The sequence below is a fragment of the Saccopteryx bilineata genome, chromosome 4 (genome assembly GCF_036850765.1).
Source record: "Saccopteryx bilineata isolate mSacBil1 chromosome 4, mSacBil1_pri_phased_curated, whole genome shotgun sequence".
NCBI classification, from domain to species: Eukaryota; Metazoa; Chordata; class Mammalia; order Chiroptera; family Emballonuridae; genus Saccopteryx; species Saccopteryx bilineata.
In genome coordinates, this window is record NC_089493.1 from 263,909,457 (window position 1) to 264,047,930 (window position 138,474).

The following is a 138,474-nucleotide window of genomic DNA, read 5'->3' on the forward strand; positions in this document are numbered from 1 at the left end:
ACCAGATATACAATTATATTTGAAGCTAATTAACAAGCATGGTGTAGGGTGCTGTAAAGAAATAAAAGATGAGTAAGACACCACCCAACGAGGAGCTTATGATCCAGTTGGAGAGATGAGGCCAGCTCACACATGCAACTACTTTGATTCTTTTTTCTTGTTCTCTACTTAGATGAGTATCAACTTCAGTTGGTTGGTCTGTTACAGGAATCTCTCCAATTTACCCCTCTGCATTTCATCCTTGCGCCTAGATTCCCAAAACTGCTTCCTAGATGACCTTCCAGCCTTCCATTTTTCCTTTCAAATTGTCTCCCACATTTAAGATTAATTTTTTTGCCTGACCAGGTGGTGGCGCAGTGGATAAGAGCATTGGCCTGGGAAGCTAAGGACCCAAGTTCAAAATCCTGAGGTTGCCAGCTTGAGTGCTGGCTCACCAGCTTGAGTGCAGAGTGCTAATTTGAGCGTGGGATCATAGACATGACCCCATGGTAGCTGGCTTGAGCCCAAAGTTCACTGGCTTGAGCAAGGGGTGACTGGCTTGGCTGCAGTCCCCCAGTTGAGACACATATGAAAAAGCAATCAATGAACAACTAAGGTGCCACAACTATGAACTGATGCTTCTCATCTCTCTCCCTTCCTGTCTGTCTATCCCTGTCTGTCTATCCATCTCTCTTTAAAAAATAAAAATAAATTTTAAAAAAATATTAATTTTCTTAAAACTGTGTTCACTGCCTGACCTGTGGTGGCGCAGTGGATAAAGCATCAACCTGGAAAGCTGAAGTTGTCAGTTCAAAACCGCGGGCTTGCCCGGTAAGGCACATATGGGAGTAGATGCTCCTCCCCCTGTCCCTTCTCTCTCTCTCTCTCTCTCTCTCTCTCTCTCTCTCTCTCTCTCTCTCTCTCTCTCTCAGATGAATAAAAAAACCCAAAACTATTTTCACTAAGCTATTCACTTGATCTGACAATCGTAACAACTCCCAACTACTCACTGCATCAAATCTGAACTCACCTGCGAACACAAGCCATACCGGACTCACTAAGTCATAGCCTCTCTACATTCATTCATCATTCACCAGCAATGAAGAATCTCAAGCACAATGTTTCCTAACTAGTTTAAACCACTTGAACTCTGTGATACTATACGAGCAAAATCCATATTTCTTTTTTTTTTTAATTCATTTTTAGAGAGGAGAGAGAGAGGGAGAGAGAGAGAGAAGAGAGAAAGACAGAGAGAGAGAAGGGGGAAGGAACTGGAAGCATCAACTCCCATATGTGCCTTGACCAGGCAAGCCCAGGGTTTCAAACCGGCAACCTCAGCATTTCCAGGTCGACGCTTTATCCACTGCGCCACCACAGGTCAGGCTAAATCCATATTTCTAACAATTCTCTCATGAATGTTATTGTTCTGCAGGTAGGAATACCACTTTGAGACAAAGAATTCTAGAAAGTGCCAGTTTTCCAAGAAGTGCAGGAGTTGACATCACTAGAACTTCCAAACTTCTGTGGGCTGTTGCCTCGTTGTCTGCTTTACATCCTTACTTGTCTTCTTATTATTCCCTTATATATAACATTCTCCTCTTCCCCATGAGAGAGGACACATCTCTTTTTTTTGCCTTCTGCCCCTCTTACACACTCTGATTCCTTCTTTTCATTCCATAATGATTTACTTTCTAAATCTAACAACTTGCTTTATTGATATTATTCTTGACCTCAAAAACAACACCAAGATAGTTCAACCAATGTGTATGTCATTGGCAAGCCTAAGGTATAGGCAGAGGAGAAAGGGAAATGAAAATGAAAAGTAGAAAAAAAAAGTAGAAGACAGAATCTGGGAAAGGGAAATAATGATGAATGATTGCAGCCATTATCAAGTATTTATAGTGTGTCAGATTCTTTTCATACATCCTCAGAACAATCTTGCAATCTCTTATCCTCATGTTTAAAATGAGAAAATGGAGAGTTAAATGACTCATCTAAGGCTAATAAGGGTCAGAGACCAGATTGCATCCCAGAGGAATTAAGCCCATTCTCCTGCAACTAGAGAACATTATCTCCATAACAAAGAGTAAAAAAGAACACAAAGTCAGACAGGTAAGACTTGACCAACAATTGCTTCAAGTGCTACTAAAAAATAATAGCACCATTAGTTACCAACAATTATCTAGAGATAGCCATTAAGTTTTCAACATGACAAAATTTAAGGTTTTTCTCTTATATGCAAACCACTTTACTTTACTCACGGACATACACATCCTCAGCTAAAAAGCTTGTATATGTATTTCAACTTACATCCTCCTGATCTTTACACTTGTGTCTGGGATATATCTGTTCCTTTTTAGTTTTGACCCATTCTAACCTTTCAAGATTCTTTTTATTTCTCCCCTTTTGCCTATTTCATGTTTCTCTACCTTTTCCTTACGTCATTTTTATATCAGTACCCCCTTTTCTCTTTTATTCTCATCTCCCTCATTACCTACACATTTGTTACTTTAAGAGGGTGTTGCTAGCACTGGAAGTCCTAACCACGGCAATCAGACAGGAAAAAGAAATAAAAGGCATCCAAATTGGAAAGGAAGAGGTAAAACTGTCATTATTTGCAGATGGCATAATACTATATATAGAGAACCCTAAAGATTCCACCAAGAAACTACTAGAACTGATAAATGAAGTAGCAGAATACAAAATAAATATCCAGAAATCAGTTGCGTCTTTTTGTTTTTTAGTGAGAGGAGGGGAGGCAGAGAGACAGACTCCTGCATGCACCCTGACTGGGATCCACTCGGCCAGCCCACTAGGGGGTGATGCTCTACCCATCTGGGGCAGTTGCTCCAATGGAGTTATTTTTTTTTAGCTACTGAGGTAAAGGCCATGGGATCCATCCTCAGCACCCCAGGCCAACTCACTCAAACAAATCAAGTCATAGCTGTAGGAGGGGAAGAGAGAGAGAGAGAGAGAGTGAGAGAGAGGAAGAAGAAGAAAAGAAGAAGAAGAAGGAAGAAGAAGAAGGAAGAAGAAGAAGGAAGAAGGAAGCAAATGGTCACTTCTCTTGTGTGCCCTGACCAGGGATTGAACCTGGGACATCAACATGCTGAGCTGATGCTCTACCACTAAGCCAACTGGCCAGGGCATCAGTTGCATTTTTATACATCAATAATGAACTATCAGAAAGGGAAACTTAAGAAAATCCCATTTACAACTGCATCCAAAAACAGAAACAAAAACAATTTAGGAATAAATTTAACCAAAGATGTAAAAGACCTGTACTCAGAAATTACACACTGAAGAAAGAAACTGAAGGAGATACAAATAAGTAGAAGCATATACCATGTTCATGGATAAGAATAATTAACATAATTAAAATCTTCACACTACCCAAAGTGATTCTTTCAAGATATCAATGTGTATTTCACAGAACTAGAAATATTATTCCAAAAATGTATATGGAGCCGCAAAAGACACTAAATACCACAACAATCTTAAGGAAGAAGAACAAAGTTGGAGGAATTACGTTACCTGATATCAAACTATACTACAGGGCCATAGAAATCAAAACAGCATGGTACTGGTATAAAAACAGACATCTAGATCAATGGAACAAATTAGAGAGCTCAAAAATAAACCCAGCCTTTATGATCAATATTTGACAAAGGAGCCTAACTGGTGGTGGCACAGTGAATAATACAGCATTGACCTGGGACACTGGGGTCCCAGGTTTAAAATCTTAAATGTAGACTTAAAACCATAAAAATAATAAAAAAAAACATAGGCAGTAAAATCTCAAACATTTCTCGTAGCAATATTTTTTCTGATATACCATATTTCCTCATGTATAAGATGCACCTTTTTGAAAACGTGGGGTCTAAATACTGGGTGTGTCTTATACAGTAGTTGTTAAGTCATTTAAGAAGTGTAGCATTTCAAATGCCATAGATGAAACTGAGGATGAGGCAATATATGACAACAGTGATTCATCATCAGACACATATGAGGATAAGCTAATGGACTGGAGTTTTGACAGAGATGAGGGGTTGTATGAATTTTATGATGAATAAAACTTGAGTTCAATAACTTTATGTAATACATTGTTTTTTCAAATTTTGGGCACCAAACCTAAGATGCGTCTTATAAATGGGAGGATTCTATACATGGGGAAATACAGTATTGCCTAGGGCAAGGGAGACAAAAGAAAAAATAAACAAATGGGACTACATCAAACTACAAAGGTTTTGCACAGCAATGGAAACCATCAACAAAATGAAAAGGTAACCCAATGAATGGGAGAACATATTCACCAATAATATATCTGATAAGGGATTAATATCCAACATTTATAAAGAACTTATAACTCAACACCAAAAAAAAAAATCCAATTTTAAAATTGGGTAAGGACCTGAATAGACACATCTCCAAAGAGTTCAAACAGACATATGAAAAGGTGCTCATCACTATTCACTAGAGAAATGTAAATTAAAACCACAATGACATATTACCTCATACTTATAAAAATATCTATCATCAATATATCAACAAACAAGTGATGGCGAGAATGTGAGAAAAGGGAACCCTCATGCACTGTTGGTGGAAATGCAGATTGGTGCAGCCAATGTGGAAAGCAGTATAAAGTTACAGTAGTTGTCAAAAAATTAAAAATTTAACTGCTTGCCCTGGCCAGTTGGCTCAGCGGTAGAGCATCGGCCCGGTGTGTGGAAGTTCCAGGTTCGATTCCCAGCCAGGGCACACAGGAGAAGCGCCCATCTGCTTCTCCACCCTTCCCCCTCTCCTTTCTCTTTGTCTCTCTCTTCCTCTCCTGCAGCCAAAGGCTCCATGGGAGCAAAGTTGGCTCAGGAGCTGAGGATGGCTCCATGGCCTCTGCCTCAGGCGCTAGAATGGCTCCCATGGCAAAGGAGCAACGCCCCAGATGGGCAGAGCATCGCCCCCTGGTGGTCATGCCAGGTGGATCCTGGTTGGTCGCATTTGGGACTCTGACTGCCTCCTCGCTTCTAACTTTGGAAAAATACAAAAAAAAAAAGTAACTGCTTTATGATCTAGCAATTCCAATTCTGGGGATATATCTGAAGAAATCCTAAATACTAATTCAAAAGAATATATGCACCCCTATGTTCACTGCAGTGTTATTTACAATAGCTAAGATCTGGAAGCAGCCCAAGTAGATGAGTAGATGAAAAAGCTGTGGTATATTTACACAATGGAAACTATTCAACCATAAAAAAAAAGAAGGAAATCTTACCCTCTGCAACATGGGTAGACCTGGAGAGTATTATGGTAAGTTAAATAAGCCAGTCAGAAAAATTCAAGTTTCATACAATTTCATTCATGAACAAAATAAATTAACAAATAAAATAGAAACATACTCACAAATACAAAGAACAGGCTGACAGCTGTCAGAGGGGAGGGGAATTTGGGGGCTGAGTTAAAAAGGTGAAGAAATTAAACAAAACAAAAACTCAGAGACAACAATATGGTTAATTACCAGAGGGAAAGGAGGGTGTGGGGAGGTGAAGGAGGATATGGGGGGGATAAATGGTGATGGACGGGAACTGGACTTGGAGTGGTTAACACAATACAATATACAGATGATGTATTATAAAACTGCACACCTGAAACCTAAATAACTTTATTAACCACCTCAATATATTCAATAAAAATGTTTAAAAAAAAAAAAGAGGGTGCTGTGTCTAAATGGGTTTTGGTAGATAGCTATTTTGAGCTCTACACTTTTCTCATTTCTGCCCCACTACCCTTTGTCTTACAGCCTTCCTCATCATTCCTCCTTCCCTACATCCAATTCCTACCCTGCTCCATCTCAATTGTCCACACCTCTCCATTATTAGTTCCTCCTACTTCTTCACAAACTCCAATGATCCTCCCACCCCTTTTCCCGCCTTTCCCCCTCCCCCAAGGTTCCAAAACGCGAGGATCTCATTGTCTTTCTCCCCCATCCTTCAACCAGCCCACCGGACAACCTTGTTACCATGACGACAGAGCTGCTCAGAGCTGAAGTCAAAGACCTGGTTGCCATGGCTTCCGCTTTTCCGCTTCCATCCCCGCCCGCGCCACCCGCAGCGTTGGCGCCTGCGCAAGTACTCAACGTAAAGGGGCCGGACAGGGCGGGGCCTCAAGCCGGAGGGGGCGGGGGAGGAAAAAGGATAAGAAAAGGAGTGGAGCTGGCACCTACGGTGGCCTGAAAGGGACGCGCCAAGACGGAGGCTGCAGGATGGTAGGCTGAATGAAGAGGGAGGGGAGGGGGAACCGAGGGACGTGGGCTGTACCTGCGGGGGTCCTTGGGGGCCGCCCTCTGCGGGAGCAGCTCTTTCTTCCTCCGGTCCTCGGAGGACCTCACTTTCCTTGGTGGGTGGGCGAATCGGCTTCGGGAGGAAGAGCAGCTGGAAATGGCTTTAGGGAGAAGGGGCGGGGAGACGGCGCGTTAGTGGGGTGAAAGAGGGCTGATTTAGGAGGCGGCGGGACCGTCCCGAGCCAGGGGGAGCGCGCGGGTCGCGATCCACGGAGTTCCGACCACCACCTCGGGGAAGTCGCCGGAAGAATAGGGGCATGAGGGCCTGTGGGCGGAGGGAGGCAGCGGGGGTCGCGGATCATACTCGGTCTCCGTACAACCCGGAGAGGATCGGCGGCCCGCGGGGTTAGGGCAGTGTGGGAGGAGACAGTTTCCGGGTCCGAGGAGTAGACGTCCGGCCTGGGTTTATGGCCCGGCTCTTCTAGAGGTTGGGTGAGGTGGGGAAGGCAAACGGGCCCGAAGTTCTGCTCTTGGAGACCCAGGCTTTAGAACCCCGGCTCCGGTGCTCTTCGCTCTCCGTCCCCCACCCCATTCTCTTTCCGGAACCCAGGCCTTCCGTCTTCCTGCTCACCCCTTCACCCCCACCTTAGACGTTCACCGCTTCCTTGCTCCCCTCTGTTGCCTTCCCACCACGCTAACAGCGTTTCCCGTTCTTCACCACCCGAAAAAATACCCTTTAATTGTTATCTTTAGCCTGCTAAACAGTATTAAGCTAGTACTGTTCCACACACCCAGGGATTCCAGTCCTGGTAATGCCCGTGAAGTGGAGAGCTGCAGGGAGAAGGCGATAGCTCTAGGATGTGGCCTAGATCCCCTGGAACTGAGAGCTGGAAGCGCACCTGGTAGGGAGGGCTCTGCACTACTACCCACTCGACCCAGCTTGAGCCTTGTTCCACAGACATTCCCTAGGAGAGCCACCCTCAATCGCTGTGTCCTATCTGAAGAACTGAAAGGGAAATTGGTCACCTGGTATCTGGGAAGGAGTGGGCGTGTAGAAGGAGGCACCATGAAAGAAAGAAGAGAAGAATATCAATGGCGAAATGCCTAAATGGCTGAGGAGAGAGGAGAGTGGACTTGTGGAGGGGTCCCAATACCATGTGCTAACATGAAGGATACTGGACATAGGACTGCCATGGGGAGGGGGGCAGTGTGTCAGGGACATCTTCAAAGGTGAACGGCTAGAATGGGGTGGAGAATTGAGGTAGCTTCTCCAGGGACATAATTACTAATTTCAGTGTGGTAGTAGATAGAAGGAACATGGGAGAAAGCAGACATCTCCGACATCAGCCTTTAGCAAACAGGAAACAGGAGGTCAGGGGAAAATAATAGTTATACCTAATGTGTTAGATAGATATATGCTAGGTAGGCACTGTTGCATATATCAATTCATTTGATCCCTCCTAATAACTCTGTAAAGTAGGTACTTTTAATATCTCTGTTTTACACACCAGGAAACTGAGACCCAGAGACATAAAGTATAGTAATTGTCCAAAGCAAATTACTTAACTACTAAAGCCAGGGTTTGAACCCAAATGACAGACTCAGAAGCTCAGACACCCCCCGGAAGGAAAGGCACCAGCTGGTGGGAGTTCTCAAAGTTGAGAGCAAGGGCTGACTACTTGAAGGTAGAAGCTGTGAGTGGAGAAGAGTTAGATGTGATGAGTTTGGGGCTATGTGTGTATGGAGGAAAGAAACTCAGAGAACCAAATCTCTGACCCTCAGCTCTGCTTCTCCCCCCCCCCCCCATTTCCTACCCCCAGATGCGATTCATGCTGCTGTTCAGCCGGCAGGGAAAGCTGAGACTGCAAAAATGGTACCTGGCCACGTCAGACAAGGAGAGAAAGAAGATGGTTCGAGAGCTTATGCAGGTTGTTCTGGCACGCAAGCCCAAGATGTGCAGCTTCCTGGAGTGGAGGGACCTCAAAGTTGTCTATAAGAGGTGACTCCCCACCTGCTTTCAGACCTGTCTGGATCCTGCTTTGTTGAAGCCTGGCAATGGGTTTAAATGGCTGGCTAAGAAGCAGTCCTTAGGTCAGGGAGAACTGGGAGCTAAGGACATCTGAAGGGTGGCGATGAACTCTAGCTTTCTTTCCTTTCCAAACTTACCTTGAATAAATTTTTTTTAAATTTATTTAATGATTTTTAGAGAGAAACATCAATTTGTTGCTCCACTCATTCATGTTGTCATTGGTTGACTCTTGTATATGTGCCCTGACCCAGGATCAAACCTGCAACCTTGGTGTGTCTGGATGACACTCCAACCAACTGAGCTACCTGGCCAGGACCTAAGAAATTCTTGTTCCCTACTTAATTTTGCTCTAGTCTCACCTCTACTTCATGCACATACCTCTGTCCCAAAGGCTCTGTCTTGTTCATTTTACGTGTCCCTTGCTGTCTCATTCAATAGTCATAACTCCTGTGTCACTTTTCCCAATACACACACACACACACACACACACACACACACAAATACCCATATATCCTTTCCAGTTCCTTCTCTGAGCAGATGAATTAGTTGGCTCAGTTTTTTGCTGAGTTAAACTGAGCAGGTCAGAGAGCAAGAGGAAAGAGTTTGGTTTTTGCCTGTTTGTGAGAGGCAGTAAGAGGCTGAGCAAGTTAATATTTGTATATCCTGGGGCTACCACCCCCCTCCTTTGTCTCATAGCCACACAGACCCTTATTTGGGAATGAGGAGAAATGAGAGGTTTGGGCCAGCATGCCTGGGTCTTGAAGCAGGCCTAGTAGTCCTCCCAGCTATCTCTCATTTCTCCCTGTCCTCAGATATGCCAGCCTCTACTTCTGCTGCGCTATTGAGGGCCAAGACAATGAGCTCATCACACTGGAACTGATCCACCGATATGTGGAGCTTCTGGACAAATACTTCGGCAGTGTAAGCCTCCCCACCCTTCCCTGTTTCCATACTCAGCAATCCCTTCTTTCCTCCAAACTCTGGGGCTTTTCTGTTCTCTGCCTGGGGGTACTTGGGAGAGGTGAAGTTGGAGCAGTGAGAATGGTAATTAATCTCCCTCTTTAAGCTTTAAGCCTATTAGCCATGTCCCTTAATCAGTCTAGGGGAGGTGGGTGGGGACCAGAATCTGCTACTTAATCAATCTGTCTAGAGCTCACCTCATACTTCTCACAAAAGGACTGAGGCCTTACTCAGATTTTATCAGTAGTTCCTGATCTTGACCCCTCCTTCCCTGCCCCACAATATCTAGGGAAGGAAGCTAGCCCAACTGCTGGTAGGAACAATGTCACAGATTTTAAAGGGGAAGGCAGCAAGAGCCACACTATGGGGCAACTAATATTTTATGATCACAAAGAAGGTAGAAAGAAAACCTGTACCAAGTACTAAGGCCTAGGGGTTGGAAGGACATAGACCTGGGCAAGAACTCAGAATGGGAAGAGTAGTCATGAAGGAGACAGGGAGCCATCTTGAGAAAAGTAGTGGAGCAGGTGGGGTAGGAATGCACTTCATTACTCAGTGTGGCCTTTCCCCCCCTCCTCTTAGGTATGCGAGCTGGACATCATCTTTAATTTTGAGAAGGCCTACTTCATCTTGGATGAGTTTTTGATGGGAGGTGATGTCCAAGACACCTCCAAGAAGAGTGTGCTAAAGGCTATTGAGCAGGCTGACCTGCTGCAGGAGGTATGGGCCGGGGACAGTGAGAAGGTGGAAGAGTATTGTGGTAGAGGGTGCCACCCTTCCCTGGGCACCCTGCCTGCCTGCCACAGCTGCCACCTTCCTGCCGTGGCCACCAAGGGCTCCCACCCTGTGGGGTCTGGCCCCCATACCCAGTTGGCCAGCTTGCCCTCCAGTCTTGATTACTTGGGGTGGAGGTGGGGGTGGCAGACAGCCCACCTGTGCCATTTCACCCCTACTTCTTACAAGACCCAAGGTTTCTTGCCAGCCAAACATCCTTTGTCCCATGCTTCTCTTGGCGTTTGAGGGTTGCTCAGTGAATTAGAGAAGGAGCACATGGTAGATAATTCTTTTCTTCCCTGGTGTCATCTGCCCTTCCCGTTTTTTATACACACATACTCAAAATGAGCCTCTACTTCTCAGAAGCAAAAATCTGTACAGATTTGGGGGTTGGGGTAGAGGGCACCTAGCTGTTGGTCACCCTGCTATCTGGCGCCCCTGCTCTTACCCCATTACTGCTTGCCCCCTCTCTGCTGTGCCACTGCTAAGATTTGCTGCAGGAAGATGAGTCACCGGAATCTGCAGTGACAAGCAAGCTGGACTGAGCTGGCTCTGAGGAGGGGGTGAGATAGGGGGCTCATCTCTGCAGTAGGAGAAAGAGTAAAATTGAACTTGCCACCTCATTGGTACAGGTTCCCTTTCACATGCACACATGCACACACACATGGACACATGCATGCAAGCACACGTGCCCTGGTGCACACACACGCAAACATATACACACATCTATTTCTCGTGCTTTGCTTAGGCCCTAGTGACTCCTCTCTGTAGTCCGATTCACCTTACCTCAGGAACCTGATGCCAACCCCTAAAAAATAGGACCCAATTATCTGCCACCCCCAACCCTCAGCATTTCCCATCCCCAAGTTCCAGCTTCACATCCTTTCCCCTCAGATATTAAGGCTGAGCCCCCTGCTCACCAGCCTGGCTTTTGGTTTTCTGGGTGGTAATGGACTCAACGTGGGCCCCCCCTCCCCCGCTGCCTCTGTTGACTCTGGGAAGTAGTCCTAGAGGCTGAGGAACCCCTCTGAAGGGTCCCCAGCTGTTCTACCTTGGGCTCACACTGACTTCTCTCTCCCACCCCCACCCCTGTCTCTCTGTGTGCTTCCCCCACTCTGCCTTTATCCTGTGATGCTGTTGTCTTGTCCACCCACCTCCCTTGTTCCCCATCTGCCTCTCCTGGTGTCTCTGTGTCACCCTCTGTTTGTCTCTGCCATAGGAGGATGAGTCGCCACGCAGTGTGTTGGAGGAGATGGGTCTGGCATAGCCCCCGCCCTGGCTGCATGGAGATTCGGGAGCTGGTGGAGAGGCAGGGCACAAGTGGCCCTTTTCTGGGTGGAACTCAACTGCCCCTCCTCTGCTGCTTCACCTTCTTTTGGAGTGAGCTGTAGGCTCGGGACCCTCAAACAGTTCCTCCTTCCACCCCCTACCTCCTGTTTCCCCATTTCCTACTGAAGGTCTTTGGAGCTAGGAGGCAGGAAAATATGACCAAGACCTAAGATGGGGGTGCTATTTGGCTTTCATTCCCTGCCATTGAAGAACTATTACTCCAAACTTCCTTCCCTCCCTTATAACTGTAAATATATAAATATGTCAGGTTAAAGGGAAAAGGTTTTCAGGGCTCTTCTCTTCTCCCTGCCCCATAACCTACCTCCACCCCCGCACCTTGGCCCCTGCAGCCAGCCAGGGCAGCCTCTGCCTGGGAAGGGGGCATCTTTGTAGTGATAGGGTCATCCTTTCCCCTCATCTGCCCCCTCTCCTTCCTCCTTGGCTGCAGTAGGGCCTCTGTCCAGTGCTGGAGGAGGAACAACGTAGTTAATTTTTTTCTAACCTTGTCACGTTGAAGAGGGAGGGTTGGGGGAAGGGCAGACTTCATGGGAGACTGGGCCCTCTGCCCCTCCTTCACTCCATGTTCTGGGTGAGGCAGGAGCTAAAGGGGTGAGGTGGGGAAGTGTCTGACTCTTATTTCATTTCCTCTGAAATAAAAGGAAAACATTTCTGGACTTTGCCTGCCTGAGGCTCTGTGAAGGAAGGCAGGGCTGCTGGAATCAGTCAGGAGGGGAAGGGAATACTGCATATTTTACTCTTTCCCAGAACTGGGGTTGCCAGATTTAGGGGGGAAAAAAGATACCCAGTTCAATTTGTATGATAATAAATAATTTTTAAGGTCAAGTGTATGCTATACAAACATATTCATTGTTCATCTGAAATGCAAATTTAACCGAATATCCTGTAGTTTTTGTGACTCCCCCCTATCCCAAACAGATGTCTCGCCAGCCAGCCACCTGAGCTGTCTTCAGCCAGAAAGGAAAAACTGAGGACCTGATTTAATCCTCTAATGTTTCTTTGTGGAAGATATCATTTGCCTGGTTTGGTTTTATTTGGGAAGGAGACTCAGGAATATATCCCACTCACTATGCTTGGAAAAGAATTCAGAAGTGGCTAAAACCAGGATGTTTCTATTGCTGCCAACTGTCCCCCTTCCCCATATTTCTTGTGAAGTATTTAGGACCAGGGAATTTAGGGAGCAGTTTAGGGAGGCAGGTCGGTGAGTTGGAACAGGGGCTGTTTGGAGCCATCAGCACTGTCTATGTCAGGGGTCCCCAAACTATGGCTGGCCCGCAGGCCACATGCGGCCCCCTGAGGCCATATATCCGGCCCCTGCTGCACTTCCGGAAGGGGCACCTTTTCCATTGGTGGTCAGTGAGAGGAGCATAGTTCCCATTGAAATACTGGTCAGTTTGTTGATTTAAATTTACTTGTTCTCTATTTTAAATATTGTATTTGTCCCCGTTTTGTTTTTTTACTTTAAAATAAGATATGTGCAGTGTGTATAGGGATTTGTTCATAGTTGTTTTTTTATATTCCAGCCCTCCAACCATCTGAGGGACAGTGAACTGGCCCCCTGTGTAAAAAGTTTGGGGACCCCTGGCCTATGTGGTCTCAGGGTCACAAAATAAGAACCTCCTATGTAGCCCAGTGCTGTGTGGCTCCTTATCTATGCATTTCTCTGCCAGGCCCTGGGAACCCTTGACTTAAACCACCACCACCACCACAAACTGAAAGGGGAATTTAGGGTTTCCAAATGAGTATGAGCCTACTCTACCCCAAATATGGTGTAAAGTGGTTGCCACCACTCAACCCTTGCCTTGATTAGGAGATGGGTGTTGTGGCTGACGTTTCCCTCACCGCCCCTTGGGAAGGACCGCACTAGCCCAAGGGGACGGGTGAATAACCGAGAACAAAGTCCTAATAAAATAGTCACTTTTATTTCTTAGCAAAACTATTTCCTCCGTGAGGGGTATTTACAAGAGAGAAAGGAAAGAAGGGGTAAATTCACAGCGATCTGGAGAGGGTGGAAAGGCTTGTGGGAGGCCCAAAGGGCGGGAGACAGACACAACTGGAACTGGGAGACTAGGTGGCAACAACGCACAAACCACTCGCCTGGTTGGGCTGGTCAAGGGACACCCATTAATGAGTTTGGGGAGTTCGGGCTTTGGACCCAGGAAGAGGTCTGACAGGTCCCACCGTACAGCCTCGGGGCGGGACAGCCCGCGGACGCAAAGGGGCGGGGGCAGAGGGCGGGGCCGGAATGCATGCAAACACCCAGAAGGGACAAGAGCGACACGGAGGGGGGTGACAGGGCGCCCTGCGGTGGCGCTCGGGGGCGGAGCCGGTCACGGGCGTCGGAGCAGCACGTGCTCGATGTAATTCTCCAGCTCCTCCTGCTCCTGCAGCCGGCGCTCCTCAGCCTCCGCCGCCTCCTGTGCGCGCCGTGCCTGGGCCTCTCCACTAGGATAGTGGCGAGAAGGCGGCAGGGCGTGGTGGTAGTGGCGGCGGCGCGAGGCAGCCGGAGGCTGCAGCGTTCGCGGCCGGATGTAGTTGGGAAAAGGGTGGTAGGGCCCCGGGGGAAATACCTCGTCCTCCTCCCGATCCCAGGGCGGGAGCACCTCGTTCCAATCGGGTAGCTCGTTTCGAGCTGGGGCAGGGGGCGGGGGCTGCGGGGAGCGGACGTGGGTAGGGGCGGGGGCAACCCGTGGGGGCGGCACAGGCTCGGGAGGGGCGTTCTTCTTCCGCTTCCGCTTCTCCTCCACCTCTTCGATGATGCTGACCACGTCGTCCGCTGGCAGGTGGAGTTTGGTAGACAGCTCAATGAGGCTATCGATCGTTTGAGGGTCCATCTCTTCGTCGTCGTCCTCCTCTTCCTCCCCGCCCTCCTCTGCCCCCTCAGCGTCTTTTCGATGATGGCCAGGCGTCTCCTCCTGGGAGCGCTTGTCCTCGGCTCCGGCTTCCCCGTCCTCCTCCTCAGCGAACAGTAACGCGTTCTGCCGAGCCCTCTCCGCCTCCTCCGCCTCCGCCTCCGCCTCCGCAGCTTCCTCGTCCTCTTCCCCCACCCTCTCCTCACCGCCTCGTCTCTCCTGCTCCGCCTCCTCCTCCTCCCTCTCGCTCTCTCGCTCCTTCAACTCCTGCTGCAGCCCCCGACCCCCCGGGCTGCGCTGCCGGGCCCCTCCCTGCAGCAAATACTGGAGCAGCAGGTCCGAGGCCAGGTCCGCCAGCCGCTCTTCCTGCGCCGCGGCCTGCCGGGTGGCCTCCGCTTGTCTCCGCCCCGCCTCTACCTGAGCCAGCCCTTGCTGTAGAAGGCGCTCCCCAGCCTCGGAGCCGCTCAGGAGTGAGCTCTCCGGTCGGCGCGCCTTGGAGAAGGGGGCGCCCAGGCTTTGGTACGCCTTGGACAGGGGTGCCAGGGCCTCGCCTAGGTGTGTTTTGGGGGAGGGCACTTTTTCCCCGAACTGGTGGGCTTCGGGAAGGGGACGGCCTTCGGGCATGTGAGCCTGGAATTGCTGGGGAGCCGGGGGTGGCAAAGGCGCGCGCTCCGGGACACGCGCCTGGAACTCTCCCCAGGAAGCGCGCCACACGCGCTCTGGCCCGGGGCTCTCCAGGTTGACTCGGGTCAGCGTGTGCGTACGAGTTTCCGTCTCTGCTGCCGCGGTCTCCTGCTGGCGCTTGGCGCTGCTCGGACTGAAATCTCTCAGTTCCTGGAGCAGGGAAGCTAGTGCCTCGAGCTCCTCGGAGGGGTCGCCCGTCTCGGGACCACTCTCCTGAGTCTGAGGGAGAGGTGGGGCCGCCGGCGCTTGGGTCTGTGGCGCAGGGAGGCTGTGGGTCTGGCTTCGCACGGTCTCGGTTAACAGAGCTTCTGCCGCTTCTTCCGCTGCCCCCCTCTGGGAGCCGCCTGGCGCCGGGGGCGAGGCCGGACGGTCGAGTGCCTGCAGCAGCACCGCGGCCAGCGCCCGGGGATCCACACCCTGGAAGAGCTCTCCCTCGTCCTGCGGCTCTGAATTTCGAGCGGCTCGGACCTCTGGGACGCGACCATCCTTCAGTCCGGGCACTGTGTCCCCAGCTACCGGCTCTGTATGCTCAGAGCTGAAGGAAGGTGACTGCGCCTCAGGGCGCCCTGGGGGTGCTCCTCCCAGCCCCTTAATCAGTAGAAAGAAGCAGAAGAGGGCGGAAGCCGGCAACCTGAGCGATTTCATGACCAAGGGACTATCGGAGACTGAAAAATAGAAGGAGTCAAAGAAAAAAAGAATTTCTGTAAAAATTTTCGCTTTCTGATTTTATATTCCCTCCGCCCACCTTTAATCAGGAAATCAGGGCTTCCCTGGTCCCCCTAACCTTACCCAGAAGGGGGACGCTTAGGCGCAAAAGAGGAAGATGTGCCGATCTCTGAAGTCGTGTAAATGGGAAAATGCCCACAACCCTCACCCCCAAGGTGCTTCCTCGCCCCCTTCTCTGAGCCATCTCATTGCCAGCGCCCACGTACTAACCAGCGAGGATAAGGGGGAAATCTCTGCTCCCTCCCCATAGGACTCTCTGGATGGTGCGTGGGCGACTTAAGCAGCAAGAGAAAAGCGGTGACTTTCCCATTTACCAAAGACCCTTACGGGGGGCTTCCCGATGTGTTTTCAACACCCGCAGCCTGGAGGAGAGAGAACCCTCCCTCATGCCCACTGCTGCCAGGGTTTGAGGGACAGACAGCAGAGTATTTACCAGCTGGTGTCATGACGCGGGAGGTCGAGGCGAGGTGGGGACAGGAAGATCGGGACGCGTCCGCCTCGGCTCCGAGAAGTGGCTGGGATACGAGCGACGGTCGAGTTCTGGCGTCTAGGCTGAGCTCTCAGCTGGGTCCGCGCGGCTCCGGGCGTCTCGCTCGCTCCGGCTTCAGCACGCTGGACAGCGCCCGCGCCGTTGCCGCCTTATAAAGGGGAGCGCGCAGTGTCACGTGGGATCGTCCCGCCCCATTGACGTCAATTTTCATTCATGGGGAAGCGGGCGGGCGCCTAGAGGCGGGAGGATACCCAGCGATTGGAAGATGCGGTGCTCTCCCGGCCTGCGCCTGCGCGCTGGGACCTTCGGCTGGAGGGGCGTGCGCTAGTGGAGCATAGAGGGAATGAATGAATGAATGAATGAAATGCAGAGGCGGGCGGGGTTGGGGGCTATGAATGAATGAAGGAAAGGCGAGGAGAAAAGGATGAATGACTGAATGGAAAGGTGGATGCAGAGGCTCTAGAAGGAAGGAGGGTGGGTTAACCAGCAACTTGCAACGGCAGGAGCCCGCGTCGCGAAACGGAATAAAATGGGGGCACTCCCAGGTCTGACTGGGCAACAGTAGGCAATCCATATTGGGGAGGAGGAGGAGGATAAGAAATCCAAAGCCGGGAGTGGGGACAGGTTCCTCATCCCCCGACCTCACGGTCCATGGGGAGCACACCCAAGGACGGCGTGAACCTGGGAAAGGAGGGACGGATCTGTGCGCCTGCAAGGCGCTGTCCACGGATCCGCGGTGCGGGGTGCCAGCCCTAGGCCCGGGCAGATGGAAGGATCTTGCGGTTTTGCTAATCCCAACTGAAAAGGGTCCAAGTTGGAAGAGAATGGGGAATGATTGAGAATATGTGTGCCTCTGTGTCATGTCTGTACACGGTCTGTGTGTGTCTGAAGAAAAAGGTGTGTCTGTCCTTCTGTCCAGCTGACTTTGAAGCGTGTGTTGGCGCCTCCGCTGTGCCCCTTTCCAGCCCACCACTCCCTACCATCGTCCAGCTGCTCTTCCTCCTGCTGCTTTCCCCCAACCCAAAGGACTTTTGGAGGGCAAGAACAGACCAGGTGGGGAGGGGGTTGTGCAGGTAGGGGGGTGACTCAACTCCAGTTCTCTCCACTGCTTAAAGGGAAGGTTTGAACGCGATACGTGGGGGGGGGGGGCCCTGAGGGGTAGGCGTGCAATGTAAGAGATCGCCCCTTACACCAATATCCCTCATCTGTATCTCCGGCCTGAGGGGTTGGGGCTGGGGGCTTGGACAGCTAGAGGTTCCGGAGGGTGGGGGGCGATGACGCACAGATTGCGCAAAGAGAATCCATCAGCGAGCCGGGTCCAGTGAAGGGAGACCAGCCGTGGGCGGGGTTGGAGGGGGACGGAAATGGGGAGGGGGCAGGGAAGAGGGGAGGAATCCGAGGGGAGCAGCTACTGCAGGAATGAAGGGGGGCTGCGGTGCAGGCGAAGCTGTGCGGGGGCGGGGGTAGGGAAAGGGGGGAGTTAAAATGACACACCAAACACACAAGAACTGCGGACAGAGGTGCCCATGGGCACACGCAGGGCTCAGATTGTCAGAGCCAATCCTCAACCCCCTCCTCATCTCTTCCTAGCACTAATCCTTATTTCTCTCTCTCTCTCTCTCTCTCTCTCTCTCTCTCACACACACACACACACACACACACACACACACAAACACTCACGTGTTTTCCTTCTATAGCCAACAGTAGCTTCTCGGTTTCATCAGTGGCCCGATTTTCCCAGAAGAAAGCCCATCAGCTCTGCGAGGAAAGAGGTGGGGAGGAGTAGAGAGAGAGGAAAGAAGAGAAGGCGGCAGGAGAGGGAGGAAGGAAGGAGGGAATGTGGAATAGGTAGAAGGAACAAGCTAAAGGAGGAAGAAAACTGAAAGCCAAGGTGACTGCGGAGATGCCAAGGAAAGGGGGAAGAGGGAAGAGGAGGAGGCAGCAGACCACAGGGCAGTACCTCACCCCCACCCACACACAACAGTCTAGGACCTGCCCCTTCCCCTGTGGGCTCCCTTTATTCTTTCTTGTTCTCCCCATCTCCCCCCATTTATTTCCCAACCTGGTTACAGAGAGTATTGGAATGAGGAGGGGGTCATGTTACCTTTCTGAGGAGGATGAATCAGAGAGATGGTTCAGACATCTGTAGAGGGGGAGGGGAAGCCATTCAAGAGTGAAGAAAAAGGCAGGGAGCCAGAAGGGAGACTGAGAGGCTGTTGGGGCTAAGAGATCAAGTGTGATATGATGGGAGACAGGCACCTACAGAAACTGTTACTGTAGGCTCATGTATGTGAGCATGCACCTATATGTGCATGTGTGTGTATATGTGTACAGAGATTAGTGAAACATGGGAGGGAAGAAAAAGAAAAGGAATTGTGGGGACTAAATGGATGGGTGGTATGGTAGTGTTCCAATTTAAATATGTAGCCTTTTCCAATCTGTGTGGGTGTGTTTTTCTGTTTCCAAGTGTCTGTCTGTGAAAGTGTGTATGGATTCTGATCTCTTCTGAGTGCCAGTATACCTGTATAGTTAGGAGTCTTTGAGTGCATCCTGTCTGGGCATCTGCTGATGTCTGAAAACTGTTCCTGGGTTGGTGTTTCATTAATATGTGTGTTTGTGTACACATGTGTGTCTTTGTGTGTGCATTTTCTGGGTCCTTTCATGCCTGTTTGTATATGTTAAAGGTTATGTGGACTTCTATATGACTTTGCCCTTTCCTGCCTCTCCCCCATATTTACCTTTTTCTCAGATTTCTATGCCATAAAGCCTCAGTATCCAAGCCATTTATCTGCAGACCTCAAGTTTGAGCCCTTGACCCTTGCTTTCAGAGTGTTCCCTCATTTCTCCATTCTTCCCCAATTCCCCACTCTAACCCAGAAGCCCAGAGGAATGTTACAGAGAGTATTGGAATGAGGAGGGGGTCATGTTACCTTTCTGAGGAGGATGAATCAGAGAGAGATGAATCGCCTCTCTTAGCGATTAACATCCCAAGAGTCTCAGTTATCATGGGGTGGGGGGCCAGCAAGATGGAAGCCCCAGGCACCAATGGCAATAGGCTTGGTGATTCCACAATCTGGATCTTGATCCCTCTTATCTGCATGGTCTCTGAATCTCTGGGTCTGTTTCTGTCTCTCTCCTTTCCAGTTCTCTACCTGGGTCAGTTTATTAACACACATTCTACCTCTAGAAGATGTACTGTGTGCTTCACACCCTACTATCTCTAGGGTCTCGGGGGGGGGGGAGCTGAATTAGGGAGAGGTTCCTGGGATCAGGGAGAGAGGGAGATGGCAGGAAGAAAAAAAATGGAAAGAGCTGGAAAAGGCAAAGCTGAGATGAGGATCTGGAGAGGATGCCTGGTGTTTGTTCTGAGTTGTTTGTATAAATCCATCTCTCTTTGTCTTTGTTTCTGGATCTCCCACTCTCCAGTAGGGTGGGAGATGACAGGGTCCAGCAGAGTAGTAATCCAGGCTAAAGATTTGGAAAAACAGGGGAAGAGGTAGAGCACTGGGTCTTTTCACTAAGAAAGTTTGGAGAGAAAGAGAGCAGGGGCTTGTCCCCTCCCTCCCATCCTCCCACCCCCGCGCAGCTCACGGTCTCCCCTTCCTTCCCTTCCCCCCTAACCGGTGACTCACCTCTGCAGCCTTTCATTGCGTCAGCGATGGGGGGTGAGGGACAGGAAGGGCGGGGGCACTTTATAAGGGCAGGGGTCTCCACTTCGAACAGAAAGAAGGTGCTGAGGTACCCTCCCCTGAAAATGGCCCCGTTAGGATGCATTAATGCCCTATCTTCTAACAGCCCAGTTCAGTATAGTGAGGGGGCCTGGGAAGGGGACTGGGAGAGGGCTGGGGACCACTGACATGTCTAGGAACTATAAATAATAAGAAGGGGTGCTCACCCTAATTTTCAATCACCGGGTACCCTTCCTCATACTCCCACCCACTCCTGAGTGGGGGAGGGGAGACCCAGGAAGCCGGGGGAGGGCAAAGCCGCAGAGATGAGTCACCAAGAAAGGGAGAGAGAGAAAGAGACAGAGATGAAGAGAGACACAAAGAGAGACAACTACTGGAGAGACCTAGAAAGGAAAACACACACGCCATAAAGGTGATATACACAAACTAACAAGAAAAAGAAAAATGTTTACTTCCATAATCCTGAATCAGCCTCCTCCAACACCCACCTGTCACACACACACACACACACACACACACACACACACCACTATCACTCAAAGTTACACTGATATTCTAGGACACACCCAGTTACACAAACACAATGTCACATCTAGCCTAGCAGGGTCACGTAGATCCATGCGGAAGGTGTGACCAGGAGAATGCAGATTTGCAGTGAGAGCCTTCATTCTTCTTACACGGGAGGGTATAAAGGAGCCTTCGTTCTTCTTACACGGGAGGATAAGGGGATAAAGACCCTGAATATATGTGACTTCAAAAATTCAAGACGCGGATCAGGGACTCAGGCTGCGCCTTGCACACACGACGACACACACAGTTCCCTGCCTCCCCATCCACACAAAACATATCAAGCCTCGTCCTCATCAAAAAGACACTTTGAGTACCTGATTCTCGGGTACACCAGCCACGTTGTCCCGAACCCATTTCACATAGACACCCCCTTACTCGTACACACATGTACAGAAATGCAGACACACAAAGACGCCCGTGGACACACTCACACGGACGGAAACCACCTTGCGCTGCCTCGCCCGCGTCCACACACGTCCTGGCGCCCCCGCGTGTTACTTTTCGGGATCGCAGTCTTCACCACTTGAGCTTGACTCTGGGGGAAAGCGGCGCTCAGGCTACCTTCACATCCTCCCGCTTCTGATCCGTGCCTACCCAAGAATAATGAAGGCGAGGGCACCCGCCACGAGTGAGTCCAGAGCTGGGAGTTAGACGCCTGGATCGCAGGGCTGAGGGCGGCTGGTCCTGGATGCCACGGGAAACTTGAAGGAAGAGCCCACAGAATCTGGACAGCAGCTTACTCCCAGGGAAAAGCGAGGCCGGGGTCTAGTTAGGGCGCCGCGCTGTTGTCCGCCTAGGTTCCGAGCAATCGCTTCTTTCTGCCCCTTGGCTGGCGTAGGGGAGGGGGCGCGCAAGGGCAAGCAGCCTTTCCAAGCTCCCCTCCAGGAAGTCATTAGCCCCATTGCCACAGGGCTTAGAGATCCTCTCGAATACAGGCTACTAGGAAGGGGGAGGGTAAACTGTCTCATGCCTCCCCACTGAGAAGTAAAACAAACACAGAGGGTGGGCTAAGAGTTCGTTTTATTGCAACACAGTCTTGGCTGAAGTGACAGGGAGGCTAGCAGCAGGGTCAGGCACAGTAGGCAGAGGAGCACAGCAGCAAAGCCAGGCTGGGAAAGTGGTGAAGCAGCAGCAGCCCTGTTTGGTCACGTTTCACTTCCGGGCACCCTCTTCTGCCCACATCTTGGATTCCATCCCAGCCAATACTGTGCTCTCTGTGAACATATCCTTACCAGCCGTCTATTGTCCAACAAGAAGTTCAGGCTAACAGTCAAAGAGTGAGGTTCTGAGATATGCTTTGGGCTTGGGACACCTTGGTTCTGGTCCCTGCAAAGCTCTCAGTTACTGCGAGAGATAGGGAAGTCCTTTGATCTTTCTGGGCCTCTATTTCCTCCCTCTGCAGTAGATGTGAGTATCCAGTGTAGAAGACAGCGCTGTGCAAATACAGCTGTTACTACTTGCATTTAAATAGAAGACCATCAAAGTCTAAAAAGCACAGAGGAACTAGAGGAAGGTAAGAGTACCCAGAGATACCTGAAGTGGGGGTTCCAGTCTCACCAGATGGCAGCCCGGTAAGAATCAGGAGATAGCCCTACACTGGCTGAGGGACCTGCGGTCCACTACACCAAACTCTCCAGCCTCAACCTCTGGTTCTGCCACTAGTTGGGGGCATCTGGGGAGGGCCTGTGAAGTAGCAACATTGTGCAAAATTAGAGGAAATCCCAGCCAGAGGGGGCAGGTTCAGAAAGGTGCATAACCAGAGCATAAACAGAGGGCCAAAGTAGGGGAGCATTATAAATCTACTTCATTTACATGGTCTCTTTCCGTATTGTATTCAGGGTGGGTGATGAAGAGGCCATAGGGAAAGGGAGCAAAGAGGCAATGAGGAGCTAAGTGTCTGGGAGGTCCAGGGAGGAGGAAGATAGGGATACAGAGAGAAGGAGGGTGAGGACACTAATCTACAGATGCAGGAGGCTAATAGGGCGATGAGGGGAGCATGGGGCAACCTCCAAGGGCTTGAGAAAGAGCAGGAGGAAGAAACTACATATTGGGCAGCTGTGCTCCGGAGGGGTGATGAGCGTTGCACATACTTCTGCCCATTCCCACATGGGAGGCAGAGGAAGAAGCCAGGAGGGACAGGGTTCACTCCCAGGCTAGGGTGTTGGAAAGGGAAAAATTCTGAAGCCTGTGAAAGAACCGGTTCTTTGGCCAGGAAGGGGAAGGGGTGGACAATAGTAGCACAAGGGGTTCCCCCAAGCCGGGCAATTCGGGTCAAGTCATGAGCAACGGCATTTGGGGGTGTTAAAGGCATGATGGCAGACAGAAGTAAGGGGGAAAGGAAGAGGAACTGGCCGCGGGAAAGGCAGAAAGGTTGGAGCTAGCAAATGAGGGTGAGGCTTCTAGGGAAGGAGGTGTGTCTAAGTGCTTCTTAGTAGAGGCCTCAGATATCTGCCTCTAGCATGTACTGCTCAGTGTAACCCTTGACCAGCTCGAGCCCAGTCCTGCCTGGCAGAAATAAGCCAGCTGTGACCACAGCTGGGGCGCCAGGAAGAGTTGGCCCATGGTGTTGAGGCCGGCGAGGCGCTGGGCCTGGCGCTGTATGGGCGCAGAAGCTGGCTCTGCACCTGAGCACAGCCGCAGCCGAAAGCATCGATATTGAGGTAGCACCACGTGCTGTCGCCGCCGTGTGAGAAGGGGAAGAGGCGTGGACAGCCGCACGCGCCCCTCCAGGCCTGTGGCCGCCAGCAGGCAGGTTGCTCTCACTGGGCTGGTAGAGCTGCCGGTCCTGGATGATGATCTCGCCCGGAAGCACGTCGCGATGCACGGAGGACGACAGTAGGCTTGCCACATCGCCGCCAGTTTCTGACAGGACCTCGGTGGGCAACGGCGAGGTGCCAAGAGGCCCGCAGCACCGCCAGCCGTGTGCCCAGCCCTGCCAGCAGCGCCTACGCGTTGAATTGGATCAAAAGGATGCCATGCGGGGGGCACAAGTGAGCAAGGGGCAGGCAGCGGGAGGGCTGGCGAGCGCGGAGACTCTCGGCATCTTCACGCCCACGGACTCCCACTTGGGCCCCACAGGGGCATAGATCGTGTGGTGCGGGATGAAGCGGGATATGTGAAAACCTGGGCTCCCGACAGCAGCATGGACGAACCAGCGGAAACGCCTCGGAATAGGAGAGGCGGGGTCAGTGTGCAGTATGCAGGGAACTGGGGGTGTGGGACCCCGAGTCTCCTAGAGAAGTGGAAGTGAGACAGCAGATAAGTTGGTAGGATGAGGGATATAGAGAGAAGGATAAAGGCTCAGATGTTTGGGTCCCTGAAGGGAGAAAGGGTCGATATAAGGGAGGCAGGGTCACGGAAGTCTAGACTCCTGGGCTCTTCAGCCTTCTGAAGTAAGGACTGAGGGTTTGACTGCTGGGAATTGGGAGCTACTTGACTTCCCCTTGGCAAAGGCCCTGGGTAACGACTGGGAATCCCAGGACAAGGCTCGTGGGCGCTCCCACTCGGCAGGGCCGACAGAGAAAGAAAGCTGGTGACTGGCTGGGTCTGGGGGAGGTTGCGGAGCCCTCTTGTCTTTCTCACCTGCTTGGTGATTAGGCGGTATTTCTTCAACTCCCCGGGACCCAGCTGGTAGTCCCGGGTAAACTGTACCACCTTGCCCCCCAGGTGCTGAGGCGCTGCAGCAGCCCGGCCACGCCCTGGCCGCACTCCCAAGGCGCCACCAGCTGCCCCTCCACCAGCACAGTCTTCCCGACTTCGGTCACGTGCCCCGACTCCAGCGCGATCTGTGGACCCAAGCAGTTAAGAGTTCCCTTCCCCGCCTCCGCCCCTTTCAGTTCACAGGGCTTGCCTCTTCCCGCACGCTGAGCTCGTCTTCGTCACCACCCTGGGAACCAGGCCAGATCTGGGGCCAGTCCAGGGAGCTCTCCTCAGCACTTGGATCTCAGATTCCAGCGCTGGCAGAACGGTCGTTAGCCGGTGTCCCTTGCACCTCTTGAGGAGATGCTGTAGTTCCCAGGGCAACAGGTTCCTGACCTCTCGCCCCCTTTTCCTTGGCTGCACCCCAGGAGCTTGCCACATCCCCAGTTACCTACCACGTGGTCCCTCCCTCTTGGTTCTGCCAAGGAGCTCATCTCTGAACTGGTCCTGAAACTAAGCCTTCTTTGTACAAGAGATCAGTTTACTCAGAGATCCTGGCTTCACCCTACCTGCTCCCTCTTTGTGTACTCCTTCCTCCAGAAAATCCTCAAACAAATCCTCAAATCCTGAAGCTTTCACCAGTCTGTCCAGTTCCTCTATTCTGAGTCCTACACATGCCCCACCCTGAACCCCTCTGGCTGGGCCCCTGGATCTGAACGCCCTACTCAACATCCTCTGCAATCTGACAAGGGCAGAGGGAGAGGCTCACTTTCTCTCTTTCCTAAGTCCCAGGTCCCAAATGTGGCTTCACCCCTTCGCACCTGGGCCCTGCCCCGATTCTCACCATTCCTCCCTTGTGCTTGGCCAGTGACACAGTGTGGTTGGGATCCCAGAGCCAGCTGTGGTAGCAGCTGGGAAAATAGTCGAGGCCACCGTTGATGCCCCTGAGATGGCCAGCACCTCCTCAAACCCCAGTTCTGTCATTCTGTAGCCACCACAAAGTCCAACTCCTCAGCCTTGGTCTCAGACCCAGATCTAGACCTGGGCTTGGCCCCCAAGAACTTGTCCTTGGCCTCAGTCCCTGATTCAGCCCCCAGAGGCTCAGCGTCAGCCTCAAGCCCTGATCCAGACTTGGACTTGGCCCTAATCTCCTGGGGTGGACTTTCTGAGCATTGCTCCACATCTGGCTCAGCCTCTTTTTCCAGCTTAGGGACCTCTGAGGTGGCTATGCCACAGCCAGCTTCCAGCTTTGTTACCCTGCAGGAAAAAGAGAACCCAGCATCAGGATCAGAGCCTGCTGTTCCTACATCTGGCCCTCTACACTCAAACAGTCCACACAACACCTTCCTACACAAACACTAATTCTCTTCCCTCCACACAGACACTGGGAATAAAGGGCCTCTGGCTCTCCTCTCACACCAGCTCCAAGAAATCCTAATCCCACTCTGCTCCTCAATACTCACAAACTCAGGACCCTGTGAGTTCCTCAGAGCCCCTGACCCCCTTTATCCCCAGTCAGCCCAAAAACTCAAAGGGAGGAAGGCAGAGGAGGTGTAATAATGGAGGGACACCCCCTCACGGACCTTACCATCTCTCTGTGAGAGCAACAGGAAATAAATTCCCATTATCTCTACTCTCCTTCCAGGAGGATTTGTGGAGAGAGTGAAGGATTCAACTCCCACCTCCCTTTGCTGCCATTGTCACTCATCATTCCTGGGCAAAGGAAGGGGACTGTAGACCCAAGATTTCCTTCATATTGTTGCCCCAGTGCCCTCCACCCCTGACACATATATTCAAACATAAACCAAAGGAGTTGACAGATGAACAACTCCATTAGAAAATTTCAAGCCATTCCTCCCAAGCTAATCAAAACCACCCTTTCATTCCTTTTTGAGTCTGTTCCTTCCTTAGGGAGACCTGGCTCCGCTCCAGGGCAAGGTGGTCATTTTGAAAAGCGCTCTGTTGGAGCTTCAGCAAACACAATGTCCACCAAGATCACCTATGTACCCGCCTCATTTTTCTTCCCTCCAAAAATGGAGTCTCTCTTCTCTCTCCATTCCTCCTTTTTCCTTTTAAAATTTGCTCCTTTAATCTCTGTCCCCCATTTCCCACATGGGACTTTACCTGCCCTTCCCATTCCTCAAAGTCTCCTTATTTTGGTCAACTGATTGTGGATCTGTCTGTCATCCATTTGGCCTCCTCCCTGCCCAGAGACAGGGTCAAAGAAAAAGCCTCCTCCCCAAGTCCTGATGACTCTTTATTTCCAGAACTCCTGCCTCCAGACCAACCAAATCAACCAATCAAATCCCCCTCCTCTCTCTTTCAGCCAATTATTATTCTCCCCACCACACACAACCTGCTTTAAGCCTCATTAACCAACATCTCAGAAGACATACATACCAGCTACTTTGTGGAAGGTGATACTGGCTCAGTTGGGTTTTTTTTTTTAACAAGAACTTGACTTAGGCTTGGGAGTGGAACCAAGGAGTGGTTTAGGAATGATTTTAGCTTCCATATCATAAACAGAGCTGATATAAACACAGAGTGCTTGCTACACAAACAAGCTTAAAAACATGAGCATTATCTCCCTCTCTTTTTAAATCTGATGGCAATGCCTAAGGTTGTTTCAGGTAAGACAGCTCAGGCCAGTATCATCAGAGGCACAGGCTCAGAGGATCTTAGAGCCCTTGCTAAGGCCATTAGAGACAACCAAGTTCAACTCATACCTTTCACCATGAGGAAATCAAGGCCCAAGACCATAAGTTTTCCTGGCTTTCAGGACAGTAGGTGAGACAGGAAAACATAACTTTTTGTGTACCTCCAAACCCATCCTGAAGAGAAAAGACAGAAATTACTGGGTCCTTGGCAAGAGTCGGGGAATAAGTGCTAAGGGCTGAGCTGACTCCACCACCAAAGATGGGATTGTGGGAGGAACACCCACTGCTTTCCCCCTACCGTCAGTCATTTCTAGGCCAACAACAAGCTCAAGAATCAGACTCCTTGCACCAGGCTCTGGTGATGATAGGTCCTAGAGATGAGCAAATTAACTTGTGGCTCCCATTTGCATCTCCAGACAACCTCAATAGCTGTTCATGGTCCCTGGAAAATACAAACTGACAGCTCGGGGGTAACTTCATCAATTCCCCACTGCTCCCAAAGGGGGAAGAATGTGAGTACCTTGTAAGCTGGAACACATTCAACAGATCTAAGACATTAGGCTTTTGTTTCCCTCCCTTGCTTTCAAGATAGGGAGACTATTTTCAACATTGTCAGATAAAGTTGTTTGTAAGGGGAGGGAGAAATCCCCAGGGTCACAGGAAAAAAGGAAAGGCTTGCCAATCCTTCACTCATCCTCTCTTACAAGACATTTCTTTACTCTTATTCCCTTTTGGGGGGACACAAAGGTTGTAAGATCCCTAAACTCTGGGGGAGGGGAGTGCCAAGGAAAAAACAGGTCAGGTGTTCTAGGCCAAGCCAAAGCTACCAGGCAGCTCCACAACCCTTGCTCCACACCCTGATCACTTCCCACCTTCCATTATGATATCTTCCAACCTGGCTTCCAGAACTATATCTCCCATAAAAGTGTGTAGGCAGAGACAGCCCTGTGCCCCCAGAGCACTGTGGGAAATGTAGTTTAGTCATCTCCTGGACCAAGCTCCAGGAAGAGGGGCAGAATTTCCTTTGCCATCCATATCCCCAAACCCTTGTATCTGTTCTTTCCACTTTATAAATATGAATGATCACTCTGCAGAGAGGGGCATGATGAAAATCATCCCTGGGTATGTTGGGGGCCCATCCCCCCCCACCTTGCCTCCACTGCACCCCACACACCTGAAATACTGATGCTCTTGAAGTCTCAGCTTTTGGGAACTGGAAAACGGAGCAAAGAGCAGAAAGGCGGAGACAAAGAGATGGCAGCTACACAAAGATCAAAAAGAACAAGAACGGAGGCAGAAAGGAGACAAAGGCAGACAGGGAGATGGGATGGGAGAGAGGATGGGAGAGGGGAGTGGGAAGAGGCATGTACTGTATACCTAATCACAGTCATGACACCTCGTGACTCAGGGCTCAGCTGATGCCAAAAAAGTCCTTGTACTGCACCTCCTCCCCAGGGAGGCCATAAATAGAAAGCTGCGTTGACACACCCCCTTCTCCTGAGTGTGTGGTGGGAGAAGGGGTCAAGGAAAGGAGAAAGCCAGAAAAGAAGCTGGAAGAGAGCAGAAACCTGGAGAGAAGAGGCAGGGGAGACAAGATGAAGTGGGGCAGAGGCACGGGATGAGGAGGACGGACCAATGAAGGAGGGAAGGGGACCTCACGGGGCCGCAGCCAAGGAAGACAGGGGCTGTACTGGAGGCGACACTGTACTCTCTTCCCCTCGACCCTCAGCGGAAGAGGTATTACAAGGAGGCTAACTTAGCAGGGGCCCCCCTAGGCACCAGATCCTGGGGACAGGTGGGAGCGAAATGGCGACGGGGTGGAGGAGGGATGACGAGGGAGTGATTCTGAGCACCTGGGGTGAAGTCGCGGTCTCAGTTATCTAGGTCATGGGGCTGAGAGGGTTTTGGCCGAGTGGGGCGCAGCGGCTTTCTTCCTCCGGGGAACGGTGGCCTCTGTTGTTCCCATTCCGAGGCGGAGGAGCAAGCCAGCTCCATCAAGTACCGCGGCCCCCTACCTCGCCGGAGTCGGAGCCCGGGCCGGGATGCTGAGAAGCCGAGCCGGGCGGCCGCTCAGACAGCGAACGGTGCCGAGAAGGGATCACTTCGAAGCCCCAAGGGTCAAATTCCGGTGACGCGAGGGGACCGCACTGGTCCAGACTCGGAGTCCGAATACGGTGGTGGGGTCTGCGCGCAGCTCCGTGCAGCCCGCGGGCTCCGGCACCTGGCGATTTGGGGTTCGCTGGGCTCGGTCCGAGTGTGAGACTCGTAGGGGCGGAGACCCCAGAGACAAGGAGGAAACCCGGCACGGATCCGGAGCGGACTCCGGTCGGCTGGGGGCTGGCAGGAGCCGGGCGGGCTAGGGTGGGGAGGAGCTACCTCCGGCGGTGCGGTGCAGGAGCCGGGAGGGCTAGGGTGGGGAGGAGCTGCCTCCGGCGGTGCGGTCCAGGAGCCGGGCGGGCTAGGGTGGGGAGGAGCTGCCTCCGGCGGTGCGGTGCAGGAGCCGGGCGGGCTAGGGTGGGGAGGAGCTGCCTCCGGCGGTGCGGTGCAGGAGCCGGGAGGGCTAGGGTGGGGAGGAGCTGCCTCCGGCGGTGCGGTCCAGGAGCCGGGCGGGCTAGGGTGGGGAGGAGCTGCCTCCGGCGGTGCGGTCCAGGAGGCGGGCGTAGTGTGGTGGCCTAGTCCCGCTGGCGAGACTCCGCCCCTTGTCCCGGCGGGGGAGCAGCCCTGAGGATGGGGGGTGGTGTCTTGGGCTTTGGTGGAGCGGGTAATGCTGGCTTAGTTATCGCTCCCTGCCCACAGCACCTGTTTGCTCGGTGCAGGAGTCCCTACTGCCTCGCAGGCCCCTCCTTCAGGGCACCCCCCTGAACTTCATCCCCTTTCTCCCACTTCTGGCGACAGGTAAGAGAAGCTGGGAAAGGACGCGGAGTTGACAGTCCTAGGGACCAGGCCAGGAAAACCGGTCATTGGAAACCCGTGAAGATCTGGAAGCGAAGAGTCACTAAGAGACGGAAAAAGCAGAGATGCTAAAAGGGAAGGAGCGAGGCCGAGAGGGGTCAAATGAGCCTCCATTCCCTGGGGTCGCAGATCAGCCTCATTCCGCAGGTGCCCAATGTTGGTTTAGCTCACACTCACCCGCGGGCCAGCACGCAGAAGGAGGCACTTCCAGGTACATCTGTGTTCCCCAAGCACATACACACAAACCTCTGCGTACATGCACACGCTGGGGATCTGAATAGACCGAGCTCGGCACCCGGTGCGAACCCGGATAGGTAGAGGAAGGATGGGAGGAATAGCAACGTGTGGACCTAGAATCCGAAAGGGTACATCACTATCCTTGACTCTAATAAGCTGATGGCCCAGCCTCTTAACTCCTGAAGGCCCCCCCCCAATTCCTATAAAGTATGATAAATACACTTCCAGTTCTATCCTGTAAAGAGCCAGGAAAGTGATGGATGTGAAAGCCCTTTAGTAACCCAAAAGCGCTGCAAGGAGTATTAAGGTCTATTGAGGATGGGACCCCCTCCCTTGACCTCCTTCCAGGGCCTACCCAGCTCCCACACTCCTGCTTCCACACAAGTTGATCCCTTACCTATCTCATTTCATTTTTAAACTTTCCAAGGTGATGACTCCATAACCTAGTGAACTGATCTCATTGGTTGAATGTGATAAGATGGAAGGTCATGTTCCTTGACTCCCACCCACCAAGTGGGTAAAGGGGTGAGTGTCATCTCTTGAATTCTAGCTCCAGGTCAGTCAATAAAGTAACTGGCAAATCACTCAACATTTTTTTTTTAAATAGAACACTGCTCCCCAACCCATTTCAATTTTTGCAGTTGTTAACACGGTACACATCTCACAAAGCTGCACTTAAGGTGGAATATGCTCAATTGTGGGAAAGCACCTCAAAAACTTAAAGCTATTGAAAGAAGTAGTCACCAGTAGCAGAAGGGATAGGCAATCACATTCTAATCCCTTCCCTTTCATCAGAAGCTTTACCTCTGCCATCAGAAACTCTTGGATTGGCCCAACATTCATTTACTTCCAGTTCCCTCAGACTTAAAAGTTCCCAGTGGCCTCTTATCCGGGTTATTCAGAGCAAGATGTCATGCTTACTGGGTCAGACAAAAGCCATTTGGTTCTAAACTCACTGTGTTCAGACTTCTCCCTCCTGACTGACCTGGAGGAAAGGGAGCAGTGGTGGTAAGAAGTTGAAAAATGACTAATGCCCAAAATGACTAATGCCCTGGCTGCCCCTCTCAGCAAGAGGGAACCAGAAGCACTCAGCATCCTTAAGTGCTCTGAGGATACAGGGAGGAGGGCCACCACCCTGTGCTACATGTTTTGTAATCAGCCAAGATCAAGGCCAGTGGGGGATAGAAGAGTGTTCTGCTAGATGAAAGGCTTCTCAGGCCCAAGTTCAGGGCTGCCCTGTACCCACCACTGGTGGTGATATATGTGAGCCACAGAAACCACTGAGCACATCTGCAAAGCATTGTGGCTTCATCCTCACAACAGTGTGAAATGGTTGGGATTGTTTACTCACTTTACAAATGAAGAAAGTGGGTCATGAGGAGTTCCATGACTTGGCCTAGGTTTCATAGCTGGCAAGGGACACACTCACCCGGTCCTCTGACTGCAAACTCAGACCCTATTGACCACTCATCCCTCAGAAGTCAAATGTACCTTTGTGAAAGCATGAAAGCACTTTGCAAACTATAAAGCACAAAACAAATGTCAGTACCATTAATGCTGGGGATTTCCATTAGTCACTCTGAATTTTGTAAACAGTGTATTGTACCTTGGGGTCCTGAGTATTGGCTTTGACACTCATGCTGTGCTTGTTTATTTGGGCCTTTTATTTGGGAGAGCTTATTATTTGTCTTCCTTCTGGCCCAGGTGTGTCATACTGTCAATGAAGTGCTACCTTACTCTGTGTCATTTCAGTTGGGCTTATTCTCTATGGTGGGCCCTCCCCACCCTCCTCTTTTTTCTGCCACCTATTCCCACACAACAGACTTTGGTTCTTCTTCCCAGGTCTTCTGGACACTGCTGCCTCACAGGATTCTGGAGACTAGGGCTTACTCCTCCAGATCTGTGAGGTTTGAGTGTTCTCTCTGACCCCTTTCCTTCCGAGGCTGAGTCCCTTGCCTTCCCCCTCATACAGTGACCCCTCCTCAGTGTGAGCAATTCCCCAACCTCCAAGTCAAGGCTTAACTTTCGAGGGTGTCTCCAGCTATCTATGGAACATCTGCACTTGTATGGGAGCCGTGTAATAAAAGACACGAAAGTGCTTTACAGCAGTGGTCCCCAATCCCGGGGCCGCGAACCAATACCGGTCCATGGGCCATTTGGTACCGGTCCTCAGAGAAAGAATAAATAACTTACATTATTTTCATTTTATTTATATTTAAGTCTGAACAATGTTTTATTTATTTATTTTTATTTTATTTTATTTTATTTTTTATTTATTTATTTTAGAGGGGTAGAGAGAGAGAGAAGGTGGGGAAGAGCAGAAAGCATCAACTCCCATATGTGCCTTGACCAGGCAAGCCCAGGGTTTCAAACTGGCAACCTCAGCATTCCAGGTCAAGGCTTTATCCACTGCACCACTGCAGGTCAGGCAATGTTTTATTTTTTTAAAATGACCAGATTCTCTCTGTTATATTCGTCAAAGACTCACTCTTGACGCTTGTCTTGGTCACGTGATACATTTATCAGTCCCACCCTAAAGGCCGGTCCATGAAAATATGTTCTGACATTAAACCGGTCCGTGCCTCAAAAAAGGTTGGGGACCACTGCTTTACAGGAACTGAGCTGGATACCTCAGATACTTTATGTCATACAACCTCCATGACAAACTCATTTTGCAGATAGGAAGGAGAGCAAAGATTAAAGGGTTAAGTAATTGGTCCACAGTTACAGAGCCAATGAATGCCTGAAAGTTTTACTCAGAATCATAGCACTGAAAAATCGTCTGGTATCACAGATCTCACACGATCACTGGTGACTCAGGGTTTCCTCATCTGTAAAGAGAGCATAGTACCTAACTTCCAGGAAAGACTGAATTAGATAATGTTTGTAAAATGACTGGCATAACATAGAAATTCAATTAATGGTAGGTATTACGACCTAGTCAACTGGAGAAGCAATTCTCAAATGAGGCATACTATAGTTTGTAATTCAGACATAACTGGAGCCTCTCTTGTTTATTATTCTTCCAAGACTGTCAAACTCTAGGAACTTCATAAATCAGGGAACAAAAGATAGAAAACCATTGAGCTTGACCATAAACTCTTTTAGGTACTTAGTTCAGGTCTCAGCACATAGTAGATACTTAATAAGTATGTTACAAATAATGAGCGAATGATTTCAATCTATTTCTTCAGTTGGGGAGAATGAGACTAGACTGGTTATTTATCAAAAGGTCACTCAACTTGCCCTGGCTGGTTGTTTCAGCCATAGAAAGTTGACCGGCATGTTGAAGTCCCGGGTTCAATTCCTGGTCAGGGCACACAGGACAGGTGACCATCTGCTTCTTCTCTCTTCTCCCTCTCTCTCTCTCTCTCTCTCTCTCTCTCTCTCTCTCTCTCTCTCTCTCCTCTCTCTCTCTCTTTCTTTCTCTTCCCCTTCTGCAGCCATGGCTTAATATCTGGAGCTTCTGTATTAATCACACAGAAGAAGTGATTAATTCTGCAGGGGTTGGGGATAGGTGTGGAGCAGCATAACAACAATGTGGGTGATTATGGAAGTTTTCACAGAGTAAATAAGTAAGGAACTTTGAGCTAAAGCCTGCCAGGCTTACATGCCTCTGCTGTGAGGAAACAGGGGCACTGGAAGGTGGGCTTCCCCCTCGCTCCTCTAAGGGAGGGTTCAGTCTCTTCCAGCCCTGCTACAGCCACCTATGACCTAACCTTGCCAAGAAGGCTGGGGGTTGCCACTGAAGGCTGAAGGTGCCCAGGGCCATCGGCCCCATCTACGACACTGTGGACAAGCCTAGGGCATTTCTTCCAAGAAGCAGGTAAACTGATCTCATTCGCACAAGGGCCACTTAACTATGTTTTGCCTGAATAGTCAGGTTTTTTATTCTTCCCTCAAAGATCTCTGTTGTGGGTGTTGATAGTCCTATTTTCTGCTGCTTTGCTTAATATATAGTGTTTCCTTTATCCCTCCTACCTCAATGCCCCACTCATATTTCAGGCTGGGACCTACTCCTAATTTAGAGCTCTCTTTCCTTCTTTTGCCAACTTGTATTATGAATTTACCTTTGCCACCCAGCTTAGTGTATCCCAAGGTTCTCTTTACCAGGCCACAGTCACAGAGCTCCAGGGAAAAGCAACCTGGTCTCAACTCTCCAGGCAGAGGAGAACAGAAGCTCCATATCCACGCATGCTGCAAATGGCTTTTTCCAGTCTACCTGAATCATTACCAGCTAGAAGCAGCGGTCATTGGGACTTGGACATGAGCTTCAAAGTATAGAATGGTGACAACAATTCCAGTGCCATGTGGACTTTTCCTGTGGGGAAATTTCCTGGACTCCTGCTCCCTGTGACAGCTCCTAGCAGACTGAACTGTGGTTGGGTTGCATTTTTCAGGAATTTGGCATGGTGATGGGGCCAACTTGGACTTGGTGAACATGTTAAGGACACTACTCTTTTAGGGATTCTTGCTGTATTGGCCAAGAGTTTGCTTAAAGGTTTTAATCACTGTAAAAAAAAATAGAGGACTGGATGAAGAAGATGGGGCACATATACACCATGGTATACTATTCAGCTAGGAGAAATGACGACATCAGATCACTTGCAGCGGAATGGTGGAGTCTTGGTAGCATTGTGTGGGGTGAAATGGGCGAATCAGAAAAAAACAAGAACTGCAGGATTCCATACATTGGTGGGACATAGAAGCGAGACTAAGAGGCATGGATGGGAGTGTGGTGGTTGGGGGTGGGGTGGGGGGAGGGAAGGAGGGAGAGGGGGAGGGGGAGGGGTACAGTGAGAACTGGATGGAGGGTGGCGGAGGACGATCTCTCTTTGGGTGATGGGTATGCAACAGAACTAAATGACAAAATAACCTGGAAATGTTTTCTTTGAATGTATGTACCCTGATTTATTGATGTCACCCCATTAAAATAAAAATTTATTAAAAAAAATAAGTAAGGAACTTTGAAAAATAATTTGGATGTTGCTAGTGAGGGAAGGGAGGAAGGGCATTGTGGAGAAGCCGACATTAACAAATTCACAGTATGGGTTAGTGACAGGCTTGGTGGTTGACAAGATGGGAGTGAAAATAGAGAACAACAAAGGTAAGTTCTTATAGAATCAAGTGACTGGTGATGACAAAAAAAGGAACTCAGAATAAATGGATTCAGAGGTTTATTATTTTATTTTTTAAATTACTTTGTTTAAAGACTTTATTCATCTTAGAGAGAGAGAGAAGGGGGGAGGAGCAGGAACCATCAACTCCCATATGTGCCTTGACCAGGCAAGCCCAGGGTTTCAATCCTGAAACCTCAGCGTTTCAGGTGGATGCTTTATCCACTAGGCCACCACAGGTCAGGCCTGGGCTCAGAGGTTTAGGAAGAAAGATAATGCATTTGGCTTTAGACATGCCAATGTCAGGGTTCATTTATCATATTTCCCCATGTATAAGATGCACCATTTTTCAAAAAAATTTGTGGTCTTTTTTTTTTTCCCCCTGTACTTTTCTGAAGCCGGAAATGGGGAGAGACAGTCAGACAGACTCTCGCATGCGCCCGACCGGGATCCACCCTGCACGCCCACCAGGAGGCGACGCTCTGCCCACCAGGGGACGATGCTCTGCCCCTCCGGGGGTCGCTCTGTTGCAACCAGAGCCACTCTAGCGCCTGGGGCAGAGGCCAAGGAGCCATCCCCAGCGCCCGGGAGGGGGATGCTCCAGTGGAGCCTCGGCTGCGGGAGGGGAAGAGAGAGACAGAGAGGAAGGAGAGGGGGAGGGGTGGAGAAGCAGATGGGCGCTTCTCCTGTGTGCCCTGGCTGGGAATCGAACCCGGGACTTCTGCACGCCAGGCCGACGCTCTACCGCTGAGCCAACTGGCCAGGGCAAAATTTGTGGTCTTAAAACTGGGTACGTCTTATACCAGTGGTAGTCAACCTGGCCCCTACCGCCCACTAGTGGGCATTCCAGCTTTCATGGTGGGCGGTAGCGGAGCAACCAAAGTATAAATAAAAAGATAGATTTAACTATAGTAAGTTGTTTTATAAAGATTTATTCTGCCAAACTTAGCAAAAATCCAACATAAAGTACTTGGTAAGTAATTATTATTATATGCTTTAACTTGCTGTAACTCTGCGTTATAAATTTTATAAAGTAAATTTACTTCCCTACTTTATAAATCACCATTACTGTGGAACCAGTGGGCGGTTAGAAAATTTTACTACTAACAGAGATACAAAAGTGGGTGGTAGGTATAAAAAGGTTGACTACCTCTGGTCTTATACAGTAGTTGTGGCATTTCAAATGCTATAGATGGAATTGAGAATGAGGCAATATATGAAGACAGTGATTTGTCATCAGACACAGATGAGGACAAACTAATGAATGGGAGTTTTGACAGTAATGAGAAGTTGTATACATTTTATGATGAATAAACTTGAGTTCAGTAACTTTATGTAAGACATTTATTTTCAAATTTTGGTCCCAAAAATTAAGGTGTGTCTTATACATGGGTGCATCTTATATATAGGGAAATATAGTAAAATGAACCATACTGGGAAAACTGACAAAGTCAATGCAAAATGCAATACAGTTGGAATTATATAAAATTGTACTACTCTAAACTTTTATATGCTGTCTGATAGAATTACTTATGAAACTAATCCAAGTTGTCTGGAATAAAACTACTGTCACAGGTATTAAAAATTGGCTCCAGGAATATAAATGTCAGCAATGATAAATGAAAATGTATTAAATATAGGAAATTGTCTAAATATTTGGTTGGTATAAAAGCTAATCTTAAAAAAAAAGCTAGTCTTGTTTAACAAAATATTAATGAGCTAGAAGAGGAATTTAGCAGATGATACATAAGAAAGAGTAGAAGAATAATACAAATGGATGGATGAGGATAAATTTAAGTTATATTTGAAAGATTATTATGTTCATGGCTAGTTAATAAAAAACACCAATATTCAATGGCTAGAGAGAAACATCTGAAATGCTGCAAGGATAAAAGAGGTATAGGATGTGGATAAGCATTATATTAAACTTATTTTACACAAAGACATAAGAAAACTAAAGTTAGCCTGACCAGTGGTGATACAGTGGATAGAGTGTCAACCTGGCATGCTGAGGTCCCAGTTCAAATCCCAAGGTTGTCAGTTTGAGTGCAGACTCATCAGTTTGAGCGTGGGGTTGCCAGCTTGAGTGTGGGATCATAGACATGATCCTATGGTCGCAGGCTTGAGCCCAAGGTTGCTGGCTTGAACAAGGGGTCATTGGCTTAGTGAACCTTTGCTCAAGCCCCTCCAGTCAAGGCATGTATGAGAAAAGCAATCAGTGAACAACTAAAGTGCTGCAACTACCAATTGATGCTTCTCATCTCTCTGTCTCTTTCTCTCTAAAAAAAAAAAATAAAATTAAATAAATAAATAAATAAAAAGAGAGATAACTAAGGTTAATACATTACAAAAAGGTTCTTTTTCTTTTCTTTTTTCTTTTCTGTATTTTTCTGAAGCTGAAAACGGGGAAAGACAGTCAGACAGACTCCTGCATGCGCCCGACCGGGATCCACCCGGCACGCTAACCAGGGGCAACGCTCTGCCCACCAGGGGGCGATGCTCTGCCCCTCGGGGGGGGGGGGATTTGCTCTGTCGCGACCAGAGCCACTCTAGCTCCTGGGGCAGAGGCCAAGGAGCCATCCCCAGCGCCCGGGCCATCTTTGCTCCAATGGAGCCTCGGCTGTGGGAGGGGAAGAGAGAGACAGACAGGAAGGAGAGGGGGAGAGGTGGAGAAGCAGATGGGCACCTCTCCTGTGTGCCCTGGCCGGGAATCGAACCCGGGATTCCCGCACGCCAGGCCGACGCTCTACCACTGAGCCAACCGGCCAGGGGGGGTTATTTTTCCAAAACAGTGTAACAATAGTTTTCTTCCACACAGTCCATGGGAGTCTTACAATCGATGTATTGAGGAACATTAGTAACAATGAGTGAGGTATATAGAGTAACTGGGGACAAAAATAACCTGGCACAGACAGGCTGATTAGTTATTTTATTAATTTTTTTTTAATTTATTCATTTTAGAAAGGAGGGGGGGAGAGAGAGAGAGACAGACAGACAGACAGAGAAGGGGGGAGGAGCTGGAAGCATCAACTCCCATATGTGCCTTGACCAAGCAGGCCCAGGGTTTCGAACCGGCGACCTCAGCATTTCCAGGTCGACGCTTTATCCACTGCGCCACCACAGGTCAGGCCTGATTAGTTATTTTAATGACTTGAAAAAGTCTTGTAAAAGGCATCATTTTATATCATAACTCTCCAGCTCTAAATTGAAAAATAAAATAAAATAAAATATTGAGAAGTATGATTCTTACTTTTCTTCTCACATTTTAGATAACTAACTGTATACAACCAATACAACTTCTCTAAAGTTATGGGCTATTGTGAAAGTAAATTATCTCTCTGAACATGTACAAGAGGAAAGTTGTTTTATTTGAAAAGTCTTAGACTATAAATGAAATGGATAGCCTTTTTTTTCATCTTTACTCTATTTTTCTTTTCATGCATATCTTTTTCTGATTACAAAGTAATATTTATTGTAAAAAATGATAAAATAAAAAAGGCACAAATAAGTAATTTAAATTATTCATAATATCATCATTTAGGGCTACCAGAGTTATCCTTTTAGTCTTTATTCTTTCATTTTCTTTTCTTTCTTTCTTATTTTTTAAGATTTTTATTTACTCATTTTAGAAAGAAGAGAGAAGGAGGAGGAGCAGGAAGCATCAACTCCCATATGTACCTTGACTGGGCAAGCCCAGGGTTTCGAATCAGCGACCTCAGTGTTCCAGGTCAATACTTTATCCACTGCGCCGCCACAGGTCAGGCTTCATTTTATTTTCTATACCCATAGAAACAAAATAAAATTGAGAACACATTTCCAATATTGTTTTGTAAGGTTTTTCATTGAATAATAAATGATGAAAAATTTCCATATTATTAAATGTCTCCTGTAATGTGACTTTAATGGCTGCACAGTATTCCATCATATGAATGTGCCATATTTTTCTTAATAACATTTTGTTTTGCATATAAGTTGCTTGTAATTTTTAGCTGTTATAAATAACAGTGACAAATATCCTTTCCCATAAATCTTTATCTGATTTATATTAAGGGTATAATATAATTCCTAAGAGTGGAACTGCTGGGTCAGAATATTAATGCTTTTTCATAGCATTGAATATATATTAAGAATTTTTCTTCTATAAAAGTTGCACCAGCACACGAAGTGCCTGCCTATATAACTACTTCCCTTGCCTAAATGGCTACACGGTGAGGATATACTAGGAAGTGGTGGATCAGACAGACCATTAGCACATACAGGTGATGCAGGGATACATAATCATTGGTTAAGCAGAAATTAGAATATACTTGGAGGGTGGTGGTGGAGGAGCAAAGTGACCTTGGACTTCTGTAAGCTTAATTTGTCTTATTCTAAAATGGCATAATGGCAATAATGATATAAGCTCCAAGTATTGCTTTGAGGATTGAATCAGATAATATTTTTGGCAGTACTCTGTACATTTTAAATTTTTATTTTTATTTATTTATTCATTTTAGAGGAGAGAGAGAGAGAGAAAGGGGAGAAGAGCAGGAAGCATCAACTCCCATATGTGCCTTGACCAGGCAAGCCCAGGGTTTTGAACTGGCGACCTCAGCATTCCAGGTCGACGCTTTATCCGCTGCACCACCACAGGTCAGGCCATTCTAAATAAGTATAGAAAGGTTAGTTATTATTAGGCAGAAGGATAATGAGGTGATAAGTAAACTTTTGAGATGTCAGAGAGAAGTCAGAAGATACACAGGATCTAAAGGGCGTCAGAAGGGCAGGAAGGCACTCACATGTGACAATTTCAACATTTAAAATTTTTAATTCTTTAATTTTTTACATTGCTTTTGTAAAATTTATTATTTTCTTTTCTTTTTTTTAATGTATTTTTCTGAAGCTGGAAACGGGGAGAGACAGTCAGACAGACTCCCGCATGTGCCCGACCGGGATCTACCCGGCACGCCCACCAGGGGGCGACGCTCTGCCCCTCCGGGGCGTCCCTTTGTTGCGACCAGAGCCACTCTAGCTCCTGGGGCAGAGGCCAAGGAGCCATCCCCAGCGCCCAGGCCATCTTTGCTCCAATGGAGCCTCGGCTGCGGGAGGGGAAGAGAGAGACAGAGAGGAAGGAGAAGGGGTGGGGTGGAGGGGTGGAGAAGCAGATGGGCGCTTCTCCTGTGTGCCCTGGCTGGGAATCGAACCCGGGACTTCTGCATGCCAGGCCGACGCTCTACCAGTGAGCCAGCCGCCCAGGGCAAATTTATTATTTTCTGATTACAGAACTACTACATGTCTACTATACAGCACAAAGAAGAAAAATTTAGAAACTAGCTTCACTTTCACCACCCAGTGATCACTCTGTTAAATGCTTGATTCGCCTGGCCTGTGTTGGTGCAGTGGATCAAGCGTTGACCTGGAATGCTGAGGTCACCGGTTCAAAACCCTGGGCTTGCCTGGTCAAGACACATATGGGAGTTGACTCTTCCTGCTCCTCCCCCCCTTCTCTCTCTCTCTTTCTCTCTCTCCCTCTCTCTTCTCTAAAATGAATAAATAAAAAAAATTTAAATGCTTGATTCAAATTCCAGTTCTATAACTTACAAGAAGGTGACCTTCAGTAAATTATTTATTAATAATATTAATGGTTAACAATTATTGTACACTTATTATGGCCAGTTCTACAACCACTGCTTTATTTGGATTAACTTATTTAATACTTCCAAAAATCCTATGAAGTAGACTTTATAATTGTGCCCATTTCACAGATAAGGATTTAGGCTTAGAAAGTTCAATAACTTAAGCAAAGTTGTATAACCATTAGAATCATTAGTAAATAAAGTTGGAGCATAATTACTTGCATTAATAATCATGTGCAACCAAGATACATGAACAGGTCACAAGTATGGAAATATATACATGATAGTCATCTGGTGATAATAGCTACAAAAATTTTTAGGAAGTGTGTAGGCAGTAGACTTAAGAAAATGTGGTCTGTGCTTGACCAGGCAGTGGCACAGTAGATAGAGTGTCGGTCTAGGATGCTGAGGACCCAGGTTCGAAACCCCGAGGTTGCCAGCTTGAGCACAGGCTGATCTGGCTTGAAAGTGGCCTCACCAGCTGAGTGCAGGGTTGCCGGCTTGAATGTGGGATCATAGACATGATCCCATGGTCGCTGGCTTTAAGCCCTAGGTCACTGGCTTGAGCCCAAGGTCACTGGCTTGAGCAAGGGGTCACTGGTCTGGCTGCAGTCCACTGCTCAAGGCACATATGAGAAAGCAATCGATGAACAACTAAAGTGCCTCAACGAAGAATTGATGCTTCTCATCTCTCACCCTTCCTGTCTGTCTGTCCCTATCTGTCCCTCTCTCAGTCTCTGTCACATACACAAAAAAAGCATGTGATAAAACTCATTTGCTTTTCTGCTGGAAATAACACTTCAATTTATTTGACAGGAGTTGGCAAACGTTTTCTGTGAGGGGCAAGATCATGGGTGTTAATAGGGTTGTATTTAGGTGTCTCTACTTCTTTGTGTATTATGAATCGACTTCCCTCAAGCTGATCTATCCTGTTTCTTACAGACACTAACCGTGTTTCTACCATGTAGACAGCATACTTCCTCTGGATAGTTTCACATTTTCATATTCCTTCAGTGACTTCAATGTAACTCTGAAGGTATGGAAAGGGTTGAGTGCAATTTAAAAGCAACTTTTTATTTCTTTTTTTTTTAAATATTTATTTATTTATTTATTTATTTATTTTACAGAGACAGAGAGTGAGTCAGAGAGAGGGACAGACAGGGACAGACAGACAGGAACGGAGAGAGATGAGAAGCATCAATCACCAGTTTTTCATTGCAACACCTTAGTTGTTCATTGATTGCTTTCTCAATGGTGCCCTGACCATGGACCTTCAGTAGACCGAGTAACCCCTTGCTGGAGCCAGCGACCTTGGGCCCAAGCTGGTGGGCTTTTGCTCAAACCAGATGAGCCCGTGCTCAAGCTGAAGACCTCCGGGTCTCAAACCTGGGTCCTCCGCATCCCAGTCCGACGCTCCATCCACTGCGCCACCGCCTGGTCAGGCTGGTTGAGTGCAATTTAACATCTATGCTCAATATACCAGATTTCTCTGCAATCTGGAGTGTTTTAAGTTTGAGGGTGGGTGCACTACTAGCAGAGCCTGCCCAGGTATTCCATATACCCTTCTTCTTAGTTCTCTTCCAGCACCTGCTTTAAAGAAACTACCTGATCCCTGTGGGTGGTTAAATTAGATTCTGGCTAATTGGGAAAAAGCACAGGTTTAGGAGTTGAGATAAGAATTCTAGTCCCAAATTCATCACCAATTATTTAAATGACCTTTGGCACATTACAATGTCTCTAGGCCAGTTTTCTTATTTGTATATTAAGAGGTTTGGTCTGATGGTTTTCAAACTCAGATCCTATGGAAAATGGGTCCTTTTCCTGTGACTGTAGGTTTTGGACTCAAGTGGGATAATGGCCTGGCTTTCCCCAATTCTCAAAAAGGAAATTACTGGATATATTTTTTCTCAATTTAAAATTCTTTATTCACAATTCTTAAATCTTTTTCTAATTTTACAGTTATTTGGATTAGCAGATGAAAAATACATATGAACAAGTAGTAAATAGTATTACGTTCAGAATATTTGGAAACTAATGATTATTTCAGCTTTGAGGATGTGTGTACTCATCATGGTAGTGATTTTATATTGTACATATATAGTCCTTTTGTCTTTATGAAAAACTTCTCAGGTCACACAATATTAAAACTCTATCAGCCCTGGCAGGATAGCTCTGTTGGTTAGGGCATTGTTCCAAAGTGCAGAGGTTGCCGATTTGATCCCTGGTCAGGGCACATACAGCATCAGATTGGTGTTCTTCTCTCCGTCTCTCTCCCTTCCTCTCTTGCTAGAATCAATAGATTAAAAATTTAAAAATAAATCTATCAATATTCTGAAAAGAATACCATGACTTACAGGCAGTGGTGGGATTCAAACAATTTATTTATTTATTTATTTATTTATTTATTGTATTTTTCTGAAGCTGGAAATGGGGAGAGACAGTCAGACAGACTCCCGCATGCGCCCGACCGGGATCCACTCAGCCCGCCCACCAGGGGCGACGCTCTGCCCACCAGGGGGCAATGCTCTGCCCCTCTGGGGCGTCGCTCTGCCACGACCAGAGCCACTCTAGCGCCTGGGGCAGAGGCCAAGGAGCCATCCCCAGCGCCCGGGCCATCTTTGCTCCAATGGAGCCTTGGCTGCAGGAGGGGAAGAGAGAGACAGAGGAAGGAGGGGGCAGGGGTGAAGAAGCAAATGGGTGCTTCTCCTATGTGCCCTGGCCGGGAATCGAACCCGGGTCCCCCGCATGCCAGGCCGACGCTCTACTGCTGAGCCAACCGGTCAGGGCCGGATTCAAACAATTTAACAACCAGTTCTCTGCTCTAATGACTGTTTTAAGTATAAAAAAAGATATACCGAAAGGTAGTTTATTATTTCATGCATTTAATACTTAAATAAGAACAATAAAAGAGATACACAAAACTAGATGATGTTATAAGAAAGAGTTTTAAAATATTAATGAAAAAATATTAAATAATATCTGACAAAAAAAACCCAATAAAACTGTTATTTTGCCTGACCTGTGGTGGCGCAGTGGATAAAGCGTCAACCTGGAAACACTGGGGTTGCCGGTTCAAAACCCTGGCTTGCTTGGTCAAGGCACATATGGGAGTTGATGCTTCCTGCTCATCCCCCTTCTCTCTCTCTCTCTTCCTATCTCTCTGCCCCCCTAAAATGGATAAATAAATAAATAAAAATTAAAAAAAAGACACAGCAACTGCTTAAAAAGATGTAGGGGTGACAATGAAAAAAAAAAAACAAAAAAACCCCTGTTATTTAAGATATTTCCATATTGCTTCCTGGTTGGCATCCTCACTTGCAATTTTTTTCACCTATGGATGGAGTGAACATTACTATAGGTGCTTAGAAAACACTGTGGCGCAGATGAATGTTAAAAGAGTAAGGAATGTAAATTTGTGATTTCCACATTGAACAGCTGCCCAGGCGCCCACCTTAGAAAAAACCTTGATTACAAGTGTCATTTTAACAACCGGTTCGCCAAACTCAACAAAAAATTAGGTATCGGTTCTCCTGAACCCATGCAAACCGGCTGAATCCCACCACTTGCTCTATTGGTTTGAGCACATCGGCCTGGGGTACTGAGGATGGCTCTGCGGAGCCTCTGCTTCAGGTGCTAAAAATAGCTCAGTTGTGAGCATAGCCCCAGATGGTCAGAGCATCAGCCCCAGACAGGGGTTGCTGGGTAGATACAGGTTGGGGTGCATGTAGGAGTCTCTCTATTTCTATCCTCTTTTCACTTGGAAAGAAAAAGGTCACTCAATTGGGGCTAGCGGGGTTCTGGTCAAGATGGTGGTGTAGGACACTGTACACACCTTCTCCCACGACCACTTCAAATATTACAACTAAACTATAGAACAATCAACCTGGATAACTATCTGAAGACGAATAAAACAGAAGACCTATAACTAAGGATACAAAGAAGAAGCCACATCGAGACTGGTAAGAGTGGTGGAAATGCAAAACAGAATGGCCTCACACTCACGCATGGTGGTTGAGAATTCAGAGGGATATTTCAGCTGCAGAGGTTCCCCCTGATGAGCAAGGAGTCTCAGCCCCATACCAGCCTCCTCAGTACGAACACCAGTGCCAGGAAGAAGAGCCCACATAACATCTGGCTGTGAAAATTAGTGGGGAATTGTCTTCCAGGTGAGACAAAAGCTGCTGGAAACTCAGGTGTCCCCAATACAGCCTGCACATAAACTCTCATTTGCAACCAGTATCAGGATGGGGTAAGTGTGGGTGGTGCCAGAGACCTTCAAGGAAAAACTGAGTTGTATGGCCTCGGAATGAGGGCTGGAGGGACAGCCACCATGGTCTCTGTGTGGAGCCACCCCCCACCCCACGGCTGACACATGCCATCTTTCTTATGTTGAGCCCTCCTACCTCAAGACTCTATCTGAATCTGCATTAGCTTGGTGAACTCCACATGCTCCATCTGATCACCCCCTGAGACCCCACCCCACCACAAAAGTCTGCAGGCCCCAGGTGGGTGGTGGCAGGCCTTGGTATACTCTGAGACCATTGCTGAGCGGCCTCAAGCTTATTACTGGCACCAAATCTGAATCTGCATTAACCTGGTGAACACCACTTGTCCCACCTCGGTGACTCCCTGAGACCTTGCCTCACCAAACTCATGTATTGCCCGAGGCTCTTTCAGTGCTGAGCCTTACAGGCAGCTGGCAAGTGGTGGCAGATCTTGAGGTGCCTTGTGCCTTTTACTAAACTGCTTCTGGCTTGGTACTGGTGGTAGCAAGCTTAGGTTCACAGTGTGGAACCAAGCACATTCAGGCCCAGCACAAGCAGTCACCAACCTCAGATCACTTTGAAGCCCCTAACAGGTAGCCCTGGGGCCAGTGACAGGGAGGGTCTGACATTGGTCTGCCCTGGAGCCCCTCCCAAAAGGCTGAAGAACAAATACACCTAGTGGCCAGCTGCAGACCACAACAGAAGCACCACTAGATTAGCTCCGGAAGTGGCACATCCAAAGAGTAGTCTTGGCAGGCATCAGCCCCTGCTGAGCTAAATCTCACTCTGCTGGGTCAGCCCATACAGCAGCTCATATGTTGTGGTCATGGCCAGATCTCACAACCAATCAGCCTGAGGGTCAATCCTACCTGATGATGTGCCAACAGCAAACAAGGCTCAACTACAACAGGAGGCACACAAAACCCACACGAAGGACATTCCTGGAGCACCCTGCTCAGGTGACCAAGGAGACTGTACCACTAGGCCCCACAGGACACACTTACTACATAAGGCCACCCTACCTAGACAAAGCAGTTATACACAATATATAGAAACAAATACAGAGAGGCAGCAAAAATGGGGAGACAAGGAAACATGTCCCAAATGAAAGAACAGGAGGAATCTACACAAAAAGAACAATGAGCCTGACCAGACGGTGGCACAGTGGATAGAGCATCGGACTGGGATGAGGAAGACCCAGGTTCGAGACCCCGAGGTTGCCAGTTTGAGCGCAGGCTCATCTGGTTTGAGCAGAGCTCACCAGATTGGACCCAAGGTCACTGGCTTGAGCAAGGGGTTACTCGGTCTGCTGAAGGCCCACGGTCAAGGCACATATGAGAAAGCAATCACTGAACAACTAAGGTGTTGCAATGAAAAACTGATGATTGATGCTTCTCATCTCTCTCCATTCCTGCCTGTCTGTCCCTATCTGTCCCTTTCTCTGACTTTCTCTCTGTCTCTGAAAAAATAAAATAAAATAATTTTAAAAAAGAACAACAAAATGGAGGCAAGATACTTATCAGGTACACAGCTCAAAATGCTGGTTATAAAGATGCTCAAAGAACTTAATGAGGGGAGAGACAAGATGGCACTGGAGTAGGCAGACATACCAACATCTACCTCCCAGAACCAAAGTGGAATACAAACTAATTTTTAGAATTATCATCTGGAAAAACCAACTTTGGACTAAACTAAGAGGACTCTTCAACCAAGGAACACTGAAGAAGACACACCGAGACTGGTAGGAAAAGCGGAAACGTGGAGAGGGCTGCCCAGCTCCCTGGAGCGAACGGCAGCCGGGAGAGACTCGCGTGGCGGGAACTCCAGATATATGGAAAAGATTTATATAGGCGAATGGAGATCCTCAAACCCCTCAGCGAGATCTTCTGAGCATGGCTTTTAAGATACCTAGAGGCAGAAAAAGCCCAATAGAGATCAGGGGAACTACCAGCTTTTAGGATATGCCCTTAAAGGCTCCAACGCCCCAAAGGGGTCTCCTAGGATGCCATCTGGGTCCTGCTTCAATAGTGGAAAGGAAGGTCATTGAGCTAAAGCCTGCCAGGCTTACATGCCTCTACTGTGAGGAAACAGGGACACTGGAAGGTAGGCTTCCCCCTCACTCCTCTAAGGGAGGGTTCAGTCTCTTCCAGCCCTGCTCCAGCCACCTATGACCTAACCTTGCCCAGAAAGCTGGGGTTTGCCACTGAAGGCTGAAGGTGCCCAGGGCCATCGGCCCCATCTACGACACTGTGGACGAGCCCAGGGTATTTCTTCCAAGAAGCAGGTAAACTGATCTCATTCGCACAAGGGCCACTTAACTATGTTTTGCCTGAATAGTCAGGTTTTTTATTCTTCCCTCAAAGATCTCTGTTGTGGGTGTTGATAGTCCTATGTTCTGCTGCTTTGCTTAATATATAGTGTTTCCTTTATCCCTCCTATCTCAATGCCCCACTCATATTTCAGGCTGGGACCTACTCCTAATTTAGAGCTCTCTTTCCCCCTTTTGCCAACTTCTATTATGAATCTACCTTTGCCACCCAGCTTAGTGTATCCCAAGGTTCTCTTTACCATGCCACAGTTGCAGAGCTCCAGGGAAAAGCTACCTGGTCTCATCTCTCCAGGCAGAGGAGAACAGAAGCTCCACATCCACGCATGCTGCAAATGGCTTCTCCAGTCTACCTGAATCATTACCAGCTAGAAGCAGCGGTCACTGGGACTTGGACATGAGCTGCAAAGTATAGAATGGTGACAACAATTCCAGTGCTATGTGGACTTTTCCTGGATGTGGACTTTTCCTGGACTCCTGCTCCCTGTGACAGATCCTATCAGACTGAACTGTGGTTGGGTTGCATTTTTCAGGAATTTGACATGGTGATGGGGCCAACTTGGACTTGGTGAACATGTTAAGGACACTACTCTTTTATGGATTTTTGCTGTATGGGCCAAGAGTTTGCTTAAAGGCTTTTAATCACTGTAAAAAAAATAGAAGGCTGGATAAAGAAGATGGGGCACATATACACCATGGTATACTATTCAGCTAGAAGAAATGATGACATCAGATAACTTACAGCAGATTGGTGGAATCTTGATAACATTATGCGGAGTGAAATAAGCGAATCAGAAAAAAACAAGAACTGCAGGATTCCATACATTGGTGGGACATAAAAGTGAGACTAAGAGACATGGACAAGAGGAGTGTGGTGGTTACGGGGGGTGGGGGAAGGGGCAGAGGGAAGGGGGAGGGGGAGGGGTACAAAGAAAACTGGAAAGAGGGTGACGGAGGACGATCTCTCTTTGGGTGATGGGTATGCAACAGAACTAAATGACAAAATAACATGGAAATGTTTTCTTTGAATATATGTACCCTGATTTATTGATGTCACCCCATTTAAATAAAAATTTATTTATTAAAAAAATAAAAAAGAACTTAGTGAAAACTTCAACAAAGAAATAATAAGCAAGAAAAAGGACATAGAAACCATGAAAAAGAACCAATCAGAAATGAAGAATACAAAAACTGAAAATGGGGAACACTAGAAGGAATCAACAGCAGATTAGATGAAGCAGAGGACTGAATCACAATTTAGAAGACAAGTAGCAGAAAACAACTAACCTGAGAATAAAAAATTAAAACGATACTCTGGCTGGGTAGCTCAGTTGGTCAGAGCATCATCCCAATATACCAAGGTTGCAGGTTCAATCCCCCATCCAGGCACATACAAGAATCAAACAATGAATGCATAAATAAGTGGAACAACAAATCAATGTTTCTCTCTCTCCCTTCCTTTCTATCTCTAAAAAAAAAAAAAAAAAAAAAAAATCAATTAAAAAATGCAGATAGTTTGCCTGACCAGGCAGTGGTGCAGTGGATAGAGCATCAGACTGGGATGCAGAGGACCCAGGTTTGAGACCCCGAGGTCGCCAGCTTGAGCACGGGCTCATCTGGTTTGAACAAAGCTCACCAGCTTGGACCCAAGGTCGCTGGCTTGAGCAAGGGGTTACTCGGTCTGCTGAAGGCCCACGGTCAAGGCACATATGAAAAGGCAATCAATGAACAACTAAGGTGTCGTAACAAAAAACTGATGATTGATGCTTCTCATCTCTCTCCATTCCTGTCTGTCTGTCCCTATCTATCCCTCTCTCTGTCTCTGTAAAAAAAAAATGCGGATAGTTTAAGGAAACTCTGAGCAACATCAAGCATAAAAACTTTGCATTACAGGGGCCCCTGAAAGAGAGAAGAAAGAGCAAGGGATTGAAAACCTATTTGAGGCAATCCAAGATGGCAACGGACCAGGTGCATGTTATACTCACCTCTTCCCAAGACCAAACTGGAGTTATAACTAAATTTAAGAACAATCATCCTGAAAAGCCAACTCAAGACTAAAAGAAGAGGAATCTTATAACCAAAGATTCACAGAAGAAGCCACATCAAGACTGGTAGAAAAGACAGAAACACAAAAATGGCTGTCCCTGCTCCTACCGGTGGCATCTGAGGTTCTGGAGAGATATATCTGGGTGGCATGTGAGGGTGTGTGTGTGGGGAGTAACCCCAAGAAGTGTGAGACCTAAACCTGAACTGGGATCCCTGGCCTAGAGCACCAGAGCTGAGAAGAGACATCCACATAGCATTTGGCTGTGAAAAGTGAAAAGGTTTATATCTGCCGGAAAGAGACAGGAGTCTGCAGAGACACGGCACCCTCATAAAGGGCAATGCACAAAATCTTTTTTTTATTATCACGTTTTTTTTAGTGCGCGCGCGAGAGAGAGAGAGAGAGAGAGAAAGAGAGAGAGAGAGAGAGAGAGAGAGAGAGAGGAAGGGAGAGATGAGAAGCATTAACTCATAGTTGCATCACTTTAGTTGTTCATTGATTGCTTTCTCCTATGTGCCTTGACTGGGGGAGGGGGGCACAAGCCGAGCCAGTGACTTCTTGCTCAAGCCAGCGACCTTGGGCTCAAACCAGTGACCATAGGGTTATTTCAATGATCCCACACTCAAGCCAGTGACCCCTGTGCTCAAGTTGAATGAGCCTACACTCAAGCAGGCAACCTCAGGATTTCAAACCTGAGACCTCAGCATCCCCGGTCAATGCTCTATCCACTGCGCCACCACAGTCAGGGAAAGCACAAATCTTGTTCACAGCCACTTACCCTGGGCTCTGGAGGAGAGGGGGCAAGCAGACTAGAGGTGCATGAGGAGAATCTGAGGTTAGTGGTTCTGGGGAGAAACACAGTGGGGAACAGCCCCAGGACCCTGTGCTAAGTTAGTCTCCAACACCACAGTTGCTATCTTTCTCAGGAGGAGCACTCTCCTCCAGGTGGCATCAGCCTGGGGAATAACAACTATCCCACCCTCAGGAATCTCTCTCGTCCCACCCTGTGGAGATTAGGCCCTGCTGAGGAGTCAGCAGCCTTGGCCAGGGAGTGGAGGTCTGTCTGGACAGACTCAGGAGGGTGACAGTGACTCAGTTGTCTGGCTTTTTTTTTTTTTTAATTTTTTGCAGAGACAGAGAGTGAGTCAGAGAGAGGGATAGACAAGGACAGACGGACAGGAACGGAGAGAGATGAGAAGCATCAATCATTAGTTTTTCATTGCGCGTTGCAACACCTTAGTTGTTCATTGACTGCTTTCTCATATGTGCCTTGACCGTGAGCCTTCAGCAGACCGAGTAGCCCCTTGCTGGAGCCAGTGACCCTGGGTTCAAGCTGGTGGGCTTTTGCTCAAACCAGATGAGCCCGCTCTCAAGCTGGTGACCTCGGGGTCTCGAACCTGGGTCTTCTGCATCCCAGTTCGACGCTCTATCCACTGTGCCACCGCCTGGTCAGGCAGTTGTCTGGGTGGGCTTTTGCTCAAACCAGATGAGCCCACGCTCAAGCTGGTGACCTCAGGGTCTCGAACCTGGGTCTTCTGCATCCCAGTTCGACGCTCTATCCACTGTGCCACCACCTGGTCAGGCAGTTGTCTGGCTTTGAGGCAGGAGCTGTTCCTCCCACTTTCCTGAGAATCAGACTAGTGCTCCCTTTCACAGGAGATCAGTGGAACCACTGTACTGGCTGTTGGCAGGTCTCTGGGCTTGGATGCCTAGCCCACCCAATTCCTAGTGGGTCTACCCTGATGTCAGAGGGGAAATCCAGGACAGATCGCAACCAGTGGCACTGGGGTAGGGGCCATACCCACCACCTTTCCTGAAGCCTGACAGGCACTTCCCCCACAAGGGAGATCCGCTAGCCCCAAACCCTTGACTTTATCAGAGGCTTTTTCATTGGCCAAGCTTAACAAGCAGCCTGTAGATGGAAGCAGATGGAGGTGGATTTCACGGTGCCTTGGGTCTTTTGCTGATCTGCCGCTGGCCCAGTGCGGGTAAAAGATGGCCTTGGCATGCAGCTTGGTCCTTCTGTGAGCAATAAGCCCAGCAGAAGCAGCCACAGAGAAATTCAGTGTAGAGATGGTGGGAAGCCAGTGGATGACAGTTTTCCTCAACTTAAACCAGTGGTTCTCAACCTTTCTAGTGCTGTGACCCCGCAATACAGTTCCTCATGTTGCGGTGACCCCAAACCAAAAAATAATTTTGGTGGCTACTTCATAACTGTAATTTTGCTACAGTTATGATTTGGAATGTAAATACCTGATATGCATTATGTATTTTCCGATGGCTTTAGGCGACCCTGCTGGGGTCGCGACCCACAGGTTGAGAACCACTGACTTAAACACAAGGACATCTGTGCAGCTGTCCAATGAACTTGTGTGTATCTTACTCACTTTTCAGGATAACCCTGTTTGTTCAGTTGGTGAAAATTTGAGCTGTGTTTTATGATTGATGCACATGTCTGTGTTGTATTTCAGTAAAAAATTTTAAAAGCCTGACCTGTGGTGACACACTAGATAAAAGAGTCAACCTGGAATACTGAGGTCGCTGGTTCAAAACCCCAGGCTTGCCCAGTCAAGGCACATATGAGAAGCAACTACTACAAGTTGATACTTCCTGCTCCCACCCCCCATTCTCTCTCTCTCCTCTCTCTAAAAGTCAATAAATAAAATCTTTTTAAAAAGTTAAAAAAGAAAACCCACAACTCTGAAGTACATAGCCCCGTTACCAGGGGAAAGTGAAGTTTGAAAAGGTTAAATGACTTGGCCAAGGTCAAGGTCAGTAGCTGAGATTCAAAGCCAGGACTGTGGGTCTCAGAGATGGGTGGGTGCCCTTCTTTTTTTTTTTAAATTTTTCCATTGATTTTTTAAAAATTTTATTTATTCATTTTAGAAAGGAGAGAGAGAGGGAGAGAGAGAGAGAGGAGCAGGAAGCATCAACTCCCATATGTGCCTTGACCAGGCAAGCCCAGGGTTTCGAACCGGCGACCTCAGCATTTCCAGGTCGACACTTTATCCACTGCACCACCACAGGTCAGGCATTCTTTTTTTTTTTTTTTTTTTTGAAAAAAATTTTTTTTTATTTTTTAATTTTTTTAAAATTTATTCATTTTAGAGAGGAGAGGGAGAGACAGAGAGAGAGAAAGAGAGAGAGAGAGAGAGAGGAGAGACAGAAAGAGAGAGAAGGGGGGGAGGAGCTGGAAGCATCAACTCCCATATGTGCCTTGACCATGCAAGCCCAGGGTTTCGAATCAGCGACCTCAGCATTTCCAGGTCAACGCTTTATCCACTGCGCCACCACAGGTCAGGCACCCTTCCTTTTCTGACAACTCAGTGGACCCTTCTCCATGCTGCTCCGCTGAGGTGCTAAGATGGCCATGGACCACTTTGGCTTCTCAAACCCAGGTTTTGTATCAAGTCTCCCCTTGATATATATATATATATATATATATATATATATATATATATATATATATATATATATGCCTTCCAACTTTGTCTTATTTCTGTTCCCAATAAATGGTATTGTCACAGCACTAGGGCAACCCTGTGGCACATTTCTCAGTCAGAACCTATTACTTGGAGGCAGGAACTGAAAGGGACAGGCTCCCTGATCTTGGAGCCTGGGCTCGAGCTCATGATGTTTTGAGTCTTGATTCCTACTAGGGAGTCCAGGGTTGGTCAGGGTTTGGGCCTGACCTCCATCAGCCAAGCTCAGCCCAAGGCCAAGATGACAGTTAAGTTTGGGGGACTTGGCCTGACCTGTGGTGGCGCAGTGGATAAAGCGTCGACCTGGAAATGCTGAAGTCGCCGGTTCAAAACCCTGGGCTTGCCTGGTCAGGGCACATATGGGAGTTGATGCTTCCAGCTCCTCCCCCCTTCTCTCTCTCTGTCTATCCTCTCTCTCTCTCTCTCTCTCTCTCTCTCTCTCTCTCCCTCTCCTCTCTCTAAAAAAAATGAATAAATTTAAAAAAATCTTAAAATTAAAAAAAAAAACTTTGGGGGACTTAGTTACAATACGAGATTTAGTTGGAACCCATATGGCAGCAGCTGCTGGGAAGTAGTTGATGTAAAAAGGTCATTCTGGGTGTCTCACCTGGTGTCCCAGTCTAGCAGGCTGCACCCATTGCCTGGACATTGTGATCTGGGGTCTGCACAGATTGGCGGGAGTTGTGGGACATGAACCCGACACTAGGACTCTCTACTCTTCTCCATATGAGACTCTAGCCTCTTAGACCAAGTCCTACACAAGAGGGTGCTTGATGAGGGTAGGCTAGAAATCCAGAAGACAGGGACAAAATGAAAATCAGAGGACCTTTGCCTCAATAAGGCTAGGGTGAGAGCATGACAGCAGAGGTCACCTGGGGAGGCTCAAGAAAGGGTGAGAGTCACGGCAGGGACTTCTGAGCCCAAGGCTTCCTCCAGTCTGGGCTGCACACTCAGAAGAAGGAAGATGGTGGTGGAAGAAGGCTCCTATGGCCTGTCACAGTGAACAGGAAGGATGCAAAGCTGGCACGATGACTAGGGAGATGCACTTATCTCACCCAATGGACCTTGGAGGGATATTAATGGAGGGGCACACTTGTCATTGTCCAGGGTGGCATTTCCACCCCCTTCTGCTCTATCTTTCCTCAGCAGTAACAGCACATTCTACTTGCCACAGTCCATCCCAACACTCACATCTGATTGCCCAGTTTCACTCCCAGCGACAGAAATGCGATCTTGATCTTCCTGTACCTTCCTGGTTCATATTGTGGTCTCTCCCTGAACACAGATGTTTCCACGTGGAGGATAATGTCTCCTCCCAATGCTTCTTCACTCCAGGATCAGATCTGGCACTTTTTCTGAGAACCTTGCCCTACTGGATTCACAGGTACTGGGAGCACTTTGCCCTTTTGATCATATCTCTGGCTCTTGCGCGAACCCCATTTCTTAACTGGGCCTCTTGGCTGCTCCTTTTCCTCTCCAGCCTCAGGCCAATCTGTTCTCCCCAGGATTTCATTGGTCTTGAATTTCAGACAGGGGTCTTGTGGGGAAAAAAAGTCCCTTCTATTCTGCCCCTATGTCTCACACAAAGGTCCCATTCTTCATCTACCGCTCAGCCCAAGCCCACCACTCTAGAGAGAGGCACCCACTGCTCACAGGGAAGCAGACGAGCAGGGGGATTCTTGGCGAAGGCTCAGAGTGAGCTAATCCCCACTCTCCCAGCTCTTGGTGGCCAGTTGATACCTTTGCCCCTCAGGGGAAGAACCCAGAGAAAAACATACATGATGCTAACTAACACTGAAGTTCGGGCTGAAGCATGAAGATATAATAAATAGGATCTCCATTCCAAAAGGGGCTAGACCAGACCGTATATCACATTTTTCAAGCAAATAATTGAGAAATGACTCTTGAGCCTTGCACCCATGACAAAAATCAGTTGGGAAATGGAGAAGGGTATTGGGGAGGACTTTTAGATTGCTGCAAACCCTGCCCCCAGAGGGCAAGGTTTACTTCAACAGAATCAGTAACAAAAAGCTTCAAGACACAAAGAGATTGCCTGACCAGGGGGTGGCACAGTGGATAGAGCGTGGGCCTGGTATGGAGAGGACCCAGGCTCAAAACCTCAAGGTTACTGGCTTGAACGCAGGCTCACCAGATTGAGCGTGGGGTCTCTGGCTTGAGCATGGGATCACAGACTTGACCCCATGGTTGCTGGCTTGAGCCCAAGGTCACTGGCTTTAGCAAGGGGTCACTGGATCTGCTGGAGCCCCCCCCCCCCATGTCAGGGCACATATGAGAAAGCAATTGATGAACAATTAAGGTGTCACAACAAAAAATGTTTCTTATCTCTCTCCCTTCTTGTCTGCCACCTCCTCTCTTTCTCTCTCTCAAAAAATAAAAAAAAGACACAAAGAACTTGGTATGTCCCAGGGTTTTGGGGAATGTGCCACTGGAAATCTAGTGGCCAGATTGTGGCTAGCTGGACCTTCCAGGATAGAAGGAAGAACATGGCTGCATGGAGGCCAGCCTGCACTCCAAGTGTATTGGGCCAAGGGTGCTCACGGCTGAGCTGGTTGTTTCCATCCCTCTCCCTACCACCCCAAATGAGAAGAGTGAAGAGGCTCTTACAGAGAAATCTATGGCAAGTGCATGTGCAGAAAACCAGGAACAGCTGATGAGGCAGAAAAAGTACAGAAGCTGTTAGAGGGAACTTAAGGGAGAACTCCAAAGAATCCATGAGAGTACCCAGGAGGAAAAGACTTTGAAGATCTGGAGGCCCAGAGCATACATTGTTATTTTATGTCAGTGCAGTCAAGAACTTTTAGGTCCCCTTTCCCTTCTTCTGTCTCACACTTCAACCCAATGAAGACTGGAACAGCAGCTAGCAAGGGATGGGGAGAAAAAAGGTAAACCCAACCCCTTTCTACTCCACCTTCACCAGCTGCCACTTCAGGGTAACGGGCAGCCAGCCCACTTGCAATCAGCCCTAGCTGGAGAGGGAAAAATTCCTTCCCTTAGATGAAGATGCAAGTGTTGATTATGAACTAGACATCTCTACCTACTAACTTAAAGTGAATGTAGAGCTTAACACCTGAGAATGACCCAGATAAGCCATGAGACTGCCCAGATCTTCATCCAGGGACAAGAGAAAATTCTTCTATTAATAAATTTTACAGGAAAGTGGGAGACAAATACAGTTGCATTCCAATTACATTCCAACAAGTTGTCTTCTTCTTCTTCTTCTTCTTTTCCTTCTCCATCTCCTCCTCCTCCTTCTTCTTTTTCCAAGTGAGAGGAGGGGAGATAGAGAGACAGACTCCTGCATGTGCCCCAGTCAGGATCCACCTGGTAACCTCCATCTGGGGCTGATGCTCTGTCCATTTGGGGCCATGCTCACAACTGAGCTACTTTTAGTGCCTGAAGTGGAGGCTCCATGGAACCATTCTCAGCACCTGGGGCCAATGTGCTAGAATCAGTCTAGCCACGGCTGAGGGAGGAGAAGAGAAAGGGAGGAAAAGCAAATGGTTTCTTCTCCTGTGTGCCCTGACTGGGAATTGAACCTGGGACATCCACATGCTGGGCTGATGATGCTCTAGCACTGAGCCAACTGGCCAGGGCCTTCAATGATTATTCTTGTTTAAATCCTGCATACAGACCCACAGCTTGTCGACAAATAGGACTGACAAAAGTCAGAGGATGCTATGTCCACATAAGGACCCTTAGGCTGATTAATCCAACTCTCTCGTTTCACTGATGCCATGTCTATAGTAACAATGGTGATGATAATAGCAACTCTCTTTGGCTCATATTTTGCCAATCTCTGTTCTAAGCTCCTAAATCTTAATTCTTTAATCTTCACAATAGTCCTATGCCTTTTAAGTAAATGAGTAAATGGTGATGTAACGCTTGGCTCACAGTAGGATTTCTTGTGGGTAAAACAAACCCTCGCCTCATCTGGTTTCTCAGTCCCAAGTAAACTTAAAGGAGGAGGGGGTACAGAAGCAAGCTATGTATGTAACTGTCTTTCCTACCACTGAGGATCACTCTAATCTCCATACTGTCAGGTTCCCTTGACCAAGCTCAGCTTTAGCTCATACTGTTCCACTACTCACACAGTCTTCTCCACTGACCTAAGTCCTGCTTACCCTTCAAAGCCTGCCCTTCTTGCTGCCACCCTCCGCAACTCAGTCTGAGTGCCCAACAGCTCTTAGCTAAGTAGATGCTTTCATTTACAGAGGGAGAAGGGGCCCAGCAAAGGGAAGAGACTTATGCAAGGTCGTGCAGCATAACTAATTCTCACTGGAAGGAGAATTTAGAGTCATGATACCCAACCTAAGGCAGGAACTCTGTGGCACACTAGGATGCATGCTGACTATGCCTGGGCTTGCTACCTCCCAGAGCGAGAGCGTCAGCTCTGTGGGCACCCTATTACATAGCAGTGGTGGGAGAAAACTAGCTTTTATTGAAGGACCAGACATGACAGCAGGTGGGAGTGTCTCAGTGAGCGGGATCAGGAGCTCAGGGGCTGAGGGGCAGAGGCAAGGCCAGGGCTATATGAAGGTGAGGTGAGTAGAAGCAGGGACACCACAGCTCTCCTTGTGCTCCTCAAACAGTTGCTCCAGAGCCTTCATGTAGAGCATGTGGTAGTGGTCAACTTCCTCGTCAGTGGGGTGGATGCACTGGGGCACAGGGATGGGGCGGCCCACTGCAGGGAGAGGGGAGACAGGTGAGGTGAGAGGCCTTGGACGCCCACACAGCTGACGGCAGCTTTCTTCCCTGGAGATGAGGACTCACCTACGGTGGTGATGGGCACAGGGAAGGGCAGCAGGCCCCAGGAGTTGGCTGAGAAGAAACTCCGGCCCCAGAAAATGCAAGGAGAAAAGCCCATGAGCTTCTTGAAGATGATCTGACACAGATGCTGCCAGGAGTCTGCGGCAAAAACCTTAAGTCTGAAGACCTCATTCTCCCCAAAGGAGTACACAGGCACCAGGGAGGCCCTGGGAAGGGGAGGCAGTAGAGAAGAGGGGTGGTCAGGCAAGAGGCTCTTGGAGTATCCCAAGGTGGGAACCCCAGAGAACAGCATATCCCCCCACACCTCATGATTTCACCTTCCAAGGCCTTTAAAGCAAATGACAATGGTTACAAAGAAAGAACTAGAGCCCTGTTCGGGTAGCTCAGTTGTTCCAAGCATCATCCCGATACACCAACATTGCAGATTTGACCCCTGGTCAGGGCACATACAAGAATCAGCCAAAATACCTGACCAGGCGGTGGCGTAGTAGATAGAGTGTCATACTGGGACGCAGGGGACCCAGGTTCAAAACCCCCGAGGTCCTCAGCTTGAGCGCGGAGTCACTGGCTTGAGTGTGGGATCATAGACATGACCCCATGGTTGCTAGCTTGAGCCCAAAAGTCGCTGGCTTGAAGCCCAAGGTTGCTGGCTTGAGCCCAAGGTCACTTGCCCCGCTGTAGCCCCCTCCACCTTTAAGGCACTTAGGAAAAAGCGATCAATGGACAACTGAGGAGCTGCAATGAAAGTCTGATGTTTCTCATCTCTCTCCCTTTCTGTCTGTCCCTATCTGTCCCTCTCTCTATCTCTCTGTCTCTGTCACAAAATAAATAAATAAATAAATAATAAATAAGCCAATGAATACATAAGTAAGTGGAACAAATAAATGTTTCTCTCTCTCTTCCTCTCGCTCTAAACTCAGTCAATAAACAAATTTTTTTTATATAATGCTTTTCTTTTTTCTTTTTAATTTTATTTATTCATTTTTAGAGAGGAGAGAGAGAGAGGGAGAGAGAGAAACAGAGAGAGAGAAGGGGGAGGAGCTGGAAGCATCAACTCCCATATGTGCCTTGACCAGGCAAGCCCGGGGTTTTGAACCGGAGACCTCAGCATTTCCAGGTCGACGCTTTATCCACTGCGCCACCACAGGTCAGGCCTCAATAAACAAATTTTTTTTAAAAAAAGCTCTGGAAGCCCTGGCTGGAGAGCTCAGTTGGTTAGGTTAGAGCATCTTTGTGAAGCACAGAAGTTGCCCGTTTGATCCCTGGCCAGGGCACATACAGAGACAGATCGCTGTTCCTGTCTCTCACTCTCTCCTTTTCTCTCTCTAAAAAAATTAATAAAATTTTTTTTTAAATCTTAATTTTTTTTGGAAAAAAAAAAAAAAGACCTAGAAGAAGGGACTCACACATCCTGAGAAACAATTGTGTACTAAACCTTCATATATACATTTCCTCATCTAGTCTTTACCATTACATTGTTGCAAGGCAGGTTTTAACTCTGTTTCGCAGGTGAAGAAACATGCCTGCCGTCTTGCTTTCGAGATAGTGTCAGAGAAGGATTTGAACCTTGTGCTGCTAGTCTGAAGGGGCCTGCTATTTGCACGACGACGCTGACTGTCTTGGAGGAGGAAGCCTGGGAAGTGGGCACAGTGCTTGGCACAGAGGAAGCCCTCACGCACTGGTGTGAGCTCCGTCCAGGATGAGGGGCAGTGTGGGCTCTGGGTGCACACACTCCCACCTCCAGGGACCTGCATGTGTAGGAATGGAGTGTGTACCCCCAGACACACTATAAAGTTCGAACCATTAACAGCAGCCGTGGACTGGGCACCAGCAACCCACTCACCCATGTCTCAGTGCCAGGCGTACAAAACCTTTGCGATTCCGGAGAACGAGGTGATGCTCCCCTGGAATCGCATACAGGGACTCATGGGCACCCCCAATCATGATGACCACGGCTTGCCCACGCTGAGGCTGTGACAGAATATAGTCCAGGCCCTCGCGGTTCACAGAACATACTCCTGCAGGCATGAGGAGGCGTGGAGTAGTCACCACCCCATCCTTGGCTCCGGCCCCTCACCCCACCCTTTAGTATCTGAAGGTGAGCCCCAGATCCCATTCCTTCCAACCCCCCCTACCCACCATGCCCGTGTCTTTGTACTTATGGTGTCTGTTCCAGCAAGGACACCATAGGACACTTGCTCCAACGCTATTCACTGATGCTCACTATGAGTCTATCCAGTGCTCACTACGAGTCTATTCCTGGCCACTCAGCTGGAGGCTCACCAGCGCACATGATGTAGTCTCGATAGATTGGGAAGTAGAAGAGTGTGGCCAGCACAACTAGTGAGGGCCGAAGCCCAGGGAAGTGCTGGGAGAAGCCGTTGCCCTCGGTGGCGAAATTACAGAAGGTTCCGATGCACATGATCCCATGTGGGTGAGAGCCAAACACATAGTTCCGGTCAGGGGGCAGCTCCGCTGTTTTCACCAGCTTTGGGGTGTTGGGCAGGATGAAGGAAGGAAGGCACAGAGGTCAGGGCACTGCTGAAAAGTGTTGCCCTCTACCCCAACAGACTTCAGAGTTCAAGGTCCGAGGATGAGGTCAAGGGCACAAGGGCCCACTATTGAAAACCACTCTCCCCCCAACCTCCCCCGTCCCATTGCCTTAGCTTAGGCAGTTGGGGCTCGGGCTCTAGCACAGGGAAGGATGAACAGGTAGGAGAGGTGGGAAGAAGAGGAGGCAGAGAGTCTCCCTGGAGGGTAACCTGTCACCTTAATAGGATAATAATCCCTTAGGTATTTCCAAATGGTCCAGTTCCTCATCCACTCAGACCGCCTTCCACCTTGGGGCAAAGAGATGTGGGTGGAAGAAACCCTGGAGGCACCCAGTTGCCATCTCTCACTACATGGGCCCCTTTCCAGCGCTTACCTTGGTTGGGTGTGTCCCAGTCTAGGAAGAGCCATGCCAAGTAGAGAACAGAGAATGACCAGAGGGATGTGAAGAGGAGGGAGAGGATAAGAAGGAATGAAAGAAGGCCTTAGTGAAAGATAAGAAAGAAAAACAAATTAGCTTTTGAAACGAAGTGGTTTTTATCCAGTGGTTCTTTCCCACCCGTATGGATCCTATCCTCCCGCTATTTCCTAGCCCCACATCAGCCCTCTCCCTCTCTCTTTGCCCTTAGGCATCAGGTGAGTGGAACGCCAGCCTTCCCCTGCCCCCTGTCCCTTCTCCCCCGGTTGACCCCATGCACCCATGCTCTCCCACTCTTCTCACCCATGAAGAGGAAAATGAGCACATAATGGTAGGCGCCCACTGCTTCCAGCCACTGTTTCCGCAGAGTTTTCATGGTGCAGGAGGGTGGCAGGAAGGTGGAGACTCCTATTCCAGTAGCTGCCCTCTGCCAGCAAGACTCCAGGAACAGGAGGACAAATGATGGTTTTCGAAGGCGCCTAGGAGAGCTTTCCCGTCTGAGAGGCCAAGCCTTTGGGACCTCCGGGATTGCGTGTGGGGGGGGTGTGGGGTGGGGTAGAAGAGTTGTGCACGGAGCGATCCTTGGATCCGGACGTCTTCAGGCTGTTCTCCGTCTGATCTTTGAGCTTCCTGAGTCAGTCGGGGCTGGCTGCGGGGCGGGTCTGGGAGGAGCGAGGGGCTGTGAGAAGGAGGTGAAGCAACGAATCTGCGGAGGAGACTGAGAAGGCGCTGGAGAGGCCCAGGATTGGGCCCCAGCCTCTGGCGGGAGCCATAAACCCAACTGAGACTGTCTGATATCGAATGAGGCTGAGCAGGCCCCTGACAGATGCCTGGGATCTTTTTGTGGGTCTCCGAGAGTATCAAGGCCACCGGGTGCCTCGGCCAGGCTCGGAGGTAGGGGGGCGGGCTGGGTTGCAGCGCGCGCAGACCTTCCCGGCTGTGCACAAACACACACAAACAGCGCAGATCTGTTCCCGCTTTTAATTCCAACCCCCTCACACACAGTCGTCGAGGGGGCCGGGGAGGACTGGGAGGCAGTAGCGCGCCTAGGTGAGGACGAGGTGCTGCTCCGCCGGGATCCCGTAGCGCGCCTTGTGCTCTTCGAACAGCCGCGTGAGCCGCTCCACGTAGAGCGCGTGCAGAGTGTCCACTTGCGCCCGGCTGGGCCGCGGGCTCTTCTGCACCGGAATCGGAGCCCCTACTATGGGAGGAACGAGAAGCAAGGGAGGGATAACTGGGACTCCCAGCCCCCTTCCCTCCCGCCCGCTGCGATTGTCTGGAGCAAAGGTCACGGCGCCGGCGACTGTCAAAGGCCAGCCTGGCGGCCAGGCCGGCGTGGCCACACGCGGCGGACAGCCGGGTTTCAGGCCTCAGCCAGCGACCTGCATAGCCGGGCTCGGGGAGCCTGCGGGGGACTGAGGTCCCGGGGAGCCTGCGGGGGACTGAGGTCCCGGGAGCGGGCGGGCCCCAGCTCACCTACGGTGTGGATGGGCGTGCGGAAGGGCAGGAGGAGACCTAGGCGCCCATGAAACAGCGGCAGGGCCACGCTCAGCAGCCGCTGTAACGTTTCCTGAGCCCTCCGAACCCATGAGCCCGGTGGGTTCGGAAACTGCTGGAAGAGCTCGTTTTCCCCGAAAGAGAAGACAGGCACCAGAGAGGCCCTGGGAGAGAGAGGCGCGCCTGATTCCGGGCCCCGGGGCGCGCTGCGCTCCTCCCGCGCGGGGCAGGCCGGGCGCGCCCCTTCGGCCGCCTGCAGCCTCCTCACCCGTATTCCAGCGCCAACTTGACAAACCCCTTCTGATTCCGGATCCTCAAGCTCAGCGCTCCGGGCTTTGCCTCCAGCGACTCCAGGGGCCCTCCAACCGCCACCACGGCCACCTGGCCGCCCCCAGGCCGGGACAGCAGATAGGCAGCGCTGGCCTTGTCAGAGGACACCAAACCTGGGGGTGAGGAGGCAAAGGCTGGGGGGTGCTGATGCCTGGATCTTCCAGAGGAGAGGAGAGGGAGGAGGGCACCAGAAAGGTAGAGTTGGGACTAGGAGTCTCCAGGCAGGAGGAAGGCAGGTAAGAGGTGAGAGCAAGAACCAGGTCTCCTGGAGTCGGGCTCGCCACTCCTCACCACTACACATGATGTAGTCCCGGAAGAAAGGGAGGTGAAACCAACAAGGCAGCATGAGCAGGTGCGGGCAGAGGCCAGGGAAGATGCGGGAGAAGCCGGTGGCCTCTGTGCAGAAGTTGCTGAAGGCCCCGATGACCAGGACGCCGTGAGGGTGGAAGCCGAAGAGATAGTTGTGGCAGGGATCCAACTCTGCGGTTTTAACCAGCTGGGGGGGCAGAAGGTGCACACCCCACCCCGGCGGTGAGATTGGACTTTTGGGGATGACGATAGGAAGAGTCGATTCTGTATTCCTGCCCCCAACCCAGCGCGCAGCCTCTGGGGGCCCTCACCGAGATGGGGAAGTAGTCCCGGAAATGTCTCCAAATGGCCCAGTTGCGGACCCAGGCAGATCTGCGACCCCCTGTCTGTGGCGTGTCCCTGTCTCTATAGAGCCAGACCAAGTAGAGGACTGCCAGCATCCAGGCTGGGCCTAGGAGAAGGAGGAGCAGCACCGCCAGGCACACCTGGGCTGCAGGATGGGGAAGGGGATATCAGCACCCAGGCGTATAAGTCCCAGATTTTCCCTTGCCCCCATTTCCCTGTCCCACCTAATTTTTTCTCCTTTAAGGATCCTGGAGATCCCTGCCCCACCTCCTCCCTTGTGTTAATGGGGAAGCAGAGGCTCAGGTTGTGTGAGGAGGTTAGGTCCAGGGCTTCAGGGACTCACCCAGCCCCAAGAAGGAGAAGACCCATTGCAGGACAGCAAACACTTGGAGGCACTGGCGCAAACGGCTGGAAGAGGCCGGCATTCTGTGGAGGGTAGTCGCACAGGGGCCACCTTGCCTTCTTAAGCACACCCGTCTTTTGGCCCAACCCATTGGCCTTGACCCCTGGTCCTGGTTCCACCCACCCCATTTTTGTCCTCTTTGCTGACTTGCACACTAGCTTCTGCTGAGCCCCTGCACGGAAGGGTTAACTACTACCTGAGCTCATGGAAATGAGCAGGGTTGCCAGGCTAGAGGTGGGGGTGGGGTGGTGAGGCAGGTCTTTGGACTTTGTGGGGTCAGGACCTCTGGCCTCTGTGAAGAGCTGGCTAGCAGAGGTCTATGAAAGTGGGAGGTTGCTAGAGTTGTGTGTACCACGAATGGCAGGGCTCCCAACATGCGTGAGAACAGCCTAGGACTCCATGGGGAGCCGCTCCAGAGGGAAGCGCTTTGTGGGAAAAGTGAAGGGTTGTTGAGCCCCTCAAGAGAGCCCTTTGTGCAGTGGGCACACCCTCCGAGTGGATTGGGGCCCTGCCCTCCTCCCGCTCCTCTCCTCTGGAAGATCCAGGCATCAGCATCCAACCTTTGTCCCCCCCAGCCCACACCAGGTTTGGTGTCCTCTGACAAGGCCAGCACAGCCTATCTGTTGTCCTGGCCTGAGGACAGAGGCATGTAGCTGTTTCCCCAGGTTAGGGAATGTCACTTCTTTAGGAAAGTCTGACACACATCCCATCAAGTGCCTCTGTCACATGCTCTCCTAGCATAAAATATTTTCCTTCCATTATGGGGATTTTAAAAATAAGGTCTCCCCTAAACTGTAAGCAACAAGAGGCAATAATGTACTCATCACTGTAGACCTTGTGGTGGGTGCCTGGCAGATGGGAGATACTTTGTAAATGAATATACCCACTGTAGGAGACAGAATAAACCAGCTTCCAATGCCAGGACAGACTGCTCAGGCTGGCACACCCTTTCTGTCCCATTCTTGCGCAGGCTTCCTTGTCCAGGTACCTTACCAGGAGGCACTTTCTTGTCTCTGCTTAGCCTACTTCCATCCACAGGGCCATGCGATAAAGGTAGTGGGAGCCAGAGTCAGATGAACTTAAAAGTCTAGCCAGAGATGCCTGACCTGTGGTGGCGCAGTGGATAAAGCGTCGGCCAGGAAATGCTGAGGTTGCTGGTTCAAAACCCTGGGCTTGCCCGGTCAAGGCACATATGGGAGTTGATGCTTCCTGCTCCCCCCCCACGCCTTCTCCCCCCCCTTTCTAAAATGAATAAATAAAAAAATAAGAAATTAAAAAAAAAAAGTCTAGCCTGAGAGATGCTCAGTCCACATAGCAAGGTGACCCATCCACTCAGGTGACCCGCCTCACCCCCCAGGAAGGAAGGCTTCATGGGGGAGTTTTTCTGGGAGTCTGGGAAGGAGGCAGGAATAAAGTATGAATGGCAAGTGAGGTGTAGAAGGCAGAAAATGTCCTGGGACAGGTGAACAGGCCTGTTTAGTTTTTAAAAGGTTTCCTCAAGGGAACAGTTGGGAGATAAATTCAGGAAAATAGGTTGGTCCAAGGCTGGTAGAGACATGGCTGGCTGTCCTCAGGGTTCCTGGGTGGAGGGGTCTGACAAGGGCTTGTTGGGCCCCCAGAGGCTGGAGGCAAGACCTGCTCTCCGTCCTCTTTCCCATGGCTGCTTCACTGTCCTCTCCCAGGAAGCCTTCCTTGAAATGGCCCACCAGGGCTTTCCCTTTCCTGATCCCCCCAACTGAAAGCTCGGGTCCCAGCAGCCACAGGAAGGCCCTGCCTGCCTTCCCTCATAGTATACATGCCTCCAGGGAGTCTTCTCTGAGCACTGTCCCTGGAGCCCAGCTCGGGGGTGTGCTACCTCACTCTTCATGTAAAGGAGAAGAGGCCATCAGTGATGAGAGAATCAGGGAAGAGTGCAGGGGCTGGGTGGGGGTGGCTTTCAACTGAGCCTGACGGTGAAGTCCTTTTCGTTTGGCCCTCTGAAGGCACCGTCCCAGCTCAGGCAATACAGGGCAGTGAGAAGCCGGATCCAGGGAAGCTCCCAGGTGCCACACATTCTGATTCTTCCTTTTCCTCTTCTCTGTCCTTTTTTTTTTTTTTTTTTTTAAACTTTATTCATTTTAGAGAGAGTAGAGAGAGAGAGAGAAAAGGTAGGGAGGAGCAGGAAGCATCAACTCCCATATGTGCCTCTACCAGGCAAGCCTGGGGTTTCAAACCGGCAACCTCAGCGTTCCAGGTTGACAACACTTTATCCACTGCGCCACCACAGGTCAGGCTCTCTGTCCTTTTTATCTGGAGTAACTTTGGTCTCTCCCTACTCTGGGTGTCAGGAGGGGTACAGAGTCAATAGGTAGATAAAAGACAATAAATAGACTCAAGAATTACAAATGCTCCTTTATTAGGAGTGAGGCGAAGAAACAATAAGTTATCACACAGGGAACCCCCCAGAAGCTCTCCCCAGGAACCCCTGGGGGCTGAGAAGCGGGACAAGGGGGCTCCAGGAGCTTCCTGAGAGGGCCGTGTGTGGGGGGGAGTGAGGTGAGACATTCAGTCCCAGACACACCAAACGTACTCAGTAAGCGAGCAGCCAGACAGGCCCCCTCCAAGGAGTGGGGCACAAGAAGGCACGATGGCAGGAGAGGTTTGACAGAGTGGCTGAATGTCAAGGGTCAACAAAAGACACCATGATGTAGCGAGTGCCCCTCGTGGTGGGCAGTCCCTCATGGTAGTGGGTGAGACGGCCAGGGTGCAAGAGCCCCCAGCCCTTCCGGGGGGCCGAGACCACACAGTCATAGCGTAGGAAGCGGCAGCCACCTCCCTGGGAAGGGGACAGAAGGGGAGAGTGAGCAGACATGGGACTGGAGGCAGAGAGATACAGAAACACGAGAGGCAGACCAGAGGTATAGGGGCGGGGGGTGCAGGGGTGTCAGCTGGCAGGAAGACACAGGAGGGAGGGCAAGGCAGCCAGACTAGAAGCAATCCAGGAAAGGAAACCAGCAAAGTAAGAGGGAAATGTGCAGAGAGCAGGCTGGGGCAGGGAGGGTGCCTGAGGGCCATGTGCAGGGTTGTAAGCGGTGGACTCGGTCCCAGTGGAAGAGTGTGTGTGTAGGGGCCCTGGCAATGCCCTGGAGTAGGAAGGCATTAGGGGCTCACCTCGTAATCCACACCCTTGCGGTTGAGAGCAACGTTGAGAGTAAAGGTGGAAGAATCGTGATGTGGCCGCAAAGAGGGCTGTTCATCTGGCCGGTAGCGGACCACAAAGTTCATCACTGCCCGGGTCTATGGGGACATGAAAAAGGGCTGGAGGGATGACCCTCAGGTCCAGGGGCTCTTCTAAGGAGGTGACAGCCCCTGTCCACGGAGTGGGAGTGGCCACAGGGTCAAAAAGACTGCCCCACCCCACCCCGGTGCTGCCCCAGTGGCGGCAGGAGCAGCAGCCCACCTTGGTGTGGTAGCCTGGGAACAGGCTCTCGGTCATGGGCCCGACGTACGTCCTCAGCAGCTGCAGCCACTGGTCCTCATAGCCCACCTGCTTCATGTGGATGTCCACAGTGGGCACATTCTCATAGCCTCCAGCCAGTCTTGAGTCCTGTGGACAGTGGGCACTAAGCCCCTGACAGCAGTGCCAGCCTCTCCCCTCATCTTATTCCTGGGACTTAAAGCCTGTGTTCCCTTGTCTGAAACAGCCTCAACCACTTCTCAGCTTGACTCACTCTTATTGTTCTTGTAGTCTCAGCTAAGATGCCACCTGTTCTGTGAAGCACCTTGGTCCCCCCACATCTGGGTCAAAGGCCCCCCCTGTGGCTCCCACTGTACCTAGGCTGCCGCCGCCACTGACAGCCACAGGGAAGAGGGCCGAGTTCGGCCTGTGCGACTCATCAGTGCACCTGTACCACCTCGGTCAGTGGCTGGCATCTAGGACCTGCCCAGTAAGGATTTCTTGAACGAATAAGTAAATGAATGCATTTGTGACCCTTGTGGGCCCCCTCTCCCTTGGAGACCCCTCTCTGTTTCCACTCTCAGGATACTATTTCCCCTTCATCAGACCCAGAGCACCTTACTCCTGGAAGGGGCCCTCCTTTTTCCCTGCCCCAGCCCCTCTCACCTCATGCCGGCCTCCTGACCACTGACCATAGTGCTCCATTTCCTCCACCAGCTCATCACACATTTGCTCTGACAGCAGAGGGAACCAGTACACATCTGGGCATGGCTGAGGGCGGGGCAGGGGAAGAACAGGGCTGGGTTGAGAGAAGAGAAGCTAGGAGAAGGGGGATCTGAGCATGGGGATGGGCCCTGGCAAGGGCTCGGCCAGAGAGGCTTGGCCAGAGACAGCGCGAGCAGCACTGAGAACACAGCACAATGGCAGGAGAGCCCCGGATCCCCAGATTCTAGGACAGTGCTTTGCAAACTTTACAAAAATGTCATTTTTCCTATACCATATACCCACTAGACAAGGAGGCTCGCTGACTAATGCTAGGGTGGGGACTGAAAACCTATCTGACCAGACTTGGCCTTCATCTTGCTCCTGCAGAAAACCCTAAGGCACCTGGGGAAGTCAGGTTAGAAACCATCAATACAGGGAGTGGACTCAAGGCGTGATGGTCATCAGGGCAGTCAGGGATCCTGTTCCTGACTCGTGGGCTCACCTGTTCCACGAGTCCATCCCCTTCAAGGGCCCGGCTATAGTTCTCATGAATATACTGCTCCTTCCAGTCCTGGGGAGGGAATGGGGGAGTACACCTTGATGTGTGTCCTCTTTTTTCTTTTCTTTCTTTTCTTTTTTTTTTTTTTTTAGTGAGTGTGCAAGAGAATTTGTTGTGGCATTTTACTTGTTCATTGATTGCTTTCTCATATGTGCCTTGATTGGGGGGGCTCCAGCTGAACCAGTGACCCCTTGCTCAAGCCAGTGACCTTGAGCTTTAAGCCAGCAACCTTTGGGCTCAAGCCATGAGCCTGTGCTCAAGTCGGTGACCTCGGGGTTTCAAACCTGGGTCCTCAGCATCCCAGGTTGACACTCTATCCACTGTGCTACCACCTGGTCAGGCAATGTGTGTCCTCTTTACTTCATCTGATCCCACCCAGGAAGCCCCAGCACCTGGACAGCCCCTGCTTGGGCAGTAGCACGTCCTGCAAGGGTGTGTGTACCCATGTGCATCCACTTATACTGCAGGGCATTCACATTCTTTGAGTGAGGGGCCCCCCCACTCACCAGGGGGTTGTCAAAGATCTGCCAGAGGTCAGGATACAGGTGGTCTGTGTCATAACGGGAAGTGGCCAGGAGGCGGCCAAATTCATGTTGATTGCTGAGGTGGAGGAAGATGCCCTAGAGTGGGTACAGGTTGTGAGCAGGAGACACAAGGTGGCTGCCTCCCGCACCCCAGCACTGGGTCGTACTGCCCTGCTCACCTTCTCCCGCAGGCTCTTACAGAAGGCCATGTCTGGGTCAGTGTCGCTGCCCGAGAACACCTCCCTCTGGGGTAACTCTGTCCTTAGGGTCTCCCCCCGGATCAAATATGCCTGGGAAATGTAGGGCACATTCCACACGCCCCTGGAAGTACCCACACGAGGGTCAGCTAGGTGAGCGGCCCCGCAATTCTGCCCAGGTCAGCCTGAGAGCCTCTTCCCTCAGGGCACCCCACCCTCTGTGCTGGGAGGCCCTCTCACTTCCTCTGTTAAGTACTGCTAGTCACAACCCTTTCATACCCCGCTCCAAGTCACTTCCTATCCTACAACCACACCAGGTCCCTGAGACTGAGGCCTTGGAAGTGGGCGTGGGCATCTGTTCATGCCCAGGTGGGAGGTGGAGAGGGGCTGCAGCCCTGGCAGGACTCACACTCGCTTTCGCTGCACCAACTCCACGTAGTCCTCAGAGCGTGCGTAGTACTCATCGGGGCTCAGGGCTCCCCAGAAGTTGGACCACAGCTTCCCATGGCGGGACAGCATGGGTGCTATGACCTTCCTATGAATAGATGGAGGTGAAGACTGGGCAGAGATGAGCCCCATGCCCAGGGAAGGATTTGGGAGATCCCTGGGGATGACTTGGGGCCCTCTGGCTGAGCCAGGCAAGCGACCTGTTATCTTCAATGAGGCTGCGCAGGACCTGCTGGTTGGTGACGACGGCATCAGCATCCAGGCTGAAGTAGAACTCACACTTGGGGTCCTGCCGACACTTATCCCTGGAGGTGACAGACCAACAGAGAAGCTGAAACTGAAGTATGTGGGCAGAGGAGACTGCAGAGTGAGTGAAACTCTCCCTCACTCAGAACCCCCAGATTGTCCAGTCTGTGAGAGGGGCAAGGGAGAGACAGCATATATGGTGGCAGGGAGGGCAGGACTGTGGAGGCCATGGAGAAGCTGGATGGTAGACAGACAGGGAAGGGTGGTGCAATGGGTGGCAGCCTCACCATCTCCCACTCCCTTCAACCCCACTGGTCCTCCCTGCCCAGGTCTCACTCACATGGCCATGTCTCTGGCCTCGCCTGGGGTCAGGGCCTCCTCTGGCCCGACCAGCTTCACAGCTGAGAAGTGGTCCTGGAGCTGGGGCCAGAAGTCTGCAATGTGGGGCTCATGGTACACCTCCTGGAGATGGGAGTGAATGGGGAAGGGTACTGAGAGGGCAGAAAAGATGGCATCTGAGGGATGAAATAGGGGATGTGGTGAGTGAACAGGGGTAGGAGGCAATCTGGGTGGAGGGTGGAAGTTCTGATCAGGGCAGGTCCCCAGAGAGGGCACACACTCTGCCAGGGTGTCTCACATTGTTATGTAGGAAGAGGGTGATCCTATCAGGGGGGTAGTCCAGGAGCATCAGCCGTTGCAGGAAGCGGGGCAGGAACGGGGTAGGTTGTTCCACAAACACAGCCAGAAGCACCCGGGGGGGAGGCTAGAAGATATTTATAATGGGGCTCAGAGGAATGCCCAGCCCCCTCGCCTGGCCTATCCGCCACAACCCGGCCAGGTGTGGGGGTTCCCAGGAGCTCTGCCCCCCACAGCCGCCCAGCATGCTCTCCCTGCGCCCCCTGCTTTAGTTGCTCTCCTGCCCTACCCCTCCTCACCTGCCCCCCCGGGAGTATCCTCCGGTCCCGGTCACAGAACCCACAGCCTCCCCCAGGAGTCCAGCCATTGGGGACATAGTTTCCCAGGTAATTCAGCTGGAGCTGTTGTGAGAGACAAGGGGACAGGCTGAGGCAGAGGAATCCAGCACTGCAGAGGAGGAATGTCAGGTAGACGGACAGGAACAAGGAAGGAGGGGGAGCAGTGGGCACTTAAAACCTCTCCCAAAACCTCTGCTCCTGGGGCTGGGAGGACTTTACTGCTCATAAGGGCTGTAGGTACCCAGGGGCTGGGGCCAAGTATGGGGCAGGGGCTGGGGCCAGGACTGAGGCCAAGACTGACTGGGGCAAAGGCTGGGACTGAGGGTAAGAGCCATTGGGGCACCTTAGTGGGACCGTTCCCATGCACCACAACAGGAAGTGTGTCATAGGCCACATTCCGTATACGCACACGATTCCGATCAAACTTTAAAACCACCTCATCTAGGAAAGAAAGGCGAAGATTTAGACTCCCTTTCTCTTGAAGGTGCCAAGCAGCAGGTACTTCTAAATATGGGGGAATCCAGTTTCTCTGATGCCACCCTGGGGAGCTCCTCCGCTTACTACTGGTGTGACCTGGGAAAGTCATCAGCCCCACAGAGAGGCAGTTTCCTCATCTGTAACAGGTAGATGACCACAGACCCCAGTTCTCCTTTGTAAGATTGTTGTGTTAATGAAATTACAGAAGTAAAGCCCCTAATCCAGGGCTTTGGCACATAGTATGTTCCATAGATGTCAGGATGGCCACTGCTTTTACTGCTGTTAGCATCATGCAACTCCATCTAATCAGCCATTCAGATATTTGATAAAGTTAACATAAAGGTGAGTTGTAGATCACTTTAATTCTACCAGGATCCCCTGCCTAGTTCAGGATCCCCTGCAGCCTCTCTTATCTCTCTTTCTGAATGCCTTTCTCCTTACCTAAAGCCCCGTTGAGATTCTGAAAGATCCGAGATTTATGATCCAGATTAAGGCTGAGTTTCTCCTGGATGGCAAAAGATGGAGCAGTTAGTTCAAGAAGGGGTAGGGCATCATTTCTCACTCTTCTCTTTACATCTTCTCCAAAGTCCCTTTATCATTTCTCTCCCATTCAAACTGAGACCTGCCACCCCCATAGAGCTGCAGGTGGTCACCCCTCTTCTTTCCCTCCCTACCCTCAGTCCTGGGTCCAAGTAGAGTCGAGTGTAGAACAGCTGATCGTCATCATCATCCTTGTACTTCCACTGGCGGACAACTTGGTGGATGGTGGGGGCAAAGCCAATGAATCCTACAGGGGGAAGGAAAGTGGGGACTTCAAGACTGCCTGAGTCCCATTAACCTGTCCCCACTCCCTCTCTGGCCCCCAGGCACCTGGAACACTCCATACCCCATCACTCTTGGCCCCTCTGCCTCGAATACTTTGCCACTCACCACCAGAGTTGAGGAAGCGCTTCCCCGTGCCCACCTCAGGGTACTGCTCTGCCAGCCCCCACTCAGGCCAGCAGAAGCTCTCTGCAGAGAACAGCAGGCGGCTGCCACTCTGGACGAACTTCTTCAGCAGCTCTGGGGGGCTGCCAGCCAAAATCACATCATAGCTAGCAAGGAAGGGGAGGATGAACAGGACAGCCACTAGGAATCTCAGTATCCTCGCCCCCTTCCTCTTGTTTGCCCTATCCCTTTCTCCCTATCCCCAGCTCCTTACCTGTCCACAAACATGATGACCATATCCTCCTGGTCTGCATATTTCTCCATTTCCTTCTTTAACCACCTGACCTTCTGTCCTCCACCAACTGTTCGGGCCACATCACCCCCTCGCCACTCCTCTCCCAGGCCCAGGGTCTGTGGGGCAGATAGATCACCATGCCAGGAAGGGAATCAGCGGGCCAGGCTCACCGTGGGGCCCCAGGCATCCAGCTCTCAGCCCACTCCTCCAGCTGAAAACCCTCCCACCTCCCTAGCAGCTATGAGGGCACTCTTCTCACCCGCACTGTGTAGTTGAAGAACTTAGCTGATCGCAGGAAACGCTGGTATCCTTCCGTCTGGGCTGTGGCCACGGTGATCACCAGCAACTTCTCTGTCACCAGTCGGGAATTTGGCATTCGGGACCCACTCACCCAGCTCACTGCCCCATGTGCTCCACTCACCTCAGGCCCCCTTCCCCTCCCTCTAACTCTGCTAATGTCCCTTAATTTTTTTTCCCCTCTTAAAATATTCCCCCAGAGAACCTTCGACCCCAGTGAGAGTAGTATGGGAGTGACACCAAGGAATTTGGGGTCAATTAGCACCGGGAGGCTGGAAACCTCAGTTCAGGGTCGGGAGTGAACTGTTGCACCCCAAGGAGCACGCTGGGCGAGAGAGGCCGGCCCCCAACCCTTCTCCAAAGCCCGGGCCGGCAGACACATCAGCCCTGATCTCAGTCGGCTTTTCCTGGGGGTTTCACCTGGGTTGACAGGGTTGCCGCCCCGGGGACGGTCGGAGGTCGAAGCTGCAGGAAGCGGCGGCAGCAGCTGCAGCAGTAGCAGCAGGAGCCGGAGTCCCTGGCCCCAGGAGGCCATCGCGGGGAGCGGGCTGAGACCGCACACAGGTCCGCAACCGGTTCCGGCTGCGCGCCAGGATCCCATCTATCGAGACGGGGGCTCTAGGCAGGCGACCGGGGCTGCTGTGCTGCCCACCGCGAGAAGGAGCAGGGCTGGGGCTCCGCCCTGAAAAAAAAGGCGTAGCCAGAGGTTACAGAAAACTCCAGATGCCGGCGTCCTAGACAAGGCGAGGATTGTCCTTGGACGCGGGCGCGCAAGCTGCGCAAAGCGAGCGGAGGGGCCGCTGGGCCACGAGGCGAAAGAGGGGCCGGGGTTCGGGCCGGCGGTCACGATATGGGGACTTTGGTCAGAGACAGCCCGGCCCACCGTTCGCTAGACACACGAGGAAACTGAAACCCGGAGAGGGGAAGTGACTCCTTGCGGATCCGACGAGACGCGGAGGCGGGTCTTTGCCACAGCCCTGCCCCGGCGGCGGGACAGAAGACTGGAAAGCGAGGCTGTAGAGGCGAGTGGAGTGGAGGCGAGTAGAGGAGCGAGCGGAAGGGAGAGAGAAGGCCGAGGAGTCTGGAGCTCGGGGGTGGGGGGTGGGGGGAGGGGGGTGAGGGGAGGGGGGTGAAGTGTGGAGAAGATCCAGGGGCTGTCTTTATAATGCCATCTAAGGAAAGACCAAAGGAAATGATGTTTCTCGAAATAACACTGGCACCACATCTTTAAAACGACACATTTCAGGGGTCCCACAGAACACAAAACTACACTGACGCCGGAAATACTTTTGCCCCTATATAATATGGTAGAAAGCTTGCTTGTTTCCAAGGGAATATCACGTAATTAAAGCAAGTCAATTACTTGGCGCACGCGCAGAAGCACACGCCACCGGAAGTGATGATACTCTTACCAAAACGGAGGGTTTTGCACGCGTGCGCAATAGGCTCTTCCGTCAGCTGTATGTTTGGAAATGGTGGAAAAGAAAACTTCGGGTATGTGAGTCCCGGGGGTTAGCTCCCTTCCTCCTCTCAAATCCGAACCTAGCCTAAGACTTCCTCACCCAATTATTAGTCTCAAATCTTTTCCTCGGCCTTCGAGTCCTGGCATCAGGGCAGCCCCCATACCATTCACGTTTTATTGATGCCTGCTTCAATGCCGCCTGATGCCAGGCGCTGGGGATGGAGAACAGTAAAAAAGATCTTTATCTTCCTAGAACTGGCTTTTTTGGAGGGGGACGGATAGGCAGACCCACCATTGCATTTCATAAGTGCTGTGGCAGAGGGATGCACAGTGCCTGGGCGCATGGAGGCGTGGCACCCAATCCAGCTTCTGTAAACGATGGAGACCCTGAAGGCTTGGAGGAGAAGAGACCGCTTGAGTCTTGAAACTTGAGTTAGGTTTCCCAAGGTACTGCTGCGCGGGGACTCATTCCTAGCCGCGGGAACCGCATTTGCAAAGGAAAGAAAGCAAGAAAAAAGCAAGTAGCGCCCTGGCTGGATGGCTCAGTTGGCTAGAGCATCGTCCGGAAACAGAGGTTGCGGCTTGGATCTCCAGTCAGAGCACGCACAGGAACAGATCGATGTCCCTGTGTGTCTCCCTTCCTCTCTCACTAAAATCTATAAATAAACGTCAGAGAAAGAAAGAAAAAAAGCAAGTCGCTTAGGAAGCCAAGTTCACTGTTCGGAGCTTGGGGGAGGGATAGTAAAAGAGGCTGGAGGGCTACGGAAAGGCACACTTGAAAGGTATTACGGTATATACACTGCGGAAGAATTTGAATTCTGAGGCAGTGGAGAGCCATCAGGGGTTTTAAGCCAGGAGGAGTGACCGAGACAGATTGATCTTTTAGATAGGCAGTTCTGGCTTTGGTACTGGAGGGACTAGAGCAGCACTGTCCAGTAGAACTTTCTGGGATGATGGGGATGTTCTTTTTTAAAAAAATTATTTTTGAGGGAGAGAAGGATATCGATTTGTTGTTCCACCAATTTATGCATTCATTGATTGATTCTTGTATATACCCTGACCAGGGATAGAACCTATAACTTTGGCATGTAAGGACAATGATCTAACTAAATGAGCTACCTGGCCAGGGTGGGAATGTTCTTAATCAGCACTGTTTGACATGTCAGCCATTAGCTACATGTGGCTATTGAGCAATTGAAATGTGGCTAGTGCAATCCAGGAACTGAATTTAAAATTTTATTTCCTCTTAATCTACAGTTAAATTTAAATAACCACATGTGACCAGTGGCTACTTTATATTGTATTTATATTTATATATGCTTTATATAGGAGTTTATATTGTATAGCACAGGTCTAGAGGCTGAAAGGCCAGTTAGGAAGTCATTGAATAGTCCAGATAAAAATAAATGAGGGTCAGAACACCTCCAGATTGACTTGTAATAAATCCAGTCATGTCACCCCTTTCTTAAAACCACTCACTGGATTTATATCACCCTCACCAAAAAATCTCCAAATCCAAATTCTTGTATATAGTTAAAAGAAAGATTCTTAATGGTTTGCCTGACTTCATACCCTCTCCCCTCCTACATACACACACTTTATATACCAGCCATACAGAATTTCGTTTATTTCATTCAAGGCACCACAGTCTCCCATCCGACCTTCTTTCATGCTGGTAACCAAGGCCTGCGACACCTCCCTCTACCGCAACCAGATTAACTTCTAGTCATCAGTCAGGCCTCAGTCTGGACTTACTTTCCATTGGAAAATCTCCCTGATTACCCTAAAGCCAGGCTAGGTGTTTCACGTAAAAGTGCTTTGTACTTCCCTATACTAGCAGTACTATGCTTTACCGTTCTTGTTTATCATTTGTATTCCCCAACAGACTATAGGCACAGTTTGTATTCTTTTTTGTATTTTTCTGAAGTTGGAAACGGGGAGGCAGTCAGACAGACTCCCGCATGCGCCCGACTGGGATCCACCCGGCATGCCCACCAGGGTGTGATGCTCTGCCCATCTGGGGCATTGCTCTGTTGCAACCAGGGCCATTCTAGCGCCTGAGGCAGAGGCCATGGAGCCATCCTCAGCACCCAGGCCAACTTTGCTCCAATGGAGCCTTGGCTGCAGGATGGGAAGAGAGAGACAGAGAGGAAGGAGAGGGGGAGGGGTGGAGAAGCAGATAGGCGCTTCTCCTGTGTGCCCTGGCTGGGAATCAAACCCAGGACTCCTGCACGCCAGGCTGACGCTCTACCACTGAGCCAACCAGCCAGGGGTGGCCCTGTTTGTATTCTAAGAACTAGGGCACAATCTGACACTTAGAAGGGAGGCAATATAGTGCAGTGATAAAGAACATGTGTTTTGTCATTGGGCATTTTGGGGTTTGGATTTTGACCCAGCCACTTACTAGCTATGCAGACTTCAGTAATAAGCTGGAGATGATAATGATACCTGTCCAATAGGGTTGTTGTAAAGATGAAAGCTTTCCATTTATGCAGAGCTTAGTATAGTGCCTGACTCAGTATAGTGCTTTATTTAACCCAGTAAGTGTTAGCCACTGATACTGATGTTATTATTGTGGTTACAGGCACTCAATAAATATTCATTTAATGAATAAAGAGATATTTTGTGTAGAATTATCAGAACCTGGTGAACAGCTGATATGATAATGAAGAGAGGATGAAAATAACTCCTAGGTTTCTGGTTTGGATGTCTATGTAGATGGTTCCATTCACTTACAGTGTACAGTAAGAGAAGCATACTTGGGTGGGAGGATTTTTAATTTTGAGTTGCAGTGTCAATGAGGTTAGCGGGTAATTTCTGCTGAATAGTCAGTTTTGGAGCTCAAAAGAATGTTCTGGATTGAGAGAATCCCTTTTGGAGTCATTTGCTTATGGGTGAGAGAGCCCTGTGTTTGGATTAGAAATCTCAGGAGGGGCCCTGGCCAGTTGGCTCAGCGGTAGAGTGTCAGCCTGGCGTGCAGGAGTCCCGGGTTCGATTCCCAGCCAGGGCACACAGGAGAGGCGCCTATTTGCTTCTCCACCCCTCCCCCTCTCCTTCCTCTCTGTCTCTCTCTTCCCCTCCCGCAGCGAGGCTCCATTGGAGCAAAGATGGCCCGGGAGCTGGGGATGGCTCTGTGGCCTCTGCCTCAGGCGCTAGAATGGCTCTGGATGCAACAGAGCGACGCCCCAGAGGGGCAAAGCATCGCCCGCGGTGGGCATGCCGGGTGGATCCCAGTCAGGTGCATGCGGGAGTCTGTCTGACTGCCTCCCCGTTTCCAGCTTCAGAAAAATGAGAGAGAAGAGAAAAAAAAAAAAAAAGAAATCTCAGGAGGAGTTTAGAGACTGAGAAAGAGAACAGGGACAACCATCTCCTTGGAGGCAGAGGTTGGAAGCGGAAGCATAGAGCTGGGGAAGGGAAACCTGGAGTCATGTCAAAGAAGCAGGTGAAGGGACACTTTCAACCTGAGGGAGATGGTCAACACAGTCTCAGAGTGTAGAGGACGCAAGTAAAATGAACCCTGGACTTGGCTTGAGGAGGTCACAGTGTCCTGAGTGTGAGTGGTTCCCATGAAAAACCAGTTGGTTGCTTGGGGTTGAGGGACGGACAGGAAATGAAGAAGTGAAACATCACGTGAACCACTCTGTCAAGAAGAGTAGCTGTGAAACCTACAAACATGAGAGTTTTGTAGGTTTTTCCATTGAAGGGAAAGTGCCAGTTGAGGAGGAGAGATTGAAGATGCAAGAGGGAGGGGAGGACTCAGCTGGAGGTGAAGGGTTGGGTTAAGCTTGGTGGGGCGGGGGGGCTGGGGGTTAAGCAGTGGGACTTGGTGGGGCGGGGGGGCTGGGGATTAAGCAGTGGGACTTGGTGGGGCGGGGGGGGGCTGGGGGTTAAGCAGTGGGACTTGGTGGGGCGGGGGGGCTGGGGGTTAAGCAGTGGGACTTGGTGGGGCGGGGGGGCTGGGGGTTAAGCAGTGGGACTTGGTGGGGTGGGGGGGGGCTGGGGGTTAAGCAGTGGGACTTGGTGGGGCGGGGGGGCTGGGGGTTAAGCAGTGGGACTTGGTGGGGCGGGGGGGCTGGGGGTTAAGCAGTGGGACTTGGTGGGGCGGGGGGGCTGGGGGTTAAGCAGTGGGACTTGGTGGGGCGGGGGGGCTGGGGTTTAAGCAGTGGGACTTGGTGGGGCGGGGGTGCTGGGGGTTAAGCAGTGGGACTTGGTGGGGCGGGGGGGCTGGGGGTTAAGCAGTGGGACTTGGTGGGGTGGGGGGGGCTGAGGGTTAAGCAGTGGGACTTGGTGGGGCGGGGGGGCTGGGGGTTAAGCAGTGGGACTTGGTGGGGCGGGGGGGGCTGGGGGTTATGCAGTGGGACTTGGTGGGGCGGGGGGGCTGGGGGTTAAGCAGTGGGACTTGGTGGGGCGGGGGGGCTGGGGGTTAAGCAGTGGGACTTGGTGGGGTGGGGGGGGCTAGGGGTTAAGCAGTGGGACTTGGTGGGGCGGGGGGGGCTGGGGGTTAAGCAGTGGGACTTGGTGGGGCGGGGGGGCTGGGGGTTAAGCAGTGGGACTTGGTGGGGTGGGGGGGCGCTGGGGGTTAAGCAGTGGGACTTGGTGGGGCGCGGGCGCTGGGGGTTAAGCAGTGGGACTTGGTGGGGTGGGGGGGCGCTGGGGGTTAAGCAGTGGGACTTGGTGGGGCGGGGGGGCTGGGGGTTAAGCAGTGGGACTTGGTGGGGCGGGGGGGGCTGGGGGTTAAGCAGTGGGACTTGGTGGGGCGCGGGCGCTGGGGGTTAAGCAGTGGGACTTGGTGGGGCGCGGGCGCTGGGGGTTAAGCAGTGGGACTTGGTGGGGCGGGGGGGGCTGGGGGTTAAGCAGTGGGACTTGGTGGGGTGGGGGGGGCTGGGGGTTAAGCAGCTTGTGGGTGGGGGGGGGGGTTAAGCAGTGGGACTTGGTGGGGCGGGGGGGCTGGGGGTTAAGCAGTGGGACTTGGTGGGGTGGGGGGGGCTGGGGGTTAAGCAGTGGGACTTGGTGGGGCGGGGGGGGCTGGGGGTTAAGCAGTGGGACTTGGTGGGGCGGGGGGGGCTGGGGGTTAAGCAGTGGGACTTGGTGGGGCGGGGGGGGCTGGGGGTTAAGCAGTGGGACTTGGTGGGGCGGGGGGGCTGGGGGTTAAGCAGTGGGACTTGGTGGGGCGGGGGGGGCTGGGGGTTAAGCAGTGGGACTTGGTGGGGCGGGGGGGCTGGGTGCCCATGCAATTATAATTGAGGGTGGGCTGAAAGATGAGTGTCTCTACGTGTCAGTGGCCCATTTTCTTTGAGGTAGGAAATGAGATTGCTGAGCATGAAGGCCAAGTGCATTAAGGTCCCAGTGGAGCCTGGAAGCCCTGTGTGTACGTGTGTACAGTGGTCTCTGTCAGCATGGTTGTGTGATCCCTGCCAGCAGTGAGAGGTCTCCCGGAGACGTTTCATTCGTTGGGTCTGGGATTGGGAGGAGAGGCTAGGGCTGAAGGGATAGAAAACAGCATGAGTGACTGAAGTAGCAGCCTTAGTTAGCTGGGAAGGAAACAAACCAGAGGGACTGATATACAGTCCCCCTCTATCTACAGGGGGAAAGCTCAGAGACCCCCAGTGGAGCCTGAAATCATGGACAGTACCAAACCCTCTACATACTATGTTTTTTTCTATATGTACATTTACTTTACAGCTTCTCTGTGACATATCTTTGGCATCACCACTCTTGTGCTTTGGAGCCATTATTAAGTAAAATAAGGGTTACATGAACAAAAGCACTGCAATACCCTGACAGTTGATATGATAACTGAGATGGCTACGTAGTGGTTAACAGGCAGGTAATAGATACAGCCTGGACACTTGGACAGAGGGATGATTTGCATCCCGGGTAGAATGGAGCGGTTTGGCACAAGATTTCATCACAGGCTCCTGTGATGAAAATTTCTTCGTGGCCCTGGATGTTGTAACTCTTGTGTGGTATTAGAGCTACCTATACCCACACCTACTCACACCAGTACACAATTTAAAACTTATGAATTGTTTATTTCAATTTCCACTTAATGTTTTCAGATCACAGTTGATGGCAGATAAGGGGGAGCTACTGTTTTGGTAGAAGATATAGGGGCCGAGGGCTTGGTGACTAGGATGAGATCAGAGAGATGTGGCTCCACACCCCATGGACATCATCCACACACTTCCCAAAGCCATGGTCACCCCAGCTTCTATGTTCTCTGTGCCTACCATAACTCTATGGCTCTGCGCCGTCTAGTTCGCTCCCAGGACCCTGGACAGCGGCGGGTGCTGGACAGGGCTGCCCGGCAGCGCCGCATCAACAGGCAGCTTGAGGCTTTGGAGAATGACAACTTCCAGGATGACCCCCACGCAGGACTCCCCCAGCTCGGCAAGAGACTGCCTCAGTTTGATGATGATGCAGACACTGGTGAGGAGGGTGGGGCTGGGAAGACAAGGCTGAAGGAAGGGGAAAGAGTCTGCCTGAGTTAGGGCTGTGGAAGGCCATCAGGCTGGGGGCAGATGACCCAGGAGCTCCTGTGACCCTGCCAGGGACTAGCTCCTGTGACTTTGAGCTAGTCACTCTCCCCATTCTGTGCCTAACTTTCCTCTTGTGTATACAGAATAAAGAAGATAGAGCAGGTGCGCTCTGAGATCCCTTTCGAGCTCTGATATAGAGTCTTAGATTTCGGGAGTGTCGAGATGAAGGAAGGCTGGAATTAGAGAAGGTGGGAGAAGGGAAAGGGATGGTAGACAGAGGTCCATTAGAGCCCAGGTGAGTATGTAGCAGGGAATGGCCACGATGGCATTGGGAATGGTGGGGCGGAGAAGGATGGGGTTTTTCTTGGCATGTGCCAAGTAACTCATTGCCCTTGACCTCTAGGAAAGAAAAAGAAGAAAACTCGAGGTGATCATTTTAAACTTCGTTTCCGAAAAAACTTTCAGGCTTTACTGGAGGAGCAGGTAAGAGAGGAGCTGGCGGGGAGGAAGCCACAAGGAAGGGCTGGCCCACTGAGATGCCTGTCCCCAGTGAGTGTTTGCTATGTGGGTGGGCGGAGGCGTTATGGAGCCTGTCCCCTTGTATCTGTAGAACCTGAGTGTGGCTGAGGGCCCCAACTACCTGACGGCTTGTGCAGGACCCCCGTCTCGGCCCCAGCGCCCCTTCTGTGCTGTGTGCGGCTTCCCCTCCCCATACACCTGTGTCAGCTGTGGCGCCCGGTACTGCACTGTGCGCTGTCTGGGCACGCACCAGGAGACCAGGTTAGCGTAGCATGTCCCCGGGTCCACCCTGTCTTCCTCCTCCTCCACCCCACAGCCTCCCAGACCCTCTCCTCATCCTGGGCTTCCTCTGCTGCAGGTGCCTGAAGTGGACTGTGTAAACCTGGGCGTCACTGGAGAGGACGGACCTCCGTGCATCGCCCTGGCCTTGGAGAGGACCTCACAAAGGAAGGTTGCTCCCCTGGACCAAGAGAGGAGCTGTTTGCTCACCCAACAAATCTCACATCTTATCCTCTAGGGGAGACCAGTCTTACTCCCGGGGATGCAGGAGGGAAGTGGGCCAGCCCTCAGGGTCTATCATAATAAAAGGTCTCGTGTGAGGTGGCGCCTGCCTTTTGGTCCAGATGGTGTTTTGAGGCATCTATTTCTCCTCCTCACTTCTGTCTTTTCCTCCTGTGCTTCCCACTGTCTCTCCCTCTAGGTTTCTGACCGTGAAGGATTTTGTCCTATTCTCCTACTACTCCCATGTCTTTGCATTTCTTGACTGCTTCTTTTGTCACTTGTTTTGTTACTGATTTAGTTCATTTGTTTTGGCTTTTTGTTTCTCTAGTTCCTCTGTCTTTTGTTTTTTCTTTTTCTTTCTTTCTTTTTTTTAGAGAAAGAGAGGGACAGACAGGCAGGAAAGGAGAGAGATGAGAAGCATCAAATCATAGTTGTGGCACTTTAGTCACTCATTGATTTTTTCTCACATGTGCCTTGACTGGAGGGCTCCAGCTGAGCTAGTGACCCCTTGCTCAAGGAAGCAATCATGGGCTCAAGCCAGCGACCATGGGTCATGTCTATGATCCCATGCTCAAGCTGGCGACCCCGCACTCAAGCTGGTGAGCCCACACTCAAGCTGGCGACCCCACACTCAAGCTGGTGAGCCCACACTCAAGCTGGATGAGCCTGTGCTCAAGCCAGCAATGTAGGGGTTTCAAACCTGGGTCCTCAGTGTCCCAGGCCAATGCTCTATCCATTATGCCACTGCCTGGTCAGGCCTCTCTGAGTGTCTTGAATACAGCAAGGTCCCAGGAATAGTCAGTATGAGGGAACAGTTGTCCTGGGGAAGCTCTTGTTATCAGAGGCTGTGGTATGTGAAAATATTAGCAGAGAACACCCAGAAGTTTCGTAGAGGCAGGGAGGAATTCATGGTATAGAGGCTCCTGTTCTTGGTGGCCCTGGATGCTATAACCCTTGTGTGGTACTAGAGCTTACACCCACACCTCTTCTAAGTGGGTTGTGAGCTGTAAGCACCTCAACTCCTTGGAGTTGCAGTCCTAGTCGCCCAGTGCCCTATTGGAACCTAGCCACCAGGTGTTTAGAAAGTATTAAAAGTATGACCTCAATAAGATACTAATGATATCCAGCAAAGTCAGTGTTAGGCACCTTCTTAGACTCTTCTCCCCATTTTGAGGGACTTTCTTGGGGCTGGCCCAGATGTACCTGGTGTCTTCCTGAGGAACTGTTTGCTCTTTCTCTAGAGACTTGCAGTTGGGTAAGTGGTGTTGGTGCCTGCTTTGTGTTGAATGGTGGTGAGAACAGGGTTTACAGACAGTCCTAAGTGTGGTGGCTTTAAAAGATGCTGTAAATTTTTGACTGTTCTTCCATTGAAGGTGGAGTCTTTTTCCCCTTCCTCTGGCATCTGGGTAGGCTTATAACTTCTTGAACCAGCAGAGTGGCAGAAGTGAAACCTTGTGACAGTCGAGGCTAGGTGGTTAAAGGCAGTGCAGCTTCTGCCTTGTTCTGAGGACACTTCCTTTTGGAGCCCTCAGCCACCGTTTAGGAAATCCAACTGTCTGAGGCCACTGTTCTCTGAGAAAGCTTGTGCTACATGGAGAGGCCACATGCAGCTGCTGCTGGTGACAGGTCCAGTAGACCAAGCCTTCAAGCCAGTCCAGCCTCGGCTTCCGTCATAGGAGTGAAGGTGCTTCCCAATGATTTCAGCCCCAAGGCACCAAGTCAGCCTCAGACATTTGAGTCTTAGAGCTGTGTCCTCAACACAATGGAGCAGACACAAGCCATCTCTGCTGTGCCCTGTCAGAATTCCTGACCTACAGAATCTGTGTGTATAATAGAAGGTTTACGCCATTGAGTCTTGGGATGGCTTGTTATATATTGTAGTAGTAACTGGGACATCAGGAATCCAGCGTGCTGCCTGCTAATTCCTGGCCTAGATTTACTGTCTTTCTTAGGAAGGGAAACTAGGTTCCAGCCTTCCTTCTTCTCTCTCCACCAAGAAGTATACTCAGGAAAGAAACTAGAAGGCCCTGGCTGGGTGGCTCAGTGAATAAAGCATCAACCTGGAGCACCAGAGATCGTGACTTCAACCCTCAGTCAGGGCACATACAAGAAGCAATCAATGAGTGCACACCTGAAGAGAACTAAGTGAAACAATGAGTTGATACTTCTGTCTCTCTCTCAAATCAATGGAAAAGTTTTTTAAAAAAAAATAGAAGAAAAGACAATTTCCTTGCAGAAAAACAGCACCTGTACTTCGCTGTGATCCACCTGCACTGGAATTCTTGTCAGATTTCTACCAAGTCAGCAGTCTCTAGCTTATTTCCTAAATTTACAGACTTTCTTTCATATTTTGTTGTTATAAAAAAAACCACACAGATTTGCTCGGTATCAGTTTGTCTACTCAGTGACACCCTCAGCCTTCCCCACCTGACCTGATGGGACAGAGTGGACCCTAGGGCCCTCCCCTTGCTCTGATGCTGATTGTCTCCACTGACATTCTCTAGGAAGGATCTCCAGACCTCCATTTAAACCCATAGCTCCTCAAGAGAAGCCTTGAAAAATTTCGCCAGTTTTCTGTGTAGTAGTGGAAACTTGGTCCCTCCTTGGGAGACCCCCAGGCCTTTGGGAGATCTACACTATGCCAAAAGTTTCTAGAGGTTAGAGCCAGCGTTGTGTGGTGGGGCACCACAGGCCCTTCCGGGGTACACAGGAGCAGAATAGGTTAATGCAAGGATCTGGAAGGCTAGAGACTTGGAGGGGCTCACAGCTAAAGACCTCAGTGAGCACAGAATTGACGTGCATTTGTTTAGAGAGCCAGGAATTCTAGGAAGCAGGCCAAATGTGTCTTCAGTCTTGGACAAATCTTGGTCCCCACTGCTAATTGTGTAGCTTGGATAGATCACTTTACCTCTCTGAGTCTGTACAGCCACCTCCTAGCTATTGTGGGAATTAAATGAGGCAGTGTACCTAGCCTAGTGTCTGGCATCTGGAAAGTACTTAGTAAATGACAGCAGTTGACCTCATTGCCCAAGACCTAAGCAGTTTGTTGTGTTTTTTTAGCCAGTTCCCTCAAAAACCAGAGGATTCGTTGGAATAGCCTTAGCATCTTGCACATTTTATGGTAATTAGCTATTTATTGGTACATTTCTTTACTCCTGGCTTGTGATCTTTTCTTTCCTAGCAAGAGAGAGATAAGAAGGGAGAGAAATGAGAAGCATCAACTCACAGTTGAGTCACTTTTTTTTTTTTTTTTTTTTTTTACAGGGACAGAGAGAGAGTCAGAGGGATAGATAGGGACAGACAGACAGGAACAGAGAGAGATGAGAAGCATCGATCGTCAGTTTTTCGTTGCGACACCTTAGTTGTTCATTGATTGCTTTCTCATATGTGCCATGACCACACCACGGGCCTTCAGCAGACTGAGTAACACCCCCCCCCCCCCCCCCCCCCCCCCCCCCGCTCAAGCCAGTGGCCTTGGGTCCATGCTAATGAGCTTTTTGCCCAAGCCAGATGAGCCCACGCTCAAGCTGGCAACCCCGGGGTCTCGAACCTGGGTCCTTCCGCATCCCAGTCCGACGCTCTATCCACTGCGCCACCTCCTGGTCAGGCTGTTGAGTCACTTTTAGTTGTTCATTGTTTGCTTCTCAAACACTTTGACCTGGGGGGAGGGGCTCCAGCTGAGCCAGTGACCCCTTGCTCAAGCCAGTGACCTTGGGCTCAAGCCAAGGGTTGGAGGTACCTTACGCTCAAGCCAGTGACCATTGAATCATGTTGATGATCCCACGCTCGAACTGGTGAGCCTGCGCTCAAGCTGGTCACCTCAGGTTTCAAACCTGGATCCTCAGTGTCCCAGGTCAATGCTCTATCCACTGTGCCACCACTGGTCAGGCCTAGCTTGTGAGGTTTTTTTTTTTTTTTTTTTTATTTCTCTGAAGCTGGAAACGGGGAGAGACAGTCAGACAGACTCCCGCATGCGCCCGACTGGGATCCACCTGGCACGCCCACCAGGGGCTACGCTCTGCCCACCAGGGGGTGATGCTCTGCCCTTCCGGGATGTCGCTCTGTTGCAACTAGAGCCACTCCAGTGCCTGGGCAGAGGTCAAGGAGCCATCCCCAGCACCCGGGCCATCTTTGCTCCAATGGAGCCTCGGCTGCAGGAGGGGAAGAGAGACAGAGAGGAAGGAGAGGGAGAGGGGTGGAGAAGCAGTTGGGCACCTCTCCTGTGTGCCCTGGCCGGGAATCGAACCCAGGACTTCTGCACGCCAGGCCGACGCTCTACCACTGAGCCAACCAGCCAGGGCCTAGCTTGTGAGTTTTTTGAGGGTAGGGGTCATGTCTTAGTGCTCTAACTTCTAGAAAAGGATATGTCAATAGCCTTTTAGAGCCATTTGACCATGACTGATTAACAAAGAAATCAACACTTAATCTGGTGATCATAAGGCACATATTTAAATGTTCAAATGTTGAGACCTGGCCAGTTTCCCTGAAAGGGGGAGATGATGAGAAAAGGCAGGATGGAGCCTGAGAAAGGAGGCAGAAGCTGTGGGCGGGGCGGAGAGAATCTGGGTGGGAGGTACCTGAGTGGCAGCATCAATGTTGGCTTCTGTCCTTCACTATGGTGAAGACCACAGACATCCCTGTGGTGTTTTCATGGCCTTTCAAAATTGTAAGACTTTTTAAGATGTGTATCTCATCCAAAGAGAGAAACCTACTGTTGGCTTTTTAACAAAGCAAGTCAGGTGGCCAGGCACTTGCCAAAGTAGATTGTTAGCTAAGGGCTCCCATGCAACACACTTCCCAGTGCCTGTGCACTGTGCAGTCCCTTCCACAGAGGCTTTGGACTTAGGCAGGGACTGATTTGGCCATGGGACATCCCAAACTGTCCAAAAGCAGGGTATGAAGGGGGTAGGATATAGAGATTTTTTGCACTTTGTGGCCACTGAAGCTTTTATATAGGGGAATAGCTCAAAATGCACCAGCATTTCTGGGTGGAGCCCAGTGGGAGGCCCTGATGCGAATGTGTGTCCTGGGCCAGTGCAGCAGTCCCGCTTGCTGGGAGAGCGTGGGTGTACAGAGAAATAGGAAGTGGGGATAGAAAGATGGGCAAGGGCTAGGCGGTGTGTCAAGGTCTTAACTGTCTTTTTTTCAAATACCTGACCCACTGGAGAGCTGCCAGGGCAGGACAATAAATGGTGCTCCAGGAAAGGAATACAGACAAGAAGCTCAAGTAGGGCAACCCTGTGACAGGGCTGGGCAACGGAGGATGAGGGCCTGAGCCAGCCCCAGGCAGTGGCTGGAGAGAAGTAGGTGGGTGTGAAAACACGGGAAGGAGAACTCCCAGGATCTGGCAGCTGAGGAAAGGGGTGGAGGAGGGAAGAGGAGGGAGAAGCCAGAGATGATGGAGGTTGCCGATCTGTGCGACTGAGAGGTTGGCGGTGACGGTGATAATGACAGGAACTGTGGCTGTGGGGAAAGTAACGGATTTGCCCAGACTGTGAAAATGGGGTGCAGGTACTTCTGTAGCTCCAGAGAGGGGGCCCGGTTAAAATGCAGATGTGAGTGTATTGTTACATTCCCAGGAGAGAGTGCAGGTGAGCAGATGGGATGAAAGTGCAAGGGGAAGGGGCTGAGGTCAGAACCCAGGCCACCGGCAAGTGACTGGTCACTGCAGTCAGTGCTGCAGGGGAAGGTAACAGGATAAGGTCCTATTACCTCCTTCCACTCGATGCCAGTCTTCCTTCTTATAGCCTAATTTTCTTAAGTGGATACCAGGTCTGCTCAGTACCCTTTGCCAAGCCTGCCCATGGCCCAGTGCTGTGTCTGAGCTGGACACCTGAAGTAATACACATGCCACTGATGCACAAGCCTTTGTGAACACACCTTCAGAGCCTTTTCTGGAAGCTACTGAATAAGAAAATCATATCTACACCAGACCCTTGATCTGACACAATTTCAAAGGGCTGGTCAATTTCTGATACCCACTCCCAGGCCCAGGTAAAGAAACTGCTCTAGACCATCTGTATCCTTGTACAGCTGTGAAGAAAGGGCAGGAGTAAAATGAGTGACTTGTTACCTCAGGCTGGCCAGTTTCCTAGAGCTGGATCTTCCTAATCTGCTCCTTGATGACTATCAGTAATTATGTGCCACACTCTTGAAATCACCTGCAACCCTGCCTCTGTTTTGCTGGATAAGACAGTCCAAAGGTGATGGAGAGGGGGACAGGTGACAGTCTGGTGTCCGACAACTGAGATGACTGTGGGTGCTGCCCCAGCCACCTCTTGCTTGGCTAGCTGCTTCATGACACCCTCAGCCCCTGAACAGTTCACAATAAAAATTTATTATGCATGTATTTATAAAGAATGCAAACACTCAGGTACACGCCCCGGCCCGCCTAACTGTCCAGACCCCAGACTCAGAAGATAAAGAGGGGTCGGATCTAGTCTCAGGAGTCCTCAGGAAGCGGATTCTTGGCCAGAGGAGGGAAGCGTGACCAGGGCGGAGCTCCGACCGAAGAGGCAGGGCCTGAAATGGGTGTGGCTTCCAGGTCCAAGGGAGAGCCCGTGGCCTAGCTTGCCCCTGATGGCCTGTCTTGCCCCTGAGGTGGTAACAGCAAGCAGACCCACACGTCTGTTGTCCATGGTTCGAGGGAGCCCTCTGTGCTGGGGGCAGTGGGAAGGAAATAGGGTCCACAGGCCAGGCCTCCTATACATAAGCGTTTTTCCCATATTTGCCGAAGCTGCTGTCGCCTTCATCTGAGGCTGAAGGGGGCAGACGCGCAGGGAGACCAGCGGACCGCACTCTGGAGGCCTTGTAGGGGAGCCTGGTGCTGGCGAGGAAGGAGTCTGGGTCAGAAGGAGGTGCAGCCCTCGCTGCCCCCCACCCTGTACAGCTCACCCACCCTACCTGGCTGTGGCATCCTCTTCGGGAGCACAGCAGCAGTTGGAGCAGAGGCAGACACCACCCAGAATAGCCAGCAGAGAGGCGCTCCAACCCAGGTAGAGCGCAGGGCCCAGCTCATACCTGGAAACAAAAACCACCGGAACAGTGCTTGCTCAGGAACAGGGCCAAGCTCCAGCACTGCCCCTGAGGGTGGGGCACCCACACTCACTTGGTTCCGGGATACAAGGGGTCAAAGAAGTCACGGGTGATGTTGGAGGCGTACCAGGTGATGGCCACCATCCCGCAGCAACCTGGGTCAGGGAGAGAACCGCACTGGAGTCCTAGGTCCCTGGGGAACAGGGGGGGGAGGGGGGGCGCAGGCAGGAGCAGCCCATAGAGTAGGATGTAGGGCATCAAATTCAAGAGCAAATTTCTTTCCCTCCCTTTTTTCTCCTTCCTCAGCTCATGACCCTTCTGTTTCCTAGGGTCTGTAAACTCCATCTAGCCAGCACCCAGGACCCAACCCCGCCCACCTTCCTTGTCTAGTCTCTCGTCCTCCTCTCCTCGGCCAGTCCTGTCCCCTCTGTAGCCCTGGGCTGCCTTGTTTATCCCTGCCCTCTAGCACCTTGATCAGCTTCCTCACTTGGACTGTGCCCCATCCACCCTCAAGAGCCCAGCTGCCCTAAGCAGTCTTCTACCAGCCCTGTATGTCCTGACACCCCTGTCCTTTGGCCTTCCACACCTTTGTCACTCAGTGAAGGCCTGAAGCCAGTGAGGTCCCTGGACTACAGGACCAGCCTTGCCAGGCACCGGGGCTTGTCCTCCAGTAATTCGCCTGACCTTTCAGAGCTTATTTCTACATCTGAGAACAGGATGACACCCTCCCTACCTCACAGGCTAATGAGGTGATGTGTGTAGGTATGTTTTACAAACTGATAAGGAATGGCCAGTCATACAATATTGTTTCTGTGCAGTGTGTGTGTGTACAAACACCCTGACTCTGATCTTCCCAGCCAGGCTGTACACTCGGGAGGGCAGAGCCTCACTCTCACTTTTGGAATCCCTTCCACACCTCGCTCATACCTGCTCCTGTGAGGGCTCAAGAAACATTGCTAATGGAGTGATCTGCAGCCAAGGGATTTGGTGAGTATGGGTGAAGCTGTGGTGAGCAGGGAGAGAGGGAAGAGCTTAGCTTGGGAGGGCAGGTCAATGCAAAGGGGAAGGTGAGACAAACACCAGGAGTGGGAGCTGGAGAAGACAGAGAACTCCAGGTCTGTTGTTGAGGGCCCACCCATCACCTTCCCTCAATTACCAGCCAGTATGTGTAGAGCCCCTGCAGTGGCTGCCAGCTTGGTTTTCCTGGAGAGCACCATTCCCCCAATGTTGGTGCAGCGCAGACCCACCACGCCCAGTAAGAGGCCCAGAAAGCCCAGAAGGATGGCAGTGATCATGAGGGCCCGGCAGGCCTGGATGTACCCTGGAAAGATGGTTACAGCCGTGAGTCCTCAAGCTAGCTCCTTACCCCTCCATCTCCTTTCCCCTCGATGACAGCTACCCCCTTATAGTCCCTGCTCAGGCCTTAGTCCCTAGAAGCCCTCAAATGCCACCCCCCCCCCCCAAGTATCTTCTTTCCCTTTGGGCCCATCCATCCTACTCAGTCCCAAGAAGTCTCGGCCTCTCCTGCTATGCACCTGCGCCGTTGCATTGCGCTTATACCTCCTTTATAGAGCTTCTCCTCAGCACTACTAACACTTTGGTGGGATAATGCTTTTTGTTGGGGGGGGGGGCACCCTGTGCATTGTAGGATGTTTAGCAGCATCCTTGGCCTCCACCACTAGATGTCACTAGTAATCTCCCCAAGAAGAACAATCAAAATGTGTAGTCATATGACCCTGGGAGGCAAAATCGCCTAGTTGAGAACCACCGCTCTGTCAGATCACCACCATGCTCTGCTGTGTACTGTAGAAACCGCACCTGGGCACCCCAGTCCCTTCCCCACACCTGCCTTGCTTCAGGTCCCACCTAGCGCCTAGCACTGTGCCACACATCCTGACCTGAGCTTCTTCCTGGAGTAACTGGTAGGGGGCAGTGGTGGCCTAAGCAATGGTCGGCAAACTCACTAGTCAACAGAGCCAAATAAGTACAACGATTGAAACTTCTTTTGAGAGCCAAATTTTTTAAACTTAAACTATACAGGTAGGTACATTCCTTATCGAGGTAACACCCGCACGTGGTATTTTGTGGAAGAGCCACACTCAAGGGGCCAAAGAGCCGCATGTGGCGCGCGAGCTCCAGTTTGCCGACCAGGGGTCTAGGGCAGTTTCTGATCTGGGAGGTGGGATACATGGGCCCAGGACCAATCCAAGTCAGTTTTGCACATGTGCTTTCAGTGCCTCGATTTCCCCTTTCTCAGAGCTGAATGAAAAGGCTGGCTCCCTCCTGCTCCCCCTTCCCCCTCCTCTTTGATAGTTGCCAAGCACCCAAGGACCTTGCACCCCTTTCTCAGGTGGGGCAGTGCCACTGGTGCTGAAGGGGAAAGGCTGGGTCCCTGCCAAGAGGATGTTTGGTGGCTTGAAGCTGGGGGGTAGGCAGGAGGGACAAAGTTCTCTGGGAGCACTTTCTCACTCCCAGCCATTCCTCTTGGAGTGCCCACCCTCTTCCCCTTCCCCATATCCTATCCCCACCCGTCCATCTACTCATCCATCTACCTGTCCCCACCTGGGGCAGACCAGCTCCGGGAAACAAAGGGCAGGCTATCGAAGGGCCTGTGAGAACCTAGGCTGAATGGCTGGAGGTTGGGGGTGCACAGCTGGGAGGTGACTAAATGACAGTCAGGACCCCTCTCAGGACCAGAACAGGCCTTGGAAGTCAGCCAGCGCTGGACTTCCAAGGTTACTAATGCCCCCAACAGCAGAGGTGTTGTCAACAGCCTTAAATGGTGAATGTGAAGTACCCAGCACCCCTGGAACCAAGATGCCCTTCAACACCGGGCAGCTGCACCCTGCCCTTCCCTCAAGCCCGCTCTAGCCCCCTGATCCTTCTTGCTCACTCATGGCCCTCTCCTAGGCCAGGAGTAGCAGTTCCAAGTGGGCAGGCTCGCAGCAAAGCCCTTCCTCACAGTGTGGTTGGGTGAGGGAGGCGGGGATGGCCAGGGCTGCTGAGCTGGCTGCCGCCAATGCCCCTTCTGGCCACTCAGCATTCTGGCTTTCTGGCCCAATTTGTACTTAGCTTGTATAGGGATTTTTTTTTTTTTTGGGGGGGGAGCTCTTGTCTTATAAGTCCTAGAGAGGGATGAAAGCACAAAGCCTCTGCAAATGCCTCAGGAAATGCTGGGAATAGTGGGGACCAAGAGACCCACCTGGACCCCTATCTGTTCAGACCGTTTTTTCCTGGAACCTGCTCTAAACTCAGTGTTGGCCTCTGTTCCTTCCCTACCTCCAGCACCTGCAGAAGGGGACCTAGGAGAGTGAGGCGGCTCCAGGAGGACCTAGTGAGGGTGTGGGAGCAGCGCCACAGAGGATCCCTGGGCAGCCCCTCCTGGTCTCTGGCAAGGGACTGACTGACGGGAGACTCCCCTTGAGAATAATGTGGCGGCTACTCATAGGGTGAGTAGGAAGGGGGACGATGCTGGAGCCACCAGGGAGAATCTTTCTGGGCTAAAAAACCAGCTTGCCAAAAACAAAAAATACACTGCCCCAGAACCCTGAACACACATGCACATCCCCTCACCTGCTTACATCAGACACTCAGGACTCTAAAACAGTCCTTTAGAATTCGCCACGGCAGTGGTGTCCCCGTGGAAGCCTGATGAGACTACTGAGATCGTCTCAACTCCTAAGAATCCAAGATGGAGCCTCCTTTTCACCACACAAACTCCAGTACTCCCAACCAATACTAAAATGCAAACATTGTTTGAGTGCATTTAGATGCTAAACTCATGTTAATATTTTGCACCTTTTATTTCATAAAGTCCCCATGACTAATCCGTGAATGGGTGCTACTATGACCTTAATTTTACAGATCGATCACACAAAGCTCGTTTTACCACCTGCCCAAGGCACAGAGCGAGGGCACAGCAGACACTGGACCCGGCAGTCTAACCCTGGTGCCTTCGCTTGTAACCATTGTCACATGGAGGCAGGGGGCCACGTGCGACCAGGTCACCACTGCAGTTCCAGACAGGGGGCTACCCCAGCACTCCCTGCTGCATGAGCCCAAGTATCCGAGCTTGGTGAGGCCTCCTTATGTATGGTGCGCAAAACCAGACCACAGGCAGCGCCCGAACTCCCTGGAGCTCTCTCCAACCTCCCGCCTCCCTCTGCTCCCTTCACCCTCTGCCCGGTACCGGAGAGGGCCAGCATGGACGGGAACTCCCAGCAGTTGTAGACTCCCAGGGAGTCAGTTGCGCAGCTGTGCCAGAGGTTCTCGAAGATGGTGCTGGTGGTGATGACGTTCCCGTGCACAGTGGACACTCGCCAGTAGCTGTGTGGCAGGGTCACCCCCAGCATCAGCAGCCCCACAGCTGCCACGAAGAAGCCAAAGGTCTCCACAGCCACTGACATGGTGGGACGCAGGCCCTGAGGGGAACCTGGGGCCCCAGCGGGAGAGGGGCTGAGCCCCAGGGAACCTTGAGGGGCTTTGGCTAAGGCGGGGCGTTAAGGCAGGGTGAAAAAAGTGAGAGAGGGGAAGGGCAGAAGACCAACTGCGGCCTCAGCCTCAGGTCTGTCTCCTGGTTTCTGCCTTCCTTCCCTCTTTCTGGGTTTCTGCTTCCCTGCAGGTCAGAGGAATGAGCCAAGAGCCCGCGGCAGATGTTGACGAGATGTAGGGAATAAACAAAACGGGCCAAAAGTCCACTGCCTCCAGGCTGCCCTGGGTTCCCCGCCCCACAAGGGTGGGTGTGTGGGGGGGACTTACCAGGGAGTGACTAACGGATGCAGCCAAGGAGGGGCCCCCATGGGAGGCACTGGGAGCCAAGGGGAAGCATGTTTCTGACTCAGCTTTCATCAGGGGCCAGAGACTGGAATAAGGTGGACAAGAAAAGACAGAGACAGAGTGACCACGAAAGGGCCACTGTAGCCTTTAACTGGGAAAGAACAAGGGAGCAGAGTCACTATGTCTTGATGTTGGTGAGAACAATTTAGAAAACTCAGACCTAGGGGTTGGGGCATTGAGTCTTCAGGAAGGACACGGGGTCTGTGGGGGAGTTCAGCCACCCTAGATTCAGACCAAACCCATCATTTACTGAAGTGACACAGCCATGAAGTTTGAGTCCTGTGAGTTCATTTCTGCATCCGTAAACTAAAACTATTCCTCATACGTTGTAGTAAGAATTGTGACCACAAACCAAAGCTCCCCATATGTGTGAATTACTCGATATTTGGTGACTGTCCTGGATCTCAGTGCCGCAGACCCAGGGTGAGGCCATTAGGGGTTGCTTTCCCCAAACCTCAACTTCCTGAACTTGAATTTCCCCCTTTGGTGGGGCGATCTTTGACCCTCAGCAACAAGCTTGACCTTGATGCCAAGTGTCCCAGAGGGGGATAAATATCAGGCCCGGGTGATCAAACAGCTAATCTAAGCAGCTCATTGTTATCAGAACTGTCACAGTCCTAGTAATTATGATGGATTAGAGATCTCTGGGTTCCCACCCCAAGTCAAAACTGAGCACCTGTCCTGGTGGAGACGGTCTCGTTTTCTGCTCCAGAGCCACGGCAGGACAGCCCTGGTTCTGCTTGGGCAAGTGTGGCTCGGGCTTAGCCTCCAAGAGGCTGATCCTATGCCCAGGCAATCACAGTACATCAATGAGCTGCCGCATAAACCCCGATTACCCTCCTTCCAGTGTCAAGCTCCTCTGTGCTCCCCTCAGGGGCCTCCTCCCCAATCCCCCAGCTGGGCTGGCTTGGCTACGGAATGAGAGGTATGCAGTGAAGCAAGACAGGCCCAAGCTGAGCCTGGCACAAGGTGGGTGTGGGACAAAGCAGGCTAGGTGGGGACTGGGTCCCCACCTCCCACTTCGGAGGCTACAACTGGGGTGTCCTGGGTTCCTAACCTCTTCCAAGACTCCTGCCAACTCTATGCTAATGTCCGTTTCCTTCCCCCACCAGCGGCAGCGCACCCTCTCCTAAAAAGGCTAGGGTAGGAGGAAGGGGAGGATGCAGGAAGACAAAGGGAGGGGAAGGGCGGAGGTTTTGGAGGAAACTGAGTGGGGGGGCCCCATGGTGTGGAAAACTCCACGTGCTGAGAGGCAGCTGAGTGGGTCAGAGGAGACAGGGACATAAATTCAAGCCTGTCCCTTCAGCTCTGCCCTTCCTACCTCCAGTCGCTGCTTACTCCCTGGATCCTAGAGGTGAGCAAAAGCCATACGGCTTTGGGGGAGAGGGAGGAAGGGGTGGGATCTGGGAAGCTCTGCAGACGAAGGAGAACCCCATACCAGTGCGGAGGTAACAGAACACAGAGCACGAAGGGGCCATGCATTATCCCCACTTCTGGGCCCACGGGAACCTGCTCCTTCCTCAACACAGACACAGAGGTTCCCAAGCCAAAGCCCAAATTTATTTACACTCATCCTTAAGCACATGATCTGGGGCTAGAGGACCGGTCTTAGGGAAGAGGGGGTTGAGGCCAGAGGACAGTGATGGGGTGCAGAAGAAAGGGGGTGCAGAAGAAAGGAACATGAAGGATGGATGGGCCCCTCTGAGCGTCCTCCATGGGCTCGCACGTATCCTGGGCAAAGGCAGAGCTGCAGTCTTGCTCAGGATTTGGACTTGGATACAGCAAGTCCAATCAGTCCAGCCAGTCCTGCCACACCCAGGGCCATGCCTCCAACAATAGCCATGCCCACCAGTCCATCTGGGGAGAAGAGAAGGGAGATTCTCAGGAGTCGAGCCCAGCCTGCCAGGATCCTGGCTACTATCTTCCTCATGCCTGCTGCTGCTCAACAGACGTGCCTCTCCACCCAGAGTCACGGGCTGAGCGACTCCAAGCACTGGACAAAGAAGGCTTCTGGAGGTTTGAGGAAGAACAACTGGGAGAGGGTTTATTTAAAGAGAGACCAGAGGGCCCAGGAATGGAGCGGGGGTAGGGGGCGGGGAGAAGTCTAAACCAATAGTTGAGAGGAACCTGGGAACCATAGGGGCCAAGGAGACAGGGAGTGGGGAGTGGAGGAAGACAGAGGGGAAGGCGTTCACCTTTCTTCATGGCCTTGTCAATGAGCCGTTCCAGTTCCCTGGCCTGGTTGTTCTGGGGCTCTGTCTGCAACAGCCCTCGCACATATTTTAAGGCCTTTTCATATTCCTACACTCAAGAGAAAAGACACACACCCCTCAGTATCCAGCACTCCTCCTGTCCATCAGAGGGACCTTCCCTTCGCTTGCCCTGGGGGCTCCTCCCTCTACTTCCACCCCCTCCCCCTCACTCCGGCCCCACCCAATGGAGTAGAGTCCACAAACAACCCCAACTGTGTGGGGGTGATAAGCGAGGGGAGATAACGACCCACGGCCCAGGGCTGCACCCCAATCCTGACGTCACCTTTCCCCACACCCTTGGCACCCTGATCCTCTCTCACCTTTCCTCAGCATCCTAACCTGCTATCACCTTGCACCTCTGTACCGGATACCACCCTCTGCCTCCCTCCCTCTTCAGACTCTATTCTGGGGGAGAGAAAGGAGAGGGTGCTGGGCCCCATCCAAGCAGGATGGAGTGGGGAGGAAGCTCTCTGCCTTACCTTGAGCCGGTAGTTCCCCACAGCCAGGTAGAAGACATAATCCCGCTGTTCCTCTTTGCTTCCTTTGGGCAGTAGCTCTGGAGAGGAGGAGGAAAGGGTGAAAACCACCTCTCTTTCCTAGCACTGGTGCCCCAGAGACCTTTACACTCTCTGAATCCCTACAGAATACTGGGATTGAAAGTCACTGTCCTGAGCCTTTGTTTCAGCTCCAGACACACTTGGCTTTGTAGTCAGAGCTCTGAATCCACCGCCCAAACACTCCGGTACCAGTACAACTGTCAACCCTGGTTTATCCAAGTGAACGTAAAGGAAATCAAGGCACTGGAAAAGCCAAGAAGCATCTTGACTCAGTTTTGACATCTGTTGTGTTTCAACTACAGTTGCTAGTTGCCCAAATAAGTGTTAAAAATAAAGTTTGTACTCCCCATCCCCCTTTAAAAAGTCAGCTAAAAACTCACCTTCAATTAACCTTTCCTGAATAACCCCAGCAAACTCTTATTTCAGTGACTTCCCAAAGGCTATGTGTTCAGTTATACTCTGTGCACTAGAACTTGATGCTAAGTAGTTTTGTTGATGTTTACAAATCTTCCCAAGTATCTGTACTGTCTCAACTAAACTGGCAACCCTTAGAGACCATTTCTTCAGCTGTAGCCTGCTGTAGAGGAAACCTGCAAAATCTGAACTGGAAAATTAGACAAATGTAGGGTGAGATTATTTGCATTAAGAAAGAGTCTGATTTTCAAAGTTTTATAATAGGCATTCTTTGCTAGTACGCTGATTGTTTGCTTATACACAATTACTTGAACAAGAGAAAGGGAGTTCAGAGAAATTTAAAAGTCAAACATTGTGGCCTTGACAGATGGTGACCCATCCGAAAACAAAGGGAAATAGGATTTCAATGAAAAAAGCATCATGTGCTCACAGGTTTGGAGAACTGTCTTCTGTACTTCTTCCATACCACCCACATAAAAGGTTTTCAACAACAGCTGCTGAATAAGCAACAGGCTGGTGGCCAAAGAGCACAGGACTGGGACACGCAAGACAGGAATCTTTAGTCCCAATTCAGCCATTAATAGCTGTGGGATTTCAGACAAGTCACTTTCTTTATGGTTAGACTACTAGATCACCAAAGTCCTGTGGAAATTGACATGGCCCATCTGGCAAAACAATGATGAAGTGGCAATTAGCCCAAAGAACAGTAGGAGAAGCCAGGCTAATGTATATAGTCCTTTGTTGCAGTAAGTTTACTGTAAAACAGCTGTGATGTGACTGACTGTACTGTAGAATCCCATGTTCAAAATGATCCCACCACTTGAGATGGAGGGAGTAACCAATGGCAGTAGAGAAGGGCAGACAGTGACTGCAGTTGGGAAGGGGAGAGTCGGGTAGCCTAGCACCTCACCCTCCAGCAGTGCAATGCCTTTACGGATGTCATCGTTGTACTTGCTTCGCACCAAGCACCAGGCATACTCAAACTGCGTGCTCTTGGACACCGAGCCTGCTGCCTTCTCAGACTGAAATTTCTTTTCAAACTTCTGCCATAGGAAAGGAGAGGAGTCATTTAGAAACGAAGGGGGCAAACTATTCTCTATCAGGTCCCAGGTGTCCATTTTCCAGTTACAATCCATCTTCCCCAGTCTCTGCTACATTTCCCTCACGGTTGCATAGGCTCTAACTCCATCTCTGGGACTTAGGCTTTGTTTCTTGTCGGCCGGCTGTCTCCTTGGGACAGTCCACCACTCCGCTCCGTTCCCCAGTGGTACCGAGTGGAGATGCCACCTGGTGGTGGATCCAGGCACCGCTCTCAGAGCAGCTGACCCCGAGTGGCTGGACAGTAAACATGTTGATCAACACTCTGAACTGCTCAACGGCCCGCGCAGTATCTCGTCAGAGTCTGCTTCCCCCATCCCACGCGCCCCCCCTTGCCGGGTCTGGACTTTCTCTTATCTGCAAAAAGGTTATATGAACACTGCCTACTCCTTATAACTCAAAGACTGAGAAATCGACTGCAATGCACTTATATAACCGTGCTGGATACAGTGAACAATATATGAAACTTTATGATGGTCGCTATAGTACCCTGCCACTGAAGGAGCACTCAAAAAAACAAATTAGGACTCTGATCTCCTGTTGCATGCACTCACAACCCATCAGTCTTTCCAAGCCAGACTCAAGGCCTTGAGTCTGAGGTTGATGGCTCAGGAAACTACAACTCCCATTAGCCTCTCATGCAAAGTGGAACCTATGAGCAGAAGCCAGACAATGCAAAGGCTGCCGGGAGCAGTAGTTCGGGTTCCTTAGACAAGCTGATGATGGTAAAAGGGTTTGGCCTCTACCCGATTCTCCTCAGGACCCGCCCGCCCGAATCTTCCCTCTCTTTCCCTCGGGGCCAGGCCTCACCAGCAGGTCGTCCACAGACACCAGCTCGTTTAGCACGGCCTCCATGGCCGCCACCCCCGCAGTCCACACTTCAGACGTTACAGTGCCACCGACTCCATGGCTCACTGGCAGGGGCGAAGAGCCACTTCCGGTGCACAGCGGAAGTAGGCCCCCTCCCATACGCTGAGCCAATCACCTCACGCAGCTGATGCTAAGCCCGCCCCCGGAGACTGAATGGAACCCCGCCCCTCCGCCCCTCCGAGTGGGCTCACGGGTGGAATCAATAACAAGCACATTAGAACAGGCCCCACTGTCAATCCCACCGCCTGCATACGCGTATAATGCCACTCCTGTCCCCACGTTCGTCTTCTGGGTGCCCTGTGTGTGCCCTCCTCCATGGAGGCTGCCTCAAGAAAGTTTGAGGCTTAAAAATAAAGTTTGAGGCTATGTCTGGTTGGTTAGCCCCTGGGACTGAAAATAGCTGAAAGAGGATGTGGAGAACCAGGCATTGATCACGTAATTTTAGGGACCATTCTAACCCTACCCGTCCTGCCCTCCACCCTAAGATGAGCTATAGGACCCTCCCAGAAATCTGGCAACCTGGAGACTATGTGACTTTTTAGTGCCTGCATGAAAATCAGAACTACCAGAGTTTGCAGAACTTTGCTACTTTTACCGTGCAAGAGGATAGAAACTGGATCTGTTAACCATACACCCAGAGGCTGTAGTAGATAATAATAGGGGATACTATTAGGAATTTAAAGAAAAGCTGTTGCCATTACTTGCAGAGAGGATCCAATCTTTTAACTGTGATTTAGGTAAAGCAATATCTGAGTGTACACTAGGTGGAAGGCCTGCCATGTGGGGTCAAGGGCAATGAGGAGCTTAACAGTGAGGAGCAAAAAAGCATGGAAAGGGGGAATGCTGCTGGCTCCTCTGGCATACACTGATGGGACTGGGTGGGTAGTGACTTTCAAATTCTTTTTACTTTGTTAAAGAGAAAACCACAGGCCCCAAATAGCATCACTCAGTGTAAAAGGCATGTTATCAAGGCCTGACCTGTGGTGGTATAGTGGATAAAGTGTCAACCTGGAAAGCTGAGGTCGCCGGTTCAAAACCCTGGGCTTGCCTCATTAAGGCACATATGGGAGTGGGTGCTTCCTGCTCCTCCTCCCTTTTCTCTTTCTTTCTCTACAATAAATCTTAAAAAAAAAAAAAAAAAAGCCATGATGTCAAACCTAGATTTAATACCTAATTTTTTTTTTTTTTTTTTTTTTTTGCATTTTTCTGAAGCTGGAAACAGGGAGAGACAGTCAGACAGACTCCCGCATGCGCCGGACCGGGATCCACCCGGCACGCCCACCAGGGGGCGACGCTCTGCCCATCCTGGGCGTCGCCATGTTGCGACCCTCCTGGGTGTCGCCATGTTGCGACCAGAGCCACTCTAGCGCCTGGGGCAGAGGCCACAGAGCCATCCCCAGCGCCCGGGCCATCTTTGCTCCAATGGAGCCTTGGCTGCGGGAGGGGAAGAGAGAGACAGAGAGGAAGGCGCGGCGGAGGGGTGGAGAAGCAAATGGGCGCTTCTCCTATGTGCCCTGGCCGGGAATCGATCTCGGGTCCTCCGCACGCTAGGCCGAGGCTCTACCGCTGAGCCAACCGTCCAGGGCCTAATACCTAATTTAATTGCAGTTTCAACCTCTCCTAGAAATGTAATATTAGTTTGCAATTTTCTGGTCAAGCACCAATAAGGAAAATCTGTCCTGTGGGACCTCTCTCCATTCTGTTCACCTCCACCAAAAGAAAGAAGAGGCAATCTGCATGATAAAACCATTGCCATTCCCTTCCCCCTAGAAATCTTGATCTAAAAATAACTTTTTCTTTTGTTAACAGCTCCATTTCATAGGGCCCCCTAGGGGCATGCTTCTAGTTGCTACATGCATGGGATGCTGCCCAATGAATCGTTTAATAAAAGCCAATTCGATCTTCAAATTTACTCGACTGAACTTTTTTTTTTTTAACAACCTTGAGCCACTGTGCTCCAGTACACATTAGAATGTAAGTTAAAAAAAAAAAAAAAAAGTAAGTTCCTTGAAGGCAGAGACTGAATTTTGTCTATCTTTTTATCTCCAGCTCCTATGGGAGTAGGCAGTTAGACATGAGCAGAATAGGAAGAAAAGGCCAGGTTGCCTGACCAGGCGGTGGCGCAGTGGATAGAGCGTCGGATTGGGATGCGGAAGTACCCAGGTTCGAGACTCTGAGGTCGCGCGCGGGCTCAGCTGGCTTGAGCAAAGAGCTCGCCAGCTTGGACCCAAGGTCGCTGGCTCCAGCAAGGGGTTACTCGGTCTGCTGAAGGCCCACGGTCAAGGCACATGTGAGAAAGCAATCGATGAACAACTAAGAAGTCGCAATGCGCAACGAGAAACTGATGATTGATGCTTCTCATCTCTCTCTGTTCCTGTCTGTCTGTCCCTGTCTATCTCTGCCTCTGTAAAAAAAAAAAAAAAAAAAAAGGCCAGGTAATGAAGATCAACAGGGTTGAAAGCCTCAGGTGCCTAGCAACGGGCAAAACTGGGATGTGACCTCATCTCCCTGGGTGATCTTTCCTCCCCTAGCATATGGCTGGTCATGTGGTTCATACCCTCCCCTGGCATGTCCCCTAGTCATGCAGTAGACTGCCTTAGAGGAGGAAGAGAGGGCCTGAGAATAGCCTCATGACTCCCTTGCATGACCACTCCCTTCAGCATTATGCCCTAGAAATAACAAGTCGGCCTCAGTTGTGTTTCAGCTCCAGGCCCAGAAAAGCAGCAAGGCCAGATGTGGTGATGCCATGGCTGACATCTGGACCAGCTGCGATGACTAATGATACCTCGCGCCGACCAATCAGTGGAGACCATGACCCTGACAGGACACACCTGGAAAGATAATGCATATTCTGTTCAGATCCTCCCGACACCTGTCCTAAACCCTTTAAGACAAAGGACTCAGAAAGGACTCCCTCTCCCTCTCCTCCTCTCCCTTAAGCATTCCCAAGCCTTTTCCCACCCTTTTTCTCCCAGGATAGGCTCTCTCTGGAGCAATAAACATGAAATAAAACCAACACTAGTACAACCAAGCCCTGCTTAATGATGGGGATACATTCTGAGAAAAACATTGTTAGGTGATTTCCTTGTGTGAACATCGTAAGAGTACACTTACACAAACCTAGAGGGTATAGTCCAGGGGTCCCCAAACTGCGGCCCCCTGAGGCCATTTATCCGGCCCCTGCCGCACTTCCGGAAGGGGCACCTCTTTCATTGGTGGTCAGTGAGAGGAGCATAGTTCCCATTGAAATACTGGTCAGTTTGTTGATTTAAATTTACTTGTTCTTTATTTTAAATATTGTATTTGTTCCTGTTTTATTTTTTTACTTTAAAATAAGATATGTGCAGTGAGCACAGGGATTTGTTCATAGTTTTTTTTATAGTCTGGCCCTCCAACGGTCTGAGGGACAGTGAACTGGCCCCTTGTGTAAAAAGTTTGGGGACCCCTGGTATAGTCTACTACAGGGGTCCCCAAACTACGACCCACGGGCCACATGCGGCCCCCTGAGGCCATTTATCCGGCCCCGCTGCACTTCTGGAAGGGGCACCTCTTTCATTGGTGGTCAGTGAGAGGAACATAGTTCCCATTGAAATACGGGTCAGTTTGTTGATTTAAATTTACTTGTTCTTTATTTTAAATATTGTATTTGTTCCATTTTGTTTTTTTACTTTAAAATAAGATATGTGCATTGTGCACAGGGATTTGTTCATAGTTTTTTTTATAGTCCGGCCCTCCAACGGTCTGAGGGACAGTGAGCTGGCCCCCTGTGTAAAAAGTTTGGGGACCCCTGGTCTACTACATACCTAAGCTATATGGTATAGCCTATTGCTCTGTAGGGGAGAGAAAGTAATTTTCCCTTCACCCTTCTGGGTTCTTGACTGAGACATCCCTGTAAGAAAAGACAAATTAGTTGGATAAAAACAAACAGAAGTTTAATAACATGTATACTGGTAAACTTTGGAGAAACCCACAAAAACTGAGTAACACGAAAATAGCTGTAGCCATCACCTTCAATGCCACCTTCGGTTTAAAGAGAAAAGATGTTGGGGGCAGGAGGAGTCAGTTACAGGAGGTTACCAGGAAAAGCACAGTTAAAAACGGGAAGGTTGTTAAGCAGATTTAAGTCTTGGCCTTCAGCTTGAAAAGAATTTCTATTGCCTGACCAGGCGGTGGTACAGTGGATGCCATATCAGCCTGGGACACTGAGGACCCAGGTTCAAAACCCCAAGGTTGCCAGCTTGAACACAGGCTCATCCAGCTTGAGGGCTGGCTTGCTAGCTTGGGTGCAGGGTTGCCTGCTTGAACGTGGGATCATAGATAAGACCACATGGTTGCTGGCTTGAGCCCAAAGGTAGTTGGCTTGAGCCCAAGGTCACTGGCTTGAGCAAGGGGTCACTGGTTCAAATGGAGCCTGGGGTCAAGGCATGTATGAGAAAGCAATCACTGAACAGCTAAGGTGTCTGTTGGGCAAACCGATGTGTTTCAAGTGTGAAACAAGTGAGTTAGGTTTGCTCACTTGTATTTTGCATTGTATTGGAGCAGCGCCATGTGTGTATAGTCTATGGAAGGTTGTGGGTCCTTGCCCTCAGGGTGGCAGACTGCAAACTGCTGATTGCCTTCTCCCTTGGGAGGGGTGGTTGTTCGCTATTATTGGCTGGAAAAGGGATTTATTTTCCCCCAGCCTGTTTTGCTGGGACAGCAGAGAGAGAGAGAGGGAGTGCTGAGGGACATGAGAGCCCTGATTTCCATCTGGCCTGTTTGGCTGGGGGTGCTAAGGCTGGTGGGGCCCTGTGAATTCAGGAGAGTTGGAGAATGAGTCAGGGCTTTGGGAGCCCTGAGTGAGAGGAAAGCGGTCTTCCTTGACTGTCCACTGTCATGAGACTTTAATAAACAGAATGGCCCACCATTTTATGGCTCTACAGTTCCTTTACCATCCGCCCAAATCCAATGAGAACCCACATGGCCATGGCAGCGGCCAGTGGCCTAACAGTGCTGCAACTGTGAGTTGATGCTTCTCATCTCTCTCCCTTCCTATGTTTGTCTGTCCCTCTCTCACTAAAAAAACAACAACAACCAGGACACATTCTTTTGGAGGTGGGGAGAGGAAGTAGTGAAGCGTTTTATTATGCAGGTTGCCTTTTATTTCTATGGAGGATGGAGAGGGTTCAAGTGACATATTACCTTAATGGTGCTTGATCAGAAAATTCCAGACTGGTTGATTAAGATTACATTTTTGAGAAAGGTTGAAACTGCAATTATATCAAGTATTAAATCTAGGTTTGGTATCATTGCCCTTAGCACAAGTGACACCATTTTGTGCCTGCAGTTTTCTCCTTAACACTACCTCTCTCTGTCTGTATTCTACCCGGAGACCTCCTTTCAGTTTTGAAAACCCCCAAGGGCCACAGGTCCTCTGCAAAGGCAGTCCCCTCTATCTGGAACATTTATCCCCTCCCCCTTTTGTTGTATGGCTCATTCATTCATTCATGATTTAATTCATTGAACACCTACTATGTGCCAGGCACTGGCACTAAATAAAATTAAGTTCCCATTCTCATGGAGCTTGCTTGCATTTTAGTGGGGGAAAACAGAAAAAAAAATTGAACAAGTAAGGAACTATTAATAAAAACAATAAGCCTGACCAGGCGGTGGCGCAGTGGATAGAGCGTCGGACTGGGATGCGGAAGTACCCAGGTTCGAGACTCCGAGGTCGCGCGCGGGCTCATCTGGCTTGAGCAAAGAGCTCGCCAGCTTGGACCCAAGGTCGCTGGCTCCAGCAAGGGGTTACTCAGTCTGCTGAAGGCCCACGGTCAAGGCACATGTGAGAAAGCAATCAATGAACAACTAAGAAGTCGCAACGCGCAACGAGAAACTGATGATTGATGCTTCTCATCTCTCTCTGTTCCTGTCTGTCTGTCCCTGTCTATCTCTGCCTCTGTAAAAAAAAAAAAACAAAAAAAAAACAATAATGTCAGAGTTGAAAGTGCTGTAAAACAAATAGAGCAGGGTAAAAGAATCATGAGAAGAGGCGTGCCCAAAGAAGGCCCCTCTGGAAAGTTAACACCTGGGAATAGCACTGGAGTGAACGAATGAGCCATGTAGATAAACAAGGAAGAATGGTCTAGGCAGACAAAGCAGCAAGTGAAACCTATTGAGGAGGGAACATACACCGTTTGAGACCCAGCCAGGAAACCAGTGTGACTGGAGAGGAGGGCGTGGGCAAAGGAAACAGTGACATAGACGAGGGCAGAAAGGTAGCTAGGGGAAGATCATGTAGAGCCTTGTAGACTTTGGTAAGGAATCTGCATTTAATTTTACATGTGATAGATAAGCATTGGAAGGATTTTGAACAACAGAGTGAACTGATCCATTGTGAAAAGGATCCCTCTGGCTGCTGTTGGAGAAAAGGCTGTAGGGGTGAGAATGAAAATAGGAAGCCACTTAGGAGGCTGCTTTGGTGGCCCAGGCAAGACACAGTGCTGACCTGATAAACAGCAGCAGTAGTGGAGGTGAAGGGATTTAGATGTGCTCAAAAGGTACAGCTGGCAAGATTTGCTAATATGCTGGATATAGGAGAGGACAGGAAGATAACAGATAGGTTTTGTCGTGATCCACCTGAGTTCTCAGCTCTAAGATTTCTTAGGGGAGACCTGTAGAGAGAGAACGTCACCAGTCCTACATTGTCAGAATATAAAACTGTAAGCTGCACATTCCTGTCTTTGTTAGCAGTGGTTTTTGTGAGCCACACAAGTACTGGTTTGGGTATGGTAATAAAGCCTGCCAAGAGCCAGAGACTCTATTCTGCTCTCACCAATTTTTTTTCCCACATAAGGAAATGCTCACAGAGGACATGTGGACAAAAATCACACCAGGAAGATGCTATTATCAGCTACATTTGACCCATGAGGAAATTAAGGCTCAAAAAGATTAATCTGCCAAAGGTCACAGAGCTAGAAGTGGAGGAGCTGGGATTCAAATCCAGGTTCTGAATCAGCTAAGACAGCTGTACACTCATAGTAGAGGAGTCAGCTAAAGGAAAAATAGGAGGAGCAAAGAGAAAAAATTCATAAATAAACTCTAGTTATTATTCATCTTTTAAAAATTTAGGCATATGGCCTGACCTGTGGTGGTGCAGTGGATAAAGCATCAACCTAGAAATGCTGAGGTCACCGGTTCAAAACCCTAGGCTTGCCTGGTCAAGGCACATATGGGAGTTGATGCTTCCAGCTCCTCCTCCCTTCTCTCTCTCTCTCTCTCCTTCTTCTCTCTAAAATGAATAAATAAAACCTCTAAAAAAAATTTAGGCATATGCCCTGGTGGGATAGTTTGGTTTGGTTAGAGCATTGTCTTGAAGTGCAGAGGTTGCTAGTTCAATCCCTGGTCAAAGCACATACAGGGACAGATCAATGTTCCTGTCTCTCCCTTCCTCTCTCTAAAATTAATAAATAAAAAAAATTCACGCATAAATTTGTAAATTTTTTGTTGGCTTACAATAGAAGACTTTCCTTAAGTAGCAGGTGAACTAGAAAGAAACAATTCAGGTTATTTCAAAACCAAAACAGGCAAAAAAATTCTGAGAAACCACTTTTTTACTAATACAGTAGTAAAATTTAAAATAAAAGTCCCCAACCATCACCAATGTTGCTGAAATTGTTGTAAAACTGGTTTCTGCCTCTTAGCTACTGGCCAATATTTTAAATTTACACTGCTGATCTTATCAATGCCACCCTCCTGTACTAGACTGTAAGCTACATTAGGGCAGGATCTGTGTCTATTATGCCCCTCCAGCCCAGCTCAGTGCCTAGCGCTAGTAGATATTCAATTTGTAATTGTTGCATAAATGGATGTTGTTGTTACCATGAAACTTTTCAGAAAGCAATAAGACAAGATATAGTAAGACATAGAATATGTAATATTATTTCACTACTTTCCTGTGGGAAAACAGTCAACAAAAAAAATAAGTAGCCTGACTGGTGGTGGTGCAGTTGATATAGCATTGACCCAGAATGCTGAGGTTCCTGGTTCAAAGGCCCGAGGTTAACAGCTTGAGAGCTGGGTCACTGGCTTAAGCAAGGAGTCTCTGACTCTGCTTGAGTGTCCCCTCCACCCCCCACCACCCCAAGCACCTGCTTTCCATCCCCATCATCAAGGCACATATGAGAAGCTATCAACAAACAACTAAAGTGAAACAATTACGAGTTGATGCTTCTCACTCTCTCTCTCCTCTTTCTCAAAAAAAAAAAAAAAAAAAAAAGGCATAAAGAAACTCATTCTTGGCCCTGGCCGGTTTGCTCAGTGGTAGAGCGTTGGCCTGGTGTGCAGCAGTCCCGGGTTCGATTCCCAGCCAGGGCACACAGGAGAAACGCCCATCTGCTTCTCCACCCCTCCCCCTCTCCTTCCTCTCTGTCTCTCTCTTTCCCTCCCGCAGCCAAGGCTCCATTGAAGCAAAGTTGGCCCGGGCGCTGAGGATGGCTCTATGGCCTCTGCCTCAGGTGCTAGAATGGCTCTGGATGCAACAGAGCAGCGCCCCAGATGGGCAGAGCATCGCCCCCTGGTGGGCATGCCGGGTGGATCCCGGTCGGGCGCATGCGGGAGTCTGTCTGACTGCCTCCCTGTTAACAACTTCAGAAAAATACAAAAAAAAAAAAAAAAAAAAAAAGAAACTCACTTTTTTCTTTTTTTTAAGCGAGAGGAGGGGAGATAGAGGGACAGACTCCCACAGGTACCCCAACCGGGATCCGTCTGGCAAACCCTGTCTTGGGCCAATGCTGGCAACTGAGCTATTTTTAGCACTTGAGGCTAATGCTGGGACCAACCAAGCTATCCTCAGCACTTGAGGTCAATGCTCAACCAAGCTATCCTCAGCGCCCAGGCGGATACTTGAACCCACTGGCTGTGGGAGGGGAAGACGAAAATTAAGGGGAGAGGGTGGGGAGAGAAGCAGATGATTGTTTCTCCTGTGCGCCCTGATTGGGAATTGAACCTTGAGATGTCCACACACCAGGCTGATGCTCTACCACTGAGCCAACTGGCCAGCGCCAAAATATTCATTTCTTCATTATCTATGAAGGTAAACAACTAGTCATGGATTTTATGCATGCGGATGGTAACATTCAAAACAAAACAAAAAAAGGCATGTATTTCTCCAACTGGGTTGTATAAGGGGGCAGAAAGGAAACTGACCTGCTTTCTGTTGAGGGCACTAATCCCAGAACAGGTACTTACTTGTTAGCAGATTCTGGGCTGTGGGCCCCTTCCTTGACTACAGCAAAGTTGGAGCCTGTTCCAGATTTCTGCTCTACAGCACCTTGTTGGTGCTTAGCAAATACCCACTGAACAGTATGTCACTATCTGCGTTCTTCCAAACTTCAGTGAACAGTCTCCTCTACTTCCCACTTTCATCTACATACTATGCAATCAATTAGGAAGTCTTATCAAGGGCAAATTGATTGTTCAGGGCCTACTGGGTGCTAGGTACTCTTCTAAGGGCTGGCTAAGAGAAATGAAATAAACAAGCATGGAAGTTACCTCTTAGTAGGAGACAAGGTTGCTAATGAATACATATATGATGTCAGGCCACCCTACCTCCATTCTGTCGCCATACTCCAACAGACATCAGATTTTCTTCTCATCCAACCCAGCCTGAATGCTAAGTGTATTTTAAAGTGCAAATCAGAGCTCATATTTCCAGATTAAAATACTGTCTAGGCTACTGAGAACATTGTTTAAATTTCTCATGCACACAAAGTCCCTCAGGATCGTCCCTAATTACCTCTCCAGCTTCATCGCCAGGCACCCACGAGCCCTGCACACGTAGACGTTCTAATGCCACTTTTCCTCCACCCGGAATGCTCTTCAATCGGGAATCTCCATTCTCCAAACATCTGAGTGTCTACATGGCAGGCAACTACCCGGCTCGGGGCCCTTACCCTTCCGGACAGCTTTCTTCCATCTGGCCCCGAGCCTCCAGCTCCTAGAAGGTACAGCATTTATCACACAATCAATCCTACAGTCTTTATGTAGACAGGGACTGTGTGCCTCGTTTATCTCTCTGCCACAGGGCAAGCATACAAGAATCGTTTGTGGGGTAAATGAAAGAGGTACAACAGGCGTTCTAAAACTGACGCTAAGAACCTCTGAGACGTCTGTACTTCCGGGTGGCAGTTCGGTTGGCACCGGGGGCTGCTCTAGGAGGAGGGCTCGGTGGTCGGGAGGATCGGAGGAGACTGGAGGGGAGAGCGCGGCATCAGCGTCTGCGCAGTAGCTGGCCTCCGAGGGGCGGGGCGCGGGATCCGGAGCGGAGCTACTGGGAGGTAAAGGGGGCGGTGCCGAGGCCTGGAAGTCCAGAACTTTACCCAATTACCCGCTGTTCACCCTCTCGCCCCTGTGGTCCAGGGGTGACTGAGGTCCTCCCTGCCAACCCTTGTCCCAGAGACGCGCTCTGTAAATTAAAATTTACCTCTTGCCTCCTTTAGAGTCTTATCTTTTCCAAAAGTGTGTGATGAGTGCGCACAAACACCGTGCACAAGGGGCACCTGGCATCTTGTTAAAAATGCAGTCTGATTCAGTAGGTCTAATGAACCTGCATTTCTAACAAGCTCTGGGGGATTCCGATGCTAAGGATTTTCTCTGACATACTTTGAGGAGCAAAGGTGTGAAACAGTGGTTCTCAAAGTGCATTCCTGGGACCAAGAGCAAGGGTGTCACCTGGGAGTTGTTAGAAATGCAAATTTTGGGCCTTACCCCATACCTACTTATCAGAAAGTCTGGGAGTGGGGCTCAGCAGTCCGTGTTTTCAGGAGCGCTGCAAGTGATTTTTTTTTAAGAGTTAGAGACAGAAGGGAAGAAATATGAGAAGCATCAACTCATAGTTGCAGCACTTTAGCTGCTTATTGATTGCTTCTCATAGGTGCCTTAATGGGAGCTCCAGTGGAGCCAGTGACCCCTTGCTCAAGGCAGCGACCTTGGGCTGAAGCCAGCGACTATATGGGATTATGTCTGTGATCCCATGCTTAAATTCCGTGCTCAAGCTGGTGAACCAGTACTCAAGCCCGCAGCCTTGGTGTTTCGAACCTGAGACTTCAGTATCTTAGGTCAGTGTTCTAGGCAACCATCAGTCAGATTCTGGAGGTGATTCTGATGCATGCTAGAGTGTGAGAACCTCTGAACAAGGGTGGGGAAAGTCAAATTGAACCTCATCCCTCCACATGGTGTGTGTGTGTGTGTGTGTGTGTGTGTGTGTGTGTGTGTGAGAGAGAGAGAGAGAGAGAGAGAGAGAGAGAGAGAGATATTATTCAGCCATAAAAAGAGGAAAATCCTGCCATTGGTGACAACATGAATGAAACTTGAGGGCATTATGCTCAATGAAATAAGTCAGATAAAGACAAATACTGTACCATCTCACTTATAAGTGGACTCTAAAAAAGCCATACACATGGAAACAGAGAATATAATGGTAGTTGCCAGGGTGTGAGGGTAGGGGAAATGTGGAGATATTGGTCAAAGGGTTCAAATGTCCAGTTATAAGATGAATAAATTCTGGAGATCTATTGCATAGCAGGGTGACTGTAGTGAGCAATAATGTATTATATACTTGAATGTTGCTAAGAATAAATATGAAATAGTCTCATCACATTAAAAAAAAGTAATTATGGCCTGACCTGTGGTGGCGCAGTGGATAAAGCGTTGACCTGGATATGCTGAGGTCGCCGGTTCAAAACCCTGGGCTTGCCTGGTCAAGGCACATATGGGAGTTGATGCTTCCAGCTCCTCCCCCCTTCTCTCTCTCCTCTCTAAAAAAAAAAAAAAAAAAAAAAAAGTAATTATATGAGGTAATGAATGTATCAAGTAACCTTATTATGGAAATTATTTCACGAGGTATATATGTATCAAATACCATGTTGTGTACATTAAACTTACACAATGTCAATTATATTTCAACAAAGATGAGGAAAGATGTTATAAGACTATAGGTGATTGATTAGAAGTAAAAATATCTATTGATCAATTAAACCACTAGCTATAAATGACTTTAAATGAATTAGGTTCAGGCAGCTCATTTTAAGCAAATTGGCTTGGAATTACTTGGAACATGGTGCATTTCATATTTTATTACATTTCATATTTAATTACTTAAATAGTTGGTAGATTAAGGAAAATTGAATCATTAACCACTTACTTATGTAAATTGATCAAAAATCACAAACACCAATGCTTTCAGAGTCCATTGGTAATAAGATTGTAACTTCATAAGGTCAGGGATAAGTGAGGATATGGAAGCTTGTGGAGTTCTGGAGAGTGCATTTGAATTCAGATTTTAGGATAACATTGTGGTAGCCCAACAAAACAAGTCTAAAGCCAGATTGTCCTGTTGGATTCCAGTATTTGACTTTTTGCTTTTTGTAATTTGGCTTTCTTCATACTCATTATAACTAGCTAACTGTCAGGTGATGCCTAATCTAGCTTTGTGGATTTTTCTGTTATCATAGCAATTTAATTTAAATTTTTAAGCAGTCATTTATTTTAAATAAGAAGCCTATTTGGTGTTGGCTGGATTAGACAGAGGCAGATGGGCAGAAAAAAACCTTGGTATAGAAGCCAAACATTTCCCCCCTAATTCTCTGAAATATAAGGACTACTTTTTAAAACATCTGAATATGTGATCTGTGCAATTCATTATTGCTCTATCACCATTTGGAAAACTATTAGGTCAGCCAAAGGAGGCACACACAAGGCCTGATGAGTTTCGTAAGAAGTTTATTTATGCACCTGCAAAAACAGACAGCTGAGACCCTAGTTGCATCAGCTGAGAACTGTAGGAAGGGAGTGTCTGATATAGGGACTACTGCAGGCAGTTTCTGACATAGAGGTTGGTGCACCTGGACATGCTCAGATGAGTATTTTCTGGTTTGTGGTGTTGGTCACGGACTGTCTCCCTTTCCCCAACCCCCAGGTCCCTCCGGAAGGACTTGTCCTAAGGACACTTCTCAAAACCTTCCCAGGGTGGGGGAAGTTGCTTAAGGGGAAGGAAGGGGAGGGGAGGGTGAGGGAGATGCTTAGTGAAGAAGCTGCCCCAGTGGGAACTTGGGTGAGGGGAGTTTGAGTTTAAAGGAGCCCGGGACTCAATCCTAACAAAAACAATTTCTGCAACAGACCCTTTTTTGGACATCTGCCCCAGTTATTCATTATGTCTTTTCTTGGAGAAATGCCACCAGACATCTGGAAGGTCCACAGTTTTTGAATCAAGATAAGCCAATCAGATTCTCTTTTGGACTTAGCCATATTAGTCAAGCCTCTGCTGGTGGCTGACCTGAGGGTCTGTCATCATTTTTCTCTGTGCATGAGCAGCAGACAGAGCCACCCCCACACAGAGAAGAATGCAGTAGATAAACAGAGTAAAGTGGAGAACATGAATCCTGAAGGCTGAGCTGCCTTGGTTGACTGGTATCTTCAGGTCCTGGTTTTAGTTCCTCCTGAAGGTGACAATAATTTTCTGGTTAGACTCTGGGGAAAAGTTGATACTCTTTTTTTTTTTCCCTTCTTAAGCTAACTCAAGTTGGTTTCTATTATTTGATATAAATGTATAATGTAGGGAATTAGTGAAGTTTCTTTCTGATACCCACAGTTGAAAATTACAAAATAAAGCATTAGCACCCACTCTACTTGTAATGCTTCAGACAGACCCTGAATATAGACCCCGCTGGGACTGATTGGTCAGAGGTCTTACATTTTCAGGCAATTATATGAATTCCCAGGGCAATAAAATAACTTATACTGTGGGTTATAAGCATATCATTTAGTTAAGCAGTTTTTAAAGCCTTTTTATTCTGAAGTGTAACACTCATACAAAAAAGTACACAAAACAATAATGTGCAACTCAGTGATTTTTACAAAACAACCACATAACCACCATGTAGTCGGGAAATAGAACATTACCAATCTCCCAGAAGCGTCCCCTCCACAACTTGGGCCCACTACCAGGATTATACTCTCCTACCTCTCCAATAGTGGCCAATATCCTGATTTTTTTTTAATTTATTTATTCATTTTTAGAGAGGAGAGAGAGAGGGAGAGTGAGAGACAGAGAGGGAGAGAGAAGAGAGAGAGAAGGGGGAGGAGCCGGAAGCATCAACTCCCATATGTGCCTTGACCAGGCAAGCCCAGGGTTTTGAACCGGTGACCTCAGCATTTCCAGGTCGATGCTTTATCCACTGCGCCACCACAGGTCAGGCCAATATTCTGATTTTTATGGTCACAATTTGTTTTGCTTTTTTAAAAATAGTTTTATCACCTAAGCATGCATCCCTAAATACTGTAATTTAGTTTTGTCTATTTTTATTTAGACTTACTTGTATTTTTCAGTGTGTCTTCTTTCAATGAATGTCATGTTTGTGAGATTCATCCATGTTGCTATATATAACTCCAGTTTGTTAATTTTTCATTGCTGAATCCTATTCTATTGTATGAATGTATCAAAACAATGGTACTTTGCATGATTATGGTTAAATAGAGTGCAAAACCAGACAAAAGTCATCTGTATATTAGAAATCATGGGCCCTGGCCTGTTGGTTCAGTGGGTAGAGCATCTGCCTGATGTATGGATGTCCCAGATTTGATTCCTGGTCAGGGCACACGAGAGAAGCGACCATCTGCTTCTCTTCCCCTTCTATCTCTCACCCTCTTGTAGCCAGCGGTTGGATTGGTTCAGCACTGAGGATAGCTCGGTTGATTTGAGCATTGGCCCCAGATGGGAGTTGCCAGGTGGATCCGGTTTGGACACATGTGGAAGTCTGTTTCACTATCTCCCCTCCTCTCACTTAAAAAAAAATTATGTTAGCAGTTATTGTTTGAGGAGGCTTCTGGATGGCTGTTCTAGTTTTTGGCCTGGGTACTTCATTAATTGAGCTATAAATTTATGATGTGTGAATCTATCAGTATGTATAATTTACTTTGATATGGTGCTAAAAAAAAAAAAGAAAAAGAGCTGGTTGTCCTCCTAGCCCCCATGGCCAGGCTCATGTCTCGGAACCTCTGTCCTCTCCTGGATTTGGGGCATTAACTCTTCATTCTTTTGTTGGCTCTCTGATGCCTTCAAGTGGATTTTGTTTGTTTGTTTGTTTGTTTTGGGGTTTTTTTGTATTTTTCTGAAGTAAGATGTGGGGGGCGGCAGACAGACAGACTCCTGCATGCGCCCAACTGGGATCCACCCAGCATACCCACCAGGGGGCGATGCTCTGCCCATCTGGGGCTTCGCTCTGCCGTGACCAGAGCCACTCTAGCACCTGAGACAGAGCCATGGAGCCATCCTCAGCGCCCAGGCCAACTTTGCTCCCATGGAGCCTTGGCTGCAGGAGGGGAAGAGAGAGACAGAGAGGAAGGAGAGGGGGGGGGGTGGAAAAGCAGATGGGCGCTTCTCCTGTGTGCCCTGGCTGGGAATTAAACCTGGGATTTCCATACGCCAGGCCGATGCCAAGTGAATATTTTTTATACTCAGACTCAGTTCTTTTAGTCTTTTCAGTAGGACAGATGGCTGAATTACCTAGTCTATCATATCAGAAGTAGAAGTTATCACATAGTTTTCTCAGGGTTCCAAACAGAATTGAAATCATGGCTAAAGATAGTCACAGCTGTTAAGATTTTTTAAAACTTTATTTTATTAGTGATTGTTATCCATGTTATTTCTAAGAAAAATATGTATCTTATTGGTTGATCACTGGAACATTGATATTGTTAAAGTCAGATTTTATTTACAAATTAATCAGTTAATCATGTTAAATAATCAGAGGACCTATATTTTTCTACTGAAATAACATATATCCAGAATTTTCTGTTTGAAAATTTTCCTTGGCTTGTCAACTCTCTTACTTAAAGGAGTGAGACTTATTCTATAAATGTGACTGACCATTAACATAAACTACTAATAAAAATACATCTGTCTGGGCTATAGCAAAAAAGAGAAAGCTTCTTTAAATTGTATATTGCATTTTAAGCTTTAAAAATCTCTAGGGAAAGGCCCTGGACAGTTGGCTCAATGGATAGAGCGTTGGCCCAGTGTGCAGACATCCCAAGTTCGATCTCCACTCAGGCCATACATAAGTGACCATCTGCTTCTCTTCCCCTCCCTCTCCTCCTTCTCTTTCTCTTCCTCTTCCGCAGCCAGTGGCTCCATTGGTCTGAGTGTTGGCCTTCAGCTCTGTGGATAGCTCGATTGATTTGAGCATCATCCCCAGGCGGGGTTGCTGGGTGAATCCCGATCAGGGCACATGTGGTTGTCTGTCTATCTCCCCTCCTCTCACTTAAAAAAAGAAAAAGAAACTCTTTGGAAAATTATTTTCCTTTTCCCCAGTGTTTTAATTTGAAATACTTACAAAAGAGAGAGAGAGAGAGAGAGAGAGAGAGAGAGAGAGAGAAAGGAGAGACAGTTAATGAGTTAATTGTCTTTTTTGTTCAGAATATTTTATCTTCCTTCTTTAAGGAACTTCCTGAGGAGCGGTGAAGCTCCTTCTCGGCCCTCTTCAGCCAACTCAGACACATGCTTCTGTCCAGTTCCCTTTTCTGCTGCAAAGATATTAAGAGCTAAGACTGGCTTGAGGTGGCTTCAGCTTCATTTTCACATCACAATACATGTCTTTCCACTTCTTTTGCCATCATTAGTACTTCTTGTTAACAAACCTGCTCTGATTTCCCAGCTAGAGCAAGAGCTAAAGGACAGAGGGGACGTGAGAGGGTCCCTGATGGGTTAAGTGAGGGAAACAGGATAAGGCAGATGGAAGAGAGATAAGAAATAATCAAAAGTCCTAAATCCCTAGTTGTCATGCATGCAAGGGATAGAAAGGTCTTTCCAGTGATGTTTCTCTTCCCATCTGGTCTAATAAAATAAAACATCATATTGGTGGCCATATCATTTATTATCTAAACAGGGACGTTTTTGAGAGTGAAACGGTGGTGATATCAAATGTTATACAAGGAGAACAGGAGTAAATTGGAACTGTCTGGCAAACCAAATATCTGGTCACCCTAGTCATGTAGGTTGGAAAGGGCTCCTTTTATGATCACCCTTGTCCTAATCCTTAAATCACAATTCACCCAGAGTGATACTGCTTGCTTTCCTATTTAGATTTGGTTTTAGCTGACACTCAACCTCAAATCTTTATTTGAGTTCTAGTGTAGTAGTTTTCAAACTTTAGAGCAAACAAAAACCTCATCAAAACACAAAGATCTGACCTGACCAGTGGTGGCACAGTGGATAAAGCATTGACCTGGGATGCTAAGGTCCCAAGTTAGAGACCCTGAGGTCACCAACTTGAGCTCAGACTCACTGGCTTGAGGGCAGGGTCGCTGGTTTGAGAATGGGATCATCAACATGATCCCATGGTCGCTGGCTTGAAGCCCTATGTCACTGGCTTGAAGCCCAAGGTCACTGGCTTGAGCAAGGGGTCACTGGCTTGGCTGGATCCCCCAGTCAAGGAACATATGAGTGTTACATCCCAGGAGACAGACCACAGCAAACCCAAAGTGAATTTTATAAGTTTTATCGCAGACCTGTGCAGGGACTGCAGGCAACCCATGCAAGGGAGCACTGCAGCCCCGAGCTTCTAAAATGGCTCCTTTTTATAGGGTGGCTATCTAGGCTGAGCAAGCATTATACAGAAGCAGATGTGGCAGTTAGCTATTTGCTAGGGAGGTCGCGCACAGCATAGCAACGGGGGGTGGGAATAGCTCAGTGGAGAATTTCAAACATAAACTTCTGATAAGGGTCTCTGACTCATAGAATGCAGGATGTTGGGTCTACATTTTTAACGGTTATTTATCTTTTTTTTTTTTTTTCCTCCAGCCATGTACTGGATGTACTCAGTTTTCATGGCTGGTGGCCTGCACCGCTTGTCCTAAGATGTCACATTCCCCCATTTTCTTCTTACTAGTTCAAATCATTGAACTTTGGTATTGCTCATCCGAACTGGGTATAATAACAAATGCTGTGGTGCAACCGCAACAAACTGGAACTGGACCCTATACTGATGTAATCAATTTGGGTTTTATACACTGACCAGTGATTAGCCTACTACGCCTCTCACTACGGTCAGCAATGAGCTCAGGGGGAGAGGGGTATTTATAGGCGAAACCTACAAGGTTACAATGTTTTCAGCACGTTTGTACAATATCTTTGCAAAAGTAACAAGCACACACTGTTCTAAGATAATAAACTACTTTCCTGCAATATCTGCAGGGCTGATACACAAGGAACTTGTCCTGCCTTGTATTTTTCTTCTCTGTACTAACTTCTTACAACTTGTACAAACCTTCTGCAACTTACATAAACCTTTTTTTTTTTTTTTGTATTTTTTTCTGAAGCTGGAAACAAGGAGAGACAGTCAGACAGACTCCTGCATGCGCCCGACCGGGATCCACCCGGCACGCCCACCAGGGGCGACGCTCTGCCCACCAGGGGGCGACGCTCTGCCCCTCCGGGGCATCGCTCTGCCGAGACCAGAGCCACTCTAGTGCCTGGGGCAGAGGCCAAGGAGCCATCCCCAGCGCCCGGGCCATCCTTGCTCCAATGGAGCCTCGGCTGCGGGAGGGGAAGAGAGAGACAGAGAGGAAGGGGGGGTGGAGAAGCAAATGGGCGCTTCTCCTATGTGCCCTGGCCGGGAATTGAACCCGGGTCCCCCGCATGCCAGGCCGACGCTCCACCGCTGAGCCAACCGGCCAGGGCCTACATAAACCTTTAACTTTCATGAACTTTCTTTATAACCAGCTTTCACTACAACTTCTTTTTCCTTTTCTTTTCAAAAGTACCTTTACACCTCATACCTTTTATTATTAAAACCATACAATTCCTTTCCAATTTATTAGAATTCTTAATTTCTAAAAACCTTAACCTTCAGCGAGGACTAAGTTAGTAATAAGTAATTCTCTTTTAAAGATTGCTTTTTGGAGGTGTCCTTTTCCTAAGTAGCCTATTGGACACATGACCAATATTCATAGGTTATTCTATAGTGGTAGCTATGAGCACATATATAATTTTCTTTTTTTTTTATTTTTTTTAAAATTTTTATTTATTCATTTTAGAGAAGAGAGAGAGAGAGAAAGAAAGGGGGGAGGAGCAGGAAGCATCAGCTTCCATATATGCCTTGACCGGGCAGGCCCAGGGTTTTTTGAACCTGCAACCTCAGCATTCCAGGTCAACACTTTATCCACTGTGCCACCACAGGTCAGGCGCACATATATAATTTTCATTTACCTTGTAGCTTCTCTCTCAGCCAAAGGACTTACACCCCCTTTCTGTATGACTCATAGCAGTACATGCATCAAACCTTGAGATGACTTACTTGGCTTTCCTTTATCTTAGTTTCCCTCCCTCCCCAAAGTCTAATTAAAAGGAGGTCCTTAGTGAGTTTCTCTAGGCATTAGCCATGCGTGGACCAGTTAACTTCTGGTTTGTGGCTGAAGCAGGGCATGCTGTCCTTCTCAGGGTCAGCTTACAAGGGTTGGTGGGGTCAGTCTTCGCTGTCCACAAAGGTGTCTCTGCTGGGACTGCAAGCTTCAGCCGGCTGCGGTGGACCCAGGCGGGTATGCCTTCTACCTTGGCAGTAGTGGGAGTGGTCAGGATCATGGTGTGTGGACCCGTCTACATGGGATTCAGTCCTTGGGTGGTGTACTGCTAGAAGTGCCTCTTGGACAGTCTTTGAACAGTTTGCTGAGTAACCTATAAAACCTGTAAGTACTTAGGGAAAGGGTGTTACATTTCTACACTTTGCAGTTAGAGTTTAAGTCCTCGTGACCACTGCTTCTAGCTGGAATTAGTAGCAGGTTCCAGCCTATAATAGGCATGGGGCATTGAGATAAGAGAAATAAAGGAGATACTAAACATTAAATAAAGCAATAAAATCAGACTGTCAATACCCACAGTAGAGATATTTGAGGAATAAATAAAACTTAAATATTCAAGCAAGGCATAGTAGATGGCCCTTGTGTTTACAAGAAATGAGATTAGCTTATCTGCTACTTGGAAAAAATACCTTAGGCTCCTGAACCTTCAGTGTCCTTGGGCCTTCAGTGGCAATTCCCAGCATGCTGGGCAAGGTCAGGTCACAGGTAGCTGGAGCAGGGCTAGAAGAGACTGAACCCTCCCTCCATGGAGCAAGGGTGCAGCTTACCTTCTCGTGTCCCTCTTTCCACAGCACAGGTGTGTCAACCGGTGGGGCCGGGAAGCCTGGCAGGCTTCAGTTCAATGACCTTTCTTTCCACTCTAGAGAAGGGCCTTGATGAAATGCTATGAAGCCCCTTAGGGCGCTGGAGCCAAAAGTTGGTATTTCCTGACTTCTTTTGGGCCTTATTTGCCTTTTCTGTTAGTTCCTTGGTCATTATAGACCTTAAAAGCCATGCTCAGCCTGACCAGGCGGCGGTGCAGTGGATAGAGCATCGGACTGGGATGCAGAGGACCCAGGTTCGAGACCCTGAGGTCGCCAGCTTGAGCAAGGGCTCATCTGGTTAGAGCAAAAAGCCCACCAGCTTGAACCCAAGGTCGCCGGCTCCAGCAAGGGGTTACTCAGTCTACTGAAGGCCACGGTCAAGGCACATATGAGAAAGCAATCAATGAACAACTAAGGTGTTGCAATGTGCAACGAAAAACTAATGATTGATGCTTCTCATCTCTCTCCATTCCTGTCTGTCTGTCCCTGTCTATCCCTCTCTCTGACTCACTCTCTGTCTCTGTAAAAAAAAACAACAAATAATAAAATTTTTTAAAAAAAAGCCATGCTCAGAAGATCTCACTGAGGGGCTTGACTAAGAGAGCAAAATTGGGAATCCTGTATATAAAGAAGCCTATTAGACTGAGGAAAGAAAAGATTTTATCTGTGGTGGTAAATCAGGTGGAGGTTCAGGATTATGTCTCTAGAGTTCTCCTTTCTACCTATTATGTTAAGAATTTTTCTATTAAGCTAATCAATAGTAATATTTGTTACTCTGGGCTTTGTGACCTAACATTGAACAATTAACAATTACTGAATTATTATATATCCCCTAATATTTAAACTAAAATTTTAACATCACAAGCTATGAAATAGCAAATGAAAAGGAGAATTAACAAAAGACTGTTGAAATAACATATACATTTCTAACATAGAAAATGGGTTTTTTTTGTTTGTTTTTTTACAACAACAGATCCTTGGTACAGAAAGGAAGTCTTTGTATTTGACAGATTATACAATTATATTATGGCTAAAGCAGTGGGTTTAGAAGGGGCTGTATTCCCTAAATCTTCTCCTTGGGTCTGGCTTCACATGGAGGCGGAGATTTCCTGGAACCAAAGCAGAGGAGGGCAGGGGCTGTAGCAAGGTGATGATAACCTCTAGCTTACTGCACTGTTATCTTTTGCCTGACTAAGCAGTGGTGCAGCCCCTTAGCTAAGAAAGATTCCCAGTGCCCAAGGGGGAGGGGCAAGTGCCTGAAACTGTGAGGGGAGCCTGCTGCTTCTTCTGCAGCCAGCTGCAGCCTGGCTGCCTTTTCTTTCTCTACCTCTGCTGCTATACTGGGCTGCATACTGACCGTGCCACCTGCCTGCAGGTGAGTGCTGGTAATAGTACCTAAACTCTCTATGTTTTCTATGGGTCTAGCAATCCTTGGTTTGGCCAGTCTGCTCTTAAGTTGGCCATTCTAGTTCACAAAGAGATCGCAACGTGGCGGAATCAACAGAAGTCCCATAGTTTCGTGCCCTGCGAGAGAAATCAGAAAAGTTATCAAGCAAGCACTGAAGAGGCATTAGGGCAGCAGATTGCCCCGGCTCATGGCCCTTGACTCTCAAAGGAATCCTGTGAGGAAGCAATGGGCGAAGCAGACAAACAAACCAAATATGCACACAAAACAAACAAAACTTCTAAGCCAAAACCAAAGGGAGAAGGCAGCGTCCTGCATTCCCCGACTGACCAGGTGGGGAGAAATCAGGTGGCGTCCCGCCTGCTCCACTACACCCTTTTCTAACTAGAGCTCTGTTTCCAAATATTCAAAGAGGAAGCTTCCTTACCAAACAGGCTCGAGACTCCAAATGTTTCGAATCAGCCAAATTCAGTTTCCAAATGGCAACTGCTGGAGGCTGGCCAGTTACCAACGTCTGCTGCAGCCCACTCCGTGAGGAGGGGTCTTACATGGCCTATCTCACTGGGGCCTCCATGTGTTACATCCCAGGAGACAGACCACAGCAAACCCAAAGTGAATTTTATAAGTTTTATTGCAGACCTGCGCAGGGACTGCAGGCAACCCATGCAAGGGAGCACTGCAGCCCCGAGCTTCTAAAATGGCTCCTTTTTATAGGGTGGCTATCTAGGCTGAGCAAGCATTATACAGAAGCAGATGTGGCAGTTAGCTATTCGCTAGGGAGGTTGTGCGCAGCATAGCAACGGGGGGGGGGTATAGCTCAGTGGAGAATTTCAAACATAAACTTCTGATAAGGGTCTCTGACTCATAGAATGCAGGATGTTGGGTCTACATTTCTAATGGTTGTTTATCTTTTTTTTTTTCCTCCAGCCATGTACTGGATGTACTCAGTTTTCATGGCTGGTGGCCTGCACCGCTTGTCCTAAGATGTCACAATGAGAAAGCAATCAATGAACAACTAAAGTGCCACAACTACAAGTTGATGCTTCTCATCTCTCTCTCTTCCCATTTCTCCCCACACATACACACTGTAAAAAACAAAAAATAAACTCCAAAGATCTTCTTGATCATACCCCCAGAGTTTCCAAATCAGTGTATCTGGGGTAAGGGCCAAGAATCTGTATTTCTAAACAATTTCCAAACGATGCTGATGCATCTGGGACCACTCTTTGGTTTCCCAGATCCTACGGCATCTTCACGAAACTTCGTGTTCTGATTGAACCCTGCCAACGTGTACCAACCTAATTTGAAAAGGACTGTTACTCCAGAATGCCAATTTATAGCAGATAATTGCTAAACTTTTACATTCCCTGCAAATAAATCCTTCCTATTTTAGCAGAACGTTGGCATAGAAATAATTTACACTATGTGAAATACCTTATTAAGACACACTGTGGGCCCTAGCCTGTTGTTGGCTCAGTGGGTAGAGCATCAGCATGGTGTGTGGATGTCCCAGGTTCAATCCCTGGTCAGGCCACACATGAGAAGCAACCATCCACTTCTCTACCCTTCCCTCTCCTCCTTCTCTCTCTCTTCTCCTCTCGTAGCCAGTGGCTTAAATGGTTCAAATGTTGGCCCCTAAGGACTCTGAGGGTAACTCGGTTGATTTGAGCATCGACACCAGACAGGGGATTGCCGGATGGATCCTGGTCGGGGAGCATGCAGGAGTCTGTCTATCTCCCCTCCTCTCACTTAAAAAAAGAGAGAGAGAGAGAGAGAGAAGGACACTGTCCAGCCTTAGCTGGACAGCTCTGTAGGTTAGAATGTCATCCCAATGTGCAAATATCGCTGGTTCGGTACCTGGTCAGACACATACTGGAACAGATTGATATTTCTGTCTATCTGTCTCTCTCACTTCTTTTCTCTAAAAATCAATAAAAAATTTTAGCCTGACCAGGTGGTGGTGCAGTGGATAGAGCGTCGGACTGGGATGAGGAAGACCCAGGTTCGAGACCTCGAGGTCGCCAGCTTGAGCGCGGGCTCATCTGGTTTGAGCAAAAGCTCACCAGCTTGGACCCAAGGTCGCTGGCTGGAGCAAGGGGTCACTCAGTCTGCTGAAGGCCCACGGTCAAGGCACATACGAGAAAGAATGAATGAACAACTAAGGTGTCACAATGCGCAACAAAAAACTATGATTGATGCTTCTCATCTCTCGGTTCCTGTCTGTCTGTCCCTGTCTATCCTTCTCTCCGACTCTCTCTCTGTCTCTGAAAAAAAAAAATTCTTAAAAATAAATTTTAAAAGGCACACTGTCTACACATTCTCCACAGCACTTTGTATGGCCACCCTAAGGCTTTATTGGGTCTATTTCCAAGCTCACTGCTGCTGAAACACTTTTTTCTGTAGTTTGCCAAGATTATCTCTGAACAGCAGGGAGTGTCACAGGTTGAGGCACATTATGGGACTGAAAACATTTTAAACATTGAAGCCGTTAAACATTTTAATCATTAAACCCCTATCTGTGTCCTCTTGAACTTGACGAGCAGCATGCCCTGGGCTTACAGGGCTGTAAGGAAAATAGAAGGAGCTCTACCTCTGCCAAGGCAGGAAACCCCCATCTGGACATAGGGCACTTATTTTCAAAGAAATCAAGTCAATTTCCGAAGACCTAGCTTGTTGGCATAAAATTTATCTTAAAATAATAATCCTTTCATAAAAGTGGTTGAAAAATAATTTTCAATGAACTTTTGAATTGCTCTCCACCTACCAATGAGATCTAGTATAACTTTCTAATATACACTGCTCACAAAAGTAAGGGATATTTTATCGCTTCATATTTATTTTTGAAATATCCCCTAATTTTTGTGAATAGTGTATTATTGTTAGATTTGGGTCCAGGGCCCCTTATCAAAAGCCTCAACTAGCCAGATTGAACTTTCAATGACCTAGGGCCAGGTCAGTGCCCAGTTCTCCACCTGAGCAATCCTGATTGATGTCTTGCCTCCAACCGACCCTTGAACATTCTGCCAGCTAGTTACCATCCCCCCTTCACTTACTGAACTTTCTGTTGCTTGGCCATTAATCACCACCTCTCTCCATTGTTTAAACCTTCCATTGTTCAACTGCCACAGATAACAGAAGTTTTCCCCCTTTTGCGAGAAATACAACCAAACCCAGTCCTATATAAGCTGAGGCTTTTCCCCCTCTCACTGCTGACGCCACTAGGGTTTCAGCTCATCTGTTCACAGATGCATAAACAAATGTCTGATAAACTCATCAGGCCTTGTGTGTCCCTTTTTTGGTGACCTAACAATTATGTCACCTATTTCTTCTATAATACCAGTCCCAGCCTCACCCACTGTGTAAAACTCACTTTTCTTCCTGTGTTTCTCTTTTACTCTCTCACTACTACCACACTCACAATACTTATGACACTGAAAGTGTGGGTTTTTCTCCCCACACCAAGCATTCTTTGTGACATCAGCTGGGTGTCCTATAATACAATTCAATTCTGACAATAACTGGAGTTAGCACAAACCCCACAGGTTACCGGCTCAATCCCACAAGACTGCCTCCCACTCAGAAGCCAATTGCAAATAACAGCACCCCCCCGCCCAGGGTATTTACAACTTCTATTGGCTTGGCTACAAATGAAAGGTTCCCATACTCTGCCTACCCCTCTCCCACCCTGCACCTTCCAATTCGATTATTTGCTAGAACAATTCACAGAGCTCAGGGAAGCACTTACTTATGTTTACCAGTTTATTATAGTAATAAAGGATAGTAAAAGGATACATATGAACAGTTATATGAGGAGAATGAACAGCCAGGTGAGGGAATTCATGGGAGAGGTCCAGAAAGATCCTGAGCTCAGGAAATTTGGTCCCCATGGAGTTGAGGCGCATCAGCTTCCCTCCCAGTGTGACTGTATTCATTGACCCAAAAGTTCTCTGAACCCCACACTTTTTGAGATTTGATGGAGGCTTCCTGATATAGGCAGGATCAATCCTTAACTCTATTTCCAGTCTGAACAAAAGATGGCACAATGGGTAAAGTGTTGGCCTGAAATGATGAGGACCCAGGTTCAAAGCCCTGAGGTCGCTGGCTTGAGCAAGGGGTCACTTGCTCAGCTGTAGCCCCCTGGTTAAGGCACATATGAGAAAGCAATCAGCCCTGGCTGGTTGGCCCAATGGTAGAGCATTGCCCCAGCATGTGGATGTCCCAGGTTTGATTCCCAGTCATCAGGGCACACAGGAGAAGCGCCCATCTTCTTCTCCACCCCTCCCCCTCTTGCTTCTCTCTCTCTCTCCTTCCTGCAACCATGGCTTGAGTTGGAGTGAGTTGGCCCCAGGATTTGAGGATGGCTCCATGGCTTCCACCTTATGTGCTAAGAAGAGTTCAGTTGCTGAGCAACAGAGCAATGCCCCAGATGGGCATAGCATCACCCCCTCATGGTTGTGCTAGGTGGATCCTGGTCAGGGCACATGCTGGAGTCTGTCTCTCTGCCTCCCTTTCTCTCACTGAATTAAAAAATAAATAAATAAATAAAGGAACCATTGAACAACTAAGATGCCACACAAAGAATTGATGCTTCTCATCTCTCTCCCTTTTTGTCTGGCCCTCTCTCTCTGTTGTTAAAACAAACAAACAAACAAACAAACAAACCAAAACTCCATTTCTAGCCCTTCTCCACTCTCTGGAGAATGAAAGGGGCTGACGATTCTAAACTCATGGCTTGGCCTTTGTGATGACCAGCCCCCAGCCAGGAGCCAGCCTGAGCCCACCCAGAGTTGCCGTGGAGTAAGAGATGCTCACAGTGCTCTTAGCACTTGGGTAATTACAAGGCTTTCAGGAGCTCTGTGTCTGGAACTGGGGGCGGAGACTGATATATATTCTTTCTATTATTTCATGATATTAAAAATAACTCGGATTGCCTGACTAGGTGGTGGCGCATGGATAGAGCATCAGACTGGGATGTGGAAGACCCAGGTTTGAGACCTCAAGGTTGCCAGTTCGAGCGCGGGCTCATCTGGCTTGAGCAAAAAGCTCGCCAGCTTGGACCCAAACTCGCTAGCTCAAGCAAGGGGTTATTCGGTCTGCTGAAGGCCCATGGTCAAGGCACATATGAGAAACCAATCAATGAACAACTAAGGTGTCGCGATGCGCAACGAAAAACTAATGATTGATGCTTCGCATCTCTCCATTCCTGTCTGTCTGTCCCTGTCTAGCTCTCACTCTGACTCTCTCTCTGTCTGTAAAAAATAAAATAAAATAAAATAAAATAACTCGGATTATTTAATATTCTAGATTATTTTTCCAACTTCTCAGTTACATTGCTTTATTTTTCCTGTTGCTACACTTTAATTTCACTAATTAGTGTGTGAGGAGAGTAATTTTGAACCAGAGCAAAATTAGTATTATGCCTTTATGGTAGGTCTTGCACCAAAAGTGGTGGATTTCCCTTTCTTTCTTTCTTTCTTTCTTTCTTTCTTTCTTTCTTTCTTTCTTTTCTCTCTCTTTCTTTCTCTTTCTTTCTCTTTCTTACTTTTGTTCTCTCTCTCTTTCTTTCCTTTTCTTTTCAGAAAGGGTTGAGGAAAGAGTGAAGATAAGGAATATATATGATAAAATGAGGTCACTTTAGGAGACCTGAAGATGGCAGTGGAGTAGGCGGGCGCATAGACACCCAGCTCTCACCACCAAACTGGAATACAAATCAATTTAGGAAAAATCAGCGTGAAAAACCAACTCTGGACTACAAGAACAGCTCTCAAAAACCAAGGAGCAAAGAAGAAGCCACAACAAACCTGGTACGGAGTGCCTGAATCTCCCCTGCTTACAGGAACGGAGGAAGGGGGTGAGGCTGAGAGCCCAGAGGGGATCTCACCCCAGGGAAAAGAGCAGAAAATACTGCTCACAGCCACTTGCCTGGCGACCAGGGAGCGAGGTGTGTTGAAAAGACCAGCTTATCTCTCAAATGGAAAGGAAAGAGAGAGGGACAGACTGTGAGGGGCTAAGGAATGCAGGAGACAATCTAAAAAAAGCTGACTCGCCCTGGCCGGTTGGCTCAGCAGTAGAGCGTCGGCCTGGCGTGCGGGGGACCCAGGTTCAATTCCCGGCTAGGGCACATAGGAGAGGCACCCATTTGCTTCTCCGCCCCCACCCCCTCCTTCCCCTTTGTCTCTCTCTTCCCCTCCTGCAGCCGAGGCTCCATTGGAGCAAAAGATGGCCCGGGCACTGGGGATGGCTCCTTGGCCTCTGCTCCAGGCGCTAGAGTGGCTCTGGTCGCGGCAGAGCGATGCCCCGGAGGGGCAGAGCATCGCCCCCTGGTGGGCAGAGCGTCGCCCCTGGTGGGCGTGCCGGGTGGATCCCGGTCGGGCGCATGCGGTAGTCTGTCTGACTGTCTCTCCCCATTTCCAGCTTCAGAAAAATACAAAAAAAAAAAAAAAAAAGCTGACTCATCCATGCTGGAGGCGGCCATAGCTGGGGGAGAGACTGATCCTTCCCCACAAAACAGTACTGAATTGCTTCTGGATCAGAGATCTCCAGACATCTCTCCAGCTCCAATCAGTGCAACAAGACACAGCTGAAAACAAGAAGTGGAGAGGAGGGGCAGTAACTCAGGTCTCCATGGAGATCTGAGATATACCTCCCCCTACTGAAGCTGAAAAAATACCCTGCTCCCAGAGAGATTAGTTGGTGGAAGAGGCCTTCAGAGTCTCAGGTTACACCCACTGCATTCCTGGATACAGTTTCAAGGAAGCCCCCTGCTGAGATCAGTAAACAAGACTATCACCTGTTAAGAAAACAAACAAATCAAGACTTCAAAGCTGCCCAAATCTGAAAGTGGATTACAAATAATAGCTGATACCAACCCAAGAAGACCTAGAAATAACACAACTGAAAACTGGACGCAGACAACACCAAGCCTAGACTCAACCAACTCTACAAACAAAACACAGACAATGAGAAGACAAAAAAATGCAATCCAAATGAAACCTTCAGGAGATGAACTGAGTAATATGGAAATAATCAAACTTCCAGATGTGGAGTTCAAAATAATGATTGTAAGGATGCTTAGGGATCTTAGAACAACAATGGATGGTCATTATGAACACCTAAATAAAGAAATAGCAAGTATAAAAAAGAATCAGTCGGAGATGACAAATACAATATCAGAAATAAAGACCACAATGGAAGGAATTAAAAACAGGATAGATAGAGCTGAGGATCGAATCAGCGAGTTGGAGGACAACTGGAATGAAGGCATGAAAGCAGAGAAGAAAAAAGAAAAGAGACTCAAAAAGTCTGAGGAAACTCTTAGAGAGCTCTGTGACAACATGAAGAGAAATAACATCTGCATTATAGGGGCTCCTGAAGAAGAAGAAAAAGAACAAGGGATAGAGACTTTATTCAATCATATCATAGCTGAAAATTTCCCTAAATTAATGCAGGAGAAAATGAGGTCACTTTAACTAACCTGCAACATTTTTAACATCATGAAAGCTGAGGCATAAGAAAAGCCTCACTCTTGTTCTAACTAGCTTGGGAACTTAAATTGTTTTGAACTTTTCAGTCCTCCATCAATGCCTGGTTATATACATCTGGACATATACCAAACCTTCAGATAGCCCACAGATTACCCTCTGAAGGAGGACTCACACATCCAGACCACCTGACATCACTACTGGATGTGAGTAGACCTCCTGGCACCCATCTTTTGGACCATCTGGCATCCATAATCCTGACCGCCAGTCATCTGACTGATAACCATCATAGATCAATCCTAGGGCTAGGAATGCAAGACCGACAATTCTCAGGAATGTACTTTTTACTCCAAGAACTTGGAACTTTTCTCTCTTCTTTGGAACACTTCTGGGCTTTTGCCTAACTGTGTTAACAGTTTGGACTCTAAGGTCCTTGTATAAACCTTTAGCATTTATTTCTAGCAAAGTCTCTAGACTCTTTGAATTTGTTCAACAGGGTGTTGTTTTATCACTTTCAAGTATAGTATGTTGGCCTAAGTTAGAGCTAATTAATAAAGGCCACTGATGCCTGGCCTGTGGTGGTGCAGTGGATAGAGCATTGACCTGGAGCATGGAGGTCCTGGTTTGAAACCCTGGGTTTGCCCAGTCAAGTCACATATGACAAGCAGTCAATCAATGAACAACTAAAGTGAAGCAACTATGAGTTGGTACTTCTTGCTTCTTAACCCTCTCTGTCCTCTTTCTCTAAAATCAATAAATAAAATCTTTTAAAAATTAGCCCTTGAGGGTCATTCTGTAATAGAAATGTTCTTTATTAAAGTATTGACTATTTGCGGATAAATCAATATAAAAAAGATGCTTGGAAATTTTCAGTTCACTAAAATAATTTAATTGTTCTTTTGAACTCTGTAGTATAGTAAGAATGCACCATCAATTTCTGATTACCCGGCACTATAGGAAGGAGATCAAGTAGGTCACATATACTTTAAGATAGTGATTAAAATAAAACGTAATGCAAAGTATATTTTAATGTAAATCTGTTAAGTTAATATTACATATACTTACACATTCATTGTTCTATAGACATTATTTAAAGTATTAAAAAACCTTTAAAGCTTGACCGGTGGTGGCACAGTGGATAAAGTATCAATCCAGAACACTGAGGTCACCAGCTTGAGCACAAGGTTGCCAGCTAGACCCCAAGGCTGCTGATTTGAGCCCAGGATTGTTGGTTCAATCCTGGTTGTTGGGCAGATAAAATATATTATGCTCACTTTGTTAAAGATGGCGCTGCCCACGTGAAAGCTGTCGCCCAGGTGATATTAATATGTGTTGGGGGCGGGCTGTGGGCAGGCAGGATTCTTGTAGCCTGGGGCTTGGTTTTGGAATTAAGCCTTTCCCACCCTTTTTGATGGGGGGTGGTACAATCCCATCATGCCCCAGATAAGTGACTTTGTATTAGAGACATCCCTATTTTGTATATTGGATTAAAAGTTTGGATTTCTACACTATAAAATAGGGGCAGAACGGGAGCTTGCTCTCTTGGTTCCTGAGATTATCATGAGAGGAGAGAGCAGAGAAAGGCCATGTGGAGGAGGCCAGGAGAAGCAGTCAAGATGGCAGAGTGTTGAGTGAGAGGCCAGTTTATGCAGTTTGTGCAGAGAGAAGGAAGGAGATGGGGAACAGAGGTGAATAAGTCTGGTGAGCTAGGAACCTTTGATTCTAGGAAACTCGGATAAGTCAGTAGCTTTGTGAGCACTGAATGTGAGTGGGTTTTGGAACCCAGTGTGTGTTTTTACTTGCCTGCCGGGTGCAAGCTAGGATTAAAGATGACGGCCCATCAGTTTTTGGTTTCATTGTTTCTTTACCGACTGTCCGAATCCAATGCGAACCTGCATGAGCCAGGCTGCTGTGATGGTGGCCCTGGCCACTGGCTTTACACCGGTCAAGGCATGTATGGGAAGCAATCAATGCACAATAAGTGGAGCAAGGAACGAGTTGATGTTCTCTATCTCTCTTTAAAAAAAGAACAACAAAAAACAAAACTTAAAAGAAACACAAATACAATAATTTAAAAACCAAAATATATTTTAAAATCTCTAAGTTGCTTAACAAAAAATAGCCATGCTTCTAAGAGTAAAAGCAAGGTTAGTCACTGAACACACCATCTTCTTTTCTCCTTAATAGTTCAGCAGACATTTGGGATCCTTGACCTAGAAGATTAGTGTGACAGTGTTTATGGATGAGCTTGAAAGAGTTTATGAACTCCAGAAAACTGAATGCAGAACAAAATGTATACACACATATACATATATATTTTGGGAGGAATATGGGGCCTATAGCTTTCATCAGATCCTTAAAAGTAATAAATATAGGAAAGCAAGGATTTTTGTAAGTCAAGGGGGGAGAGATGTCCACAGGCAGTGAGGGAGCATGAGGGCCAAGTCAGAAGAATCTGTTTTGCATGAGATGGGAGGCCTAGTGGCAGGACTCTAATATCAGTGCATGCTTACAGATGTATTAGATAGGACAAGGGTCTCAAGGTCCGGGCCATTCTTACTAAACACTATTCTTTTTTTTTTTTTTTTCATTTTTCTGAAGCTGGAAACAGGGAGAGACAGTCAGACAGACTCCCGCATGCGCCCGACCTGGATCCACCCGGCACGCCCACCAGAGGCGATGCTCTGCCCACCAGGGGGCCATGCTCTGCCCATCCTGGGCATCGCCATGTTGCAACCAGAGTCACTCTAGCGCCTGGGGCAGAGGCCACAGAGCCATCCCCAGCGCCCGGGCCATCTTTGCTCCAATGGAGCCTTGGCTGCGGGAGGGCAAGAGAGAGACAGAGAGGGAAAGCGCAGCAGAGGGGTGGAGAAGCAAATGGGCGCTTCTCCTGTGTTCCCTGGCCGGGAATCGAACCCGGGTCCACCGCACGCTAGGCCGACGCTCTACCGCTGAGCCAACCAGCCAGGGCTAAACACTATTCTTTATAAATGTTAAAATGTAGCACAGAATTTTGCAGACCAGCTGTAAACAGGATAAGCTTGACAGGTAGCCAAGTGCAAAGAACATATAATTGACCAAATAGTGCATATAAGCAATGGCTAAGCCTCCCTTTGGAGAAGCAGAGCTTTGGAAATTAATCCCCTGTCTCCTTTACTTGCTACAAATAAATAAAACTAGCTCATAACTACAAGTCTCTTTTTTTAATAGAGCACCTCAAGGGACAAACCCCTCGAGTTTGGAAACAGTTGTGCTCCATAAACCTGGTCCCATGGCCTGCATCTCTGTATTGCTAAGGAGTGTTTGAGGTGGGTGATAGTTGGGTAACTATGCTTAAGGTCAGAATTCAATGTAACAATTGCTTTTTAGGGTGGATTAGGAGGATGCCAGTGTGAAGAAAGCTGCATTTGTTTTAAGCTTTTATAGCAGGAAGGAATTTTAATTTTATAGCAGGAAGACATTTAATTCAATCACTCATGTTTCAAGTGAAAAAAAAAACAGGATTAAAGAGGTGAAGTAGTTTTTCTCAAAGTTCTTAGGTCTCCTGTTTCTCAGTTTCTGTGCACTATTATCTCTTTTGATAGGTGGTAGATGAACTCTTTTTAAAAAAAGTAATTCTGATACAAAATCATCTGTTTCTGGTAAAAAGTCAGGTAGCACAGTCATTCATGAGGAATGTCTGCGTGAACTAGATTACTTAAAATGTTCCAGTCTAAAAAACATCCCCTCCCACTACTTGGAAGTATTCAGATGCTAGATGTTCCAGAAGTCCAGCTGTGACTAAGAGCTGAATAGAAGCTGCTTCCTCTGGAAAATGAGATCATATCAAGCTGGGTGAATCTAAGAGCTAGCGAAGGCATTGAACCTTCTTAAATGTCAAAACTGTTAAGGTATTTTTAAAGCGTTGAGACTAATATTGATTTAACAGCTGATATAGGATGAACACTGTGGAAAAATCTGAAAGAAAAATTTGTAATTTAGATGCATTCTTACGTATTTGGAAGGTTTTGACCACTGTTGAATTGCCTGAGCAATTGTGTTATGGGCTGAATTTTGACCCCCAAACCCAATTCATATGTTGAAATCCTAACCTCCAGCTTCTCAGAATGACTTTATTTAAAGATAGGGTCTTTAATGAGGTAATTAAGTTAAAATGAGGTCACGCAGATGGGCCATTGTAAAGCCAGTAGCTGCAGTCACCATCACAACAGCCTGGCCCATGGAGGTTCGCATTTGATTCAGACAGACGGTAATGAAACAATGGAACCAAGAACTGGTGGGCCATTACCTTTAATCCTAGCTCTCACCTGGCGGGCGAGAAATACACACAGTGGGAAAACACTTCCCTTTCCATTCAGGGCTCCCAAAGCCACTGAGTCATCCGAGTATTCCTAGAATCAAAGGTATCTACCTCACCAGCCTTATTCACTTCTGTTCCCCATCTCTTTCTCTCTGCACAAACTGGCTTCTCCTTCAGCACTCTGCCATCTTGGCTGCTTCTCTCCTGCAATGCTAATTTCAGGAACAGAGAGAGAGAGAGAGAGAGAGAGAGAGAGAGAGAGAGCGCTTCCCTGGTCTTTCTTATTTTATAGTGTAGAAATTAAAGCCTTTAAGCCAGTATACATATAAGGAAGTCTCTGATACAAAGCCACTTATCTGAGACATAAAAGGGATTCCTCACAAGAGTGTACCACCCCACATCATGCAACAGTCAAGAGTGTGGGGAATAGCTTAGTGTTGAGAAGATCTTAGTATTAAAAGGGTGAAAAAGGCTTAGTAGGCTATAAGGACCCTGCTTGCTTACAACCTATCCCCCACACTCAATGCGAACTATAAGCGAGCAAACATATACATCATATTTGCAAACTTATTTGACCCACAGCCATAACCCAATATGACTGTTGTCCTTATAAGTAGAGGAAATTAGGGCACACACGCACATACAGAGGAAAGACCATGTAAAGACACAGGGAAAAGACAGCTATCTACATGCTAAGGAGAGAAGCTTCAAAAGAAAATGAACCTGCTGACACCTTAATCTTGGACTTCTAGCCTCCAGACTGTGAGGAAATAAATTTCTGTTGTTTATGCCACCAGGTCTGAGAAACTCCGTTATAGAGTCCTAACTAATACAACATGCAGAAGTCATTTTGCAGTAGATAATTCTGTAGCAACGCTCCTTACAATCTTGATGCATGCACAATTTTCTATTACAGAACTTTCTGAATCTGATTCCCAGGCAAAACTTGCATGTAAGTGACCTTTCTGATTGATTCTGCTATTCATTCTGAGTATGGAATGCAGACAGTTTTTTGGATATTGGTGCTTAACTCCCAAAGGCATGAAGACAAATGTCTTTGCATATCTCCTGTGATCACTGAGGCTCTGAGCAGAGGTCTGCCGGCCCCTTTCCCATTCTGAAACCCTCCTCGGTGTTCTACTGCAAGGATTTGGGGGTTCCCTTCCCTTGGTGAGTCTGGAGGGACTGGGAAGAGGGGCACAGAGCTGGGCTCTGGTGCCCTTTCCGAAGCATGTGGGGTAGTAGTTCTCATGCTTACTGAAAGGCTAGACTTACTGCAAACTCTTAACACTCTTTACTCCCCTGCTCTGGCCGGGCCTCGGTTGCCCTACTTCTCCTCAGCTCTCAGCATCCAGGTCGGCCTCCATTTAACTCTATTTGGAGATAGGGTCTTTGAAGAGGTAATTAAGTTAAAATCAGGTCATGAGGACTTAACTCTGACAATACACCCTGCAGCTCACAGGGCTGGTGGGGCAGGAGTCCGAGTTGACCTCGAAGAAATGTTGATAAAGATGCTGAGCCCAAAGTGCAAGACAGAGAGGCCAACCCCTGTGAAGGCGTGTAGTGCAGTCTAAGAATAGGCGCCTCTTACTGAGCACTGCTGTACGCCGGCCTGGAGCGAGTCTCCCTTTATCCTCACAAGAGCTCTCCATAGTGGCTATTATTATAACCGTTTTAGAAATCGGGGTCACGGGCTCAGGTGAGAACATTGAAGTATGAAAGAGGTGAAATAACTTTCCTAAGTTACACAAGCTAGCGAGTAGCAGAGCCAGGAATTCTATACCTCTACTCAGGACCCCCCACATGCCTGGTCCCATGCTATGTGCAAGAAGAACAAAGATAAAGAAAAACCCAGACCCGTCGCGACACAAATTTACTGTACCTTAAGAAAAAATAGTTAAGTAGAACAATTATTGCAATACGATGGGTAAATTGTTCTTGTTCAGCTATACTTATCTCAAGACCACAGAGTGGAGGGGTCTTGAATGCAGGACTGCAAAATTAAGAGAAAGTTTTGAAGAAGTGATGGCAGAGCTGAGCTTTGAAAGTTGAGTAGTAGCTGTCCAGGCATAGACAAGGGAGTAAGTACAGTTTAGTGCAAAGGCTAAGAATATGACTTTGGAGTCGTGCTCCTGCATTGGGTCCAGGTCCAGCACTTCATAGCTGAGTGACCTCAGCAAATTCCTCCACCCCTCTCAGCCTCAGTTCTATTATATACAAGGGAAATAATAATAACCACTTTATATTATTGTTTTGAAGCTCAAATGAAATAATGCAAATTGCCTGAAAAGAAAAAAAAGCAAGTACTCAACAAATCATAAAGAATTTCCAAAGAAATGAACCAGAGGGCTGGTTATATATGGTACAGGGCAATGGCAGGGGATGAGGAATGCAGCTGAAGAGACTAGGGTGCAGGTGATGCCGAGCCTGTGTGCTAAGTTAAAAGAGCTGGGACTTTATCCTGTGGGCCTGGGGAGCCATCGAAGGTTTTAAGCAGGGGAATAGAATGATCAGTTTCTGTCTTCACAATATCACACTGGCAGCACAAGGGAGGATGGCACTCAGGAAAAGATGGGGAGATGCACTGATCCTGGTGAGGAGTGATTTCAGGAGGGTCTGGATTAAGGCAGAAAGATGGTAGGATCACCAGGCCGTGGTAACACACTGGATGGAGAGGGTGAGGGAGAAGGATGCGCAGCGGGACAAGAGTAGACGCCCACGTGTTGGGGGCAGAGGGGCTTACAGATCAGGAGGGTGAGCGCACTGGGGTGGGGATCTGAGAGGCATCAACATCAGGATGGCCAAGAAAGCAGTTGCTCCCTTGGACTATAAGTGAGAAGGAGGTGAGCCTAAGGAACTACCAGGAAGCCAAATCAAGTGAAGATTGAAGAGCAGCTCAAGGACTGAAGGAAAATGTATGCCTGAACCAAGGAAAGAGCATGTTTAAGTGTCAATGGGGAAAGGGTGGGCCAGCAGAAGAGGAGAGACAGACATACAGGGGAGAGTAGACAGTGACCTCACAGCACTTCTGCTCCTCTGCTTGCTCTGTGCCTTGGATCCACCCTTCCCCAACACACACACACACACACACACACACACATACACACACACACACACACACACACACACACACACACACACACACACACACAACAAGTAATCTACTTCCTGCCACCAGCTAAACCTCAAACCAATTCCGGACACTCTTCAGTTTAAGATTTTCTTGGTCCTGCCTGACTAGGTGGTGGTGCAGAGAGCCTTGGACTGGGACGTTGAGAACCCAGGTTCAAAACCCTAAGGTCACAGGCTTGAGCACAGGCCCACCAGCCTGAGAGTGGGGTTGCCAACTTGAACTTGGAATTATAGACATGACCTTATGGTCTCTGGCTTAAAGCCCAAGGTTGCTGGTTGAGCCCAAGGTCACTGGCTTGAGCAAGAGGTCACTGTCTTGGTTGGAGCCCCCTGGTCAAGGCACATGTGAGAAAGCAATCAATGAACAACTAAGGTGCTGCAACTATGAATTGATGCTTCCTGTCTCTCCCCTCCCTGTCTCTCTCGCTCAAAAAAAAAAAAAAAAAAAAAAAAATTGATGCTGTCTCATCTCTCACAAGTGTTCCAAAATCAGGTTCTTGTACTTCTGGACCTTTGCACATATAGCTCTTTTTGCTGAAAATGCATGGATTTCCTCTTTACCCGGCTAACTTTACCCTCTGGATCTTAGCTAGGTGCTTCTCCTGTGCATTTCCTCAGCCTCCTCTGCCCCCAGTTCTCACAGCTCACACCATACTCAATTATAAATATCTCTATTTCTTCTTTAAAAACTGTGACTTCTTTGAAGTCAGGGATGAAAGTTGTTTATAATGTCCTGGACCTAGCCCATAACCTGATATGCAGTATATTGGCACTCAAGAAATATTTGTTTTATGAATGAAGAAGACACAGTCTGTACTTCTCGATTTCCATACCAGTAATACAGAACAAAAGAGCCTCTAATGTGCAGTGTATACAGTGCTTTGGGAACTCTTTTTAGAAGACATGGGAAAGTTTTGAGAGAGTGGGACGTCTGGCTTGCAAACAGGAATCCCTGTATTGTGTGACCAAAGAGTGATTTAAAAATGGGTACTGTTGAGATGGCCAGGAAATCGAGCCTCCCGCCCCAGAGCCATACTGTGGGAAAGAGAGGCAATCACAAGACTGGGCCAAAGATCAGGGCGAAAGGTGAGGCCCTTGGATTTTCTTACATGGGTACCAACAAGAACAAAAGCATCACCTGGGGATAGGATACTCTGATGGAGTGTTTGGAGAATCCCAAGAAGTACATCCTCCAAACAAAAATAATCTTCACTAGCATTAAGAAGATTGCAGAAAGAGTGGGCTTGAGAACTTATCTCAAAAAAGCTACTGATGAGTAATAGTTGGTCACCTCCTTATTTATTACAAAACAGAAATGCCTCCTGAAATTTTTTACATGTGCCATATTTAAATTGATCTAACACATCAAGATGCAGATCATAAATGGCTGCTAGGATCTTTCTTTTAGGCAGTCCCGATTTAAATAAGTTTGGCTTGTGGTTAAATGAATATGATCAACTTTTTGAACTTTGATGTTAATTTCAGTTGAGCCGGTGCTACCACTGTTTTCCCTTCAAAAGATACGATCAGACTTGATTAGTAATGTTCAACTTTTCCCAGAGATCATGAATGCCATCTCAAAACCTGTAGGTGATTGGTTTTACATTTAGATTGTTGGGCAGATAAAATATATTATGCTCACTTTGTTAAAGATGGTGCTGCCCACATGAAAGCCGTTGCCCAGGTGATGTTAATGTGTGTTGGGGGCGAGCTGCGGGCAGGCAGAATCCTTGTAGCCTGGGGCTTGGTTTTGGGATTAAGCCTTTCCCACCCTTTTTGATGTGGGGTGGTACAATCCCATCATGTCTCTGATAAGTGACTTTGTATTAGAGACTTTCCTATTTTGTATATTGGATTAAAGGTTTTGATTTCTACACTATAAAATGGGGGCAGAACGGGAGCTTGCTCTTTTGGTTCCTGAGATTAGCATTAGAGAGGAGAGCAGAGAAAGGCCACGTGGAAGAGGCCAGGAGAAGCAGCCAAGGTGGCGGAGTGTTGAGTGAGAAGCCAGTTTATGCAGAGTTTGTGTAGGGAGAAGGAAGGAGATGGGGAACAGAGGTGAATAAGGCTGGTGAGCTAGAAACCTTTGATTCTAGGAAACTTGGATAAGTCAGTAGCTTTGTGAGCACTGAATGTGAGTGGGTTTTGGAGCCCAGTGTGTGTTTTTTGCTTGCCCACTGGGTGCAAGCTAGGATTAAAGATGATGGCCCATCAGTTTTTGGCTCCATTGTTTCTTTATCGACTGTGCGAATCCAATGCGAACCTGCATGGGCCAGGCTGCTGTGATAGTGGCCCTGGCCACTGGCTTTACATAGATTTATATAACTCGTTATATAAATATGTTTAAATACTGAGGAAATCTGTTCAGTGTGTCTTAGAAAAGCAGGACCTGCCTGTGTTTCAAGTTGTGTTCACTAGCCTGGTCAAAGGCAAGGACTGAAGTTCGGCTAGCAGTGTCCGCTTTGTAGTTTTGGTTCTAACTATGCCAATTTAATTAAAATCTACAGTATCTAAACTGTTGCCTTTTGCTTAATGAAAGGCATTTTTGTGTGGTTTATGCATAATATCAAATAAAGAATATTTAATACATCTCACATTTTATAGATGATTTATAAGGTCAGATGCTTTTCAAATTCAGTGTGACAGGATATAGTCATAATACAGTATTATTAACTGTAGTTGCCATGCCGTACATTACACCCCAAAACTTATTTATTTTGTAATGACAAGTCTGTACCTTGTACCTGTTGAGCATCTTCACCCATTCCCCTACATCAATCCCCCACCTCTGGCAACATCAATCTTTTTTTTTTTTTTTAATTCATTTTTAGAGAGGAGAGAGAGAGACCGAGAGAGGAGAGAAAGACAGAGAGAGAGAAGGGGGGGAGGAGCCAGAAGCATCAACTCCCATATGTGCCTTGGGTTTCGAACCAGCGACCTCAGCATTTCCAGGTCGATGCTTTATTCACTGCGCCACCACAGGTCAGGCAACATGATCTTTTCTCTGTATTGTTGATATAACAACGACTAACTCTGCAGAGAATTTTTATGAGTTTGAGCCAAACTGATGAAAATTGCTGAGAAGCAAAATCTCAGTGGACTAAGAAAATGCTCTGGTGGCTGGCAGTTTTGCAGTTTATCTCATACATTACAATCAAAGGAGGAGGCCTGAAGAGGGTGGGAGGAAATTCAGTGGGAGTAGATAGGGAGGCGGGTGGAAGCAAAGCGGGGATATCTCTGAGGTTGAATAAAGAGTAAAACAGAGATACCCATACTTCTTTCACATTGGAGGGTATAGGATAGATACCAGTGAACATTTACAGCACATGGAGATGGCATTTGGGCAACAAGATAACGATAAGGGATTCTGTGGTTTCAAGCTCTGATGGGAGATCGTGCCCTGAAGGGTCTGGAAAAGGAGATTATTCCAACATTCCAAAGGTATGTTATTATATAAATAGATGCAAAAAGACAATAGACAGTCCCAGTTCAGGTAACGATTGACGTTT

The 138,474-nt window shown here is 48.9% G+C and overlaps 9 protein-coding genes across 10 annotated transcripts; 2 read left to right on the forward strand and 7 right to left on the reverse strand.

Annotated features, from left to right (window-relative positions):
- The first annotated feature begins 6,146 nt into the window (after positions 1-6,146).
- On the forward strand, positions 6,147-12,019 carry AP1S1 (adaptor related protein complex 1 subunit sigma 1). Of its 2 annotated transcripts, none has more exons than XM_066274449.1 (5): positions 6,147-6,238; positions 8,074-8,252; positions 9,095-9,203; positions 9,825-9,962; positions 11,236-12,019. In XM_066274449.1, exons 1-5 carry the CDS (start codon positions 6,236-6,238, stop codon positions 11,281-11,283), a joined length of 477 nt encoding a protein of 158 aa, XP_066130546.1. In that variant the 5' UTR covers positions 6,147-6,235; the 3' UTR covers positions 11,284-12,019. The 2 variants fall into 2 exon arrangements, with proteins under 2 accessions (XP_066130546.1, XP_066130547.1); XM_066274450.1 differs by lacking the exon at positions 6,147-6,238 and adding an exon at positions 7,018-7,155.
- Positions 12,020-13,269: 1,250 nt separating this feature from the next.
- VGF (VGF nerve growth factor inducible) lies at positions 13,270-20,835 on the reverse strand. Its single transcript, XM_066274451.1, has 3 exons — positions 20,821-20,835; positions 16,059-16,348; positions 13,270-15,564 (listed from the first exon to the last, which is right to left on the reverse strand). The coding sequence occupies exons 2-3, from the start codon at positions 16,069-16,071 to the stop codon at positions 13,694-13,696; spliced, it is 1,884 nt and encodes a 627-aa protein (XP_066130548.1). The 5' UTR covers positions 16,072-16,348; positions 20,821-20,835; the 3' UTR covers positions 13,270-13,693.
- A 549-nt stretch (positions 20,836-21,384) lies between these two features.
- NAT16 (N-acetyltransferase 16 (putative)) lies at positions 21,385-28,061 on the reverse strand. The gene is given in 12 exon segments (XM_066276827.1): positions 21,385-22,873; positions 22,876-22,980; positions 22,983-23,086; positions 23,088-23,123; positions 23,125-23,270; positions 23,272-23,349; positions 23,957-24,048; positions 24,051-24,159; positions 24,858-24,957; positions 25,055-25,270; positions 27,845-27,931; positions 28,048-28,061. Coding segments are annotated over 12 exon segments (1,146 nt in total). The 3' UTR covers positions 21,385-22,814.
- Positions 28,062-55,850: 27,789 nt separating this feature from the next.
- MOGAT3 (monoacylglycerol O-acyltransferase 3) lies at positions 55,851-61,077 on the reverse strand. Its single transcript, XM_066274453.1, has 7 exons — positions 60,768-61,077; positions 60,423-60,530; positions 60,266-60,336; positions 59,780-59,984; positions 59,340-59,514; positions 57,500-57,702; positions 55,851-57,410 (listed from the first exon to the last, which is right to left on the reverse strand). The coding sequence occupies exons 1-7, from the start codon at positions 60,838-60,840 to the stop codon at positions 57,256-57,258; spliced, it is 990 nt and encodes a 329-aa protein (XP_066130550.1). The 5' UTR covers positions 60,841-61,077; the 3' UTR covers positions 55,851-57,255.
- A 325-nt stretch (positions 61,078-61,402) lies between these two features.
- On the reverse strand, positions 61,403-63,445 carry LOC136334357 (2-acylglycerol O-acyltransferase 2-B-like). Its single transcript, XM_066274452.1, has 6 exons — positions 63,289-63,445; positions 62,912-63,090; positions 62,583-62,787; positions 62,230-62,404; positions 61,941-62,125; positions 61,403-61,665 (listed from the first exon to the last, which is right to left on the reverse strand). The coding sequence occupies exons 1-6, from the start codon at positions 63,437-63,439 to the stop codon at positions 61,511-61,513; spliced, it is 1,050 nt and encodes a 349-aa protein (XP_066130549.1). The 5' UTR covers positions 63,440-63,445; the 3' UTR covers positions 61,403-61,510.
- A 2,274-nt stretch (positions 63,446-65,719) lies between these two features.
- Positions 65,720-73,495, reverse strand: PLOD3 (procollagen-lysine,2-oxoglutarate 5-dioxygenase 3). The gene is made up of 19 exons (XM_066274454.1): positions 72,853-73,495; positions 72,395-72,486; positions 72,115-72,251; positions 71,844-72,007; positions 71,588-71,700; positions 71,355-71,418; positions 70,780-70,877; positions 70,398-70,499; positions 70,100-70,225; positions 69,803-69,924; positions 69,417-69,521; positions 69,179-69,304; positions 68,752-68,893; positions 68,555-68,668; positions 67,992-68,060; positions 67,451-67,555; positions 66,788-66,934; positions 66,499-66,624; positions 65,720-66,163 (listed from the first exon to the last, which is right to left on the reverse strand). Exons 1-19 carry the CDS (start codon positions 73,031-73,033, stop codon positions 66,008-66,010), a joined length of 2,289 nt encoding a protein of 762 aa, XP_066130551.1. The 5' UTR covers positions 73,034-73,495; the 3' UTR covers positions 65,720-66,007.
- A 271-nt stretch (positions 73,496-73,766) lies between these two features.
- On the forward strand, positions 73,767-81,496 carry ZNHIT1 (zinc finger HIT-type containing 1). Its single transcript, XM_066274455.1, has 5 exons — positions 73,767-73,926; positions 80,153-80,323; positions 80,777-80,856; positions 80,984-81,153; positions 81,251-81,496. The coding sequence occupies exons 1-5, from the start codon at positions 73,905-73,907 to the stop codon at positions 81,270-81,272; spliced, it is 465 nt and encodes a 154-aa protein (XP_066130552.1). The 5' UTR covers positions 73,767-73,904; the 3' UTR covers positions 81,273-81,496.
- A 6,213-nt stretch (positions 81,497-87,709) lies between these two features.
- CLDN15 (claudin 15) lies at positions 87,710-93,144 on the reverse strand. The gene is made up of 5 exons (XM_066274458.1): positions 92,618-93,144; positions 89,585-89,749; positions 88,502-88,583; positions 88,297-88,413; positions 87,710-88,219 (listed from the first exon to the last, which is right to left on the reverse strand). Exons 1-5 carry the CDS (start codon positions 92,832-92,834, stop codon positions 88,096-88,098), a joined length of 705 nt encoding a protein of 234 aa, XP_066130555.1. The 5' UTR covers positions 92,835-93,144; the 3' UTR covers positions 87,710-88,095.
- A 1,658-nt stretch (positions 93,145-94,802) lies between these two features.
- On the reverse strand, positions 94,803-98,530 carry FIS1 (fission, mitochondrial 1). The gene is made up of 5 exons (XM_066274459.1): positions 98,396-98,530; positions 97,398-97,530; positions 95,996-96,072; positions 95,460-95,565; positions 94,803-95,121 (listed from the first exon to the last, which is right to left on the reverse strand). Exons 1-5 carry the CDS (start codon positions 98,438-98,440, stop codon positions 95,024-95,026), a joined length of 459 nt encoding a protein of 152 aa, XP_066130556.1. The 5' UTR covers positions 98,441-98,530; the 3' UTR covers positions 94,803-95,023.
- Positions 98,531-138,474: the final 39,944 nt, after the last annotated feature.

What these genes read in the sequence shown, in the direction of transcription:
- AP1S1 (XM_066274449.1), top strand. An exon ending in CTCAAAGTTGTCTATAAGAG is followed by an intron (nt 8,253 to 9,094) that starts GTGACTCCCCAC and finishes CCCTGTCCTCAG; the next exon opens with ATATGCCAGCCTCTACTTCT. An exon ending in AGGCTGACCTGCTGCAGGAG is followed by an intron (nt 9,963 to 11,235) that starts GTATGGGCCGGG and finishes TCTCTGCCATAG; the next exon opens with GAGGATGAGTCGCCACGCAG.
- MOGAT3 (XM_066274453.1), bottom strand. Translation starts at nt 60,840, where the DNA reads ATGAAAACTCTGCGGAAACAGTGGCTGGAAGCAGTGGGCGCCTACCAT. An exon ending in AGACTACATCATGTGCGCTG is followed by an intron (nt 59,515 to 59,779) that starts GTGAGCCTCCAG and finishes TCATGCCTGCAG; the next exon opens with GAGTATGTTCTGTGAACCGC. An exon ending in TGTGCCCATCACCACCGTAG is followed by an intron (nt 57,411 to 57,499) that starts GTGAGTCCTCAT and finishes CTCTCCCTGCAG; the next exon opens with TGGGCCGCCCCATCCCTGTG.
- LOC136334357 (XM_066274452.1), bottom strand. Translation starts at nt 63,439, where the DNA reads ATGGGTTGGGCCAAAAGACGGGTGTGCTTAAGAAGGCAAGGTGGCCCC. An exon ending in CTTCTCCTTCTTGGGGCTGG is followed by an intron (nt 63,091 to 63,288) that starts GTGAGTCCCTGA and finishes CCCATCCTGCAG; the next exon opens with CCCAGGTGTGCCTGGCGGTG. An exon ending in GGACTACATCATGTGTAGTG is followed by an intron (nt 62,405 to 62,582) that starts GTGAGGAGTGGC and finishes CCTCACCCCCAG; the next exon opens with GTTTGGTGTCCTCTGACAAG.
- PLOD3 (XM_066274454.1), bottom strand. Translation starts at nt 73,033, where the DNA reads ATGGGATCCTGGCGCGCAGCCGGAACCGGTTGCGGACCTGTGTGCGGT. An exon ending in GTCATCATGTTTGTGGACAG is followed by an intron (nt 72,008 to 72,114) that starts GTAAGGAGCTGG and finishes CTTCCTTGCTAG; the next exon opens with CTATGATGTGATTTTGGCTG. An exon ending in GAGGCCAGAGACATGGCCAT is followed by an intron (nt 69,522 to 69,802) that starts GTGAGTGAGACC and finishes TGTCACCTCCAG; the next exon opens with GGATAAGTGTCGGCAGGACC.
- ZNHIT1 (XM_066274455.1), top strand. Translation starts at nt 73,905, where the DNA reads ATGGTGGAAAAGAAAACTTCGG. An exon ending in GGTGGAAAAGAAAACTTCGG is followed by an intron (nt 73,927 to 80,152) that starts GTATGTGAGTCC and finishes TGCGCCGTCTAG; the next exon opens with TTCGCTCCCAGGACCCTGGA. An exon ending in TGATGATGATGCAGACACTG is followed by an intron (nt 80,324 to 80,776) that starts GTGAGGAGGGTG and finishes CTTGACCTCTAG; the next exon opens with GAAAGAAAAAGAAGAAAACT.
- CLDN15 (XM_066274458.1), bottom strand. Translation starts at nt 92,834, where the DNA reads ATGTCAGTGGCTGTGGAGACCTTTGGCTTCTTCGTGGCAGCTGTGGGG. An exon ending in GTCCATGCTGGCCCTCTCCG is followed by an intron (nt 89,750 to 92,617) that starts GTACCGGGCAGA and finishes CCATCTTTCCAG; the next exon opens with GGTACATCCAGGCCTGCCGG. An exon ending in CCCTTGTATCCCGGAACCAA is followed by an intron (nt 88,414 to 88,501) that starts GTGAGTGTGGGT and finishes TTTTGTTTCCAG; the next exon opens with GTATGAGCTGGGCCCTGCGC.
- FIS1 (XM_066274459.1), bottom strand. Translation starts at nt 98,440, where the DNA reads ATGGAGGCCGTGCTAAACGAGCTGGTGTCTGTGGACGACCTGCTG. An exon ending in TGTCTGTGGACGACCTGCTG is followed by an intron (nt 97,531 to 98,395) that starts GTGAGGCCTGGC and finishes TTCCTATGGCAG; the next exon opens with AAGTTTGAAAAGAAATTTCA. An exon ending in AGGCATTGCACTGCTGGAGG is followed by an intron (nt 96,073 to 97,397) that starts GTGAGGTGCTAG and finishes CCTCCTCTCCAG; the next exon opens with AGCTACTGCCCAAAGGAAGC.